Raw genomic sequence first — 144,179 nt, 5'->3', positions numbered from 1 at the left:
GTCCATTCATCCAGCCCATACTTCTTTAACTTGGCAGCAAGAATACTATGGGAGACCGTATCAAAAGCTTTGCTAAAGTCAAGGAATAACACAGCCACTGCTTTCCCCTCATCCACAGAGCCAGTTATCTCATCATAGAAGGCAATCAGGTTAGTCAGGCACGACTTCCCCTTGGTGAATCCATGCTGACTGTTCCTGATCACTTTCCTCTCCTCTAAGTGTTTCAGAATTGATTCCTTGAGGACCTGCTCCATGATTTTTCCAGGGACTGAGGTGAGGCTGACTGGCCTGTAGTTCCCCGGATCCTCCTTCTTCCCTAAGCATCTAAGCGGTAGGAGATACGGTACTTTATCATGTGTGTGTATTTGTACACCAGCACTGGTTAAGTGGACGTGTGAACAATCTCTAACACACATTAATGAATAAACACCACTACAATGCAAATTAATTCACTGTATAGTGGAGAACAGTCATTAAAGCATTTCTGAACTAACTTTGAAGCCAGGAGCTTTGAAGTGCTGTAAGCATGTGAGTTGATGGAACCGATCACCCCAATGTAATAGTGGGCTTCAAAGAGTTTGGAAAGCTGGAGTCATTTTTCTGATTGACAAACAACAAACGAAAAAGAGACTGCACTGAAGAAAAGAGAGAGAAGCCTGCATTGATAAATTGTATCCTGACAGTTTAAAAAAATGGTTTGTTTCTAATACACAATTAAAATTTGTGTCAGTATGAAATCATATGAATAAGAAGAGCAAAGGAATGTAGTTGCATTTGTCATTAATGTGAAAAGATGCAAGAGTATAAATGACCTTAAAGGTCAAGGTGCATGTGTTTGGGAATATTTTTTTTTATGATCTTTTTGTTTTGGACATTGTTGTTAGCGGAAATTAAAACAGTATATGTTCAAGACCAGGGAAGAATGTGGTGAGCTTGAGTAGAAAGTGCAACGTGCCATACAGTTTACTAAAGATAGAGTTTTCATTGTTGTGGATTTTGAGGGGGCCCCCTCCCCCCACACACACACGAAAAAGAGAGAGAGAGAAAGAAAAGCAGCTGTAAAGAATGCCTGGAACTATTTTATTTTTTTCAGAATAAGATTCTGATAGATGCTAAATTCTGCTAGATAAACTTATTCCTATTTACTATCTTTTTTAATACTTAGGGACCTGATAAACATGAAAGCAATTTCTGCACAGGAATGGCATTTGTGTAACAATTGACTCCTTCTAAAATTAATTTAACTATATGCAGTAGCTTTTTAAAATATTTCATATACTTAAAAACTGTGTACTTTTCCTCCTGATTTTTGCATAAAATTGTTTTGGCACAGTGAACAACAAATTATATTTTATCCTTTTTAAGAGTTCTAAATTAACCCTGCTTGGCAGATTTTTCACTGTGAACTCTTCCTAGCTCCTAATTCAGTTGTTGACATTCTTTTTAATTTTCTGAGCCACAGTAAATGTTGAATAGTACTTCTTTTCTGAGTTTGGTAGAGTTTTGAGACATGCAGACAATTTAGTCAATGGGAATTTGGCCCGTTTCATGATTCTTTACATTTCAAGACTGCATGGCATCACTGATGCCACCTCAAGAAGCGACATGTTGTGCAGACCGATGGTGACACAACTGCTTGCACATTAGTCTATATTCAAGTGTATTTCTTTGTATTACGAGGTTGTATACTTGCCAAAAAGGAGTGAAGATCAGTATTACACTCAGAAGTGTGTTGACTGATAGCTATAAAATCAGTGTAATATAATTGCTCCTTACATGGGAGAAAACATTTAATAGCCTCCATAAAAATAATTTAATACAAGGCTTAAGACATCTGCACCGCACTGGTAAGAAGCCTTGTCTGATGAGTGGGGATGGAGAGGAGGGGCGGGCTAAGCCATTGATTTCTGCAGAATTTCATCTTCCATTAAAAAGTTTCAGTTCCAGTTTCTAGAACACTGACAGTGTATACCAGTGGTCATCAACTGGTAGATCGTGATAGATTCGTTGATCTTGGAGCCTCTGCTAGTTGATCGTGATCTCCGTCCGCTAAAAGTCCGGCAGCGCAGCAGGTCTAAGGTAGGCTCCCTGCCTGCCCTGACCCCATGCTGCTCCCGGAAGCTGCTGGCATGTCTCTGTGGCCCCTGTGGAAGGAAGGGGGGTGGGAGGTGGCTCTGCGAGCTGCTGCTGTCTCTGCCTCCCAGTGACGACTCCACAGCTCCCATTGGCCGGGAACTGTGGCCAATGGGAGTTGTGGGGGCAGCGCTTGCGGCTGGCTGGGGACAGCAGGTCTCCGTGTGCTGTCCGTTCCCACAAGCGCTGCCCCGCAGCTCCCATTGGCCGCAGTTCCCGGCCAATGGGAGCTGTGGAGTCGGCGCTGGGGTGGGGGCAGTGGCAGCGTGTGGAGCTGCCTGCCCCCCTGCAGGGGCTGCGGAGACATGCCAGCTGCTTCCGGGAATGGTGTGGGCCCAGGGCAGGCAGGGAGCCTGCCTTAGCCCCGCTACGCCACCAACCAGCAGCCGCCTGTAGTAAGCGCCTCCTGGCTGGAGCCTACACCTCACCCCCCCTGCACCCCAGCCCAGAGCCCTCTCCTGCACACAAACTCCTCAGACCCCACAACCCTTCTGCACGACAACCCCCTGTTCTGAGCCCGCACTCCACACCCAAACTCCCTCCTAGAGCTTGCTCCCCTCACCCTCTCCTGCACTCCAACCCCCTGCCCCAGCCCAGAGCCCCCTCCTGCACCCAAACTCCCTCCCAGACCCCGCACCCCAACCCCCTGCCCTGAGTCTGCACCCAAACTCCCTCCCAGAGCTTGCACCCTTCACCCCAACCTCCTGCCCCAGCCCGGAGCTCCCTCCTGCAGTCCGAACCCCTAGGCTCCAGCCCACAGCCTGCACCCCCTCCCACACCCAACTCCCTGCCCCAGCCCAGTGAGTGTGTGGGGTGGGATGGAGTGAGCAGGGGCAGGGCCTAGGAGAAGGGGTGGGGTAGATTTTGGATTGATCTTAAATTCAAAAAGTGATCTTGTGCATAAAAAGGTTGGAGACCACTGGTGTATACAGACAGGTGTGAAGTGAAGCTCCTTGACTCAAGGGGTTTATAATCTGTACAGACAACATATGGAGGAGGATTGGATGCAGTGAAATTCAGTTTTATTGAATGGTAGTTAAGCATTGTTAGCTACCCAGTTTCTAATCCTTATGGATACAAAGATAACCTTGAATGGGGAATGGGGGTAGGGGGGTGGGGGGCGGGGGCAGGGAACAATTCTCTTGGGGAAGGAGGGAAGAAACTAAATCACACACAGGCTTATAATATGATGATTTGGTTTGTCAGTAGTGGCCCAATTCAGCTCTCATTGAACTCAGTGGCAGTCTTTTGGAGAACTCTCATGGACCTTAATGATGCAGGATCAGACTTTCAAATACCATCATGAGCTGGGTACACACACAGGTACCAATGCACTGCTGTCTTCTTGAGTCTGCAGACACGACTCCAGTGCCTGTGTTACTACTTCAGCTATCTCAAGCAGTGCCAGAGGGAAATTAATAAAATGCTGGTGAGTTTCAGTAATGCTATTTAAAACCCTGTGAACAAGGATCTGTGGATTAAATCTGCAGGTACCTGGGAAAGCTATAAGCAGCATATGTGGGCAATTTGTGTTTATGGGAAAACAGGACCTGAAAAAGGAGGGGGGGGGGAAGCGGATAGTCGAGGAGAGCCACCTATTTGGCAGTAGCAAGGTAGTGGGAAAGGGTCAGCATAACAGAAAAGCCCTTTGCCCCTCAGACAATCATTAGGTTGTGGAGTGAGCACGGGGGAAGAGTGAGAGCTACCCTTTCAACTAAACTGTGTTGGGAGGCTTCAAAATTTATTTAATAGATATCTCAATGTTTATAAAAATAACAGAACTCAAGCAGTGTACAGGGACAGTAGGTCGGCAAGAATCATAACCCCATTCGAATCATAGAATATCAGGGTTGGAAGGGACCTCAGGAGATCATCTAGTCCAACCCCCTGCTCAAAGCAAGACCAATCCCCAACTAAATCATCCCAGCCAGGGCTTTGTCAAGCCTGACCTTAAAAACCTCTAAGGATGGAGATTCCACCACCTCCCTAGGTAACCCATTCCAGTGCTTCACCACCCTACTAGTGAAAAACTTTTTCCTAATATCCAACCTAAACCTCCCCCACTGCAACTTGAGACCATTACTCCTTGTTCTGTCATCAGGTACCACTGAGAACAGTCTAGATCCATCCTCTTTGGAACCCCCTTTCACATAGTCGAAAGCAGCTATCAAATCCCCCCTCATTCTTCTCTTCTGCAGACTAAACATCGATCCGTCCAGTGGTGTAGACAAGCCAAGAGGGACAGACTCACAGAAAATATTTTGTAGCCTAGTAGAAGGTGCACTGAGCTGGGAGCAAGGAGACTAGTTCAACTCTTGACTCTTCTATTGACTGTTAAGGGTTGTGAAGTGCACAGAATAGTTATTGAGCAAGGCTTTGTGTCCCTCCCTCTGAGTCAGGCAATCATATTATCTACATTGTACAACTGAAAAAAACATCAGGTCACTTCTAGCAGAGCTGGGAATTGAACTGAGCTCTCTAATATGGCAGACCCCAGTCTCCTGCACTTAGCCACTCTGCCTTTCAAAATAAATCTGTCCAATCCATGTGCTTGGCTGTTTTGTTTGTAAGTACCAGCCTCCTTGGAAACAGAAGTCTGTTTCCTTCCTCCCCCTGCTTTCCCTATTAAGCCTACACACTAACTGGGGGTTATAATACTACTGACCTATGCTAGATTGATGACTACCATTTTTTTTTTAAGCAGGCGTAAGAAAGTTAAGCAAACAAAAACAACAACCCCTAAATATGGGCCTGACATCTTTGACTATAATGTTCTTATTTCTTATGCTATATTAAAATGTAGATCTTGCCCCAACCAAGGGGTGAAGTGGGAGATGTAGTCTTTAATTACATGATCACATAGGCTTTTTCCACAGAACCCATGCCACAGCAGGATCTAGATCTTTAGACCTTGAGCACAGACCTCTACCACTTGAGTTAGTGGAATAACTGATGGCAGTAGCAAGCTGTTATTCTCTGTGTATCAGTCACTTGAAAGGGGGAAGAGAGACACACGTTTTCAGTGGGTTTCAGAATTATTTGCTGAGAGCCGAGGAATGTGGAGACTGAGGACTCAGGTTCAATTCCAGGTTTTGTAGGGCAGTGTTCTCTAGTGCCTATCCCTCTGTCCTGTCCCCCTTCCCCAAGGCTTTCTGTCCCCCTCTGTCCTATCCTCACCCTGTGCCCTCCCTTTGCTCTTACCCATCTCCTGCCACTCCTCTCTTTTTGTGCCGATATACCATTCCCCCACACACCTTGGCTCTAACTTACTCCAAGACTGTGTGGTTGAGAGTGAGAGAGCTGCAACTGGCTCTCCACAACCCCCCATTCTGCTCTGAGTCAGGGCCGGTGCAAGGATGTTTCGTGCCCTAGGCGAAACTTCCACCTTGCACCCTTCCCCCTCCCCAAGCCCTGCGGCAGCTCCCCGCCCTCCCCTCCCCACCCTGAGGCGCGTGCCCCCCCTCCATATCAGCTCCTCCCCCCGCCCTGAGGCGACCCCCCGCGGCAGCTCCCCACCCCGCCCCCGGCCTGGGGAGCCGTGCGGCAGCTCCCCACCCCAGCTCACCTCTGCTCCACCTCCTCCCTGAGCACTCCGTCGCTGCTCAACTTCTCCCGCCTCCCAGGCTTGCGGCGCTAATCAGCTGTTTGGCCCCGGAAGCCTGGGAGGGAGAGAAACAGAGCGGGCGGCGTGCTCAGGGGAGGAGGCGGAGCAGAGGTGAGCTGGGGCGGGGAGTTCCCCTGCGTGCTGTCCCCCCCCCCCTTACTTGCTGCAGGTGGCCCTCCCCGCGTCCCCCTGCCCCAGCTCCCTCTGCCTAAATGCCGCCGCCGACTGGGGTGGCCGAAGATCCGGCCACTGCGGTCGCCGCCAAAGAAAATGCTGCCCCCCAAATGCTAGCGCCCTAGGTGACTGCCTAGGTCGCCTAATAGGTTGCACCGGCCCTGCTCTGAGTGCTGCTTAGACATCACAGGGAATCAAAGTCTGTGTATCAATAGTGGAAATGACCTTCACATATGCTTCCCCCGACCACAAAGGAATGCTTAAAAGTACAAAAATAAGCCAGTGTTGAAGAACACCTAACAGATTTTTGGGGGGTGAGGGTGAAGAGGTGATTTTGTAATTAAAATTGCCCCTATGCCAGACCTTCTAAGAGAGCTGCAGAACGTGGAAAGAAATGCTAATAAGATGCCATTTATTAATAATAATACAAAGCATATAAAATTAGTTTGAGTTGTTATACATGGAAGTATGGCTTTAACACGCCTCCTTTTCGAACACAAACATGGGAAGTTGACAAACCAGAAACTTTCTCAGAGCATTGGAATTAAAGGGAAATAATCTTAGGAAACGGAAATATCTATTTTTAACTTTCTTAATCATATGTGTTTTTTGAAGGGAGGAGGAGGACCCTTATCTAGTGTTGAAGGATTTGATTAACAGAGCTTCAATTAGTATGTTACCTGTGTAAATTCCCTCTTCATTGATAGAAGTGACAGGATTTGTCTCTTGTCCTGTGGTGAACTGGTTTTTTCACCAGCAGCATTTGCCTTCTGTTCTCTAGCTGCTGGATGCTGGTGTTCGTTACTTGTAGATGTGCAGTAGCATGTAATTTTGCAGTCAAGAGCACAGTGTGTCTTCAGTTTATACGGTAGTCCTGTTGTAAATTCCTAGAGCAACAAGAGATGCTATATTTAAAATTTGCACTGCTTTTTGGAAACTTATTAAATGGTTATTTTTGCAAACTCACTTTATTATTTTTATGTGTCTAATCCAGGGGTAGGCAACCTATGGCACGCGTGCCGAAGGCGGCACGTGAGCTGATTTTCAGTGGCAGTCATGCTGCCCGGGTCCTGGCCACCGGTCCGGGGTGTTCTGCATTTTAATTTAATTTTAAATGAAGCTTCTTAAACATTTTAAAAACCTTATTTACTTTACATACAACAATAGTATAGTTATATGTTATAGAAAGAAACCTTCTAAAAACGTTAAAATGTATTACTGGCACGCGAAACCTTAAATTGGAGTGAATAAATGAAGACTCGGCACACCACTTCTCAAAGGTTGCTGACCCCTGGTCTAGTCCTTTCACAATTATTTTATTTTAAGAGCACTCTGCTATTTTATCAGATAGAGTTGGCTGCGGTGCAAAGCAAATGTTAAATAGCTGTGTTGTTTTAGCTGATTGTTTTTCTTTTGCTTTTTGAGTGCACTGGAATTTTATACTCTTAATACATTTTATAACTTCTGTTAGTACTGTTTTACTCATGTTAAAGGGCTTCATCACTGTATAACTATTTGTATTTAGTTTGGTACACAGAAAATACATTTTATCCTAATAGATCTATTTCTTTAATATACCATAGTTATGCAGGTTCCACTTCAGTGTTTCTGTTACCTAAAGCAAGTTCCTATTTTCCCACTGGTCTTTGTTCATTAAAAATGCCTTGTTTGGTTCCTGAATGGAACATTTTCACAGAACATTTTTAATTCTGTGACTCTACTCCACATAAGAGTGAAGTTATGAGCAACTGTTTTATTACTCTAAAGGACTAAATTGCAATAGCTTTCTTTAAATTTAAATATAAAGTATTGTGAAACTACTGGCAGCATTTAAGATTATAAGGTTTGGTACTATTATTGTTACCTCTGAAAAATATATGATGACTATTAAGCTTGATAACTAAACCTAAAGTAGTAATCACTGTAAATGCAGCATGGTTATATGCATGTTTAGAATTTAGGAGCATGTAGGAGCTTTATAGGCATATATGTATAGGGACTACACACCTTTATTGGGAGGTATTGAAGAACTGAAAAACAAGCACTAAGTTTTCTGAGAACTAGGAGGATGAGTGGAAGAGAATGCTGGCTGATAAGATGGGGAAAGCTGCTTAGGGTTTGTGAGAGGCCCTTGTTGTATCTTTTAAGATTTGCAGGGGTAGCCCACATCTGGGAGACCTGTTTTATGAAGCTTTATAATAATATTTGTATGTATTTTGTAGTGTACCTAGAGATTTTAAATACATAAAATAAAACATAATTTGCAAGTAATATCAACTACTTGAAGTAAAAATTGACATACCATAAAGGGATAAACACAAATCGGGCAGTTACATGCCCCTTTGAGGTCAGGGGAAAGACTGTGGTGATATGAAAAAGAAAATGTGCCCATGCTGCAGAAAATATGTTGAAGTTTTTTTTTCTTCTGTTTTAAAATATCTAGATGACTACTGAGTTCTAAAACAAATTGTATATCACTTTTTTACATTACTTTTACTTATTGTAATTTCCATGAGAGACTATTACATTTATGAACTTACTGTGAGAGGAACCTGTTCTGCATATTGAGGGTATGATGGGTTTGTACTCTTGTTTTTGGAGTACAGCAGTAAGTGATATTTCAAGTAATCTGTATAAATACATTAGCTAAAAAAGAGAATAAGAATGAAATCTTTGAGGCTCTATGATAAGGGTAGTCGATTATTTTTTGTCAAGGTCCAAATTTCTTGGTCAAGGTATAGTTAAGGTCCAGACTCCAGAGAAAATAATAAAACAACAACAACAACAATGATGATGATAAGTAAATAAAAATTTTTCAGGATCTGTTCAAAAGCATCTGGTGGTCCAGATTTGGCCCACGGTCCGCCTGTTGACTACCCTTGATCTGAGATCAGAGGCTCTAAGAGATGAGTGAGACACTCCTAGCTTGAGATTTTAATATTACTTTTAACCAGAGAATTGTCTGGGTGCGGTGTATTTGTTTTCAATGTTCAATTTTCAATTTTTTATTTTACATTTTTCATGCTAAATTTGTTTTTAATTAGAATGAGTGTGAAGCCCTGGCATGCATGTATTCTTGGCACCACTTACAAATCACTCTGTGATGAAATTTGAAAAGAATGTCCTCCTGAGCATACATTTTTCAACCATTGTTGTTTTCTGCTTAGTTTAAATGAATTTACTTTTTCCTCCCATTGTTAGCTCCTTGATTTCATTTTATAACCCTTCATAACTTGGTTCTGTAACTTTTTAAAAATAAGCTTTCTCTTCCATGAACCTTATCCAGTCTGAGTCTTAAGGTCAAATAGTACTTTACCGGGAAGTCTTAGGGTGAACACTTACGACTGGAAGTAGCACTTACTGTTGGGAATAGTCTTCTTGAAATTAATGTGAATACTCCCAGTCATAAGCTTTCTGCAGGAACAGGGCTTTATCAAGAAAATATTAAGGGCAAGTTACTGTGCAGCAGCTGGGATGTGAATCTACAGCACACCAGCTTGCTGCAGCAACTTCTGGAATGGATACTGCTGTAGCGCATTGAAATTTCTGGCCTGTGCTTTGGCTTATTAGTACCTGAAAGCGTAGTATGCCAAACTACACTCTGGGACTTCCAGGGTGCGGTACCAGTATCTACACCAGAAGTTTCTGTGGCAAACTGGTATGTTGTAGATTCACACTGTGGTTTGCTGCACAGTGACTAGCTGTGTAGATGAGCCCTAAGCCCCTGAATTTCTTTCTTAGGCCTGGTCTACACTAAAAAGTTAGGTCATTCCAGCTGCACTGCTCAGTGGGGTGAAAAATCCACACCCCGAGTGAATAGTTAAGATGACCTAACCCCCAGTGTAGACAGCACTAGGTCAACAGAAGAATTCTTCCGTCCACCTAGCTGCCACCTCTTGGGGAGGTGGATTACCTATGCTGATGGGAGAACCCCAGGTGCATTTAAAAATGACTGAGGTCTGTTTCTAGTCTTATTTGACTTCATCTCCAGGGAGACTTTAAGAGCTAGCCACAACTAGCTATTACATTTTTAAACATGACTTGTCCCAGATTATTACACTAGATGCTAATTCCTGTCTGTTACTGTGTGTCAGTTAATAGTTTTTCGAACATGATGTATTCTTCCAGCATAGAAAAGGCATTTCTTAGATTGATACCAGGTGTAGACCACAGCAGGTTATAGCTGTATATCTCTAGTGCAGTGGTCTCCAAACTTTTTTGATCACGCACCCCTATCATTAAAAATTTTTGAGCACGCACCCCCTGCCGCGCCGGCTCTACCATTTTTGCCGAAGCAACAACAACAAAAAGCCGCTCGGACTCCCGCCTGAATTGCCGAAGCATGTCCCTCCCCCCCCCACCCCCAAAACCGCTCAGACTCCCACCTGACGAAGAAAAAAAAAGTGCTCCTACTGCCGCACACCCCCAAGAATCCTTTTGCACACCCCACTTTGGAGACCACTGCTCTAGTGCAAGCCTCTAGTCAAAAGCACTGTACATCTTCACCCTCTCATGCACAGTCAGTCCAGTCTCTTTTCCAAGGGTATTTCAATTTTATCAGTTGACATATGGCCAAAGTGATTTTGAACCTTGGTATAAAATCCTTTCACAAAAGTATTTCACAGCATCATTTATGAAAGAATGCTGATCAAAAATCTCATCATCTCTGTCCTTTTCCATTTTTCTGGTATATGGAGTCATAGCACAACTTCTTGATCTGGCTGCCTGTAAGAGGAATGCTGATAAACTTAAAGAGAAGGAGAAGAAAAAAAATCTAGTTATTTGAGTAGTGACCCTAAGGGTTTTCCACTTCAGGTGTGCATGCGCCTCTCAAGCTCTTCATCATAGAAGTTTCTGCTGGCAGTGCTTGTTTGGCCCTATGCCTTCTTATGCTGGACACTGAGGGTATACAGGGTGAACTGTCCTCAGTTCCTTCTCTATTATCTCGGCCTGAGAGAGAGAGAGAACCCTAGCATGTCTACCTTGAACATGCCTCAGCTATTTCGTGTTCTTCTGATAGTTAAGTTTTGTTAGTATAATTAGTTGTCAGTAATAGTTATCGTTACTTAGTATTGAGAGGCTAAGGTTTTTTTGTACGTTTGTTTTTTCTTCTCTCTTTTTCCTTGGGGAGCCTTGTCTTCCTGGCATGGCATGCCTGGCTCATCAGGCTTCAAACACTGCCTCTCCTGCTGACAGGCTATACCTGTGAGTGATGGCCACTCTAAGTGTGTCCGTTGTTTGGGAGAGTCTTGTGTCTCCCAGAATTGCAGTTTCTGCCTATTCCTCAAGTCAAGGGCAAGGAAGAACGGGGATTCAGCTCAGACTGTTAATGATGGAGTGCTCACTTTGACCAGTATCTGAGTCAGATCAGGAGACCCCCACACATACATCTTCTCTCCAGACAGATCCAGTGGCTTTTCCACATAGTGCAGGCTTCCCTAAAAAGAAGGGGGGGGGGTCATTGGAGGGTTCCCAAAAAGGGGAGTACGGACTGTCAACTGAAGGGACCTTGCTGCAAAAAAGGCCCAAGTCCCATGCAAGATCTATTATCTCAGAAGCTTCAACTTCTCAGCGTGGTACTCTTGAGTCGAAGGACTCCTCTGGTACTGGCGGAGTGGGAAAGTCCCTGAGATTGCGGGAGAGACATGACTCTGACAGGGCTTCAGTACCCTCTACCAGGAACAAAGAGGGTGAGCATAACCACCATCGTTAGTACCGTCAACTTTGGCTACTGTGTCCTAGGCTACTGTGTCAGTGCCAGTTCTCTACTTTGTACTGCAAGAGTTTAGATATATGAGGGGTCTGTCCATAACAGAGGAGCTAGAATCCCCGCTCCTCATGAGTACTGAATATCTTTTGGTACTGAGATCTCAATCCTCAGACTGATATTGTCCCCCACTCTATCTTTTTCTATGGGGGGTTCCTCCATTGGACAAGGTTGAGGAGAATCCAGTTGGTCACTTCTATTTCAGTCCAGGGTTTCCCTACATATCCTGTCAGAAACCCATTCTTTGACAGTCATAGGGAAGATCACAACGGTCATCTAGGGTGGTAGAACCAACTCCATATGCCATCCCTACGCCTGTATAGGAGTCCCCAATGGCCACACTGGGATCCCTGGGCTGTTTACTGACAGCAATTCTCCAGACCACTGGTACTGTCTCAGAGAGAGATTAGGGTTGTTCAGTCCTTTCCTCCCCACCGAGCTCCCCCACAGGAGATGTCTGAGGAACAGGATGCTAGGGTGGATAAAGAAGCTATCCATTTTTAAATACCCATCTCATCCTTGTGTCCAGACAAAGCAGTTATGTCTCCACCACTTTTCATGGTAGGTTCTCAAATAGAACAGCTCATAAAGAATGCTGATACTTTCACAATAGAAAATAAGGTGTTAATGAATTCCTTTGAGAAACAATCCTGGGGAAGGCAAATCTGCAGATTTGCTGGAACAACACTGTAAATGAACCAGTTTCATGAACTGCCATGAATAACAGAGCTATACATATATGCCTGTTTGTTTAATTTGTGACTTTCGCTTACTTGCATGTGAATATGCAAGTGTGCATAAGTATAATGTAGTTTAGCCTACTATTTTGAATATTGTATTAATATTGAATCTTTACAATAACAAAAGTTTTTAATCTATTTGTATCTTAAATAGATTTTTGCATTCCTCTAAAGAATTGCTATAAATATGATTTGACTTAAAGCACAGCTAACAGTTACAAGATTTTGCACACATTAGTTTTTTAGTGATACACCTGAGCTGACAAGTTCAGATTCCAACCCCCTATTCAAAATTTCATAGTGTATCAGTCTGGCCTTTTGATTGGGGCCTGCTACGTAATTTTTCATTATTGGACTCCTAGCTAGTATTTAGCGTTTGGTCAACTAGCAATTTTTTGCATTTACAATGAAATTGCACAAAAAAGTATTTATAAGAATAATACTGTAACCAACCCCGCTGTGCGTGTTGTGGTATACCTCTCCTCTCGATATTTGGTAGCCTTTTCTGTGTATCATGAGCTTGACTGTAAACATTGTAGGCACTCACTGTTTTAGACTTTGTCTACACTATGTAGCTTTTAGCGACACAGCTGTGCCGCTACAGCCGTTTCACTAAAAGTCGCACAGTATAGCTGCTGTATGTCGGCAGGAGAGAGCTCTCCCGTCAACGAAAAACTTACACTCCCAACGAGCAATGGTAGCTTTGTCGGCAGGAGAGCGCTCCTGCTGACAAAGCGCTGTTCGCACCAGTGCTTTTCCGTGACAAAACATTTGTCTTTCGGGGTGTGTGTGTGTGTGGTTTTTTTTTTTTTTTTTTTTTTTTTAACACCTCTGAATGACAAAAGTTTTGTCGTTCACTTGCCAGTGGAGACACAGCCTTTGGCTCTTCAGACAGTAGTGCTTGGGAGGCTCCCAGAAACGTTCACAGATTCTGAGTAACACAAGAATGCTTTACTAGGGCTGGCAAAATAGAGGTGCAAACACCGTAGGTACAATTGCTTTTGTTATAACAGAAAAGATCAAACCAAGAGTTCCTAACCTATCACCTAATGACAGTCCTGTACAGAGGTGTATAAGTAAGAGTCTCAACTCCTCCACACCATTGTTCTGCCTGTAGCATGCTGTCCTGTATTCTTTCTTGCTGGCCGTCTGTCAGCAATAGGCTGAGTCTGTCTGGCTCTCCGCTTCCCAGTCCCAGATCAAGCCTTCCCTCTGCAGTCAGCTCCCAGGCTACACTGGGACGCACAGTCGCACAGCTCACACAATGCACAGTCAAGATGTGGAACTCCTTGCCAGAGGATGTTGTGAAGGTCAGGTCTATAACAGGATTCAGAAAAGAACTAGATAAGTTCATGGAGGATAGGTCCATCAATGGCTATTAGCCAGGATGGACAAGGATGGTGTCCCTAGTCTGTTTGCCAGAAGCTGGGAATGAGTGACAGGGGATGGATCACTTGATGATTACCTGTTCTGTTCATTCCCTCTGGGGCACCTGGCATTGGCCATTGTTGGAAGACAGGATACTGGGCTAGATGGACCTTTGGTCTGACCCAGTATGGCTATTCTTATGTACACTGCCTCTCTCAGACTTTGGCTTTCTGCCAACCCTGTTTCATGGGGAGTCTCAGAATGTGACTTTCTTTTCCTGAATTGGAGGGATTATGGAGCCTTCTGCTGGTTGGATGTTGAACTGGGGAAAGATAACAGTGTCCAGTAACAAGCCAGAAGACTTATTACAATTCTATACTTTGTTGTATCCATAAACACTTTTAAATACACACAACCACACAAAGAGACAGGGAAATAAGGACTCGTGAGATAAAAATTTAAGGCAGTTATGTAGGAGCAGTAAATATAGAAACAGCAAACTTTTTGCTTTGTAGTTGATCTTTATCCTGGGTATGGATTTTAGAGCAAGTGTTTCAGTCCTTTTGGTCAGGTAGCATAGTACTTGGCAGACACACTTTCTTCTGTACACCTTTACCCTGATTTTGCTTGTGGATCAGAGCTGCCATTTAAACAGTGGTGGTTGCTTGGAAGATTAGTTCTAGTTTTCATGATGTATTTCAGGAGTTCCTTTGCTGCCAGATATATTGTTTACTTGGGAGAGTTATGAGCAGAGAGTACAGTTTTTAAGGCGTAATGGAATAAAACAATATTTTCTAAGCCTTGCCTTCTTTTCTGAATTTGATGGTGAAGAAAAATAAGAAAATACAATATATAACTATCATTGCTCATAGGTTTACTTGATGGTAGTAAAGAAAAAGTCAGAGGGTGGAGTCTTCCAATTTTTTTGTTAGTTCAACCATAATTTTAGGTATACAGAGTCTCAAGATTGAGACTATGAACTACTGTTATTTCTTCTTATTTTGCTAAAGTACAGGATTGTTTTGTTATGGGTTTTACAGTTCAGTCCAGCCCAAATTCAACATAGAGCTGCTGTCCTGAAGTGATTCTACCCCCTTGGTGTATGCAGACATAGGGGCTATCCTATTCAGATTGATTATTTGTGGCACAGAAGGAGCTGCATAATAGAGATTTCAGTATTTCATGGTTACCTGTACTCATCTCTTTCCTAGGCATTTGGCTTATGTGAGATATCAGAGGATTCACTGAGCATGTTTAATGCATCTCTCAAATTCCAGTGCATGGGTGAGGTTCTTTCCTGTTTGGCTGATTATCACTGACACTTAAGAAAATGTAAAGGGGTTGTATGGCCTGTTGTCTCCGTGATTTCTGAATTGATGCAGTATGCCATATAACACAAGGCTCAAGATCCTATAACACAAGCTATATAACAAAAGGCTCAAGATCCTATAAAACTGTGTGAATCAAAATCATTCTAGTGAATTTTCAGAAGTCAGAACAGAATATTCCTGACCTATTAATTTAATATAATGACCATTTCCAGTGACATTCAAGAAAAATGGGAATGTTTTTCTTCATTTATATACCATTATAAGTGATGTTTATCAAATGACTTTCTACTTTTTATGTATTTTGTAACAGTTGCCAAATTAAATAATATGAAATGATTTGCTGATCCTGATAATACTAGGCAGTAAATTCCCAGTCCTGCAGTCTGTTCTTTGCCTTAATCCTGTAATTTGTCCTAGGCAGATGCAAGGGTTTACAAATACAGAACAACTTGCAGTTCATGCTGTTAGAGACAAATAAGACACTTTGGCTAAAAAATATTATAGACCTGGTAGTCAGGGGAAAGCAGTTCTCTTCCATTGTTTTTTAAGCACAATGAGCCTGATTCATCACTGTGCTACTTCTGTTTTATGCCACTGTAACACCATTGGAATAATGCTACAATGTAACCTGCTTATGTTCCATTTTTTTAAGTTTGGGTGTACCTTCCACAAAGTGCAGGAAGCACTAGAGGACCATAGAAATAACTGACCTTTAAATTGATACTCTTTTTTCTCACTCTGAAGTAATGTTTTATTTCTGAGGGGGGAAAAATCCATTGTGAGAGGCTGCTTTGAATGCAAGTTGTCATTTAAAATATGTGATAATTTAAAATATGATAAAAATCACATCATTAATTACTATAAGATTATATAATTACTGTAAGATTTTATGTATATATAAATAAAAGAACTAAGGCAACTGGCATTGAATGTTGCGTAGTTGCTGAGCACAGTGCAGGTTCTTGTAGTATGAGTCTTTCTGTATTTTCCTCCCAGTGACCTCAAGCTAGGATATATTGCATTCTGAAAGTTTCTGTGCTAACACTGTCCTTCTGAGCACTGAGCTTCATTTGTGCCAATTTCTGTGTGGTCATTTATGTTGTGGATTTATGACCGCGAGGGCCTGAGCTGATGTGTACCAAATTATTTTATTTCAGAAATTAAGGTTATATTTGAGCTGCTGTTCTCCAAGAGTGAAATCCAATTAGCCAGTCAGGCACTCATACACAAATGTGCACTTTTATGTGAGGGAAGAAGACTTTACCTTCAGGTTTTATCTTTTTTTAAAAAAAATGTGTATTTATAGCCTATATTACTCTGAGCTACGCATATTTCTAAGTAGTGAAGGTGGGCTTTAAAAAAAGGTTGGAATATTAAAATGCTCACCATCTTCTACGATTTGAACATTATTTCTAGGGAAATTCTGCACCAACAAATTAAAAAGTCTGTGCACAATATTTTAAAATTCTGCATATTTTATTTGTCAAAATAAAACAATATAATCATGCCAGTTTCAATTATTTTGGTAATTTATTTCAAAATACCTGTCAGCAAGTATGTCTGTAAAAATACAGACAAAAAAGATTCAGTAAATTTTTTTTGACAAATAGATTCCTTACTAGGTATATTAATATAGAACTGTGAGTAATAATTCATTTAAACTGCAATACAGAAACGTATTTCCTGTATCCCTCAGAAGCAGTGCAAAGGCTTGGGGGAATCGGGTAATGGAGGAGCTGAGGGAATAAGGAAGTATTGTTGGGAAGGTGCCTGGGAGAGAATCTTGGAGGATTGCTGGGTGTAGCGGGAAAGAATAGAACAGGTTTTTTGTGGGGGTGGGAGGGAGAAGGATTGTTAGGGAATTGGGGAGCCTCCTGCATGCAGACCTTGGCTGCCCCCTAGCGTCTCCCATTCAGTCAAGCACATTTGCCCCCACAGGTGCCGCCTTCACATTTGCCCCCACAGGCTCTGCCCCAGGCCATGCCCCCACTCCACCCCTTCCCTCAATGCCACACCCTGCCCTGTCGTGCCCCTGCTCTACTCTGCCCTGCCTCTTGCCAAACTCTTCCACCTCCCCCCCCCGAGCCTGCCGCGTCTTTGCTCCTCCCCCCTTACCGCCAGGCTCCTGCACGCCTCGAAACAGCTGTTTGCAGTGGACGGGAGGTGTGCGGAGGAAGGGGGAGGCGCTGATCAGCGGGGCCTGTCGGCGGGCAGGAGGTGCTAGGGGGAGGGGGAAGTGCTGATACAGGGGCTGCCTGTGGGTGCTCAGCACTCACCATTTTTTCCCCGGAGCACCCACTGAGTCGGCACCGATGTCTGCTGCTGTCCCCATGTGCCCCGCATCCCCATTTCTCCTTGTGTCCTTGCATCCTCATTCAGCCAGGTGTAGCTGCCTTTGTCTGCATGTATCCCTGAACCCCCACTCCGCATTCAGCCAGTCATAGCTGCCCCTGTCACCATGTGTTCCTGCATCCCCCCTCTCCCTGTCCTCATGTGGCCCTGCACCCCCCTCCCATTCAGCCCATGGCTCAGTGTTGTCACCCCACTAGCTCCTGTGCCCCCACCCCAGTCTGTCCACTACCACTAGCTCTTCTGAACCCCAGTCTCTGTGACACCCCTCAGAACCCCCCGTGCCCTATCTGTCCATCCCCACATATCCAGTGCCTCCTCACCTAGTCCCACGGGCAGGGCGCTGTGAGAGAGGCAGCCTCTGCCCCCTTCCTATCTGTGACTGGCTGCGCCATCCCATAAGCCACCTGCCCTCTCTTCCGGTGCCATATCAGCCCCTTGTGGGCAAAAGGTGTAATTGCAACTTCTCTTTACCTCTCCGTCAGAATCAATTATTGTATGGGGGGAAAAATCTGTGGGGGACATTAATTCTGCACTTGCACTGTGGCACAGAATTCCCCCAGCAGTAGAACATTTAACATGTTCTGAATTTTGTTAGTAGAATGGGATGCTTTATGTAAGCTGGACAATGTGATAATATTCAAAAGTACCGTAATATAGGGTTCATTGCTTATGATGTAATTTGTTACAGATTTTTACATACAGAAATGAGTGTCCTCTTGTTTGCTGCCACATTGCTAAAGGTGTCCTAGCTTTTTAAAAAAAAGTCTATATTTTTAAAAAGAAATATTGCTGAAAAAGCACATTCCTTCAGGACCAGGGCAGCGCATTCATTATTTGTTCAATACTGTACTGTCCTGGGAGGGAGGTGGCATCTCTAAGGAGAGTGTGTTTGATCTCTTTGGATTAGTCTGTTTGGAGGAGCTGTGAGGGTTAGGACTGCAGGAGGGATATAGCTGAACAGTTCAGTGGTCACAGACTGGCTTTCTTCAAAGAAGCTCCTGCAGGCCTTGGAATGTATTCCTAGCCAGCTTGTAGCTACAAAGGTGAAGGAAGTCATTATAGCTTCTTCAAGATTGGAATGTGACTAAAAAAGCTGTAAACAGCTTTTCCTGAGAATGGCTTTGTGAAACAACAAAAAAAGCCCTCTTCAACATTTCCCTTTCCTAACTGTATATTTTCTGTGAAAAACAGTTGCTAAAATACCAGGCTAATGTGCAAGCGTAAACTTATTAAGGTGGCTAGAAATTACATATAGTATGAAAGGCAAACAAACATTAGGACAGAAGTTGGACATCTGACAAAAACAGTTTAGATATGTGCTTTCCTCCTCATTTCACCCTCTCCACTTCTCATCCCTTTTCTCCCTAGCATCTGCCAGTATGGTGGTTAAAACAGTACCTTCACTTTGTGAGTGGACCAGCATTAGCCCTATCAGAATGAATAAGGATAAGATAATGAATAGCGTTTTCTTGTGTCAACATCCTGTCGCCTTGTCTCTACTAGAAATAAATTTTAACAAGCTTTTTGCCTAGTCCACATTGACTGGTCAAAGCCATCTTGAATCCCTGTTAGATTGAGGCCAGGTCTATACTACATACCTATATAGGTCTAACTACGTCGCTCAGGGGTGTGAAAAATCTACACCCCTGATTGACATAGTTATAGTGACTTAATCCTCTGTGTAGACAGCACTATGTTGACAAGACATAGCTACTGGCTATAAAGTAGCCATAGCAGTATGAAAATCTCACCCAACATGTTCCAGCCTCTTGTTCTCCCAGTGGTCTAGCTCAGGGGTGGGCAACCTGTGGCTCCGGAGCCAGATGCAGCTCTTCAGAAGTTAATATGTGGCTCCTTGTATAGGCACCGACTCCGGAGCTGGAGCTACAGGCGCCAACTTTCCAATGTGCTGGGGGGCGCTCACTGCTCAACCCCTGGCTCTGCCCTAACTCCACCCCTTCCCCTGAGCCTGCTGTGCCCTCGCTCCTCCCCTCCCCCTCTGAGCTTCCTGCACACCACGAAACAGCTGATCGGGAGGTGCAGGGAGGGATGGGGAGGTGCTGATCGGCTGGGCTGCCGGTGGGCGCGAGGAGCTGGGAGGAGGGGAGCTGATGGGGGGCTGCTGATGTATTACTGTGGCTCTTTGGCAGTGTACATTGGTAAATTCTGGCTCCTTCTCAGGCTCAGGTTGGCCACCCCTGGTCTAGCTCAGTTTCTGAACAGGGTGTTGGAAGTAACTCAAATTGGTTTGTGTCTGTACTAACAACCAAACTGCTTTCAGCCCTCTTTGAAGGAGCAGGGGCAGGAGGGGCATGTAGTTGTCACTTGTTATGCACCCATAAAGGTTTTCTTATTATACAAAGGTCCTTTGAGGTTTTTGTGTTGTGTTGTTTTTATCCTAAGAGGAGATTTCCACCTTTTTAAAACAAAATACAGGATTCTATTATAAAGGGTGTTAAAGTTTGGGCCAAAAGGTTGCGTATTCACCTAATATAGTGTGATTCCCCCCCTGAGCTGATACTTTTTTTGGGAACTACTTTTACAAAGATGTTGGACTATATTTGGAAGCGTTTACATTATCCATAGGAGTGCCTCTTCTGCATCCACAACAGATGATGATGTAAACTAAACAAATAAAACGGGGATGGGAAGCAATCCCTTCTGATTCAATCAGAATCTAATCAGGTGGCAACACTGTCCCATGTTCATGTCAAGCCTCGAATCTTGTAATTGGACTGTTCTTATAATTTGGCTTTTAAATTGGCAGAGTAAATATTTAATAAAGCTAGGCATTATAGGAATATTTTCATCTGCTTTATTGCATGTGCATACAAGACTGTCTTTTTTAAAAAAAAAATATTTTTACTTCAAACAATTTAGGTGGGAAAAAATCCCCCAAAACAAGATTTTTGTCTGTTTAAACCCATGGGATTCAGATTCCAGAAACTTTCTAATGTGCTTCAAAATTTAAGCTTTTGAAGGGTTACATAGCCAAAAATGGCTGTGATGTCAGAAGATTGCTATTACTTTTGGAAAAGGTAAAGTTAAATCAGAGAGCTGAGGAAATAGCTTTATCTTGATTTGAATCATGGTATGAATAATGGCAAAGATACTGTTGTGGCAGTTTGTTGTCTACTGTGAAGTATGATCTCTAGTTAAGAGACCAAAACCTTTTTATATAAAAATGTACCATTTTAAAATTTAACTTTTTAGCTTGTACACCACAGATAAGAGAGACAGAAGAAGCCATTGTGGAGTGATCTCACCATGTCACTGGTTTGAAACTTAATCTGGTGGTCTTTAATAAAAGTTTACATGGAATATACCAAGTACTTTTTCATGTGCTCATTGCAGAATGTTAGAGGACTTGAGTCAAGGGGGCCACAATGGAGTCTGTCTCTCTTAGTGAGCACTAAACAGCTCTCAGATTGTGTACAACAGGCATTATTTAGTTGGCTTTTCCTTGCAACGGGAGTGAATTTTGTTCTCATCAACGTGAAGGATGAATACCATTGGTTTGATCCAAGTAGAGTAGTCAGGCACTGTACAAGTTCTTTAAACTAGTGGGGAAAAAAGGGATAACAAGAACCAGTGGCTGGAAGTTGAAGGCAGACAAATTCAAATTAGAAACAAGCCACACATTTTTAACAGTGAGGGTGATTAATCATTGCCAAAAAACTACCAAGGGAAGTGGTGGATTCTCCATCTCTAATCACTACTTAGATGTCTTTCTGGAAGATATGCTGTAGCTAAACAAATTATTTGGCTCAATACAGAGGAAATGGGTGAAATGTAATGGCCTGTGATAAACAGGAATAAATGATCTAATGGTCCCTTCTGGCCTTAAACTCTCTGAATCTATGAAAGTTTCATCCAATAGTTCTTTCAGCATATCTCATTCTTTCAGTTACCCCTGTTCTTCAAGTACTAGTGTTTTCCTATTCAGAGATAGCTAATTGTGCTATATTATGTTTGGTTTTATACTGTGAACAGATGGGGGAATAGAATAAGACAACCAAAGTCATTTTCACTTGTGACTTCAGACAAGAACCTATTGAATTCTTTTTTGGGAAAAAGTGAGTGCTCTTGTTCTGTTGCTGCCTAGCTCCTAAATTTGCTGATTTAAAGTGCTTTTACAGATGTACTCATTCCATGTACAATTCCTTATATAGAAACAGGAAAGGAGACCTCTCCCATTTTTTGTAGCATTTGAATTAATCCGAGAAAGGGGTGTGATACTTCCAGAGGACGTTTAATTTCAGTAGACGCCTAATGTATTTTTTGGCTGACCTGCTACAGCTGTATCTGTTTCTATGTTACTGTTCTACAATTTACGTTTTATTACTATGGGAGCCGGTAATTTGCCTAGCAGAAAAACGATTTTTCTAGGCTTTGTCTATATTCAGAGTTACACCAGTTTAGCTAAAGGTGTAACTTTAAACCTGATTAGTTAGACCTGTGCAAACACCTTAATCTGATTTAAACCTTGCTTATTTTGATTTAATTAAATAAGGAATCAATAAGATACATTAATACAAATCTGGTTTAAATCAAATGAAGAATGCCCACTCTGTTGTGCACTGGTTTAAAGAAATCAGGTTTAAACTGAATTAAAATTAAATGTGTACAACTTTGAATAGAGACAATTCCTTAGTAAAAACTTTACTTAAATAACTGAGTTGTTGACTGTGTGATCATGGTTTCCATTTCCATTTTTTCTTTTTAGAATGCTAGCATGAATTCTTAACAGATCTAAGGTTTCCTTTGGATACACAAACTATCGTTCTACAGTTTAAACAGGTTTTTGTGAAAATGGTATAAAACCTGTTACATCTACTTAATTCCCTTTCTTCACTGTTCACTCTTGCTCCATCTGTTCACGGAAAGTTAATATTGTTTATATTCTAGAAGTTTATGTGAGAGAGGTGGGATCATTACGGATGCTGGATTAAGGTTCTTATGGCATGCGAAGGTAGAATACTGCATGTGTAGGTTTTGCTTATGAATAAGGGATGTGTATGTGTAATGGGCAAGCATGCCTCACTACTCATTGCAAAGAAAATCTTGTTGATAATGTGGCAATTTAGGTAGAAACCAATGTCTAGACTATCTTGAGTAATTGTAAACACGGTGTCTCTAGAACAAAATCATCAGAGGTAAATCAATTGCTATACCTTCACTTGTATTTTTAATATTGTAACTGAAGTCCAGAGAAATTAGAACTAATTTGGCAGTATTTTGCCTACATAACTACTAGATAAAGTATTGGGAGAACACTTACTCTGTTCTATAATAAAGCTTCTTCTCAGTGACTGCAGCTTTTGGTTCAAATGGACAGTTCTACATGAAGTAGCATACATAGAAGTTGTCAGTAATGGAAAATGTTAAGGTAGTTGTACTGTATATGTAGTGCTAGAGATCATTTCACTGTAACAATACTCTGATTGTTAGAGTGTAACTAACAATAGCTCTAATCTGTAAAATTCCTCCCTTATTTTACTAGGTTTCAAATCTCCTATCAGGCAGCATTAGTAAACTCTAATCACTTAGTCTACATTTATTTCTGTAGCTTCTAAAATTCATAAAACTTATTTTTATTTTCAATTGTTTGGGTTTCCTGTTGGGTAAGTGTTGTGTACAATACCTTGTAATGTTATCATAACATTCATTTTAGCAGCTTGTTGAAAATATTCTTTAATCTGCAAAAATTTATCAAACCTAATTTAACATTTTTATCTTTAAAAACAAAAGGACATGTTTGCACTGATCATACGGTTCACTAACTCTTGTACTAGGCACATTCAAAACAGCATGATTGTACTCCTCTACCCCTATATAACGCTGTCCTTGGGAGCCAAAAAAATCTTACCGCGTTATAGGTGAAACCGCGTTATATCGAACTTGCTTTGGTCCGACGGAGTGCGCAGCCCCGCCCCCCCGGAGCACTGCTTTACCGCGTTATATCCAAATTTGTGTTATATCGGGTCACGTTATATCGAGGTAGAGGTGTATAAGATTGTGACTATGAATTACTGTCTTGCACTTACATAGTAATTCACAGTTTTAAAGCATGCATTTAAAAATGCTTAAAATAATCCCGTGAGATAAGTAAATATCATTGTTCAGTTTGCATGCATGTGCCTATGTATGGACTTTCTGTGATCTATCCCAGTGTTAGTTCACCACTGGTGCTGTACCACCTGTGGTAGTGATGGTGAAAGTGCTAGCGTAGAAATGGCAGAGGTTTTTCATGCTCTCTTTGCTAGCACTTCCACCAAGGTTACCACTGACAACGCAGATGCACTGGTTCAAGACCAAAGGTGAGAAAAGTGTTAGTACAGACAAAACCTTTTAACTTTCAGATGCTATTATGAGAGTCTTATAAGTATGTAGATAGTTTTGAGTGGCACACTTTCCATGCCTTCTGCATGTGACATCAATGAACGAGTCTGAGCAAGAAAAGAAAGTGTTCCTCTTGCATCTGTAGTGACGTTGGGTGTAATTTAAGAACGTTCTACGTGTGCTTGCTGTGCACCCCTTCTTGGTTAGAAAATGAATCCTCTTTTGAAATCTTTCTTCGCTACTTTATTTTGTGTTCAATAAATTTAAATATGCAGTGGCTTTTTCATTGGATCAGTCATAATTCTCCTATCTCCTTCAAACCAAAATCTTGTTTGGTACTAAAACAAAACTTTTGGCATTTTTTTGTGTGCATGTCATTACCTGTTATGTAGAAGAAATAATCAGTGTCTCTGGGAAACATCTAGACCACAAGTATATGATAACTAGGAGAACAAACTAGGATTTTCTTAATATTGTTTTGAATATTGTCCAAATTAGTCTATCATGTTTGTAAACATGATGGGAAAGTATTATATTCCCTGCATTTTGAAAATGAGTGGAACACTTTCGCATAGAAGTATTGTATAATGCAGAGTGCTGCTATAAAAGTGTGGAAAACACTTTTTTTCTCTCTCTAAGTTGAGAGAGTGTTTGAGGAGAGAGACCCAGACACTAATATAGAGTCATTATATTTTCCCATTTGTATTTGTCAAGTTGACATCAGGCCTAAAGGTTTTGGAAATTATGAAAGATTTCACTGTTTTTATGTAAAAAGATAAGCAATGTCTTGCAGGCTGCTTTGGGGACAGTTAGCAATAAGTCTAGTTCCTTTATTCTGAAAAGAACATAGGCGGTCATGCTAGATAACGAAACAAACATGAGCTGCCAGTGTGATGCTATGGCTAAGAGGGATAAAGATCACTTTGGATGCTCAAAGGAACATAGGAATATTGAATTGATATTACTTTTATATATGGCATTGGTGAGACCACTACAGGAATGCTCTGGCCAATTTTGGTGTCAGTACTTCAAAGACGATCCTGAAAAATTGAAGAGGGTACAAAAAAGAGCCAAGACTGGTTTGAGGTCTGGAGAATACATCTTTCAGTGAGAGACTTAATAAGCTAAATAGATTGTTTCATGAAGCGAAGATTGAGACAGGTTGGTAAGTTTGTATCAACACTGGAAGAATATATCTGATACTTCAGGGCTTTTAAATCTAGCATACAAGGGCTTAAAAAGATTCAGTATTGAACTTTTCAAAGTTGAAGTTAATTAAATTGGAACAATAAATAAGGCTCACATTTTTTTATCATTGAGGGTAATGAGCCATTGGAACAACTCACCAGTGGATGTTGTAAATTCTCCGTCACCTGAAGTCTTTAAACTGAGAAGGGTGTCTTTTTTAAAAGATGAGAGTTTTTGCAGGAACTACTGGAGGAAGTTCAATGATCTGTGTTATATGGAAGGTCAGACTGATGATCATTAGGATTCCTGCTGGCCATACAATGTATGCATTTATAAATGTTGTCCAAATTCTGATCTTTTATAGGAGACTGTAATCAGATATTGCACATTTGTTCACAAATTTGGAAGCTGATTTTATGCAGTATGTGATGATATGCATCACTTGTATTATATTATATTGGAATTGTTTATATTTTTATTGTTTATATTTAACTAATGTTTGTATTGTTAATATTTAGTTAATGTTTATCTTTATAAAATTATCTTTTCTTTTGTGACTGAGTTGATTACATAGCTAGTAACATTTTTTTTATTTGAGCCACTTAGAAACTATTAGGGAATACATTATGTGAGGGTTTCAGCAACTGCTGGAATGATGCTGTGGGAAGTGAACTGGATAAAAATCTACACCCTTGGTTCTGTCTGGGTTACTTTTGCCTTTGTATTGGTTTTCTTAAATTCTTGGTAGTTTTGATATTCCAGAGCAATACAAATGTTGAATCCAAAGATGCAGTGGTACTCAACCAAGGGCCACGAACAGGTTTCAGGGGGCCCTGGTCCACACTATGAGTTTAGGTCGAATTTAGCAGCATTAGATCGATTTAACCCTGCACTTGTCCACACGACGAAGCCATTTTTGTCGACTTAAAGGGCTCTTAAAATCAATTTCTGTACTCCTCCCCAACTGCTGAAATCGACCCTGCTGGGTTGAATTTGGGGTAGTGTGGACGCAATTCAACGGTATTGGCCTCCAGGGGCTATCCCAGAGTGCTCCATTGTGACCGCTCTGGACAGCACTCTCAACTCAGATGCACTGGCCAGGTAGCCAGGAAAAGCCCTGTGAACTTTTGAATTTCATTTCCTGGAGAGCTGATCAGCACAGGTGACCATGCAGAGCTCATCAGCACAGGTGACCATGGAGTCCCAGAATCGCAAAAGAGCTCCAGCATGGACCGAACCGGAGGTACTGGATCTGATTGCTGTATGGGGAGACAAATCCATGCTATCCGAACTCCGTTCTAAAAGATGAAATGATTAAGCGCAGCCAGACATCAGGGCGGTTAGAAGAGCGCAGCAGGGCGCACTGCACATCAGAGAAGCTTTGAAAACCAGTTTCATGACTGGCCAGGCTACGATGTGAAAGTTCTGTTTTTCTCCTTGATGAAAACCCGCCTCCTTGGTTCACTCTACTTCCCTGTAAGCCAACTGCCCTCCCCTCCCCCCTTTGATCTCCGCTTGCAGAGGCAATAAAGTCATTGTTTCAAATTCATGCATTCTTTATTAATTCATCACACAAATGGGGGGATAACTGCCAAGGTAGCCTGGGAGGGCTGGGGGACGAGGGAAGCACAGGGGTGAGGTAGTTGTAGGGGCACCCCCTAGAATGGCATGCAGCTCATCATAGAAGCGGGATGTCTGGAGCTCTGACCCGGAGCGGCCGTTTGCCTGTCTGGTTCTCTGGTAGGCTTGCCTGATATTCCAGGCAGGACTGAATCTCCATTAGACGAAACTTAAAGAAGGGAGTGACCTGGAGTCACTCCCATTTATGTCCAGGTGCCCCCGACTGACCTCACCGAGCCGGCCAGGAGCACCCATATCTGCCCAGGAGCCCCCGACCGACCTCAACGAGACTGGCCAGGAGGAACCAGGAGACAGCAGCAGACGGTACAATATGGCTGCAAACCGTCTTTGCTAACCACCCGCGACAATGTTTTTGCCCCATCAGGCACTGGGAGCTCAACCCAGTATTCCAATGGGCGGTGGAGACTGCGGGAACTGTGGGATAGCTACCTACAGTGCAATGCTCCGAAAGTCGATGCTAGCCTCGGTACTGTGGACGCACTCCGCCGACTTAATGGTCTTAAGTGGGGACACACACAATCGACTGTATCAAATCCATTTCTAAAAAATCGACTTATATTAAATCGACCTAATTTCGTAGTGTAGACATACCCGGGGTCCGCCAAGCATGGCTGGTATTAGAATTGCTAGGGCTCAGGGCAGAAAGCTAAAGCCCCGCCGCACTGGACTGCAGCCCCGAGCCCCACCACCCGGGGCTGAAGCAACTTAGCTTTGCGGTGCCCCCTGTGGCATGGGGGCCCGGGCAATTGCCCTGCTTGCTGCCCCTTAATGTCACCCCTGGCTTTTATATGCAGAAAAACGGTTGTGGCACAACTGGACCATGGAGTTTTATAGCGTGCGTGTGTGCGTGTGTGTATGTGTGGTGTTAGAAAGAAAAAGGTCGAGAAGCTCTGGTTCAGTGAATAGTAGGAAAAATGACTATTTACCAGTACTCTATTGAATGTTATCACTTCTGTGTATTTTATTACTATTAGTTTGTCGAGCAGTTGCTGCAGAAGTAGTATGATATTCAGAATATTCGGTTAGTAATGTTGCTGCTGATACTTGTGTATATCCTTCATTCTAGGAATATCAGAATGCTTCACAAACCTATAGTGATTGCCTATTTCCTTTTTCTGGGCAGAGCAGGGTAATTTATGTTGGCCTGAGATAACAGAATTTCATGAACATTTGTGCGTTGGCAGTTGAAAAAGATCCTTTTTTTTTTTTTTTACATTTGAGCTGCTATGGATAGCAAATTGTACTGCTTTGACAGTCTAAGAACTTGGATGCTATAAAGTTTCCAATAAATGTGAACAGCAGTGAATTCCAGCTCTGTTCTCACATTGTTACTGCAGTATGGGGGGAGGGGGGAGAGAAAACTGGCAGGACTGCATGCCATCATAATTAAATAGTTAAACACAGAACTTGAAGGGAGAAGCTGTCTCACCTGTTTTGGGAGTAGCTGTCAGCATACTTTCTAAATTAAATGTTCATTTTCTTTGTACATTTCAGTTTTCACGTACTTAAAATTACTATTGCATACCATTGCAAGTGTCGTAACTATTTAATGTTGCTCAAATCAGAGGTTTGATTTCGTCAAAGCACATACTAAATAGCATTAATTGCATAGTAAACTGTGCATCTTTTGAGTTTATTTTCATTATTTATATTTTTACAGGATTACAAAGCCATTAACATTTGCTGACTGTGTTGGCGATGAACTTCCTTTAGGATGGGAAACTGTTTATGATCAACAGATTGGAATTTATTACATGGACCATATAAATCGTGAGTAGAAATGAAATTGGTTTTATGAACATTCACAAGCTGATATCTATAGTTGAACCAAGTGTGATTAAGATGACATTTATTCAACTTCCAGCTACTATGAGAAGTCCTGGGCAAGTTACTTCTTGCAATGTTTCAGTTTCCCCATATGTCAAATGGCAATAATGCCCTCCTTTTGCAAGGTGCTTTAAGAGCTATGGATGAAAAATAGTTGTATGTAAAATCACTATTACTGTTGTGATGTAATGCAAAGGGTTATCTAAATAGCCCTTGTTGGAATAAGTCAAGTTTATAATTTCATTTTAATATTTATATTCAGAAAGAATTTCCAAGGTAGATGTATTCCTAATCAGTGCTTCAAGTTCTCGTTTTGACAGAAGAGTATTGAAGGAGCATGTCAAAAAGTGATACAAATGCTAATGCTGGTGAAGTGTCAGCATTTTCAGACTGCATTTTGTGTGTGTTGCATACCTTTCCAGTAGTCCATAGTTTGCTCCCTTATAAAACAACCCACAGCGCCCAAAACAGGCTGAGAGTAAGTGTGTGGAGTTTTTCATTTTAGCAGCTATTTAGCATAATTTTAAGATTGATTGATATATTCTTATTTAAATAATAATCTCATCCTCTCCTAAGCATTGCATATTTTATGCTTCCACATAGCAAATCAGTGGGCTTAGAACGACTGGATAGATACGTTACGCACTGTTGCTGAGCTTCATATCACCACTCTCTGGCCAATTATACTTTTTAAAGTATATATCTTCTCTTTATAGCTGTATGTTATTGCTGCTGGTACTATTGTGCTTCCATCATTAAGCTGCTTATCACTAATGAGCGAATGCTTTCAGTATTGTGCAAATTGGCAACTAGCTGGTAAGAAAAGAAGAAAGGAGCAGTAGCAGCAGTAACATCAGTGGTAAATAGCACTCTCTGCAAAACCAATTTCAACACCATCTCTGGGGAATCTAGTTAATTTAAACTAATCGTTTAAGGTATTATACCAGCTTCTGAACTGCTCTGCATATTTCTGTGGTTTTCACGAAAACATTTTTCACCTGATTTTGGTGTGTGAAAGACCCACACTCAGACATTTCTTCCCTCTAAAAACAAAAACCTTTAAAGAGATTTTAATGCAGTCACTAGAAAGATAAATAACCTAGTGAGTATTTCAAGATCCATTGAAAAATCATAGCGCAGGTGTTTGTGTAATTCTTAAAGTACTTACTGTTAAAAATTATATGAGCAATATTCTTATTTGAGCTGTCAGGACAAATTTTATAGAAGATAGAGCTTTATCTCAGACTGTAATAGAACACCATCGAAACACACACATTGTACATATAAGCATAGTGTCAATAATTCTGAATATTGTCACAGGTTTCTTTACTTTGTAAAGGACTTACCGGTATGGTAGATAATGAACTAAACACAAAATCCCTTTGGGATGCTGTGGCTAAAAGGGCTAATAAAGCATCCAATTAATAGGATTCCTTTGTTAGGAACTAGGTTCTTCATGCTATGGAACAAAGATCTGTTCTTTTTTGTTTCAATTTTTTAAGCTCGATCCTAGTGCAGGGGTAGAATTGATGGGGTGTTATTCAGTAACCATTGGGGATGCAATGACAGGTGAATGCAATGATGGTATAAGAATCAAGGAGAGGTTCTGCTAGAAAGAATCTCTTACTCTGGGGGTTCTGAGATCTACCTAAAATATTTTCCACAGTAGCTATCGGGTGACAGTATCCAGTAGGAGAACAGGATCACTCCTTGATTAGACTTTTATCCATTCTTCTTTACTGATGGCCTGGTTATATGCCCTCTCCAGCAGCTACAGCTTAGTGTATCAGTAGACACCGTGGCAGAAATGAATGTAAAAGTTACGAGAAATGTTGGGAGAAAATGCAAGAGAGGTTTCAAATCAGTGCTTTTTAAAGTCCATGCATTGAAGAAGCCTCCCAAGCTATGTACACCCAAATCCTTTCTTTCCTTCCACTCTTCAAAATAAAGCAGCAGTGCATATCACTCTTCTAGGCCTCCTGTCTTGATAGCTTTACTCAAGAAAGAGGAACACAATCTGGGCTGTGATGAAAAGGATTCTGGTCAATGACTTTCCATTTACATTAGGAAACCCAAGACGAAAAGGAATCCTCTGTAAATCACAGAGCTACCTTCAGAGCCAACCCTGATCTCCATCTCATCCTGTTAATTCTGGACTTCGTTGACACCCTCGCTAAGCTGGTGTTGGAGCCTGTCCAACCATTTCTTAAGAAGCTTCAGTGGCTGCCAACCACAGAATTCCTTTCCCCTCCTCCTCTGAGTTTTGAGAGCCTTTGAAGTCTCCTTTAACCAGTTGCACATTTCCCAGTTGGGAATAACATATTCCATGTTCTTGGCCAGCCAGGGCTGTGCTCGAATGACTATAGGAATTTCAGTCATCTCTACAGAAACTAAATTAGTGGCTATCCAAATCTAAAACACCTTCAGTTTCAGTTTCTCTATGGTAACTGGTGCAGTCTGTGCTCCATACACTTATTCCAGGCCAGAGTACAGTGCAGTCTTCCACAGAAGAATGTCAGTGTTGTACTTAATAGGAAGTGAGACTCTTTCTTAGTGGGATACAAGATGATGATGAAGATTTTTGGTCACTTGGCAGGTTATGCAGTGCCTCAAAATGTACAGACTTCTCTTCTCAAGAGCTATGTATGATACATTTTAACCTTTGCTGTTACCTGGGATTAGAATTGGAACATTGTGAAGAGCCATTTATTGGGGTATCGTAGTTCTAACCCACTTTAAATATATTCACTTTTTTAATTCCTGAAAATCTCATTTGTTTAGGCAATTACTTTTCAAATGGTTCTCAAACAACAGAGCTGCTTGTATGCCTTCGGTGGTTTTTATTATTAGTTTGAAGGAAGAACTACAGTTTTTATTTTTGGGGGCTCAATCACTACAATCTCTGATTTCACAGCGCAAACAGAAATATTTAAATAGCTTTAAGTCCTACTTATTAGTACCAACAAAAGAGTTGGCTTTCCCCTTTCCTATCATAGTAACAACAAAATCAGAGTTTTTAGGGGGGAAAATTAACTGAAAATATCTTCTTTGCTTGTATTGAGTATCTGTCTTATGGCTTATTCTACATTCCTCAAGATAGCCTGTGGTATGATGTTTCAAAAATCACTTTAATAATACATTTGGAACCCATAACAGAAATACTTCCTATAGTTAACCTGTGGAATGCCTTACTGCAGGGTTTACTGTGGCTAAAGTTTTAAAAAAAGGACTAAATGATTTTGGCAACTATTTATTGCACTTGTGCACATTAAGGTAATGATATAACTTGAACCATAAAGATTGATTTATATGGTGGCAATGGAACAGCAATGCAGATAAGGTATAAGCATTTTTACCACCATATTGACTAACCCTGTTCTGAAGTATGGTGGTGAGGTGCCTGCCCCCTGGCTGTATTACAGGTTGCACAATTACTACCAACAGTGGTGCTGCAGTAATGGTGATTTACTCATCTGATTTTTGTAAACACAGCCATAGGAGGCTGGCATTTGCATACACAGCAGACTCTGCACAGGCAGGATGATGTAAAACTACTTTTCTTCCTGCCGCCCCTTCTGCCTCCCAGACACCGCAGAAAAACCTGTTTTTTCAGGTTTTTTTGTTCTATTTTTTTGAATTTGTGGGCCACTGAAGTGTTTGCAGGAACATAACATATTGAAAACTTTTTTATACTATAAGCATATATTTGAAAGAGTTTCTTGATACTAGAAACAAGCTTTACTTTCAGTCTGTGACTGTAAACATTAGCTGTTCTCAAATGTTGCAGGGCTTTGGAGCAGTGCTCCAGCTCCAGGCAAATACCTGCAGCTCCACTGCTCCGGAGCTGCTCCACGCTCCAGCTCCGGGCTCTGCTCCAAAGCCCTGGAAAAGGGTAGTGATGAGAACATCAAGGAGCTTGTTATGACTGTAAGGATAGAAGAAAGTTAAAATTAAGCATGTGTTAAAGTGATTTCCTGAATCTGGGCCCCAAACACTAATCTTTTTGGTAGCTAACTTCATTGTTCACTATTTGACCATACAGGCATAAAGATAACATAAATAGCCTTTCAGGATGTTGCGTTTCTCTTGCACCTTTCTGGAGGCTGAATGTGAAATCTCTGAACTGTTCCTACCACCCACTGAGTCAAGTATTGGGATATTGATTTGGCTCTTACTTGGCTGTGGGTTGTATTACGGTTATGCCATCAGAATGATCTAATTTGTCATCTTAAAACAAGTTGACTGAGTAAGGTCATTTACGGCTGAACAATTAGTTTTCTTTTTAACCTCGTCTCTAAGAATAAAAGACTCAAATATAAGTGACAGTGCAGTCACTTTTTTCTCTCTTTGCTGGAGTGATATTGAACTTTATGTTGAATTGAGTATACTAGATGGTTTAGAGACAGACTTAACCTGGATTCTTTGAGCACATTTCCTGTGGTCATGAACTATCAGTGTAGGTATTGAGAATTGACATTGAGAAGGTACTTGTAATTAGTGGAGTAACAGGACTTAAGTTTTTCTCCTCAGAGCTCACACAAATTGAGGACCCAAGAGAGCAGTGGCGAAGAGAGCAGGAACGCATGCTAAAGGAATATTTAATTGTTGCCCAGGAGGCACTTAATGCCAAGAAAGAGATTTACCAAATTAAACAGCAGCGTTTTGAGCTAGCCCAAGAAGAATACCAGCAGCTGCACAAATTGTGTGAGGATGACAGCCGCTCCTATGCTAGTGGTGAGTTTACTTTCATTCTCTTGCTAATACATATTTTTCCACTATTCAGTTTTTACACACAATCTGAGAGCTTGCTCCCATCACTCTCTATTTTTAGTGATGTAAAAGTTTAAACTACTCATGAAGTTGCTGTGATTCTTGGAAGAAATTGCATCTTAAAAGAAAATAACCCTCTCCAAAGACAGTTTCCTCCAGTATAACTAGGAGTTTCATTTAATGAACTTGCACTTTTGAAAAGTATGTTCTATCTTTACTTAGAACAGAAGGCTAATCTTTTTATCCATCTGCAGAATATTGAAAGAATTAATGTAGCAATGAGAGTAGAAATAAGCCAACACTAGTTTCTGCTTCTCAGGCTCTATGAATGTGAAAGTTATGTGTTAAATTAATGAAAAACATCTCCTTCACTGGAATATTTTAAAGTATGTTTGGATTCTGGTTACATGTATGCACTCCAGTTTCTAAAGTTACTGTTTGCTCTAGAGAAGACAGTGCCTTCTGCACTGGCAATCCATTGTGTTAATTTGCAACTCTGTGTACCAGCAGGTGACAAATTTACTTGCCTTAAGCTAAATCTCAGAAAATTGAAAAGTTTCCTTAACTCCATACACCGTTCTTAATACATGTATTACCTCATCAAATGTATTACCTCATCAGGCAGTGTTTAGGATCGGAATGAGCAAACAAGGTCTTCTAAGATAACTAGTTTGAACTTCAACCTTTGATCTGATCCTAGCTTAAATATTATTTTATAAAATTGACCAAAGGTTTAGTTAAGGATTTCTTTGGTCAGTGCTACTTGAAAAAATAGTATGACCTAAGAAGAATTGGTTCACTCACTGCTCCCCTACACTATAATTCAGTCATCCTCTGCTGGCTCCTTCACTGTCCCACAGGCCTTTAGTTGTTTTTCCTTCCTAACTCTAAAGTCTCGAACAGACTCAAACTTTCCCCCCGGTCAGATCTCTCCACTATTTTGTTATCTAATGCTGTTTAAGGTCTGTTGAAGGGCCTACCTGCCTCAACTTTAAAATCTCTTACATTGTGTCTTGAATAGTTCAGACTGGGTTAAGTCGCATCAAGATTTGCCAGACCTTGTGATAGTTAAAAGTACAAGTTCCTGGGGTCAAGCACAGAGACAACTGTATCCCCGCAACAAATAGCTAAAGGAGAGTGAGGGACAAATGGAGGAGTAGGTGGAGGTTCATTGTATGTCGGGCATGGAAACAGGAGCATGTTGCAGGGGGGAAAATGGTATTTAGTGTGGGTTGTGGAGGAATGGGGGCTACCAAAAGGGGAAAGGGCGAGGTGCCTATTAGGAAAGGATGAAATGAGTGAAAGTCCAAAAAAGTTTGGATCACAGTGGATGATTAACTGAATCCATTGAGGTTCATCCATCACTAGTTGAGAGTAGGTTTTGATGTGGCTTTAGGAGCCAAGCTGGACATTTTATGAGAGATGACTTTATAATGTGAGCACCACAGAAAGCTTCCTTTCATATGGCCAACCACTGGTTGGTGACTGTGGTGGAATAGACATAAAAGGTTTCTACAGATGACTGCCTTCACAGTCCAACTTACTGTCTAATCCCAGTACAATTTATTCTCTTTTATTAGTGCCTGCTTTTAAATGTAACATTTACTTACATTTTGATATTCAGAGCCAGGAACAGCGATGTTTGATGCATGACTTTGGCATTTTGAAGGGCTCAGAGCCAGGGTGACCAAACAGTTAATATATTTATGTAGTACACAACTAGATAATTTATGTAAGAAAATCCCTTTAATAATTGTATGTGCCTTTACTAAAAGGCTACTTTGTTTAGCTAGTTCTTAGATGTTGTTCTTGTTTCATGCATAATATCATAACACTCAATGTCTTTTTACCTTGGAGGTCCCTCCACCTCATAATCCTCATTGTTCCTTTTTTATATGGTTTTCAAAATTAAAACAAAAAACCAGATCATTTAAAAATGTTTTAAAGCTATTGTGGCAGAGGTGGTGAGAGCCCAGCAATGGAAGTATTGGGAGTGGGGAACTCTGCTGCCTTGAGAACTTGTGCCCGCCTGGTGGGCAGGAGGGGGAGAGTGGCTGCTGTGGCGCTCGGCATTGAGTGGGACCTAGCAGGGCAGCAAGGGGAGCAGATAGGAACACCAAGAATTTTCCTTCTCAGCCTGTTGCCGGCTGCACCCTCTCACCCCTCAGTGTTAGAATCCCTCCCTCCCTGATTCTTCTGCCCCCCATTCTCAGTGAGTTTCCATCCCCACTCCCCCCACCCTTAGTGGGCAAAAAATATTGCAAAGGGTGTTGAGTATTAGTCATAATTGCTTTAGTTACTTTGGAATGGAACCACACTATTAGGAAAAAGCAAAGATCTTCTGTCCAAATCACTGTGGTTTTTCTTCATGGCTGAACTTCTTTTGATAACTTTAAGTTGCAATTATAGGACAGAATTTTACAATTCTGTTAAACGAATATTCAATGTATTATATATTTGGTCTGTTGCATCAAAGTATTAATAAAACAGGATACTACAAAAATCTGCGGTACTTTCGTTCAAAGGCTTTCCATATTAGATTAGATTATATTTCCATCCTTTCAATTTTTGATGAAATCTACATGTCAGAAGTTGAGAGCTCTTCTTTTGAGCCCTAGGGTTTCAGCCCTCCCTGATCTGTAATGGACTCACTCCCCAATTTGAGAGGTTGAGCTGATGGCTTTTTTGTCAGGGGGGCAGCCACTTGCCCGATAACTGCTCGGTGTATACATCCTTCTCAATGAGGATGAGCAAGTCAAGGGATGCATGGCTGAAACTGCATTTAAGCGCTGCCTCCCCATTTCCTTCCCTCCCCATCCCCGACATATACTACCAGCAAGCACCACAACCCAGGATTTGGTAATGAAAGGAAGGAAGTGAGGAAAACTCCACCATCGCATGCACCTGGAGTACCCTGGTACTGGGATCATCTACACCAATCATAGCTACCTCAGGACTGATATCAGGTACAAAATCAGCACGAATACCAACTGACTTCTGGACCAGCTCTTCTGACATACACATCATCTTTGGAGCCAGCACCCAGCATAAGGATTGGAAGGGCCAAACTGAGACCAAACATGGCCCCGAGTGTAGGGAGGCATCGCCCTATAGAAAGGAGAAGAGGCCTCACTCCTCAAAGGATAAAGAGCCTAAATCTTCTACCATGGGGATTGGCATAGACTAAGCTGACACCAGTGAAAGCATCAACCATACCACAGGACTGAGGTAGACCCTTGTGGAACTGCCAGGATTCCCTCCAGGGTCATTGTTAGTCCTGAAGTGGCACTGGGCCCTGGAGCCAATCATCCACCATTCGAGGACTACTTTTTCTCATCATCATTGTTGAGCTATGTCTTCTCCGCAGGGTTAAGCAGGGATGCCTCCCTGTTACCATCTGGGAGTGGCCCTGAAGATGGCCCGGGGTTCCTGTTGCAATGCCACCACAAAGACAAAAGGAATGGCACTGAATCAACCAGTCGCTCCTGGGCTAGTATCCATATACCAAGCTACATACTGGGGACCAATCATCTCTGGTATCCCACAGCAGATCCCCCTCCTGTAGGTACGTGAAGATGAAGAGATCAGGCTCCCCAGTGGTATCGTGACCTGGACCACTGACACCAGAGCCATACATTGATGTCCAAGAAGTAGGGACACTGGAGAAACAATGGCACCTTGGCCTCCATCCAAAGCATCTTCATTGTTTCCTAACTAGGTGGTCATACCATCTCTAGCCCTGGTGACCAAGGACTTTAAAGTACTCCAGGATCTTCCAGCTCACATAGTGAAGACCCTGGACAGTGAAATGATGGTAATCCAAGAGAAATCTCTCACACTCTTTAATTTCTTGATCAAACTGTAAATGTGTTTCCTGTAAATGAAGGCATATTGGAACCAGGTAGGGGGCTCTGGCATACCCCAGCAACCATCCAGCCCACATGCAGACTGGTGGAGAAGCATTATCAGGTGCCTCCAAAAACCTTTGAGCACCTCTCTCCCCCACACTCCTCCAATTCAGGATCAACTGGTAGTTGCAGCAGTGCAGGAAAAATTAAAATTGACAAAAGGCACATCTAAGGACAGAGACCCTGAAAAGCTTTTTGGGTGCCCGTGTGCACCTGTTTGGGTGCAAAGCCTACTCATTTGCCTCACTGCAACTCCATGTGGCACACTATGAAGCACTGTTAGCCAAATATAATTTCCTGATATGGGAAAGAGTGACTCTTTCTGACAAATGTGCTACAGGATGTTAGGGAGGATTTAAAGGAGATCATCACAGAAGACCAGACAGTGTTCAAGACAGCCTCACAAGCTGACATGGGTGCCTCTGGCACAGCCAGAAGGCCATGACCATGCGCATGAGACGGGCCGTTTGGCTCTGGCATCAGAAATACCTAGAGAAGTTCAGGATACTAAACAAATCTCCTGTTTGCGGCATGGAGCTCTTCAAGAAGAGAACTGGCACAAATCATTCCTTAAAGGACACTGGGGCCACCCTGAGATCACTGGGGACTAGGCTTGCCAACTTTAAATTTCAAAAATATGGGACAAACCTCAGATGTGCCTAGTCTTCACTTGCACCTCTGGGAAAAGTCCCTTCTTGTCTCTCATTCTTCCCAGGGGTTCTTTCTCTAGCTCTGGGTGCTGTCACTGTGGCACCTGTTAAGGTTCCATGCAGATGCTGGGAACAGTCTGAGCCAGTGGCATTGAGACCCCATGTGCCAAGTTGAAATATGTGATAAAATGCATCCCATATTGACTTAGTACGGGGCAGGCAATTTTGTGTTTAAATTGGGGATGTCCCTTGTAACCCTACTGGGGACCTACACACCGACCCCTACGGGAAGCTCTATAAGTACCAGCCCCAATGAAAACTGTGGGCTCACCCATACTCCCAGGGCAGACAGCAGGAGTACCATTCTGAAAATGATGATGATACTCAAAAATGCCCCTCATATGGCTCCTCTGGCATTTATTCCACCCTGTCATCCAGCTAGCAGAATTGACTGGAGACTGAACATACACTGCCCCAGATTTAGGATGGTAATATGTGCATCCATCATTCCATCTCTTCAGACTCGAGACTAGTTTGTGGCTCTCGACTTGGGAGATGTGTACTTTCATATAGATATTCACTCAGCCCTCAGGAAGTACTTGAGTTTCACAGTGGAAATTAATCACTACCAATACACAGTACTCCATTTGGACTCTCCATGGCACCTAGGCTTTTTGTGAATACTCTAGCAGTGGTGGCTGCCCACCTGGGGAAGGCAAGGCATTCACACTCCTCCAGCTCTGCTCAGGTCAGGCTATTCTCTGCAACATTGACTAGACAGGAAAATCTCTGTGCCCCACATATCAGTCACTGCTGAGCTGGCTTAGTGGTTGGATCCCACAAATGCACTAAGAGGGGTGCCCCTTTCAGTCCCTCATGAAGATATGCTGATCATGGATGTGTCAGGGGCAAGCAGGGGAACTCATTTTGACCACTGCAGACTCAAGGGACCTGGTCCTCAGATGATATGGAGTTGTATATGAATGTCCTGAAGCTGAGAGCCATTAGACTGATCTGTGTGGTGTTCGGAATTTGGTAGTGCAAATCTTCATGGACAAGACCGCTATGCACTGCATAATCAAACAAGTGGACACTTGCTCCTTGTCCCTCTTCCTGGAAACCATCAGATTCTGGACTTGATGCTGTCAGAGTGGGGAGATCCTGATGGCTCTTCACTTCCTAGTCAGCAACAACCTGGCAGACTTCCTGAGCAGACAATCTGTGACTGACCACAGATGGTCCTTGCATAGATTCGTTGCAGAAGAGCTGTTCCATGTTGGGAGATCCCCAGTAGACTTGTCTGACACCAAGGACAACACTACATGTCACTGCTTTTGCTCCAGAGGTGGACTGAGCCCAGGATTGTTACTGGATGCATTCTTCCTACAGTGGAACAGTGGTCTCCAATAGGCTGTCCCACAGATTCCCCTGATGATCTCCAAGACTGGGAGAGACAAGGCCATGGTCATTCTCATTGCCCCTGGATTGGGTGAGGCGGTTTTGGCTGACAGGTCTCTTACCAATGTCCATTCAGTCTTTGAACCAACTCCTGGACCACTCTGACCTAATCTCACAACACTATAGTCAGATACTTCATCCAGACCCAGAGTTGCCACATCTAACAGTGTGGCCGTTGACTGGTTAAGTACCATGGATAGGATCCAGGAAATTCTGGTTCAAAGTAGGAAAATATCTATCAGATGGACCTACTCATCTACATGGTAGAGGTTCTCAATATAAGCAGCCCATCATGGTCTGGACATGACCCAGAGTTAAGTACTGAAGATCTTCTACTACCTTTGAAGCGTCAGGCTTCCATTTAGCTCTATAAAGGTCCACTTCATAATGATTTCAGGTCACCACCTGCTTGTACTGCAGTGCTTGATCTTTTATCATCCCATAGTATCGAAGTTTCTCAAGAGACTCGTACAGACTGGTCAGAAAACCTGCTCCTGCTTGAGACTTTAGTATGGTCCTCCTGAAACTTACGAAACCTCCGTGTGAACCTCTCTCAGAATGTTCCCTGGACTAACTCACTCGGAAGATGGTGTCCCTCCTGGCTATTTCAACAGAGAGTGAGCTGGCTTCAAGCACTTATGGCTGTGTCCCCTTATATGACCTTCCATAGTGACAAAATGGTGCTGAGACAACACCCAAAGTTTATTCTGAAGGTGGTCTCTGATTTTCATCTAAACCAGCTGATCATCCTACTTGCCTTCTTCCTGAAATCACACACTGCTCAAGGAGGAAAGAAAATACATATAGTTGACATTTTCATGACTTTAGTTTGCTCCTGTCAGTATGATAAAGCATTCAGACTGTAGCCTGATCTATTTATTGCATTTGCTGGACATTTGAAAGGTCCAGCCACTTCTTCTCAAAGAATATAAAAATGGATAACACAAAGTACCTCACTTGCCTGTCAGCTTCTCCCACCAAACATCAAGTCTCAAACTCTGCCAGAGTGCAAGCAATATCCTCTGCCTGCTAAAGGATTTTGTCAATATCAGAGATTGATAAGGCAGTGACTTGGAATAACCCTCTGACATTTGTCAGGCACTATTCCTTGGTCTGAGCTGCTAGGCCAAATGCCAACTTTGTGAGACCAATACTACAATCCCTATTCAACTGATGCAATTGGAACTCCTCATTCCTACCATCCTGAGGGGTTACTGGTTGCCAGTCACCTAAAGTGGGATCCACACTGACACATGCTCTCCCCGGTCCTTCTTCCTTACCCTACACATGATTGTGGCTCTTTTGAGATGATGATGTCAGTGTGGATCCCACAACCTCCAGCCCTGCTTTTTGGGTTTTCAGCTACCCCAACCTTTCAGTTACGAGGGAACTAAGGGAGAATCATGGCTCTCTTCCCTTTATGCTGTCACATGGGAGCATGAGAAGGCAGAGAGCATGTGTGTGGCCCTGACGGACTCTGCTGTTTAAAAACAAACAAATTGATCTTGTGTGTGAGTCACATGTGCACACGCAAGAGTCCACAGTGACTACAGCATCTTGAAGAATTGTAGTTACTGTAAGGTAAATACACCTCTACCCCGATATAACGCTGTCCTCTGGAAACCGCATTATATTGAACTTGCTTTGATCCGCCGGAGTGCGCAGCCCCGCCCCCCCGGAGCACTGCTTTACCGCGTTATATCCAAATTCATGTTATATTGGGTCGCGTTATATCGGGGTAGAGGTGTAGTTGTTGTTCTGTTAAATTTGCTTTCTTTCAGCTATATTTATGTGGCAAGTGATTTATTTAAATAGCAATTATTTTAAGACCGATTTCTCCTACACATTTCCATCTTCTCTTTCCTAAATTTTAATTGTAACATTTTGTGACATCATAGTAACATGTTAACATGTTAACAATAGCAGCATTATACATTTAAGTGCAGGATCAAGTAGTGAAAATAGACTGGAAAGAAAAGACCCTGTTTAAAAGTATTTATCTTTAATAATTAGCAATCATGGCAGTAGCATTTATGACAAATGAAAAGTAAATGAATTCATGTTTGACTGTTTTCTCAAGTGCATACGTCTCTTTCCCTCTAAAGTAAAAGCTATATTTGGCTGTCCTTATTTCCAGGTTCACTATTTTAGTTCCCTCCTAACACCTATAATCTGTGAATAATTTTTACATGGTATGCCCTCTGGTTTCAGAATATTTAAAAAAATCTATCACTGTAGTGCTAATATTTATTTAAAATCAGAGGGGTTTTTTCAGAGCTGTGCAAAAAGCATCTTACATTTTTTCTGCTGTTTTCTGCAACAACTACTTGAGAATTTGTTGTTGAAATAATCAATGAGCTGATAAATAAAACTAAGTTCCTTTATATATTAGAGTTGTAAGGAACTTCTTGAGTCTTTGTCCTTCCCTCCCTATAGTCCCAGAATAATATTAATAGATTTCTATAAAACCCTTATTAATTTCTTATCTATTCTTAGTGTGAATCTGACTCTCTGAAAATTACCCTGATCTAATATATGTACTCCTGTAACAATGGCCAAAAAAACTTTGTTGGTCCCAGGGGTCAGTGGCAAAGTCCAATATCTATCAGACCACTAGTGGTATGTACTGTTGGAAAGCTGAGAAATAGCTTTTGACTTTGGCCCTTTTGATTTCTGAGGTACTGGATGCCAAAGTCATACCTCTTGCTTTCTTCCCACTTATAGTCTAACATGGTTTTAGTTGCTGCTATTGCAAACACTATAAGAGGCTGAAACTGATGCTTTATGACACATTTAAATCCCAGCTCTTGTGACGTGCAAGGTTGGCTGCTAAAATCATGTCACAATTGAAATGGGGGGGGGGGAGCAAGTTAATATAATTTGATGTCATTTTAAAATAGGAAAGTCATCCAATTTATAAAAATATTTTTCTTTATTTTTCAAGACTTTCAGTAGTTCCACAAGACTTTAGTTCCACTAATTTTGATAACTTATTGCCTATCATCTTGCACAGGGCAATTTTTATATAAGTGGAGAAAATATTGGGGAAATAAGGTCTGATTTTTTTTTAAACTGCTTTATTTGACTGGGGCTGTTGTAGTTCTTTTTCTACCCAGAAAAGGTAAACTGCGTATGACAGCAGCAGAATTGGACGCAAACAATTACTCAGACTTTGCTGGGAGAGTATCTATAGGAAAGGTACAAACACTAACTAATTTTGAAGTTTCTGGAACTATTGAGATGTGTTGCTGGCATTCCCTGGAATCAGAAGCCTAATAAAATACTGGAAAAATATTTGTAATAAACTGTTTCACTTGTGCTTTAAGATCTAGAAACATTTTAGACCAGTAAAAATGTTTTCAGTATTTGTAAACATTTCTAAATATTGGTCTCTGACCAGTTAGAGCAGTTCTGGATCTGTGGAGAGCTGGTTTGTCGAACAATCTTCCTGTTTCCATCTGTCAAATCAGATTAAAAGACAGTTAAAAATACATAGACTTTTCTATGTATGCATTTACTGTAAGTTCATCAAGGCTATGTGTTCATGAGCAGGGGAAGGTGAGATCTGTATGTTTACAGGTGGAAGCAGAGGTGTCCATGAAACTCTTTCACTACTAAGTTGTGATCAACACCATGAAAAAGTTCATGAAATAATGGATTAGAGAATTTCAGTCCATGTATTGATAGCAATTGCACAACCTCCTTTGGCAAGTTACTGCATGGTTTATTCAGTGTTATAAAGTTCTTTCCACAATTGATCGAGACACACAGCAGAATGAAATGCTGAGCTGTCTTATAAAATGTCAGGCTACAACTTTATTAACAATGTGTAGAGAGGACTCTCCCCTCATCCTACTCCCCTGAAATACCAGGCATTTTATTGGGCCTAGTGCTTAGCTAAATGGCTTCACACAATAAACCCAGCAAATTAGAGTTAGCAGTCTCCAACCTAACCTCTTGGACTTAGCCCACTTCAGAATCCTTTTACTACCTCAGTCTGCAAAGGCTTCAGGTCTCTTCTTTTCTCTACACTCTAACAGGTCCACCAGCCATTTTCTGGGACTCTTAAGCATATTTACTTCTGGGAGCTGGCCCTTTTAGCCTTTTTATCCACATTAGACACTGGCTGCTAATTGCTACAAATTAGGTAATCCTGTATTACTGCTTAACATTAACTATTCCTTTCCTTTTTCCTTTAAACCAGCAGGACTTCCATGGCAAAACCCAGACCTCCCTTCCTGGACACCCTGCTAATTTGGCGCAAAAGGAAAAAAATCCTTTCTAATCCCAAAACAGGCATTCTGATCAGAGCCACATCAGGGAATGGATGAGGGGGCATTAAAATTAAACATTTCTTGTTATCATTTAAGGACATTTATACTCATTTTTTCCTTGGATGGTGATGGAAAATAATTCTTTCCCAACTCTCCATTTAAAAAAAAAAAAATTACTTGCCATATAGACCATTATGTTCCCCTTCAGCATTGCATTACACTGCACACATTAAGTTCTCTTTCTCCTACAGTATGTTGAGACATTGTGTGTCACATCCTTGTTGGGGGATAATACCAAAAAATCCCACTGCAGTAACATTTAACTTTGAAAAGGGGAACTACACAAGAATGAGGACGCTTGTTAGATGGAAATTAAAAGGAGCTGTCACAAGGATTAAATGCCTGCAAGCAGCATAATAGAGGTTCAGATTAAATGCGTGCCCCAAATCAGAAAAGACAATAAGAAGACCAAAAGAATGCCACTGTGGCTAAACAGCAGAGTAATGGAGGCTGTAACAGGAAAAAGGCATCTTTAAAATTTGTAAGTCAAATCCTAATAAGGAAATAAGAAGGTACATGATCTCTGGAAGGTTGTGTGTGAAAGTATAATAAGGCAGGCCATGAAAGAAAGAATTTGGGAAGCAACTTGCTAAAGATGCAAAAACTAACAGTAAGAATTTAAGTACATCAGAATCCTGCCAAAAAGGAAGGGATGCCAATAGTCGACCAAGGTGTTAAAAGAGTAGTCAAGAAAGACAAGGCTATTGCAAAGAAACTAAATGAATTCTTTGCATCCGTCTTCACTGAAGAAGATTTGGGGGAGATACCCACATCAGAGCAATCCTTTTTGGACAACAAATCTGAGGAACTGTCCCAGATTGAGGCGTCAATAAAGGGAGGTTTTGGAATAAATTGATAAATTAAACAATAATAAACATTTAAATAAGCCCGCATGCTAAATAACTGGAAGGGAGTTAATGTAGTGACGATTTTTAAAAAAGGCTCCGGAGATGATCCTGATAGTTACACTGGAATGGAAGGTAGCAGCTTTTAATCAACAGACAGTGCTGCTATATAGCAATTCAGGATAGATAGTGAATAACTTTAGGTACACACGAAATAACTTCACAGTTGGAATTCAGCACAGATTGATTTTTGAAATCTTGTACCTTATAATAGAAAGAATATGTTAGTGTGCAAAATTATGTTGCATCTTGGAAAACCTCAGTTTACCAAAAGAGAAAACACAAAGGTGTCTTTAAATTGAAACTCTGTCTTAAGAGAAGCTGTCATGAGATTATTAAAACACTCACTATTGAGGGGCTGTAACTCTGAGAGTGAGGAAATTTTTGAACTGTAAACTTGCATGTGGTTACTGCATGCACTGAGTTGCAAGCAGACCTAATTTCATCAGTGATTGAGCTGGAAACTGATATTGATGTGGAACAATTTTTCCTAGTTTTCTGTTCTTAGAAGGGCTTTATTAAATTGAAATTTGTGATGTGATTTTACTTCCTTTATATGTATTTGGTAGCAGATTGATTCACATTCTATTCAGTCCAAATTTTGTCCAGCTAAATAAATTCTTCTATGTATTGCATATAAATACCATACACTTAACTAACAGCCAAACATGACTTCTATCTGTAATCATGTTGAGGAGGTTGTAAATAAAATCTGTGTTACCATAGGGACATTAAATTTGTTACATTCCTATGAAAGTTCCTAAACTGCAAGAAAAATGAATGGAAACATCCATTAAATGTACTGTCAATTTTTAGACCCTACTGTTTAGAAGAAATCATTTTGGCTACAAACATTCCTGTGTTGTACTCAAAAATAATTACACTGAGTAAGTCTTATAACACATGATTATCATATCCTACAAAGACATGTCTGGAAGTTGTAGACAAATAAACTTGTTCCATCTTTGAAATAGAATGACTCAACTTTGGGAACCCAGAATGACGTGTAGCCACACTTTGACAAGTATGTACTCTTTTTGGCCATAATCCCACAAAACAGTTAAGCACATGCTTAAGTGATTTGCTGAGTTGTGGCTTTGAAGTTTTAGAAACATGTTTGCACACACTATCATTTAACACATTGAAAACGTGAAAAATGTATTATAAAATACCATTGTTTTCCATCTGTTTAGCATTCTCTGGATTTTCAACTAATACCAAGTATGACCCATATCAGATTAAAGCAGAAATAGCAAGCCGTCGTGACAGAGTGAGTAATCTTTTTTTGATGTTATGTGATTAAAACAGTGCTGTACACACCCACCCACCATTAGGCTTAGAAGTTGTATATGCATGCTTTCTAAAACTGCACATGTTTAAAGTGCCCTTCTACTCTTGAACAATTATTTAATAAAAATAGCAGTGTGGTTCCATCTTTACTATGTCTTAATGATTCCAAAGAATTTTTTCCCCCTGTTTATAAGTGTAAAGAATTTTTTTTCTGAATGACTGACACACCAACTCAACTTGTATTTTAAAAATAATTTCCTTTCTGTCTCGAGCATCACCACTAGTAGCAAATATTCTGCAAGTCAAACTCTGGCCCCAGCAACACCTGTCCAAACCAGTTGTCATTAGATTTTGCTCTTGGGTTCCATAGGGTTCTATAGATGTAACTGAGGTCAGGATGTGGCTCTGTGTTGAGAACTCAGTGATAAGTTCAGTCGATGCACAAACCAGAATAGATCATTTGCCCAGGGCTGCATTTATAAAAGAATAAAAAGTGACAAATGACCCCCCCACCCCCAACACATCCCCATATACTATGGTAAGCATATATAACTCTGAACACATATGGACCACATCTGTTGTATAAGAAAGTACCATTTTTAGGTTAGAACCATACTTTGAATATTGTCTTGTCTGAAGTAGTTACAGTGGTAGAGGGGAAAGTTATACTTATCTTTCCAAATCTGCTTGTCAGTGTTCCTAATGAACAGTAAAATTCTACATATTTAATGGAAGCTAGTTAGATGCCCACAACTAATAAAGCAGCTTTATAACTTAAGGCCCACCATATATCTAAACTGCATATTCCTTTTATTAATGGATAAAATGGGACTTAGCATGCCAGATGCTCAATTCATGAAATAAATAAAATACATATCTTTGAAGGGTGGTGTTCCTGTTTATGACTTCATGATTTAGTGACCACTTTTCACAGGAGTGGCTCTGGAAAATAAATTATGTTCACCACCCATCAAAGGCATGTATTCTGTTAGCATGCATTTACAACATACTGTATATGGTAGAGCTAATGTTTGGTTTGCTGCATTTTCTAAACAAGAAAACATAGCAAGTTAAAATTTCACTCAATTTCTCTAAACAAGGTTTAAAGAAAATAAGCGACTTTTCTATTTGCATATGGATTACCAGTCTGTCTCTCTCCCCCCCCCCCCATAGTCCAATAATAAAGTGACCATGAAATACACCTTTTTACTTCTATACATAGGGTGAACCTCTGTGTTATGCACGCTCATGTATATTGAATTAATATAAAGAGTTAAATATACTATACACCATTGAATATATAAACATGGAAGCTATTAATGATATATTTTCTTATTTTAGCGGAGTTTATTTTATAAGGGTTGGACTAGATAATCCAAGAAGTCACTATATACTGCCTGTTTTGTTATGATGATGTAGTGATTTCTGTTTTTGCGGGGCATGGGGGAGACATTGTGTTAAGCATTTTGTTACTTAGTGATTTACATACGTCTTATCAGTGTTTCGGATACATTGTAGAAAATCTACTAAATCTCTGGGAGACTCAGTTTATGTTTTCTGTTTATGAAGCTCACATTTTCATTTTTTTCTGTGGCAGGAAGTTGACGGCATCATTTATTGAAATACATATACAAACAAAGGAGTGCCTGTCCCAAAACATATGTGACTTTTTTTAACCAAAAATATAAAACATCCATACGGAACCAGACATAATTCTGTGTATCTGTTACAATAAGCATCAGTTAAGGAGCAATTTTATTAAAATAGTGAAACCTGGTAGTAAACATCACTGCAGACACACACCAAATTTTGGGGAGATTATAATGAACAGCTGCTTATTATTACATTAAATAAATGATCTGCCAGGCAACTTTCACTATTTACTGCTGCTGAAGGGTCACTTTGTACTTGTCTTTTATAGTACAGAAAGAAAAATGGGCAGATGAATCATCACAATCTCTAGTGACTTTAAACGAACATTCTTCCCATTGAAAAAGCCATAGTACTGAACCTCTTCCCCTTTCTGGCTGTCTGAGCTGGCTGTTTGCAATATAGTTAAATATAGTTGAGCAGGTCTTTGGGTGACTGTCTACTACAGAGTTAGATGGGAAATCACTGTTCCGGGGGAGACAGGAAATGGGAAATCACATGCGGACAGAGACTTGTTGGCTATTAGAACAAGTGATAGCAGATAGCATAGTAGAAGATTATACAAAGAAGCAGCTACCTTGTACGTTTGGCAATGTTGTTACTTTGTGACCATTGTTGGGTAGGTTTTTATTAATATTTCTCTAAAGCATTTGTTGATTTTGTTTTACTGTAGATTAAAAACCAAACAGATTATCACTTTTCACTTTGAAAATACTAGACTTTGAACAATGCACAGTAATTTTAAATTCTTGAAAGAACAATTATTTTAAGAATTATTTGAAAGAATAATAATAGTTTTTCAGTGATTTGCTGCCGTAACATATTTTTGCTTAAAAAATATTTTGTTTTAAGCTTTCTAGACTAAAACGAGAGTTGGCACATATGAAGGAAGAACTGCAGTATAAAGAAAAAGGAGTGGAAACACTACAAGAGTGAGTTGGGAGGTTTTGGGAGGGGGGAATTTTTCTTTCTCTTCTTCCTGTTGGCTTACTTTCTTGTTACTTAACTGGAAGTGTTGCAAAACTTTATTTAATGCACAGACTCCTGCTGCAAGTTTTTATTTTTGAATTGTTTTTTCTTTTTTATTTATTTATTTATTTTAACAATTGTCCCTACTTAGACAACCATGGATGGTGCTAACAATGTGCTCTCATTGATAATAAGGCAAACTGATGTAAGCAAGATTGGCTGAAATTATTTTGGATGATGATTCCATTGATTAATGTGCCAGCAAGTTTATGAAAAAACTGGCAAAATATGCAAAAATTGAGGAATTTTTGTATTTTAGGTCATAGAATTCCCTTTTGAGCTTAGTGTAGAGGTGGTGGTTGCTTACTATTGCAACTGACGGTTGTCCTTAATAATTTCTGACTTTTAGGCAGCAATCTAAAAACATGCGTCTGACGAAGTGGGCATTCACCCACGAAAGCTTATGCTCCAATACATCTGTTAGTCTTTAAGGTGCCACCGGACTCTTTGTTGCTTTATTCTAAAAACAGGCAGCTGCTTTCTTTTCCATTTGCTAAACATGGTACTTAGTAAGTAACAACAAATACACATGAAAGATGCAGTTCATCCTTAAAAGTTTAAGAGAAGAAAACTCTTGTCAGGCCAAAGTACTTCATTGGCAAATATTAACTAGTCATCCTCATACACAAATGTCTTTTAAATTGACTACATCAGGTAACTGCAAGGCCAGTCAGAGGTATATGATATAAGACCAATTATGAATATACTAAAGTAATGGAAAAGATATAGTAACACATAAAGAAACGGTTTAATATAGTGCCAGGATCTTGGCTGTTTGAAGATGAGCAATAATTCAGAATGCTGCTGTATTCAGATGACAGGTAGCACATACACACACAAACATTTATGCTTTACGCAGTGACTTAGTATCTTTATCAATATTAACTTTTAAGACTAGATAAAACCTATTTCTGCTTTTCCCTTCTTTCCCATGACAACATGAGGTTAACTTAAAAATGAGGATGACAGGGTTCTGATTTAAGGCTCTGTTCTGCTGTTTCTGTGAAGGATTAATCACCTCCCTAGGAAGATCCAAGAACAAAGAAAGTGATTTGAAGGCCATTTCAAACCTTTCTCTTGTATGGTTTTGTGAAAAGAAAAGCCTGAGAAGTAGTTTTGAACCTAAATATTAATGTCCAAGATTTTAGTCTAAGTTAAATTGCTTACATCCAGGGGAGAAAAAATCAGTATTACTTTAGAATAGGATTTTATGAATCTGATCAACTAATAGTTTTTTAGGTACCTCTGATCAGACAGTTTAAAAGTTCAGACATGACTGTTCTGTGCTTCAGTGCTTTGATGCTTGTTTGTCACTGACATTGAAGTCATGATATTGCTCCTGCTTTGTCTCATTTCTCATCCTTATTGTTTATTGAAGGCAGCCATATGTCCGTTCGTGTGTTGTTTGAAGTTGTGATGGAATTTTCTTCAAGAATTTCTCTAGAGCACTCTTGCTTTGTTGATCTCTGTATGTTCTCCACAGTGACTTCTTGACTTAGGAGCCAGGAGATTTGTGTTTTTTAAAAAGGCTGCTCTGGAAAAGCTTGTTTTTTGGATATACGTTTTGAATCATGTGTGAATCTGATAGGTTGTTGTATCAATCCCTACAGAGAGAGTGCATTGTCACAAACTAGACAGCCAAGCAGATCATCTCCCCCATCCTTTTTAAATGGAACACTTTTTTTTGCAGGTGCTTTAAGCTCAGTCACCTTGTTAATTCCTCTTCTGCTGTAGAATTTCTTTAAAAACTTCAGTCTTCACCACTGCTCTCTGCCTTCTCGCTAGGCTGTGTCAAAACTATTTTATTAAATACATTTTCAGCTAATTACCAAGTATAAAATAGGAGGAGTGAAGTCTTAATTGTTTGGTTTGCAATCATGTGTTTCCTTTCATTTTTAAGTGTGACTTTAAGCAGTGTTAGGAATCATATTTTGAGCTTTGCATCTGGGTGAATGTTAGGTCTTTAAAACCCTTTCATAGTTTCCAAACAGCAAAATGTTATGAGCAGTTAGGGGCCTGAACCTATTACTACTGAAGTCAGTGTTAAAACTCCTGTTGACTTCAATGGGAGATCAGGCAGATTTTATTATAGGTGGGGCTGGTAGTGCTGCCTGTTAAGATTGCTCAAGTTTGTGTCAGGATTCTGCTAGCCTGGGTCACCTTAGTAAAAAAAAGTTTGGGACCTACAGCCTTAGAATATTAGGTCAGCTTGGATTGACTGTATGACAGCCAATTATACTGTAAACAGTATGATTGACAATGACCCTTTGTCTGAGAAAATAAAAACTCACTAGTCAGCCTCCAACCCTCCCCCAAGAACATGAATTAGCAGATACTTAACCTGTAGAAAATTCCACTTGAAGTTAAATATCTTTCTTTTCTCTAGATGTCTTCTTGTAGATGTGAAGCAACAGGAGGGTAGAAGGGGGCCATCTGGCCTAATACTTGGGTTGAATCCAAGTTCTTGATATTAACGTGACTTTGGGTTAAAGCCAAGTACTTTGTGTATCATATGAAATTCTTAGTTAGTTAAGGTCACTTTTCCTACTGTGGTTTGGTCTAATCTTGTCAGAATCTTAAACCAGTGCTGCCAGCTCCTAGCATTCAAAAATCATGAGTCAGGCCCAAAAGAATCATGAGATTTGTTTAAAGTAACACCTTTACGTCCTCTCTGGTGTTTGAAATTTCAGGGTTCATGTTTCCCACCTTTTCTTTGCAACCAGGAGGTTAGTGACATGACTCCAGGAGCTCGGTCCTTCAGTAAAGACTCTCAATAAAATCACCAGAATTAGCAAAATTGATAACCTCATTGATGGCTTATTTACCAGGTAATAGGTTTTCTTTCCTTTTTTTTTTTTCAATTTATTTTTTATTTAAGACAATAAGACTCCATTTTCAATGGAGTTTCATCAGATTAGTTTATGAAAGTGGGTGGTGGTAGCACATGCTATATGACTGGGCAAGAGACTTGTCTCTTCAGGCTATATATAAAGTTATTCTTATACATTAGTGTATTCAGTGTCATATTTTAGTATTTTCAATGTATTCAGCAAATTATCATTTTTATTATCATTTTTCTCCTTCCATATTGCAATTCAACAGCCTCTCTCCTTCAATAAAGTTTGAGTTTCTGCTAGTCAGCACTGAGTAGCTCAAGATTGTGTCAGGATTCTGCTAGCATGGAGTAGCTTAATGACATCTTGCTAGATAGGACATCAAAAGTAAATCTTTGTTAATTGATGCTTTGCAGCTAGTTGTCCTCCTTTTGTGGTGGCTGTCACGCTGTCTGGAGTGGCTCATGACCGTGAATGCCTACCGTAGGGCAGACATTGCAAACTGGTGGTATGTTCTATAATTAGATTTCACCAATGTAGTAACAAATGTGAACTCCCAAAGTACTATAATAGTCTTACATGGAGTCACAGCCAGTCCCCGTAGACACTCCAGTCTATTTTGCCACCCAGGCAAACTGGACTATGTGATAAGTGGTCATTTACAACAAAAAATCACAAAATATTCTGGTTGCACCCAGTCCAAAGAGACCAGTCACTCATCCAGGTTGATTTGCACCCCAGATGTCACACTAAATACAACGCTGGCAGCCAGTTCTGTAGTGAACTATCTAAAGGTGTATTAGTTAAGAAAAAAGGAGTTGTTCAGAGGTTAAAGCAGGTGAAAATATATGTATAGATGAGTCAGTCTATAACTTTGAAAGGTAGCAGAGATGTAGTAATCTGCCAGTTCACAAAAGTTTTTTAGGTCTATGCAGAGTAACTCTGGGGACCTTAGTCTTCTCTTTCAGTTAGAATCCAAACAGTGCAGAGATGAAGAATTTTTCCTTGTGTCCGTATTTATAGCTTCTTCTCACACAAACCAAGCTGACAGCAACAGTTCCCACACAGGCCCCTTCTTCCGAAGGGTGGGGAGGAACGCACTTAACAAAGTCTTTGATCCTTGATCTCGCACAATGGCTCATGTTTTGGTTAATGAACAGGATTTAACATCTTGTAAGAAACCATCCTTTGCATTTTTTCTTGTTTGATGGGTTACTTAGTTATAAGGATATATACAATGCAGATGTTTGCTGTTATGTTCTGACTTGGGGTATAGTTGAGTGAGAACAATATATGCAGCATCCTATACGCATTTTATAAAACACTAACCACATTCTTATCATCTTAACATATACTATTTATTTTGATAATGCTAACACACAAATAAGCAAGACTGGTTTCCAATTATGCACTTGTAAGTGTTCACTGAGGCCTGGGGCTTTGGCATCAGCTGGCACCTGGTCTGCCAGCCTCACGGTGGCTATAAATCTCTCTATGTTTATTTTGTATCATTCTGCTAGAATATGAAAGATAATTTCCTGTGGTATGCTTGTTCCCTATCGTAAATGCTTGTTCGCACTTTGATATTTTTGTCATAATTTGCATTCTATCTAAGCCACAAATCCTTGTCCCTTTTTTTTTAAATTTTATAATACTTTTGTTTTGACAATACTCTTGTCAGCTTACCATAAAGAATATTTTTGAGCTCTTAGTATCTATAGTATTGTCAAGTAAATACAGTTTGTGAGTATTCTCACTTTGTATTACTGAATCTTTGTATTGAATTATGAGATATCTGCTGACAAATTTCCTTTATTAGCTGTGGCATATAGCCCATAACAGTGTTCTTACTAGCTCTCCCCCTATGCATGCTTTCTCCCCCTAAACACACTTTCTTTTACACTACTGTAGGCATAGAAGTTGAGATTAACATTAACTTCAGTGAGTGGCTGGCTAAATCCCCCAGTCAGCTTTGAAATCTGAATCTGAGTGTTTATTCTAGAAAGTTCTGTAGGGACTCTGGTCTTATTTTTAATTGGTATCTCCAGGAGAGTGGTGAGGATGAGGTAATGGGAGAGGGTTTGTAGGTGTTGGTCTGTCAATGATTACTGATAACAAGTTATAATCAGCCAACTGTTGACAGAGTGATTTAATGGTTAAGCAGCAGAACCCATCAGAGATATCTGGACCTGCACTAGGTCCGTCAGCCCCCTAACAGATCTTCCCCCTGAAAGAAGCTGACCTTAACCTGGAGCAAGAAGTGGTCTGGCTATGATAAAGATGTTATCTTCACACCCCCAACTCCCAGACCAAAGATAAGATCCAGAGTGTGTGCTGCTATGAATTGAGTTGGAAATTTTGTGGGACAGTCCTGTGATTTCAAGCTGGCCATGAGATCCCATTTTGATGTGAACACTGAAATCCAGCAGAAAGAATAAGTATTGTTTATTCCTAGTTAGGCTGGATACCAATCAGAACTTCTTGACAATAAAACCTGAGACTTTACAAATGTCTCCCAAGGACAATTGAGAGTCCCATCACTAGTCACTTTTAAAACAAGACTGAACAAAGTCCTAGGACAGGTGTCGGCAACCTTTGGCACACAGCTCACCAGGGTAAGCCCCCTGGCGGGCCGGGCTGGTTTGTTTGTTGCTGACCCCTGTCCTAGGAAATATGCTGTAAAGAGCAAGGATGGTGATTAATTGGAGAGGGTTCAGAGACGAGCCACAAGAATGATTATAGTACAGTATTAGAAAACACGCTTTATAGTGGTAGACTCAAGAAGCTCTGTCTACTTAACTTAACAAAGAGAAGGTTAAGGGGTGACTTGATCTCAGTCTAGAATTACCGACATGGGGAACAGATATTTGATAATGGGCTCTTCAGTCTAGCAGACAAAGGTATAACAAGATCCAGTGACTGAAAGTTAGAAAAATTCATACTGGAAATAAGGTGTAAATTTTTAACAGTGAGGGTAATGAACTATTGGAACCAGTTACCAATGGTTGTGGCAGATTCTCTATCACTGACCATTTTAAAATCAAGATGGGATGTTCCTTTAAAAGAGATGCTCTAGATCAAAAGGAATTATTTTGGGGGAGTTCTATGGATTATGTTATACAGGAGGTCAGACTAGATGATCACAATGGCCCCTTCTGGCCTTGGAATCTATGAATGGGGGAAGGGATAGCTCAGTGGTTTGAGCATTGGCCTGCTAAACCCAGGGTTGGGAGTTCAATCCTTGAGGGGGCCATTTAGGGATTTGGGGCAAAAATCTGTCTGGGGATTGGTCCTGCTTTGAGCAGGGGGTTGGACTAGATGACCTCCTGACGTCTCTTCCAACCCTGATATTCTATGAATCAATGCTGCATTGGCAGGGAATTGGAGCAGCTTACACTAAGGGGTCTATTTCAACTTGACCATCTGTGATACTACTTTGTAAGTTAATTTTATTTTTATTACATAAAACTGCCTTAAGAGTGTATGTTTATGTTGCATGAACTGTGAACTCTTATTCCGGAGGTTAAAAACAGGAAACTTGTCAGTTCTGGGGAAGCTGAGTTGGGCCAACTGCATTGCCTCTTTAGTTTCCTGGTTTATAGTCAGATAACTTTAGAATGTTATAAATACTTGGTGTTTGTTAATTCAAAGTAAATATACCATTTTATTCATAGAAATGAAGTGGCATATTAGCAACCAATACTTTCGGAACCTTTGCATAATTAGTTAACTTTTAAATTTCTCTGAATTTTTGCCAACAGGATTGATCGTAAGATGTCAAGTGCTCATACAAATTATAAACTGGATGAAGCCCAGGCCATAATGAATGAGCTCCGAACCATAAAAAAAGCTATTTGTATGGGTGAGAAAGAAAGGCAGGACCTTATGCAGGTAAGAAACTTTCTACTGGATGGATAGTTGCAAAAATGTAGCTTCCCCTGGTCTCTGCTGTTTTCCCTTGTTTGTAGGTGCATAGGAATTGCTAAACTGAATCAGACTAGTGGTCTGATATTCTGTCTGACATTGATCAGAAGTAGAGGAGAGGTGCAAAACATACATCTTAAGCAGGTTACTGCATAAACTGTCCATCTGGAAAGTTTCTTCCTAATCCCTATCAGTTAGTGGTTGGCCTATGTCCTGAGCCTGATAGTTCATATCCCTGAATCTTTTATACCCTAGATAGTATAACTAAATCATCTTATTATTCATATAAATGTCTCATCTTTATTTGAATCCATTTAAACTCTTGACTTCATGGATACCTTGAGTTCCACAGAGTAATTATGTTACATAAGAAAATATATTCTTTGATCAGTTTTACATTACTTGTCTTTAATTTCATTTTGTGTTCTCTTGTTGTTTGTATAATGAAACAGGGTAAAGAAAGGAATGTGCTAATCCACTTATTATTTTATATATCTCTATACCATGTTTCTTCCTATCTTCTTTAAACTATGAAGTGTTTATTTTATTAACTTATCCTCATTTAGAATCTATCCAGGCCTCTAATACTATTTTTGCCTCTCTTGACCATTGCAGTTTGTGGTATGGCCTTTTAAAAATTCAATGATCCACCTTTTTGGCTTCAAGAGCCAGTGGAGGAATACCAGTACTATGATGTACTAGTCCAGATAACTGGAATGTAATCGCATATGATTGCATGAAGCCTCTTCATCCCTATCTCACTACCATTAGGCATTAACCTCCCCCTTTCCTTTTTTTAAGTCTCAACTTCATACCATACGTTAGCTTTATACACCTTATTAAAAAAACCCAGAGAGCCTGTGGGCTTGGAAAGATGACAAGGATAGTTCTGTTAAATCAGCTCTGCTGTATGCGAAAGGCAGTATCTTGGCTGCTAACTTTTAGGAGCCTAGTAAATTAACATAGCCTTTCAAATGTATCTTTCATCTCTCTCTGCAGTAGTTTCATCATGTTCTGTTAGCTTTTTTTTTTATTAATTATCTGGGTATCTTGTAATCTGCTTATATTATGTTCCCATAGTTTAAAAGTTATTCAGTCTCTGAAGCATTACCCAACGGTCAGCTGATGGACTACAAAACATTGTCTAAGTAGGCAGAACAGTGAAGTCACTATTAAAAATTTCAGCCTTGGCAACTTTCAGTATATTTGCTATTTTGTATTGGCCAACTTTTAAAATGGTTTTCAGCCTTCCACATGCCATGGCTAGTGAGAATGATTAGAAAAGCAATTCTTCCTGGATTCCATAATGCACATTTGGGGAAAGTAACTGGCAGTTTAAAGACTTGTGTGTGAGAAATCTTGGATCAGCTGAACTACTGGCCTTGTTTTAACTCTCCCACTAGACTATTTTTTTTATTCTTATGTCTTAACCCAGCAACACAGTGTCCACCTGACAGACTGAAAAGTCTTGAGAATTGCACCTTTTAAAACAAACTTTAAGAGTGATAGCAGTGGCCTGAAAAATACTATTAAGTAATTACAAATCTAGTATCAAGTTAAATACCATGGACTGAAATGGGTCCTCTGGCAAGCCTGGAATAGAAGTCCTATAGAACAAATGAGAAATTTAGGATGATACTGATGGTTGGTTTTAGATCCGTTTTACTGATGAGAATTGAAGTTGTCACAATTGTATATTGCTTCCAGTGCATTTTATGGTGCAATAGTCTTTAATATTAATTTGTTTCAAAATTAGTAGTTACATATTTTAATCAATTTCAGCATACTTTACAATCCTGACCCAATTTTAAGATTTAACAAAATAACAATATTTCAAAATATGAGCATCTCAGTTATGTAGAACCAGTATGAAGTCTGTTTAAAATTTTCCATATTACTCTTACATTTTAAAATCCTTGCTTAGCAGGCGAAGGAAAAAAAATCTCTCTCACAATAAACACATTTTGGAAAAAGCAGTGGTTATGGAGGAGTTGGGAGTTTTATGTGTAAACACTTCGTAAATTATTCCAGAAAGAGGAAATAGAAAACTTCATAACTACCTCTTAATCTAAATCTGTAAGGTGTAGGCAGTGGATCTAAACATAGCAGAGGTGACTCAGTCTTCTGTAGGTCCTCAGAAAACTGTGGCTGTTGTAGAAATATGATAATTGGATGAGGATATGTGGGAGAGAAGTCTGAGGCAAGGAAGGAAGAGGTGGACAGGTTTAAACTGGGTGCTGTGGTTAGAAATAATGTCAGATATGTGGTGTTATTGCTCCAAAAAGATGAGGGAATGTTTATAAAAGTTTGTGTGCGTGGTTAGACTTCTGAGAGCTGCTCTTTCCCCATGCCTCCCAAGTATATATTTATATTGATTTTGTTGTCTGCTCCAATGTGTGTTTTCTTTTTTAATTTTAACATCCATCGACAGCCCTTGGGAGATTTTCTTTTTTTTTACTGGGTTGGGAGATTGAGTAGGAAATATTGAAGTGGAAGAGTTGTTTCTATCTAACATGAAGTACATGTTGCCCCAAAATTGTATCTGATAGTGTGTGTATTTGGTATAGTGTCCCCAGGATAGAGCTATGAAGTGATGAAGTGGGAGAAGTTTCAGGCAGAAGACCCCCATTGCCCTTCACCCAGCCAGGGGCGGCTCTATGTATTTTGCCACCCCGAGCACGGCAGTCAGGCAGCCTTCGGCGACATGCCTGCAGGAGGTCCGCTGGTAACGTGGTAACGCTAGTAACGTGGATTTGGCGGCATGCCTGCAGGAGGTCCACTGGTAACACGGATTCGTACCCGCCGCCAAATTGCCACCGAAACCGCGGGACCGGTGGACCTCCCGCAGGCATGCCGCCGAAGGCAGCCTGACTGCCGCCCTGACGGCGACCGGCAGGCCGCCCCCCGCGGTGCGCTGGTGCCCGGAGCCTCCCCTGCACCCAGCACAGCTACATTTCCCCTGTACCTCGTGGAGATGAATGGCTTTGAGCAGGGCAGTACAGATGAAAGTGGGACCACACCATGTGGTAGAGCATGTGTGGAAATCTCCTCTATTAGCTTTCAGGAAGGGCTTTTTTCTTGCTTCTGTAATTGTCCAATTGTAAGCAAGGGGGAGATGCCAGTAGTACCATGTTGTCTGCAGTTCTTTGTGAGCTACGGTTTGAGAATCACTGAGCTATATTATGTCCTTTTTTCTTAATAAATTGGGTGTGCCTAATAACTACAGGTTGTTGCAAATTAGCAATCCCCATAGGAACCTAAAATCAGCAAACTGTTTCACTGGCATTGAGCCTCTGTAGTTTAGAATCAGATTAGTTCTTTGTTAGGTAACAGTCTTCTACCTGATGCTGGTCAGTATGGTTATAGTAGGTTAACTTAATTTTTGATGGGATTTGTTAGTGAGAGTTATCTCTCTTTGGGAATGTGTGGGAGAAGTTTATTTAAATATTTTATGTTTAAATTTTTCACAGTGGAGGATGCCAGTGGTCTCTCTCATGCATGCCAGACTGTGTGGTTTTTGTTTTAATTGTGGCAAAAGAAAAAAAATATTTTGAAAACATTTGGTTGCAGGAGAGGGTGAATAATCAAAAAGTCAAATCATGAAATTTAAAAGTTGGCTATTAATCTTGAAGAGAAACTCTGCTTAATGGGAACTTTAAAAACCCCCAAATCCTGTTGCCTAAGCTTGTATAAAAATCATGATATTGGCTTTCTTCTTTTAATTAACATTTCATTTAACAAATTGAAAACTTGCCTTCCATCTGGCAGTTGCTATTTTGCATGATTGTGTCTTACCTGCCCTTCTCCCTCTGTGCTGTTCTATACCCTTACCTACACAGTCTGCTCAGATCCACAGATTTCATAGTGCTGCCCTTCCCGCAATCCAAGTGGAAAAACCTCTCTGGCTGCATGAACCTTACGATTGTAGAATCCGGGGTGAAATTAACTGTGATTAAAATTGAAGCAATGGGTGATATTTTTTCAAGATGGGTGAGGGATTAGTCACTGAGGAGTGTCGTGTGTTTGAGGCAGGGGCAGGTAAGACGTGGCCCTCTCTGCTGTCTGTTCTGGAAGATGGCAGCTGCTGTGTGTAAAGTCAGAGCTATTCACAGCTCTGAAAACTGAAACTTTGACAGATATTTCTTAACTATTTGTTGTTCTCGAATTTAAACTACATTCGTTTTAATATACACTTACATACAATATACAATCATTGGGGGTTTTTTGGAAATGGAGTTTTCAAAACAAAGTTCCCATTTCACAGAATGAAATAATAAATTTGACTTTCTTACAGGTAGCTTTTTTAATAAACATCCTGTTATATCCCAATAATAGAAAAAGTAGTGGGTGGAGTATCATTCTACTATTTTTTTTTTTTTTAAATGGACAACCAGAATTAGATTCTACTAGATCACTTTTTTTAATGTTCTTTTTTAGAGCCTGGCGAAGCTAACGGATGGATTCAGGAATAGCTGTTGTATTACAGATTCCCTGCAAGGTCTCCAGCACAATTCTAGTTCACTCCGTGATTCCTGTTTACCTCAACAACACTGTGATGCTTGTTCTCAAACTGACATCACTGGAGAGGTATGTGTTCCAATGTGAGATGTTTGCTGTGGAAAATAAGCAGCTTTTGTGTTAGTCACATGATTATGGTTCGTTTTCCATTTTAATTCAAAGATGGATGCTTGGAAGAAAATACTCTGTTTTTTTTCTCCATTTTTAAAATAATCCATTTTGGCTTAATAGTGTGCAAATAATGTTCACTAGTTATATGCTTTGTGATTCTAATTCTCAAACATGCAAAAGGCCTTTGTGAAATGTGTTTACAAAGGAATCCGCTTCTCAGTTCCATCAGTCTGGGCTGAAGTGATCACTTTCTAACCATCTCCATGACTAATGGGCAGATGGCAAAGTAGACCCTGAATAATAGTTCCCCACAGGAGTGTTCACAAGCCTCCCAGTCTGTGGTTTTGCCTTTTTATAGTGCAATTGTTGCCAGCTGTTTGCACCAAGCATCAAACTTTTACTGGTATTACAGCCATGCTGGAGGGAAAAAAAATAAAGGGTTCTAAGTGCCCAGTTTTACATTTGCCTCAAGGATCTGTTACCCTCTGAGCTGTTGTGTTCTTTTTTTTTTTTTTTACCACACTGGTTTCGTCTTTACATATGGATTAAAAGATTCAAGAGCTAAGTTGATCTCTACTGCTTTCTTCCAAAATAGAGGGAAATTTACAATTTAAATTAGGGCTGTAATATTTTTCTTTATAAGAATCCATTTCCTTCTTGATCTGGTCGGTCAGGCCTTCGCTGTCATTTCCTTCAAGCCCTTCTTTAAATCATGTTCAAGAAAAGTATAAGAGGACCACACTTAAACAACCCAATGTGAATTACACTGTTGTGTGCATGCCAGTTAAATGGTTACCATGCACTGTTACTTTGGTCATTTGAATTAGGTTTTCATGGGCAAAAAGTAAGCAACTGCTTCTGAGGAAATTTGAAGTGGAGTTGAGAGCCCATTCACAGTGCGATAGTATAAGAATTTGAATGTTACTTCAGATACAAAGCTTGTTATAATTCAAGAGCTTTAAGTTAACCGCTTTTTCTGAGTGTTGTATACCATGCATTTTTCTTTGGTCTGTTTTCCCTCTAGTCCCTTTCACCCATGAGCGATGGGTGAGTAGAAAGGGAATTTTTTATAAATATGATGTGTAATTGTGATCTGTGGAGAGTTTGAGGGAACTGATCTGGCACTAAACTTTTCTCACGTGGTCCAAAGTGAGAGTCATGTGGTACAATTGGAGAGTCATTTGTTGAAACTGGTGGTGGATCAGATTGCAGTATCCTAGTTTACCAAAAGGATAATAGCCATGTTTTCTGCTTCAGAATGCACACTGAATACCATCCAAGACAAACCAACTATGGTATATTTTGAAGACTATGTTTGTATAGTATACATTTGGTTAGAAAATATAAATGTATAACTGCATAGGGATAACCCTTGCACTTCTGAATTTGAAAAATATTCTGCAGTGGGGGAATTAGTATCAGCTGGTGGTTGTGAGTGGGAAATTGGTGGATTGTGTTACCTGTGCCTGAAGGTGCATAGAGTAGGACAGGCAACTGACAAGGGACTAGAAGCTCAGTGATCTGGAATGGGGATCCAGAGAAGTTATAGCTATTAAGCTATATGTGGCTGGCTTGGGGAGGAACTAAAGCTACATGTGATGGAGCATATTGCCCAAGGAGGGTTTGCAGAAGAGAGCTCGCTTTGCTACAGTAAGAATTGCAGCATGGCGACAGTGCTGCAACCTTTTGATTCGAGACGCAGTTGTAGCACATTGGAATAAAACTGTTTAATCTGTTGTTTGTTTCTAGATAAATTTAAGGTAAAGAGCCATGGATTCCAGGGACTAAAATACTGAGTAATGCTTCAACATATAGGGAACATCTTTCTTCTTGCTTTGGAAGCAAAACCCAATTACTTTGCACTGAATTTTCCCATAAAATAAGAATGCTATTGTAATAAGCAATTAAATATTGCACTCGTTTGGTACATCCTATTCTTTACATTTTGAGCTCTGACTTAGGAAGGTCTTGACAATGCATAATTAAGTGTTACTAACTCGTTTAATTTCCAGAAAGGCTGTTTACTGAGAGGGCTAACTTTACACTTACTGCACCTTTAGGTAATTTATTAATAACCCAATTTCATATCTTAAGAATCCAAACTATCTCTTGCAGACACATTTTTATTTGAAACATTGACAGTGTTTTGGTAAGCTTGGGTAGGGAGAATAAATTTTATTTATATTCTTTTAACAATGTTTATTACTAATGTGTGTTGTGTTTCTCCACCTTTCCTTTTCTTCCTGGTCCTCAACTCCAAAAAAAAAAAAAAAAAAAAAAAAGTTTTGCTTTGATGATAAAACGAGACTTGTGGACAAAGTAAGACTGAGCTGGCAATATGAAGAGGCCAAAAAGAGGTAAGTAAACGTAAGCCTGTTTTCTGTTCTTTGTGACTGAAGCTTTGGAAATAGATTTGAAACCAAGCAATGATATCACTTTCAGTGTACCTCCTGAAAGATAGATTAACTGTATTTGCTAGTGCTTAGTGCAGAGGTAGTTGAGGTTTACTGCAACATAACATTATCAGTAAGATTACAATATTTGTTTTCAGGGGAAAATCCACGTGTCAGACATATCAGAAGCCCCATATACACACAAAGTTGCACTAGTTTAAAACTGTGGTTTTAAAGTGGCTTTGTTAAACCGTCGCAAAACCCTGTGTGGACACTCTTAAATTAATTTAAATCCAGTTTATATCTGTTTAGCTCGTGTTGGTAAATTTACAGGGCAAGCTAAACCAATATAACCAGTTTTAAGTCAATATAAATAAGTATGACTGCATAAAGGTTTGCATTAGTTTAACTAAATCAGTGTAGATAAACTTAAAACTCAAAACAGGCAAGTGAAAACAAAACTTTCTTAACTGAGCAGCAGTGCTTTAAAACTTTTAATATGTTTAATTAACAAAGGGTGTTTTTTATTTTTAAAAACAAAATGTTTGAAAATTGGTTCATCCTTCACTAATTCCTTTGGTCATATCTGCCTACCTAGTGATTTGACTTAGTTTTTTTTTTTTTGCTAGTGTATCAATCCTGCAGAACCAACATAGCTCTGTAAAAGTAAATTGGACACTTTTCTGATTTACGCATCAAGAAAATTGTTAACTAATTTCTGTTTGCAGCGCTACTTAGCAGCTCCATTCGCCTCAAATTATGTGCTCAGTTACACCTGTTCAATTCCACTGAAGGTGATAGGATATCACTAGCATAAATGGTAATTTGAGGACAATAAGATTGCATCCATGTAACTGTTTTTTATAGGCAGGGTTGGTAGCACCATTATTAAGATTGCCCGACACCTCCCACAGCCATGTGTTCAGTAGCGTATAACTTTGCCAAAACTTAACCTTTGGGTCTGATATTTTCCAAGTCAGGTGTCTGCCTTAGCCAGATTTTTTTCAACATTTCAAGTGGTTCAGGCATTTCTGAGAATGAGCTAGAAAAAATAGATCTTTTGTTCTTGATAATAAATTCTGGTGACCTTTTCTTTCGGAAGCTATCGCACCCCCATGCTTTAAAGCAGAGTCTTGACATTTGGCAGGGGGTGGGGGTAACACTGTTAGGGATTTGCTTTTCTCCATCTCTGTTCAAATCAGAATAATCTTAGCCAAGTTTGAATAATTGCATTTCACACTTGCTTGATGATGACTTGCCAAAACTTCACAGCTAAATTCTTTGAAGATTCTGTCCATACTGAGCATAACTCCAGCCCAGGCTGAGCAGGACTTGCCCTGTAATTGCTGCTGCCGGCCACAGCTGGGCACCAGGACTGAAAGCAGGGAGGCTGACTCTCTTATGTTCCCAATGCACCGCTACTGGACCCAGGAAGTGAGCAGCAGGAAGCTGTCTGATGTGAATGCAGAGGGCACAAGAGCTGGATGTGGGAGGAAGGGAGAGGGAAGAAGTAGATTGGGGCAAAGAATTGGGCAAGGGTGACTGGGATTGGCTGGGCAGAGAGACAGGAACTGGGAGACAGATTGCAAGGAACCTAGGGAGAGTGACTGGGATTGAAAGCCAGTGAGGATGGAGAACATGGGTAGTGGAGGATGGGACTGGAGGCTGGGGGAAACAGGGGAAAACAGATTAGACAAGGTTATGAGAGAGGGGGAACTGGGTGGGCAAGGAGCCGGGGGTGAGGAGGAACTGGGAATAGCTGAACAAGGAGTATGGGAGGAGGAGTCCAGGGGGTGAGGCAAGGATTTGTTGGTCAGTGAGATTGGGATTAGGGTTAGAAGCCTGAGGAGTGGAGGCAGGGACTGGCGAGGTGAGGAGAATGGCACTAGGACGAAGAGCGAGGGGTCGGAAAGAGACGGACATGTTGCAAGGCATGGAGCAGAAGAAGTCTTGGATGGAATGGACAGAAGAGTCCGTGTCCACCAGAGACGCTCGCTCCAAAGGCTGGAGTGGAATTTAAGATTCCTGAGCTTCCTCTGCTGCCAGCAAATATCACTGAAACCCACTATCAGTGTGTGTGTTTCATCCCCCTCTACTGCCGGACCACACAGAGCAGTGGTGCCCAAACTTTTCCTGTCACACTCCATACCAATAATGGAGGAGCTTGAGTTGATGATGGAGCTGGGGGCAGAATTGTGGATGGGCGAGGAATTGGGGCAGAGGCCGAGTTGACCTGGGGGCAGAGAGCGAATGAGGGCAGAACCGGGCTGGATGACGAGTAGGGGATGGAGTAGAGCTGTGGCTGCAGCCAGAGCTGGGCTGGGGGCAGAGCAGGGGGTGGAGTGGAGCTGGGGCTGGGGCCAGAACTGGGCTGGGGTAGAGTGGGACTGGGTGGTGCTTCCTACCCACCCCTCTCCCCTCTGGGGGCTGGCCCTGGCCCTGCTAGACTCCCTGAACCTTCCTCATGCCTCCTTATGGGGGCACACCCCACAGTTTGCGGACCCCTTAGTTCAAATGGCAAAAGTAGTCTGTGTGGGAGATCTAAAGGTTCCAACGGTACTAATCATCCATGTAGGTGTCAATATGATGCTATTTGATAGAATTTTTGTTTTTTTCAGTTTGGTTTTTTAAAAAGCAAGGAATTTACACAAAAACGGTGTTAAAAGAACACTATTACAGTGGCAAAGTCAAGCATTTAGAAGTTAGGAAATGCCAGAATTAAGGCTGTCTGTGCATCCCTTTGTGCATACAAGCAATGTGATACAATCTTTAATTACATGATCACACACATTTTTTTTCCTGTAGCGTACCAGAAGTTGGGAGATGTGGAGTGAATTAGGCAGTGGAGTGCAGGAAGAGAATGGAGCGGGTCATTGTCAAGGCAGTTAAATACTGCCTTGGAGAACAGGATTCTATCCCTGCCTCTGCCACAGAAGTCCTGTGTGATGCTAGTCAAGTCACTTGTTTCAGGGCTGGTAGTTGGAAGAACTTTTATTTAATTAAAAAAAAGCACTGTCTTTTACTTTGTTTTATAAGGCCTAATTTAATCTGAAAATTTGAGGGAAGCTAGAAATTTAACTCTTTGATTTGGTTAAAAGTTTTTTCAAGTTGTTGCTCCTTTCCATCTACTTCAAAGAGTTAAGGAATCCTGTTTTGTTCGTTAGGGCCAACATGTATGCCACTTAATTTCCAACTGTGATTGTGAGTTGGGAGGGAAGAAAAAAACTAATATATTTCCGTGGATCATTACTTTTTATATAATTGGGAAAACATGACTGGGGAATGATTCAAAAGATATAGACATTTATAATGTACAGTTTTTTAACACACTGGTTACAAACCTGCTAAAAACACTGGCCCATTGGCACTCTGGATAGTACAGCTCACTGCGATCATAAACCTAGAGAGAAGGCCATAGGAATTAGAAAGGATCTTGGTTTGGGCAGCAATGAAAGACCATGCTGAAACAGTCAACTTCTGTAAATCACCTTTGTCCGGATTTTCCTCGTCCATCCCTCCACGAATGCAAGTCAACGCCACACCATTCCATTTTGTTGTGAGCACGTTCTTTTCATTTCTGGCCAAAGAGTTTTATCATGGGATCGGCCCAGCACGTTTTCGGTCAGTCCAGCGGTCGCTTGGGGTCTCTGGGGATCCGGTTACTGATGTAGGTTGTCCACCTATTGTCTTGCCTGCAGACTACATGACCCGCCTATCTTCGCTTTGCGTCGTACATTGCCTGCACTACATAACTTCCGTAAATGCACTCTATAGATCAGGGGTAGGCAGCCTTTCAGAAGTGGTGTGCCGAGTCTTCATTTATTCACTCTAATTTAAGCTTTTGCGTGCCAGTAATACATTTTAACGTTTTTAGAAGGGCTCTTTCTATAAGTCTATAATATATAACTAAACTATTGTTGTATGTAAGGTAAATAAGGTTTTTAAAATGTTTTTAAATGAAGCTTCTTAATTAAATTAAAATGCAGAGCCCCCCGGGCCGGTGGCCAGGACCCGGGCAGTGTGAGTGCCACTGAAAATCAGCTTGCGTGCAGCCGCCTTTGGCACACGTGTCATAGGTTGCCTACCCCTGCTATAGATATAGTGCCATATGACATGGTACAGAGAAATTGGTCAAAGGCCTTGCCCCACAGTTACAGTCTAGGAGAGATGTGACATTGATCAAGGATGCAGGAGAGAAGTGAGGTTTGTGCAATATAATATAATAGGGGTTATTTGTATCTTACTGTATAAATTATGTGGGATGGGGTGTTAATTAGATTTTCTGAGGTATTCTACATGTCCCTCCCAGAAATTTTTTTGGTTGATGCCAGGAAAAACATGTTGGTTGCTTCTTTGTGGTGTAGCATGTAGCACAAGCATAAATAGCTGAGCATTTCACTAAGTGTGAGGTACTTGTGTTATCTGAACATCAAGAAGTGACCTGGTTAAAACCTTTCTCTACGAACTAAATTTAGACTTTTTTTACTGAATAAAAGAGGCCTTCTGTATTAAAAAATATTTTTCTAAAATTGCCACTAGGATACAATTTTGCTATCCAGGGATAACCGCTTTGACAATGAACTATTGTTCAACAGAAGTGTGTTAGTTGCTTTAAAAAAGTCTTTATTTTGCCCAGTATAATGTATAGTAGTAATCGGCATTTAAAGTTTTGAGTGGAACTGCACAAAGCTCAATTTGCCCCTACCAGTTATCTCTGGTTACATTCTTCATTTATCATGCATTCCTTCCCTTTAGCTTGCTGGCATTTCTGTAGAGCTTTTGTCTCCATTAAATATTTTTGTCTTCAGCCTCGCTTGGCTGATGAAACATCTACTGTAACTGCACAGCGTGGGTGCAGGAATGTGCTGTGTTGGATTAAAATCTACAAACTAGAAAATTAAAATGCTGCAGTATATAATAATTGTAAAACATTTTACCATGACTCCTTGCTTCTTAAATGTAACATGGAATCAATCTGTTATGCTGGTAGCACACAGCGAATCAGTACACTATACAAGTTCTTCTGTTTATTTGGAAAAAAACCCAAACAAGTTAACAGAAAATTTAAAATAGACTCACCGTGTAGGGTGGAAACCACCTCCCTTTGCTCTTTCTAAAAAAATGGAAAAAAGTAAAAGTGGTAATATATGGCATGCCATATCCTACCTGTACTCCTACAGAGTCAGGAAGATAGAGCAGCTTCAGATAGCAGTAACTTTTAGGCTTTGCCATGTATAAAGGAAAAAAAAATACGATTTTCTGATTGATTTACTTGTTGTGTGCGTAGCCTCTTGGCAGAGAAGTGCAAGTGTGAGAGTTCAGATTGAACTCCCTAGGGGAGAAATGACCCAGTAGCAGTAGAAAAATTTCCCTCTCTCCCTTCCCATTGAAGGTGATCTGAGTTGAAATCCCTCCTTCAAAAATTCTCATCCTGTACCATCCTGAGTGACTTGATATTTACGTAAATTAAGACATGCACAGAGATTTTTCTACAGTTTCCCACATTGGATAATTTGCCGCCTCTTGTGAGCAGCTCCTGCTGGATGGAGTTGGGGATTCTGACCGCCTTTAAGTTCTGGAGAAAACATCCTTTCTCGCACATTGAATCCATTGCTCTGGGCAGAAGTTCATAATTCAAGTGTATTACTGTTCAGTCCAGCTCACTGGGAGGCTACATCTATTTCCTTCCACCCCTGACTCTTCCCTCCCCCACCTTTTAAAAAATATCAGTTGAATGCTACCTCCATGGGATTTACTGTTTGTCTGTGAGCCCTGCCAGTCTCGCCCTACAGAAGTGGAAGGGGGAGGTGTGGTCACATTAATACAATCTCACTTGGAGCAGTGACTCAAGGACCTTCTTGGAGCACTGGTATTGGCTTCAGTTGCTATATCAGTGAGAGCCCACCTCTTCTGAAAGTAGTTGGTGGAAGCTGGAAAGGCCACCACAGACCACTGCTCTGACAGTTGTTGCATAGCAAGAGAAATCAAAAGCAAAATTGCTTCTTTCACAACTCTTAATGGTGCTAGTAGTTTAATGCCTTATATGATATTCCATCAGCAAAACCATTCTGAAATATTCTAGTAACTATGCCACATCTCCCATGAAGTATATGATTATGCTTCTGAACATAAGAAAGGCCATACTGGGTCAGACCAAAGGTCCATCTAGTCCAGAATCCTGTCTTCCGACAGTGGCCAATGCCAGGTGCCCCAGAGGGAATGAATAGAACAGGTAATCATCAAGTGATCCATCCCTTGTCATCCACTCCCAGCTTCTGGCAAACAGGCTAGGGACACCATCCCTGCCCATCCTGGCTAATAGCCATTGAAGGACCTATCTTCTATGAACCCATCTAGTTATTTTTTGAACTCTATTATGGTCTTGGCCTTCCCAACATCCTCTGGCAAGGAGTTCCATGGGTTGACTGTGCATTGTATGAAAAAATACTTCCTTTTGTTTGTTTTAAACCTGCTGCCTGTTAATTGCATTTGGTGACCCCTAGTTCATGTGTTAGGAGAAGGAGTAAATAACACTTCCTTATTTACTTTCTCCACACCAGTCATGATTTTATAGACCTCTATCATATCCCCCCCTTAAGCTCAAAAGTCCCAGTCTTCTTAATCTCTCTTCATATGGAAGCCATTCCGTACCCCTAATAATTTTTGTTGCCCTTTTCTGTACCTTTTCCAATTCCAGTATATCTTTTTTGAATGGGAGTGACCACATCTGCACACAGTGTGTGGGCATACCATGGATTTATATAGAGGCAATATGATATTTTCTGTCTTATCTATCCCTTTCTTAATTATTCACAACATTCTGTATGCTTTTTTGACTGCCACTGCACATTGAGTAGATGTTTTCAGAGAACTATCCACAATGACTCCAAGATCTTTCTTGAGTGGCAACAGCTAATTTAGTCCCCGTCATTTTATATGTATAGTGGGGATTATGTTTTCCAATGTGCATTACTTTGCATTTATCAATATTGAATTTCATCAGCCATTTTTGTTGCCCAGTCACCCAGTTTTGTGTGATCCCTTTGTAGCTCTTCTTAGTCTGCTTTGGACTTAACTATTGTGAGTAGTTTTGTATCATCTGCAAATTTTGCCACCTCACTGTTTACCCCTCTTTCCAGATCATTTATGAATATATGTTGAATAAGACTGGACCCAGTACAGACCTCTGAGGACAGCACTATTTACCTCTCCATTCTGAAACTTGACCATTTATTCCTATCCTTTGTTTCCTATCTTTTAACCAGTTACTAATCCATGAGAGGACCTTCCCTCTTATCCCATGACAGCTTACTTTGCTTAAGAGCCTTTGGTGAGGGACCTTGTCAAAGACTTTCTGAAAATCTAAGTACACTATATCCACTGGATCCCTCTTGTCCACATGCTTGTTGACACCCTCAAAGAATTCTAGTAGATTGGTGAGGCATGATTTCCCATGTTGACTTTTCCTAACAAATTATGTTCATCTATGTGTCTGACAATTTTGTTCTTTACTATAGTTTCGACCAGTTTGCCCGGTACTGAAATCAGGCTTACCAGCTTGTAATTGCCGGGGTCACCTCTGGAGCCCTTTTAAAGAATTGGCGTCACATTAGCTATCCTCCAGTCATTTGATACAGAAGCTGATTTAAATTAAAAAAAATACTAGTCCTGCAATTTCAAATTTGAATTCCTTCAGAACTCTTGAGTGAATACTATCTGGTTCTGATGGATTATTATGGTTTAGTTTATCAATTTGTTCCAAAACCTCCTCTAATGACACCTCAATCTGCGACAGTTCCGCAGATTTGTCATCTAAACAGAATGGCTCAGGTTTGGGAATCGCCCTCACATCTTCAGCCGTGAAGACCGATGCAAAGAATTCATTTAGTTTCTCCGCAATGGCCTTATCATCCTTGAGTGCTCCTTTAGCATCTCGATTGTCCAGTGTCGCCACTGGTTGTTTAGCAGGCTTCCTGCTTCTGATGTACTTAACATTTTTTTTGCTATTACTTTTTGAGTGTTTGGCTAGCTGTTCTTCAAATTCTTTTTTGGCCTTTCTAATTATATTTTTACACTTCATTTGCCAGAGTTTATGCTCCTTTCTATTTTCCTCACTAGGATTTAGCTTCCACTTTTTAAAGGATGCCTTTTTGTCTGTCACTGCTTCTTTTACTTTGTTGTTTAGCCATGGTGGCACTTTTTTTGTTTTCTTACTGTGTTTTTTAATTTGGGGTATACATTTAAGTTGAGCCTCTCTGATGGTGGTTTTAAAAAATGTCCATGCAGCTTGCAGGGATTTCACTTTTGGCGCTGTACCTTTTAATTTCTGTCTAACTTCCTCATTTTTGTGTAGTTCCCCTTTCTGAAATTAAATGCTACAGTGTTGGGCTGCTGTGGTGTTTTGCCCACCACAGGGATGTTAAATTTCATTATATTATGGTCACTATTTCCAAGTGGTCCAGCTATATTCACCTCTTGGCCCAGATCCTGGGCTCTGCTTAGGACTAAATCAAGAATTGCCTCTCCTCTTGTGGGTTCCAGGACTATCTGCTCCAAGAAGCAGTCATTTAAGGTGTCAAGAAACTTTATCTCTGCATCCTGTCCTGAGGTGTCATGTACCCAGTCAATATGGGGATAGTTGAATTCCCCCATTATTATTATTATTATTGAGTTTTTTTTTTTAATAGCCTCTCTAATCTCCCTGAGCATTTACCAGTCATTATCACCATCCTTGTCAGGTGGTCGGTAATATATCCCTACTGCAATATTCTTATTCTTAGAGCATGGAATTACTATCCATTGAGATTCTGTGGTACAGTTTGGTTCATGTAAAATTTTTAAGTCATTTGATTCTATGCTTTCTTTCACATATAGTGCCACTCCCCCACAAGCACGACCTGTTCTGTCCTTCCTATATATTTTGTTCCCTGGTATTAGTGTGTCTCATTGATCATCTTCATTCCACCAAATTTCTGTGATGCCTATTGTAACAATATCCTCATTTAATGTGAGGCACTTGAATTCACACATCTTATTATTTAGACTTCTAGCATTTGTATATATGTACTTTAAAAACTTGTCACTTTTTAGCTGTCTGCCATTACATGATGTAATTGAATGGGATTCTTTTTTATGTGACTGTTTCTCGTCAGATCCTGCTTGTATTTTATCATCTTCCATCCTCTCCTCCTTACTAGGACACAGAGAATCTCTATTAATAGATCCTCTCCTAAGGGATGTCTCTATCCGAACCAGGTGCTCCTCCGCACCTGTCGGCTTTCTCCCAGCCCTTAGTTTAAAAACTGCTCTACAACCTTTTTAATTTTAAGCGCCAGCAGTCTGGTTCCATTTTGGTTTAGGTGGAGCCCATCCTTCCTGTATAGGCTCCCCCTTTCCCAAAAGTTTCCCCAGTTCCTAATAAATCTAAACCCCTCCTCCCTACACCATCGTCTCATCCACACATTGAGACCCTGCAGTTCTGCCTGTCTAACTGGCCCTGCGTGTGGAACTGGAAGCATTTCAGAGAATGCTACCATGGAGGTCCTGGACTTTAACCTCTTATCTAGCAGCCTAAATTTGGCCTCCAGGACCTTCTGTGTCATTGGTAACTACATGTACCATGACCACCAGCTCCTTCCTGGCACTACACATAAGTCTATCTAGATGTCTCAGGAGATCTGCAACCTTCGCACCAGGCAGGCAAGTCACCATGCAGTTCTCCCAGTCATCGCAAATCCAGCTATCTATGTTTCTAATGATCAAATCCCCCATCACTATTACCTGTCTCTTCCTAATAACTGGAGTTCCCTCAAGCGGAGAGGTATCCTCAATGCAAGAAGATACCACAGCATCATCTAGAAGGAGGATCCCAACTATGGGATTGTTTCCCTCTGCTCCAGTTGGATGTTCTACTTCCATGAGACTTTCATCCCCTCAACAGCACAGAGGCTGTCAGATTGGGGATGGAACCGTTCTACTGTGTCCCGGAAAGTCTCATCTATGTACCTCTCTGTCTCTCTTAGCTCCTCCAGTTCAGCCACCCTGGTCTCCAAAGCCCGTACACGGACTCTGAGGGCCAGGAGCTCCTTGCACCGAATGCACACCTACGCCACCCGCCCATAGGGCAGGTAATCATACATGCTGCATTGGGTGCAATAAACTCTGTTGTTGTTGGACTTCTGTCTGAATTCTCTTTTTACACCTGCAGCTCGTTCCTTTGTTGATGTTTTGTTTTTACCAGGGGGTGTTTTTGGCTTTAAGTTTAAAGAATGGTAAGTGTATCTAGCCCCCCCACCACCACCAAGTGCGCACACGCGCACACACACACACACTCCCCCTCTAAACTCCCTTGCAAAACTCCCTTTAGCCACTCCTGTTCACTAGCTGCTCTGGCTCAGCAAATGGTCCCCCAAATAAACAGACCACACGGTATATTTCAGTCAAACAGCAAGCACACCATAAACACGCACACTGCAGACAACAAACTTACCCCAAGGGTCATGTAATCGCTCCTCCTTTACCTGGAGAACTCCATTGCAAAACTCCCCCGTTAGCCTCTCCTGTTTGCTAGTTCCTCTAGTCGCTTAGGAACGGGTTTTTGAAAGCCCTGGTCTTCCTGAGTAGCCCCACCCCATGGTTAAGGGTTGATGGGTGCTAAAGGGCTTAGGGATCAAAGCCTTATTAAGAAGCTGTCAGCCTTGCCTACCAGGCTGCTAGGCTCAGCACACGGTCCCCCAAACAAACAGACTACACGGTATATTTCAGTCAAGCAGCAAGCACAACACAAACACATGCACTACAGACAAACTTACCCCGTGGGTCACGTAATCGCTCTTCCTTCACCTGGAGAACTCCCTCGCAAAACTCCCATTAGCCGCTCCTGTTCGCTAGCTGTTTCTTTGCTGAAGAAAGCGCATAGTATCTTTCCAAGATGCAAATTAGAAATAGTGCATTTTGCCTTTTTTCAGCTATTAATCTAAAGTCATAGACCCAAGTACACATTAAAAGAAAATGATCTCTCAGTGCAGTGCTCATTTGTAGTACCATAACCTGGGCAAGTCTGTTTTTTGGCAGAGAGAATAGGAAAAAGCTATTTAAACTTTAAAACAGGAATAAAAATGCTCAATTTTCTTATCCTGTGCTGTTGGTCAAATACAATTTGAATAGTAACACTGCTTAACTGTAATGAGATTGGCATGAATCTACAGCTGAACTGATCATAGCACTAGTGAAAGAGTTTCAGTGAAATACATGATCATGTGGCTAGCTTTAAGATCAAAAGGTGCAAAAATGATTTAACTGTTGTATGTGTGCCAGAATAAAAAAACAAATCCAAGAGCTGTAAAGAAAGAAATTATTCATTTTCCACAGAAAGAAATAGTGAGATTTAAAATAGTAACATGGGTAATGCTGAGGAGCTTTAAATTTGAAATCTTGCTTTGTGAAAGCCTAAACTAATGCAAATAAAAATGTGCATGTGAAAAATCTGTTTTTACTACTGAGTATTTGTGAGTGCGCACTTTTGCACTGTTGCCTGTGATCAAGATGACATTAGTTTATTGTAGATAGATGTTGATGAATCATTAGATGTGTAATCTGTTACCTTGGAAAAGAATTTTGCCCAGTTATTTTAACCTATTCTGATGCCAGCTGATTTTTGAACTCAGACTTAATTAACAAATCACGGCTTCCTTACCTGGAGGTATCCTCATATGAGGCCACAAGCAATAACTTGTACCTTTTCTTCTCTAGTCTGAGGTCAGACAGCATCATTTTTCCAACTACTTTCCAAGAAAGTTCCAAGGAAACGTTAGACCAAACTCTAAAAGTTTAGATTAGCTGTCAACAGACAATTCAGGACTTGTAGTTTGTATTTATGCAAAGGACATTGGTTGCATCCTGCAGGTGGGTTCAGATTGTTCCATTGCCATTGCCTCAGTCAGGCAATTAAGAGAGCAAACCTGGTATTTTGTGAAGACTCAGTGTGTTGAAACACTCAGAGCAGCAGTATTATGGCGGCACAGCTGTGACTCCACAGTTGAGGTTGTAAGAAACTTTCCATTATAGGGCAATTTTGAGCTCTCCTAAATTCCATAGTAAAGATCCTATAGCTTGACATTTCACAAATGTGTTTCTTCCTGCCAAAAGAGTTATTTTGGCAAAGTCTGGGTATATAACACAGGGTGACTGAGACGTGCATTGAGAGAGAATATTTCATTTTTAGTGAAGTCCTCTAATGTATTCTTGCCATCTCAAAAAATGACTTGGTCCAGGCACTTGAGATTTTCTGACATTTGTTTGTTTTGAACTATAACCTTCTAGTTTCCTGACATTCAAACATCTGTTCTTTTGTTATAACTAAAGTAATGAGTGATGTAATTAATAAATATGTATTTGCAGCCTTAGCTTTATCTTCACCAAGTTTTTCATTTGGTTTGTTAGTGTTTGAAATGCATTAATAAAGGTATTTCTGTTTCTAAAAATCACAGCATTTTCAAAGCAGGCTATAAAACCAACGTATGCATTCATTGCACATTGCAATTAAAAGTCTCTTTAAACAACAATATTTTCATAACGTAGATCAGGAGTGGGGAAAGGAACCTAAAAAGGAACATAAGGGAGGCTAAAAATGAATGGAGTGTTTTTAAAGACTCTGCCCTTTATTGGCAAGGAAACAGCAGCTCCACAGCCAGCGTTAATCACTATATTATAACATTTCTCAGCTTCCTGAGAAAAAACAGTACTAAGTATGGCCAGGAAGGACTTCTCCCAACAGAAACAATACCCAATGTAAAGTTTATTTCATATTGCCATCTGGAAAAAATTTGGTCATCTGCAATATCAGGTGGGGAAAAAATAAAATAAAGTCAATGTAAGCCGTTTTACAAGTCTTATGCCAATGATATGATATAGCATCACATTTACCTTTTTTAAACAATGCCATTTCAGAGTTTTTTGTAATGGGAAATGATCATTTTTTGTAGCTTTCATTTTAATGCAGGTAATAAGTTTCATACCAAAATGCTCCATGCACAAATGAAATATGATATTTTACTGAGCCAGTCGATAGTATTTCCTCCTTTTAATGTGAATGCAATACAAATGAAAGCACACTTGTGAATTGGTATTGTATAGTTTACATACATTGTGCTTCAGCTCTTGTGCATGTATTCCAGCTGTGGTTTCCTGAAGAACATCTAGACCATTAAGTGGAATGTCAGAACCAGGAACAATCTGCAAAATTAGTGTTTATCCGCTCCCCTACATCCATTGGTATGTGGTTCCGCACTGAAAAGACTCAGCAAACATTTCCCATGACACATGCAGCTCAATTTTCAATCACCAGAAATGCCAAATGAAGCTATATAGGAACTTCAGGGGCTCAGCAGCTGTTAGAAACAGGCCCATGATCTTTTAGGATTTGTCGATGCACAAAGATTATACTGCTATAACGTAGAGTGTGACTTTAAATGGCTGTAGTTATAACAGTGTAACGCCCATGTGAACAGTCTTATTCTAGTATAAGAATGGGTTTTTCAGGGGTAGCTTATAGTGCTTTGGAAGAGGGGAGTTATACTGGCATAACTATATTGGTATAACTGAAAAAATTTCCAGTGTAGACAAGCCCCCCTTCTTTTTTGTTTTAACATGAACATAAGTTCTGCTCATATAAGACCATGTGTCACAGTATCTTGGCCAAATTTCAGTTTGGGTATTTACATTTTAACTATTTAAATTCTCCTAAAGTTTCAACAAGCTATTATTCACAACCTGCCCATAACTGTTCTACAGGAGTGCTGTGAGCTGATGAACTCTGGTTTTCGACTGGAATGCCCGGTCGAAAAGGGACCGTGGTGGCTCCAATCTGCACCGCTGACCGGGCTGTTAAAAGTCCAGTCAGCGGGGCTAAGTCAGGCTCCCGGAAGCAGTGGCATGTCCCCCCTCCGGCTGTTAGGTGTAGGGGCAGCCAGGGGGCTCCACATGCTGCCCCCGCCCCGAGCACTAGCTCCGCAGCTCCCATTGGCCAGGAAGAAGGGGCGAGGCCTTGGAGGAGGGGTGGGGCAGGGGTGTTCAGTTTTGTGTAAGAAGAAAGTTGGCAACCTTATGATGAACGGTTGCATTCAGGATCTTATATCTATCACTGTGGTATCTAAGCACTTTCCATAGTTAGCACACATGGGTGACTTACAAACTCGCATTGTTTTGCATCTCATCTCCTAATCACAGCAGTTGTACATTACATGAGGGGTTTGGGGCATAATAAGTACTAATGCTTTCTGAGTTGCTGTGAGAGAAAGCTGTCTGATTCCACCACTGATATAGCTGTGTTTGAGAAATAAATTAATCAATAATACACATTCAGTGGAAAAAGAATTGTGCTGATGCACTAGAGTTGGAGAACTTTGTCTAGCAGTACCCTTTGGATCTGGCAGGTGATGCTGCTGCACACTCAAGCTCTGTCGTTTCCCCCAAGAGGAAAAGGGGTCACTTAACTTCCTCTGGTGCAGTGAAGAAGAGGACCCATTAAATGAGTTGAGACCGTTCCAGGGCTCAGGAAGACCCCTCTTTGAAGGGGAGTGCTGACTGGCACTGTATTCCCTCTGGCACGTGGGATGGAGCAGGTCCATCCAACTGCTCCCGGTACTGTGCTGTGAGCAGCAAGGGCCTGTACTGTCAACTCTGGTTCCAGCACTGGGGTGTCCATTGAGTCCAGTACCAACGATGCTGGCACCAGTGCCAACTGTCGCCACGCTGATGGCATACCAGCCGGCACCAGACTTACTTTATCTCTCAGTCCCAGACTCTCAGCTAGTTCAGGGGTTCTCTGGTGCTATGGCTTCCGCCGGCTCGTCCTCCATAGTGCCCCGAACAATTTCTGGTCATGTCGCAGAGCTGCCGGGTTCATTGGCACCGCAGTTCGAACCAGCTGAGTTGTAGATTTTGGAGTTGAGGCCAGGTCCAGCACTGAAGACCCTTTGATGCTGGTGCATTCTTCGGCGCCGTCATCATCGTGGCGGCAGATCCCATCCTGGAGTTTGGTTCTGGCCTGGGTGCCGACACCTTTCCTGGTAGTGGGTGGGAGTGTGTCCCATTCGATGCCACCAGTGCCGACTCTCTACTTCTCTTCAGCACCAGTGCTGCCTCCTTATTTGGCTTCAGATGAGTCTGATCAGTTGTTTGCCCCATCAGGGTTGGCTCTTCTGTTGTCAATACAGAACCTCCGGGTTGTCCTCCTGAATAGGCGCCAGAGATTGCACTCAGATCATTATCGATACCAAGATCAGCATCTGTCCCACAGTTGGGACAAGGGGCTCTTAGACCAGTGCCTACTGGCTACCAAAGCCTTGTCCTTCTGCCCAGTGGCCTCCTTGGAATCACTGAAATGCTCCTCAGTCCCTGAGGTCCTGTTCCTTGACCCACTTCAGAGCGAGATCACCAGTCCCAATAGTAGCTTCCGCTGCTGTACTTCTCAACTGCAATCAACTACTTAGTCCATTCCCCAGGACCTACAGGGCTCTTCCGGCTGAATCCTGTGGTACAAGAACAGGATCCATTGTTGGCACAGCTAACTGCCTCTTTGTCCTCCCTGGATGACTCTACTGTGCTGGAATCTTCCTCTCCCTCAGTATCCAGGGATTTTAAGTTGCATCAGGGCCTCATGAGGTGTATGGCTGCTACTTTAGGTATCCAGTCAGAATATTCCTGCAGGAGAATATCCATAAGATGCTGGATATTCTCCAACCACCAGCTCCAGGGGAGAGTAGCCATCCTGTTAAATGAGACTTTCCCTGGAGCCTTCAAAGGCCCTCTAGAATACCCCAGCTTTGTTGCCCCCTACAGTGAAACGCTCAGAGAAACAGTGCTTTATTGCCACGCAAGAGTTGAGGGTTTCTGCTCCCATGCATCCCACAAGTCAGTCTCAAGCTTAAACTGGATTGTGCCAAGCTCATTCGTATTGCTCCAGTGTGGCCAAGACAATGCTGGTTCTCGGACCTCCTCATGTTACTGGTTCGGCCTTCCCTATCCTTTCCTCTTCATCCTGATCTTCTGACTCAGTAACGGTCAGGTTTTGCATCCAGCATTCAGGTCCCCGCATCTCACAGCGTGGATGCTGCATGCTTAGAAGAGGAGGAGGAGGAATGGGTTGTGGTGTGCACATTGTCAGTCAGGTGGCACAGGGCGGCTGGATCCCCTGGGAGTCCAGAATGCACATCAACTTACTAGAATCCAGGGAAGTCCATCAGGCCTGCAATGCTTTCCTCCTACTCATCCAATCCAAACATGTTCAGTTAATGTTGGACAATATAATAGTATTTTATATAAGCAAGCAAAGGGGAACAAGAGCCCTTTCTTTGTGCATAGAGACGGTCACACTCTCCAATTGGTGCATCAGACATCACATAGCCTTATCAGAGCTTACTTACCAGGGATTCAAAATTCCCTACTGGACTGCCTGAGCAGACACTATTCTGTAAATCCTGAATGGGGGAGTCATGATTCTATTCTCAATGATGTCTTTGCTTAATGGTGAATGCTAGCTTGGGACCGTTTTGCCTCTCAGGCAAACAGGAAGCTTCCTCGATACTGTTTTAGAGCAGGTCTTGGCAAAGGCTCATTGCTCCCTGATGTCATAGAGGTCACTTGGGGTATGTCTTCCCTCCAATTCCTTTGATCGCACAAGTTGTATGGAAGATCTGCTAAGACAGAGCTTGAGTCATCCTCCTCATGCTCAACTGGCCGAGACAGTTCTGGTTCACAGATCTGTTGAAACTCTCAGTGCAACCACCTGTGAGCATCCCCTTGTTGCTGGAACTGCTAATACAACATGGGCAAGGTCACGCACTGCAATTCGGAGCCGCAACAACTCAAAGCTGTGTATTTGGATGGCCATCAGAGAGCGAGAAAGAGAGTGGTCATGTTCCAGGAGGGTGTAATCCAAAGTTAAAAAGATTTCTACGTGAAGCTGTTACTCAGCTAAATGGAAACATTTCTCTGCTTGGGCCCATCAATGCAATTTGTTTCCAGGGTCCGCCAGAATCCCTCATGTTTTAGAGTATCTACTTATCCTTAAGTCCTCAGGTCTTGTGTTCAGTTCCCTATGGGTGCATTTAGCAGCAGTCAACTCTTTCCATCTTCCAGTGGCTAACCGTATGATCTTCAAGCACCCTGTCACAACTAGATTTTTGAAGGGGATGCTCGGATCCTTTCTACCAGTGGTGAAGTTCGCACCTCAATTTTATTCTATCACCTCTCACTAAGACCCCCTTTGAGCTGCTGGCTACACGCTCTATGTCCCATCTGTCCATGAAAGTGGCCTTTCTGATAGCTACAAGGTCAGCCAGAAGAGTTAGTGAACTGGGAGTGCTTATGGTGGGCCCACCATATACTGCCTTCTATAAAGAAAAGGTCTTGCTTTGCCCCCACCCTTGAGTCACACTCAAGGTAGTTTCTCCGTTTCCTATGAGTCAGGTCATCTACATATCTGTATTTTTTTCCTAAACCACATGTCTCAGACAAGGAGAGAGAACTGCATTCTCTGGACGCCCAGAGGGCTTTGGCCTTTTATCTGCAATGAGCAAAGTACATAAGAAAGACACCTTAAACTATTTGTTTCCATAGCAGAGGTATCAGGACATCAACCTGTATCAGTGGAGAGACTTTCAAAATGGATCTCTGGTTGTATTACCTTTTCTTACCAGCTATTTGGCATCCCCTCCTGTCCCCGGAAGGGGTAAAGGCTCATTCCACAGAGGGCAAGCCACTTCAGCTGCATCTCTGAGAGACGTACCCTTACTACAGATATGTAGGGTAGCTACTTGGAGCTGTTTGTGTACCTTCCCAAGCCATTACGACCTTGTACAGTTGTCAGCTCTGGCTTTTGGGGACAGCAGTACTACAGTCAGCTATCACTTCTGCATCCTCACAATCATCACCTGTTTGACGACTGCTTGCTAGGGATCATCACTTGAAGAAGAAATGGAGGATACTTACCCGAAACTGGAGGTTCTTTAAGATGTGTGGTCCTTATCTGTATTCCGCTACCCACCCTCCGTCCTCTGTGCTGTGGATTGGTTACACTGCGGTAAGTGGAAAACTGGAGATGTCTGCCCACCCCAGCCTTTATGCTGTTGGTTGGGAGCACAAGGAGAGGTACCATGCATGTGCGAGCCCACAGACACTACTTGCAAGAAACTCTGGACTGAGTCATGTGGTGTGCATGCGTATCCCACATGCAGAATATAGATAGGGATCACACTTCTTGAAGAACCTCCAGTTACAGGTAAATAACTACCGTTTGCTAAGCCTGCCTTGTTGCTCCCTGATACTGTTTTCAGGGCCCTATTCGTGATCTCAGAGCAGCAACCATTGGTCTGCCTTCAACTACAGAGTAAAGGAAAAGGCTGGAAGGCAGAGAATAACATTTTTTAAAAAAAAAAACCTCTAATCCCCAAATGAGATCTTTATAATAACAAAAATTACATTAATTAAAATATAGGTTCGGTCATGAGAACTGCACGTTTTAAAAAAAAGAAAAACTTAAAACTTGCATAATGTTGCATATTGTGATGAAACTCTAAAAATCACAAGCTCAGTAGTTTACATTTTCTCTGGCCCCAGTAGGGTTTTTGGAGCATTTTTGTTTGTATTTCATGGGCATATTTGCATTCTCCCTCAAGCAAATCTGAGAGCAGCTGCGCTTGTGCATGTGAGGTTGGGCAGTACATTCAGCTCTTCTCAAAGCTGACGCTTATGCTCAGTGTACTGAGCATGCTCAGAAGTGGTGTTTTAATTGCCTGTAGTATTTCTCTCTCGTCCCACACTTCTCAAACCCTACTGTCACTAAGTCTATGTTCCCTATTGAATGTGCATATGCCAACTTTCAGCCTCTAAACTTCAGCCATTTTTTTACTTTTGGCCTGTTCCAAAAAGAGTGGGTATGTTTTGTTTTGTTTTGTTTTTCAGGGTCAGAGCATACATTTGCTTTCCCTAACCACCTCTTACAAGAGGTTTCCCAAACTTCTTACAATCAATGAATGTATTGACAGAGATGTAACTTACAAAATGCACATTTAAAGTCTTGTGTAAAACCTCAGTTTTTCAGAAATAATTTTTTTTCTTCCTGCTACAGGCTTTTGGAGATGTATATTTTACAGTGACTACACTTAAAAAGTAATACTTTCATTAGGCTGTATACCAAAAACGGAAGTCTCTATTGATGTAGTAATTTTAACATTTTTCTGAAAAAACTAAATTTCTGAAACATCGAACAGTGTTCTAGGCATTTTGCCCATTCCCATCCATGAATAACACATACTGATGGGCTTGCATTCCATACTCCAGTAGGTGGTATCAAATTATTGCTTTCTGGGTCAACAGGCTGACTGCTGCTTATTTGAATATCAAAATTTACTTTGAAAAAATTTAAGTGCTCCTGTAAAGTGCAGAGGAGGGAGGTTCACAGAGGAGATAACAAAACTTTCACTGTAGTTCATAAGTGAACACAGATTTAAGATGGCAGCATACACCTGCCAATAAAATAACTGTTATTCACTGTTATGTATAGAACTACTGCTGTGTTATTCCTTTACATAATATAAGTGTACTGCTATGTTACAACCTTTATTTGAATTTACTGTACATCTCAGAATGTTTGTCACATTCAGTAAAGCAAAAAGGAATTTCACAGGGAAAATACCAAAGGTGGATTTAAATACAGTTTTAGGCTTTTCTTGAGTAGGGAAACTTGCATCTAAGTAACCATTGGTAATGGGGTATAAATACACTGGTGCAATCCCACATAGGGTAGACCTACCGCATTGGTGCAAAATGGGACACCAGTAACTGACCATGCACTGGTGTAGCTACGTCAGTACAAAAAACCTCCAGTATACACCAGATATGAGAATTTTATTCCTACATAAAGTCTCCAATAAGAAATCTTTGCAAACAGTTGCAAATGCATGGGACAGGTACCTTGAGCCTGATGCAGATAGGACAACCATTTTCCAACATCAGCAGAGGGTCCTGTGGCACCTTTAAGACTAACAGAAGTATTGGGAGCATAAGCTTTCGTGGGTAAGAACCTCACTTCTTCAGATGCAAGTAATGGAAATTTCCAGAGGCAGGTATAAATCAGTATGGAGATAACGAGGTTAGTTCAATCAGGGAGGGTGAGGTGCTCTGCTAGCAGCTGAGGTGTGAACACCAAGGGAGGAGAAACTGCTTCTGTAGTTGGATAGCCATTCACAGTCTTTGTTTAATCCTGATCTGATGGTGTCAAATTTGCAAATGAACTGGAGCTCAGCAGTTTCTCTTTGGAGTCTGGTCCTGAAGTTTTTTTGCTGTAATGGCTACCTTTACATCTGCTATTGTGTGGCCAGGGAGGTTGAAGTGTTCTCCTACAGGTTTTTGTATATTGCCATTCCTGATATCTGACTTGTGTCCATTTATCCTCTTGCGTAGTGACTGTCCAGTTTGGCCAGTGTACATAGCAGAGGGGCATTGCTGGCACATGATGGCATATATAACATTGGTGGACGTGCAGGTGAATGAGCCGGTGACGTTGTAGCTGATCTGGTTAGGTCCTGTGATGGTGTTGCTGGTGTAGACATGTGGGGTTTGAAACAGTGGAGTTTGAAACAGCACTGGATGGAATGCTGCCACTGAGTTCAAGAAACGTTCAATTGAGAAAGAAGAGTATCTGTACATTCAAATAGTAATGAAAATTAGGGCTGTCAAGTGATTAATCACACTGTTAAACAATAATAGAATACTATTTATTTAAATATTTTTGGATATTTTCCACATTTTCAATATATTGATTTCAATTTCAACACAGAATACAAAGTGCACAGTGCTCACTTTATATTTATTTTTATTATGAATATTTGTACTGTAAAAACAAAAGAAATAGTATTTTTTCAATTCACTTAAGCAAGTACTGTAGTGCAGTCTCTTTATCATGAAAGTTGAACTTACAAATGCATAATTATGCACAAAAAATAACTTCATTCAAAAATAAAACAATGTCAAACTTTAGAGCCTACAAGTTCACCCAGTCCTACTTCTTGTTCAGCCAATCGCTCAGACAAGCAAGTTTATTTACATGTGCAGGAGATAATGCTGACGGCTTCTGGTTTACAGTGTCACCTGAAAGTGAGAACAGCTGTTTGCATGGCACTGTTGTAGCCGGCGTTACAAGATGTTTACATGCCAGATGCGCTAAAGATTCATATGTACCTTCGTGCTTCAACCACCATTCCAGAGGACGTGTATCCATGGTGATTATGGGTTCTGCTTGATAACCATCCACCAGCAGAAGGATGATTTTCTTTTTTGGTGGTTCGGGTTCTGTAGTTTCCGCGTCGGAGTGTTGCTCTTTTAAGACTTCTGAAAGCATGCTCCACACCCCGTCCCTCCCAGATTTTGGAAGGCACTTCAGATTCTTAAACCTTGGGTCGAGTGCTGTAGCTATCTTTAGTACCAATGTGAGATTTCCTTCTTTGCATTTTGCCAAATCTTCAGTGGAAGTGTTCTTAAAACAAACAACATGTGCTGGGTCATCATCTGAGACTGATGTAGCATGAAATATATGGCAGAATACCGGTCAAACACAGAGCAGGAGACATACAACTCTCCCCCAAGGAGTTCGGTCACAAATTTAATTAACAATTTTTTTTTTAATGAGCGTCATCAGCATGGAAGCATGTCCTCTGGAACGGTGACTGAAGCATGAAGGGGCATACGAATGTTCAGCATGTCTGGAGCGTAAATACCTTGCAATGCTGGCTACAAAAGTGCCATGTGAACACCTGTTCTTACTTTCAGATGACATTGTAAATAAGAAGTGGGTAGCATTATCTCCCATAAATGTAAACAGACTTGTTTGTCTTAGCGATTGGCTGAAGAAGAAGTAGGACTGAGTGGACTTGTAAGCACTAAAGTTTTACATTGTTTTGTTTTGAGTGCAGTTATGTAAAAAAAATCTACATTTATAAGTGGCACTTTCACAATAAAGAGATTGCACTACAGTACTTCTATGAGGTGAATTGGAAAATACTATTTCTTTTATCATTTTTACAGTGGAAATATTTGTAATAAAAAATAATATAAAGTGAGCACTATACATGTTATATTCTGTGTTGTAATTGAAATCAAGATATTTGAAAATGTAGAAAAACATCCAAACATATTTAATAAATTTCTATTGGTATTCTATTGTTTAACAGTGCTATTAAAACTGTGATTAATCACGATTAATTTTTTTGAGTTAATTGCATGAGTTAACTGCGATTAATCGACAGCCCTAATGAGAATAAGACAAAAATCTCTCATCTCACCACTAAGTGTGGTTTTTTGTCTTTAATGTACTATCGCTTACAAAAAACTATGTTAAAAGAACATTATTTATGTTGCAAGGTCAAGCACTAAGGAGCACTCCAAGAATGATCAGGAGGTGCCTTATACCGACTCCATAGTTAGGGTTACGTTTTGAAATGGGCTTGAAGTGGGGCATAAATTCCTGCATTTCCAAGCATGTGGCCAATTAGCGTGAAATGCCATATGAGGTTAGTTTTTATGCCCCTTGAATTTTCTGTATGGTGTTGGTTTGGTTTCTCCTAATGCATTTTTAATAGGTTTTCTTGAATTTGGGCTCTGGCTGTAATTTTTCCAGGGAAGTTCTACTTGTCTTTTTTGACTAGTGTCTTTCTAAAAAAAAAAAAAAATTTCTGGATACCCCAAACTTGATAGAAAGGTGTGTCCTCAGTACATGTGATGCAACAAGTAGTTTTCGTTATTTAAAAAAAAAAAGGGAGGGTGTGAAGGGGTCATTTTTAGCCTATAATCATGCTGCTAGTTTATGTGCTGTGTGACTAAATCTAATTGAGCGGGGCCAGGGAAACCTGATTGATGCACACATTCTCCTGTCAAGAGCTACACATTCTTTTAGATTTTATCCCACTACAGAGAAAGTTTCATACATAGCTGCTGATACGCAAAGGTTCATGCACAGCTGCTGACAGATAAAATCTTCTCCAGCTGCAGCAATATTTCTGCCTCTCCTCTGCCCCCCGCTTGTCCTGCTTAAGAATTTAAAATAACCCAAAAACCTAGGAAATTAATAAACAAACTTCATTGTGAAGGTGTTAGAGTTTCTACTCATAACATACTTGAGACAAACTCACAAAACCAAAGAAATGAAGTTAAGTAACTTAACACTAACTTCTCCTTTATCCACAGGCCATACCTAACCATTACTACAGCTACCATAACCCAGTATAGGCCATGCATTATAACTTTAACTCTGCTTTCCTAAGGATACCAGCCTTTAAGAAGAATACTTCTCTGAAGACTTCTTTACCAAATTGTCATCAACAGAGTTAAGGCTGTTCTGTGTGGCCTGTAGTGTCTAGTAGTGGAAAGGTATGTTCCGCTGGGTGGAGGAGTAGAAGATAAATGTCCTAACTTTTCGTTTCTTTGTTTTCATGGGTGTCAGGTATATTGGGTGTAGCAACCCTAAATGCTTCACAAGAAAGTTTTGTACTCTCAAATAAACAGTCTTCAGATAGTTAGAGGTCCTTTTCAAGACAAGCCACGATTGTCAACATTGAGTAACACAAGAAGGAGACCATTGGTTTAAACAGTACCTTAAATCTCCTGCCTGAGGGCTATCAAAACAATGGTTACGTGAAAAATCTGATGTAGGAACTTCACATTTTTGAAATGTGACCTACAGAAAGCAGCACAAAAAAGAAGGAAACATTTTAGTTAGCTCCCATGAAGAGGCACATCCAGCTCAAGGGAAACCTTGATTTCAGTTATATTTAATTTAAAAAAAAAATCCTATAGAACTGGATGAATGGAATCCTTTCAAAGAGTGACTGAGATGGATGGCAAGTAGTGCAATTACTAGGTATTGAAAAACTTTTCCTGGGACTGGTGTAACTGTAGTTTGTGATAAGAAGTGATTCTTCTATTTAAGAGATGAGTCTTGCCCCCTAATGTGCTGGTCATAATTTTATTGCAGTAAATACACCTCTTGACACTTCGTACAATGTTTGAAAGTACATGTGGAATGTAGTTGGGTGCATATTAGACTTGAAATATGCAATAATTAGTTATAGGTTTCCATGCCAGTTTTTTTTACCCCACTTCATTAACGAGATTTTTTTTTAAATGATAGTTTATTGTAAGTTAACATTTAAAAAAAAATCTTGCTTCAGATCTTATCACTGTCCCAGTCACTACTACTCTTCAGCTGTCTGTCAATAGTCTTTCAGCAAACTCACCTGACAGAATTTAAAATCCTTTGGTAGACCCCAGTACTGCAATTGGATCTTCACTGATGGACTTCTGGGCATGCGTAGAGTACCATTGAAGTAATCTGGATTTCAGGAGCAGGGTTGATATAATTAATTGCCATATTTATAAAATTGCATGTAATTTGTTGATTTATTTGATCAGGATTGAATGTAGAATTATCTTTTTTTTTTTTTTTTTAACTGATTAAAATGAATATGTTCCTCTTTGGCTTTATCAGATTTGAATCTGTTTCATGAACATGACTTACAAACATTTTTAGTTAATATTTTTTTAATAAAATGAAACCACTGAGCATTTTTAAGTTATTCAGCATGGCAGTATTCTTGATTAATTGCCAACATTCCTAAGAACTGAGGAAAAATGATGGCAAATTTTATATTGCACGAGGAAGAAAGTTTTGTAGGTGCATATTTCCACTTTTACTAAAAGAGCTGTCAGAGTGTTGGTAATTGATTGACAAGAACGTGGTTGTTTACATCAGGTTTCCTGTAGACATGGCATTCCAGATTTTCGCTAGGGAACACATACTGAAACAAACTTCTGGACATTTTTTTAAATTTATATATAATTTACATATATAAGACAAATAGTATCATATAGCTTTGAAGAATTTTTGTTCACACTCTAAAATAAAAACGTCTCTTGGGTTTTTTTGTGTCTTAATTATTTTAAGCTATTTTAACAATATGGGCTAGGCTTTTTAGATTTTAACCTTTTAGGGTCATATCCTAGAAACTCTACTTAGGTAAATAGTCCCACTGAGGTGCACTGACCCTGATTCTGTACTCCTGCTGTCTCCTTTTACATATACAAAAACTTAAAACTGACATGTTTTCAGAAGTGATGGACAAACCTCAGTATCAGGAGATTTACTTCTGTTTAGTTGCCTATCAGAATTGTTTGGCTTTACAAAATTAGGACCGGATTCTGCCACCCCTAGGCAGTGTTTACACTGCAGAGATTATACCCGCATAGCTATGTTGGCACAACCCCTGAGCGTAGATGCAGCTTACACTGACAGAAGGGGTAGTGTAGGAATGCCACCTTCCCAAACGAAGTTAACTATGTTAACAGAAGCATTCTTCTGTTGACATAGCTGCATCTACACTGGAAGTTGGCCAGCATAGCTTACACTGACAGTTTTGTCAACAAACTTAGTGTGGTTGGCAGATTTTGTCCCTTAGGCCTTTGAGATCATGGGAATTTGGGTCTTCCAGGTCTGGGTAAAATGAGGATGTTCAGAGGCATGTCAGAATGAAAAAGAGGCAAAAAGGAAACTGTTCAAACTGAATTTAAATTTAAGAAACTTGATATGTTAGGAAACTAAAAAGAACTCCGCTCTAGAGGGGAGTAGTGTTTATGCAAATAAACTCCATGACTTAGGCATTCCTCAACTCATAATATTCAAGATAAGTGTGTTCATTTCTACTTCGCTGACCGTCACCATACCACCCTAAGGCTGAGGTACTGTCTTGAATAATTCTTGGTTTGCGGATAGGCTGTTACGGCTTGTGTTTTGTTTTAAGACAAAAGAAATAAGTTGTTGGAGTGGTGGGACTGGGAGGGCTTGGCTTCTTCCCAGTAGTACTTGTATAATGGCTGCTCCTGGCGGCAACTGTTCTGCTCCAGCCCCATATTTTTTGGACTCGTGACTTATTTATTCCTGTCCTTGAGTTGTCAGTCATGGAGTGCCAAATATTTTCTGCCCCTTAAAGATTTTTCTTAGCTGAATGATATACAGTCACTTGGAGAATAGCTTGGCTCTATACATTGTGGGACTTGTTGATGGCTCAAAACATTCCCAAAATCCTGACTGTGGAGAATAAGAAATAAAGGGGACTACTTCCTTCAGAATAGAAGGCAGATTCTTAGGCTACACAAACAGCACTCAGACTCCTTCCTTGGAACAGCAGCCAACGAGTTTCATGTTAACTGCGTCTAGCCGTCTTAAAACTATTAATTTTATTCCCACATCTTTATAATATGAATTATAGCAGCTCAAAACTGCTAAAATATCATGGCAGACATTGTCCACTCTAATTAATTATGATAGTTGTGATGAAGAATTAACAAAACTAATCGTTTGCTATTTAAAAAAATTCAGATGTAAATTAGGATCTAATTTAAAGCCAACAAAGAGAGGAAGCTGAGAGTAAACTCCCCAGTTGTATCCTTACATCATCTTTTGAATCTGTCTGCAACATATATGGTACCATGTGGAAGAAGTCATTAAGTATCTGTTAAATGCCCAACATAATGGGGTGTATGTGTAAGTTAAGGATGTTAAGCTATAGATCTGAACATATTCACTTATATCAGACCATAAATGTATGCTTGCAAGTTTTTGTGGTTTATTTCACATATACAAATAGTTTTAAGAATAAAAGTAGCTTAGTGCTAGTGGTCTGGGAGTGATTTTCCTCAACAGTTATTCCACAGTTTTTTTCCCCTGTTACTTATCTATTTCTTATGCATGCTCTCATTTTTTCCCCCCAAGAGTTTCCAATATACAGCAGCAGCTGGCCTTGCTAGATAATGAATCTTGGCCAGGAATGGCTGAGGCGGACAGGGACCGTCTTCAGCTCATCAAGGAGAAAGAGGCTCTCCTTCAGGAACTGCAGCTCATCAGTCAGCAGAGACGATCCCCAGAATACATTGCACGTTTGGAGGAAGAAAAAAGGCGCTTGGAGAATGAAATTCAGCAGGCTCGGGCCAGTTCTGCTCAGGGGGCCACTGAAAGGTTTGGGGACTTAACAGATTATTTTCTTATCTACCATAGGATGCAGCTGCATAGATTCCAAGTGAAGAGCTGGTGCAGTTTACCAGCTTTATATGAGATCAAAGCACTACAGTGGTGGTTTGTGCACTTTGCCTACAAAAGGGACTGGGGTCCCAGTCAGCACTTCCTGATCATGCCACTGTTTAGATCCAATCTTCTGAAAGCTTTCCTGTAAGCGGTATTAGAGTGAAATCGACAAGACTGGTCACTTTCCCTTTTCCTATTCAGATCCCGGGAGTGCAGCAGAACTGATAAGAATCATGTCAGTTTTTCACTTATCTTTGGAAAAGCTCTGAGCTGCAGAGAAATGCCATTGAGCTACTCCGGATGAATGGGGACCCAAACAATGGTGACCAGAGATGATGGGGATAGTTGGTTGGCACCTGGGGTTAAGTTAGAGTGATTGAGGTCACGTCCCCAGAAACAGCAGAGACCTCAGAACAGAGACTAGCCCTGCACACTGCAGTAGCCCCAGGACTCGGGAAGTTTAAAGATGACCTTTATGCTGTAGTTGTACACACATCTTTCCCATTGACCTGTGCAGTGTACAGTTTGGCTGGACCCAAATGTGGCCCTAAGATTTTGTTGAGTACGCTATATAAAAATTTTGTGTATTTAAAACCAATATGAAGCTCTCTGTTGTTAAAAATGAAAACATTCTTCACTTGGGGGAAGTACACCTCTACCCCGATATAACGCAACCTGATATAACACGAATTCAGATATAACACAGTAAAGCAGTGCACCGGGGATCAAAGCAAGTTCGATATAACGCGGTTTCACCTATAACGCGGTAAGATTTTTTGGCTCCCGAGGACAGCGTTCTATCAGGGTAGAGGTGTATTGTTCTTTTCAAGGTGCCATAAATTGTCATCGAATTTAAGGAAAAAACACAATTCCGGCCAAGTATGTCAATAAACTGTGCATATTATAAAATGCCTCCAATTAGGGGGACAGAGCTTCTGTCTAAAACTCATTTCTCCTAATACTCTAATAATGTTGCTAAGCTTTATGGTGAACTTTTTCTTACACCAGAGAAAATATTTCTGTCCACTTAGTTCTTCCATGCAAGCAGCTAGCATCTGTGAGACGTTTTCCCAGATTTTCTGTGCATTCTTTTGGTTTTTGTCACAGGTTGAGCCATGAATTAATGGAAAAAAGCCAACTTCGACACTTGAGGACACTACACTGAGCAATATTAATACAATCTTGTCTAAACATTAACGCTTATGTGATTGTTGATCTTTATAAATAATTGAAAATGGCCCCATATCCGAGTTTGTAGAACTCTATTTGACTTGATCAGGCTTACTTCAGGCAGTAAATCCAAATGGTGATAGAGAATTCATAGCTGATTAAATAAATACAGTTGATGTTTTGTATGACATTATTTGTGATTTTTGCAATATTGGCACTCCAGCCTAGAAAATGACAGAGAAGGGAGTTCACTTTACACTGCAGTGTAGTAAATTTTATTTGTTGTTTTTGGGATCTCATGTTAGGTAGCACATACTGTGCTGGCAAAAAGAGCAAGCTCTTTTTCCATGTTGTAGTCTGTGCTGTGGAAACCAACATTCCAGGGTGATATTTGATATTTCAGATTCTAGCAAGAAATTGAGCAAAAGTTAGCACAATATTTAAGGATGCTGTATTTTTTATAATAAGAGAGAGAACACCACCAGAGACTAGACTAATTATTCTGTCCGTCAGAGACAGAAAACATTTATCATTGGAGGATCTCCTTCCATATCCCATCTCCTTCCCCCAGCTTGCAAAAAAGGGTTGATGTTTAAGCACATTTAATAAGAGTTCTGTTGTTACTGATTTTTAAATGTAACGTTAAGCACACGAAGAGCTAGCATAACTTAAAACTCATACAGAGAACTACACAGGGGCTTCAAGATTATGCTGTGTAGAGAAAGTAGCTTTTTCTTGTTTCTTAAATAGCTATAATATGAGTGGTTAAGGCTAACATTTAATTTTTAATTTCACTCATCCAAAAGATTCCCCTTTACTACCCTCTCTGTCAAAACCCCTGCATCTTATTAACTGTTTTTCCAGTCAAGGAGGGTTTGATGGGACTTTCTGTGGAGCCAGAAACACTGCCCTTGGCTAAGTCAGAGAGCTCTGGACACCCACCCCTTTGTTCCCCTGCATTCCAAATATCAGCCAGTTTGGGAGCCTTGAGGACTGAAGAAGTATCAGGTCTGGGCTGCAGAATGGAGACATATTATGCCAATAATATGCCAAGAAACAGAACAAATTACCCCCCTGATTTTAATCTGTGGAGGGAAAGGTTTTAATTTGGAGTTAAAAGAATAAAACTCCAGAAAAAACATAAGAGAACTCTGTATTTCCGGTAGAGAATAAATGGAGGGATTGGAACAAATGCTGCACCTTTTTAAAATAAAGTTTAATAGTTTCAAAATGTAATCAGGGTACCTTACAAGCATATAGTACAGGCAAAGTTATGACGACTCCGTTTGTGTTTGGGCAGTAATGCTGAGTAATTTGGCCACTTGCTTTTGCCTCGGTAAAGAAACAATAATGGTCACTTTTTTTCCTCAAGAAGAAAGAAGTTTTTATCATAGTTTAATGTTTTAAATGCTTCTAACTTCTGTTTGAAGGAGAACAATACAAGAAATATATTAACAAATATTAAAAAATTATAATTACAGTTTACTACAGTATATTAACTCTTGGGGCATTACTTGAAGGTCAGTTCGATACTTATCCTTTTCCCCAGTGGTTCCTCACTCCCCTCCTGCCACAGTATATCTGAATGAAAGCCAGGATCACAGAGTTCGGTGATAAACTGCTTAACAGAACAGAAGTTCTCCAAAAAAAATTTCTTTTCCTTTTGAAGTTTGACTTTCAATCTGTATGGGTAATTGAGGTACTGGCGAATATTCACCCACGAAAGCTTATGCTCCAATACGTCTGTTAGTTTATAAGGTGCCACAGGACTCTGTCGCTTTTTACAGATCCAGACTAACACGGCTACCCCTCTGATACTTGTTTTTAATCAGCTGCTCCTGCCTCTTACATGTCAGCTTAGGTACCTTTATGGTTGGCCTTGGCAATTTCTGTTATGTACCTTCACCACCATAGCTCTTGTGTTTTCTTTTGGTTCCTTATTCCTCAGTTACTGCAGTTCTCTAAGTGCTATATAAGGCTCTCAGTTCCTATGCTCTCAATGGGAGTTCCGTCATGGATTAAACGCTGTGTATTGCCCTAAGTGAACTAATTCTGTTTGTTAAAAAAGGATTCATTGTTTACTCCCAATACAACAAGAACTGTCTCTTCTTCTGTGTTTGGAAAGCTCTTAGCACATTTTGAACACTACTGCAATATAAACAAAAGAAGAAAAATAATAATTGCCATTTTTAATTATAGGATACTGTTACAGGAGAAGAGAAATTGTTTGCTTTTGCAGCTGGAAGAAGCTACTCGTTTAGCCTCCTATTTACACTCCCAGTTAAAAAGGTGAGTTCTTTAGAGAAAATAATATTTAAAAAAATTTAATAAATTTTGAATTCAACAGAAAAAAAGTAAAAGTACAAACAGAACAGACCATTTTACTTTTTCATACTTCTTTTGTATGTTTGTAATATAAGTAAAGGGTGGGCATTGGTTCTTACTTTGTTGATCTGTTTTCTTTAAGTACATTTTGGGCACTGAAAGGCATTCACAGCTTGCAGTTTAGCAAAGTATTTGATGTGTCGTAAATTCAGTGGTTTGGATACAGTGTTATTAAAAAGGAGAAAAGTACTTTTCACTTTTAATAATAGCTATCTGGACTGCCTGGTTTGAAAGTTAGTGAGATCTGTCTGTATAATATGTGGAAAGGAGAAATACAGCTGAACCCATTTTATGATTGTTTTTGTTTATAAATAAAAAATGATACACAAACAAGCTTTAAACTATGCATGACAAAAGACAGAAAATTCAGTTATATTCAGGGTGTCATTCTTAAGCCCACATTAGTGATTGCTTATTTCTTAAGCATTGATGGTCTCTGGTGCTGTACCGGAAAACAACACAGAAGGATAAATAGACAGTACAAATCAGACACGCAACTCCTAGGTGACAAGAGGAAGGTAAATGGGGAGTCAATATATAATCAGGGAGGCAGCATTTTACGGACATGGGCTATGTTTTGTGGGAGAAGTTAATTTTGAGGAGGGATGTGAAAGAAGAAACAATAGGCACTTGATGCATTGGAGTTTGGGCTAAGAAGAAACAGAAAAGGTAGTGATGCGCCTTCCCAGCATCCACTTTCAGAACTGTCTCTTTCCAATCTGCCTGTTTTATGCAAATCTTACAATTTTCAGCTGGAGGAAAAACATGAGTACAGTGGCAACAGCAGCAAGACAACCACTACTGCTACCCACAGTCCAACCAACCCCCCCTTCTCTCCCCCCAACTCTGAAGAGCGGAAGAGAGAAATGAGGTCAGGGTTCATTTCTGGCATAAAAGGGTAAACAGAGTAGTCAGAAGTGAGAAAGAGATAAAATGTAAAAGGATAAAATGTGCTTGGAACATTCTAACAGATTCACTACTCTGACATTCCAAGACAATAGTCACTCAGAGTAGGGGTTTGCATGCTATGGAGGAGATAGAGGATGTCACCCTCTAAACATGAAGACGTTCTGAGATCTACAGAGAAATCCTACAAGTTTGAGAGTATCTCCGTGAGGGATCAGCCTCTTGGGATGGCTCTTGAGGACCCCTTCTCTCACCAGCACACCGCCTGCAGGAGCCTAGCTCCTGTTGGTTCACACTTTACCCACTGCTATACTCTTATCTCCACATTGGGAGAGTGGCAGAGGAATGGGGTTAGTGCTGAAATTGCAACTTGAAAGCTCCCACAAGGTTTTCAAATGGGAATTCTGTGAGTTTGCTTGCATATAAACTGTATAGAGTGACTGTTTCCTTGTTCTGCTGATGTCCCACTCCTCTTGAACCAAGTTATTGGACTCAATTCAGAAGCAACTGATTGAAATATAATGGCTTGTGATATACAGGAGTTCAGACTAGAGAACTAATGATCCCTTCTAGCTTTAAACTCCATGAATCTATGACTTTCCCTCACCAGTCCTCTCTCTGGCCACTTTTCCACCAAAACCCACAGAGAGCCATCTGCAGATTTGAGGAAAGGGATGTGATGATCCTTCTTGCTCCACTTTATTTATACTACTTTCATCACCTTTAGCCTAAAGGCAAGGGAGGAGAAGAAAGATGGCCCTTAACCTAAGTATTACAATGCTGAATGCATGTAAAATCCTCTATCTTAATGTGGGTTATTATTTTTTATCTATGATGTGTTCCTAGCTATATAATTCATATATTAATGGATCTTTTTCTGTTTTAGTTTATCTGCTAGCACCCTCACAATGTCTTCTGGCAGCAGTAGGGGATCACTGGCATCCAGCCGAGGATCACTGGCGTCCAGCAGAGGGTCTCTAAGCTCTGTCAGCTTCACAGACATCTATGGCCTCCCACAGTATGACAAATCAGACAGTGTTACTGACTATGCACAACATCTGCGCTTTGACCTGATTCCATTTGATTCTCTCAGTAAAGATGTGCAGTACTCTGATTCCACTGGACATTGTAACTTCAATAAACAAAGAAGGTCCTTGGATACTCCTCAATCCCTGGCATCCCTGTCATCACGGTCCTCCTTGTCATCGTTGTCCCCTCCAAGTTCCCCTCTGGACACACCCTTCCTTTCTGCTTCTCGGGATTCTCCACTTGCCCAGATGTCAGGATTTGAGGAGATAGCGGGTGTAGGAGCCCTAGAAATGCGCAGAGCTCAGGCCTCGGTTTTGGGTGACGATGCCCAAGGAACAACTTCATCACAGACGCCTGCTTACCCCGTGGATGATGGACTGCAAGAAATGGGACCACACCTGGCAAACATCCAAACTGGTGGAGGTGAGTTTGTTTTCTTCATTACCATTTTGTCTCACCTAATCTTCAAGGGATAATGAAAAACACAAGAAAAATGTAAGCATGGCATTATAATCTGCTATCAGTTCGATTTATTTTTTAATTTAATTTTTAAAAAACAATTCTACATCTGATGTTAACTAAAAAAATTTTTCTTCAAAGGTGAAGTGCAGAGACTGTTCGTATGTAGTAATTTTTTTAGACTTTAACATAAATTGTTAATGGAAACGTCAGTACTTTTTCTGAAAATATGCCAATTTTGTTGATTAAAAATAATAGGCCTGCGTGTTTACGTCTTAGGAAAAATCCTGAATGAGAGAACCTGAACAGTCTTAGACTGTGCCAGCTGATATCACTTCTCTTTGTGTGCCAAAAACACTTAGGGCAGGTCTACACTAACCCCCCAATTCGAACTAAGGTACGCAACTTCAGCTACGTGAATAACGTAGCTGAAGTTCGAAGTACCTTAGTTCGAACTTACCTCCGTCCAGACGCGGCAGGCAGGCTCCCCCGTCGACTTTGCGTACTCCTCTCGCCGAGCTGGAGTACTGCAGTCGACGGCGAGCACTTCCGGGTTCGACTTATCACGTCCAGACAAGACGCGATAAGTCGAACCCAGAAGTTCGATTTGCTTGCCGCCGAACTACCGGGTAAGTGTAGACCTACCCTTAGTAATAGCAGTAAGTTTGATGGAGGAAAATGGGGATGCAACCTGAACTGGCTGAAGTAGGAACAAACAATGACAGAACACAAGTAACAGTAGTAACTACGCCTTTTAAATCTACCTGGTTCATGCAGATCAGACCCTTTTGTTTTACAATTGTATGAGGCAGGCAAACACAACTGGCTTGTAAGTCTATGGTGTTACTGTATTCCTTGATTTGTGTGCGCATGGTATGTAATGTCTACGTGTGAGTGTTATTTGGGCCAGAATTGGGGTGGATGGGTGCCACCCAGCACCTATTCTGTTTACGTGAACTGACATGCATACAGGAGTTTAGGGGGAAGACAAACAAGTGAGCTGGTTGAGACCATTAGGGATTGCCAGATCTTGAAGTGTAGGAGGGGAGGGGCAGTTATACTCTTACAATAACTCTACTCTAAAATCTGTGGTTACCACAACACACTTTCAAAAATGTATATCATTTGTACTGAAATAGTTACTATTCCACTTGTATTGCAAATGATCACAATAGAACATTCATTATGGGTGCTCCCCACATATAAACCATTACCAGTTACCTTTGAGAACTCATGGAAGATGGGTGAGGTCCCAGAGAACTGGAGAAGGACATGCATAGTACCTGCCTTTAAAATGAGGAACAAAGAGCGCTTGGGGGATTATAAACCAGTCAGCCTAACTTCAATACCTGGAAAGATACTGGAACAAATTTATTAAATACCTAAAGGGTCCAAGGGTTATAAGGAATAGTCATCATGGATTTGTCAAGAACAAGTCAGACCAAACTAACCTAATGTCTTTCTTTGACAGAGTTACTGGCTTAGTGAATTGGGGGGTGGGGGGAGAGCTGTAGATATGATCTAGCTTGATTTTAATAAGGCTTTTGACATAGTCCTACATGATATTCTCTTATGTAAACTAGGGAAATATGGTATAGATTAAATTGGTATAACGTGGGTATAGAACTTGTTAAAAGACCATATTCAAAGAGTAGTTATCAATGGTTGCTATCAAACTGGGAGGACATATCTAGTGAGGTCCTGTGTGGGTCAGTCCTGGGTCTGGTACCGTTCCATATTTTCATTTCTGACTTGGATAATGGAGTGCTTATAAAATTTGCAGATGAAACCAAGCTAGTAGTGGTTGCAAGCACTTTGGAGAACAGAATTAGAATGCAAAACAAACCTTGACAAATTAGAGTATTGGTCTGAAAGTAACATGATGAAATTCAATAGAGACAAGTGCAAAGTACTACACTTAAGAAAGAAAAATCAAATGCACAACTACAAAATGGGGAATAACTGGCTAGGTGGTAGCGCTGGTGAAAAGGATCTGCAGGCTATAGTGGATCACAAATTGAATATGAGTAGGGGTATATTAAATCACGGAGAAATCACACATTTTTCACGGGTTGGTCATGGCATAAATAGCAAATTTTGCGGATGTGTTCATACCATGCCACCCTTACTTCTGCACTGCTGCTGGCGGTGGCGCTGCCTTCAGAGCTGGGTGCCCAGCCAGCAGCCGCCACTCTCTCATCACCTAGCTCTGAAGGCATAGGGTAAAAGTATATGGTATAATATAGGGTAAAAATACACAAAAGACCAGATTTTGCGGGGAAGACCAGATTTCAAGGTCCATGACGTGTTTTTCATGGCTGTGAATTTGGTAAGTCCCTACCTGTACATAGTTTCTAGAAATGAAGACCTGATTTGCGTGCTGAGATAAGGAAGGCTGCTGTAATGGGGCTGGGATGCTGCTTCAGTTATACTCTTCTTCCCACCCCCTGTGAAGTTTTCTTTCCTGTCTTTTCTTTCATTTAAACATTCTCTTCTGTTTTTGTCACTAGAGCGCTTCCCGTTCCACTGTGTTCACCTATTTCTTCTCTGTGTATAGCATGCAACGTTTACATTGGAAGTAGAAAAACAGTAAAGGCCAAAGAATTATTCTGGTGTTGTTCGTTTGAGCTGCTTTTAATGTGTGAATTTTAAAACAATTATTTAGGAAAAAATGGTTCCCCCTTCACATTTCTTGCCGAGGCTCTTGACTCTTTTGCACTCTGTAAATTGATTGGCTTGGATAGTTTGCATTCTGTTTCATAGCAGTTTTCAAGCAGCATTTCTCAAACTTTATTGGTTCACATACCACCTGAAGAACTATTGTGAAGTGAACTGATGGAACATGATGCTCACATACCGGCATGATACATATACCACAGATTGGAACTCTGGGGTTTAGAGCTAGCTTTATGGTTTTAAGTTCTTGTGCAAAGCGTTTGGTTGCTGCCACCTACTGGTGTCGTAGCATAATGCAAAGGGAACAAATTGTAATTCTGACAACACTGCAAACAACTTCCTTAAATATTCAAATAAAATAAATTGTGTAGTAATTTTGATGAAAATTATTACTCATGGAAGTGGGGGAGGAACCAACAGTCCCATCAAACAGTCCCTTGTTTACTGCATGCAGCCAGTGTGCAAGATTTCTTCACACAATGTCTTGTTTATGCACTTCAATGTTGACCGGCACCTCTGCTGCTCCTCCAGTCTGGCATCTCTCCTGAGAATATACTAAGAATTGTGCTAAAATATGTGGTGACTTTATGATGTGTACAAAAAGAACCTGACTGGGCCATGGAATTCAACTCACTTGCAGGAAGAGGCTTGCAATGATCACAGGGGGGGAAAAATCACATCTGAATAGAACATTGTTTTTAAACTTTTACATTTTTTCCTGTTTCCTCTTCCGTGAATTTTAATTTAAAGAACTTCCATCACTAATTTTGTTAGTTTAAATTATATATTAATTTAAATATAGAGGAATATTCTGCTTTCTTGTAAAGAGGGACCCAAAGAGAAAATCCATATCTACAACCCTGAACTTTGGGGAAGTTTGGATTTAGATCCAAATGTTACAGCCCACCCTTATCTCTACAATGGGCCAAGTTAAAATCCTTGCTCCAAACATTACCAAACTTGAGGAAAATTCAGATCCAGATACAATTATTTAGGTATCTAGTTTCCATTAGTGTCTAAATAATCTTTTGTATAAAAAGCATTGGCATAGATTGAAAAATTGATTTATCACCATGTGCTTTTCATTTTGTATCTTGTTTCTCATGCGGCACAGCAGAAAAATTCACTGTAAGTGAACCTGGAATTACTTATTATGATGATTTTGCCTGTAATGCTTAGCGTGTTTTTGTGTGTGTGCAGTGTGTATGTTCTGTATGACTTGCATGCGGAGAAGAGGGTGGCTGAGCTACATTTGATTTTAGTTGGTATCACATTATACATGTTTAATCATTATGGGATACGTAAGTTTTTGCTATGTCTACTAAACATTATATTCATGGCTGCGGATGACTTCTCAGAAAAACTTTTCTGTAAGCTTCAGCTTTATTATATCTTGATAATGCCCAACAGTACCATTGCAGATTAGGGTCTGTTTGTGTCTCCATTATAAGTTTATTTTCTGGAGACGGCTTAACTCTGCTATTAAAATGCATTTTGAGCTGATACACAGCACATAAAGTCCAAGTTCATGAAACATGGGTTACATTCTCAAAAGTAGCTGGTGATTTTGGTCCCTCAGTTATTTAACAGCTAGTTTGAGACACCTTAAAACGTCCACTTTTTCAGATAGTGGATTCTCAGAACTTTCTGAAACCAGGCCTGTTTAAGGTGTATCAGCTGACCCAAAATCACGAGTCATTTCTGAAAATGTAGGTCAGTATTTTGTATCCACATTTTTAAGATATGGAGTAAGGTAGTAAAAGATGAGATGCTGCCTCTACACTAGAAATACCAAATTTTATTTTAAATAAAACTTTTCAGTTTCCAACTTTGTTTGACTAAAACCTGTGGCAAATCCCATTACATGAAATCCAAAACATGGTGTTACTTTCTGGTTGTCAAGCTGTTTTTCATGTTGATTTTCTAGTCAAAGGAATGTCTAACATTTGCCACCTCTCCCAAATTCTGTGGGATTTTCCTGATAAACCGCTACCTTGATATAACATGACCCGATATAACACGAATTCGGATATAACGCGGCAAAGCAGTGCTCCGGGGGGGCGGGGCTGCGCACTCCAATAGATCAAAGCAAGTTCAATATAACGTGGTTTCATGTATAACGCGGTAAGATTTTTTGGCTCCCAAGGACAGCGTTATATCGGGGTAGAGGTGTATTATCAGGTGTTTCCGTGGCCTCCAGGCAGCAATAAAAACATTAGTAAGTTGCAACATTATTGTAACATCACTTTTTCATGGCTTCACCATGGTGCATTTTGAGATCAATTTTTCTGGCCGGACAGATTCCAAAAGATGACAGCCCAAAGCAGAGAGCTTGCAAAGTGCCTCTTATGGTTACAAGGTTTACTTTAGTCTCCTATATCCATACAAGCCATCCATGTAGTAAAAAATTGCACCAGTGTAACTTGAGTTGGTGTTTAAACTGATACAGTTACACTGGTGCAAAAGGCTCTTGGGACACTTATTTTGATGTAAAAGTGGCTTATATCAATCTAGCTGAAACTGTTCTTAATTGACTTAAACTAATCCAAAGTAAGCTGCTCTTATACTAAAATAAGAGTGTCCATCCAGCCTTTTGCACCGGTTAAAATGTACTACTTCAATTTCACACCTTAAATTATGCTGATGCTACTTTTTCATGTAGACAAACCAAAAAATGGAATGAGTAGCATAAAAAAAACCCACCAATGTCACACACCATCCTGAGGGCCTCATAGTGGGGCATTACGCAAACATCATCATAGTTTGAATATCGTTTCTTCAGTCCTTTGCTTCCTCTAATTACCTGGAGCTGAGAAGTTTGCTTGTATTTTTGGTAAGGTTGAAATGCATTGTGTTGCATGATGATCTCTACTGGACAATTAAGATGGGAAGCAATGATCCCTGAGAGCTTAGTTCTTTCTTCAAGCTCAAAGACACTTCTGCTGATTTAGGAAGAGATTGGGACACTCCTGATTGAAGGTCTAAATTTCCCAGGTAGATATAGATAGCTAGAAACATTAAGATTTGGAGGAGGGTAGACATGGCTTGTTATCAATCGACAAAGGCAAACACTTGGATCCTCTTGCATCTAGTTGATTGAATTCTGGATTCTGCACAGGTCTTTTCACCTTTTGCAAGTCTCAAAATACATTGTTTTCTTAACATTTGAGTTTGTAACGTATATCAGGCTTCCAATGAGGTAAGTCATCTAGGTTAGTGGCTCTCAACCTTTCCAGATTACTGTACCCTTTTCAGGAGTCTGATTTGTCTTTTGTACCCCCAAGTTTCATCTCACTTAAAAACTACTTGCTTACGAAACCAGACATAAAAATTCAAAAGTTTCACAGCACACTATTACTGAAAAATTGCTTACTTTCTCATTTTACCATATAATTATAAAATAAATCAATCGGAATATAAATATTGTACTTGCATTTCAGTGTATAGTATATAGAGCAGTATAAACCAGTCATAGTCAATATGAAATTTTAGTTTGTACTGACTTCGCTAGTGCTTGTTACGTAGCCTGTTGTAAAACTAGGCAAATATCTTGATGAATTGATGTACCCCCTAGAAGATCTCTGCGTACCTGCAGTGGTATGTGTACCACTGGTTGAGACCCATTGATCTAGGTGACAGCTAAACTTCATCGTGAAGTTGTCCAGTGGAAGGTTGAAACACATGATTAATTTAATCCTGACCAAAGTTTTCTGGTGACAGCAGGTACTGATATTTGAAAACCAGCAGCTGCACACGTGCAGTAGTAATTTGAGGGCTTTCGTGAGCATGACATTATAAGTAATCATGTGGTCCTCTTCATATTACACTCAAAAGGGGCTGAGATTCACCTTAGTTCAGAGGATCTGCCCAAGGCCTGTGCATCATATATGCCCAGCAGTGGGCTAGCCCTTTGCACTGGGGGGTGCTTTTCATCCTTCATGAATATTAATGTTTTACTGCCATTCATTAAAATAATTAATCTTTAGGATGCACTTATTAATTAATTGTGCTATTTGTTTGTCGTAGGATATACATTGTGTACTTTCTCCATGGTAATGGGCTGTATGCTTTAATCTTTTTTTTCCAATATACTGTCCATTACCATCCATGTACGTGCAAAAAAACAGTTGCCTTAAAGGGTTGCTTGTTGCAGTTTGATGCAACTCAAAACCACCCCTTGAAATATCTATTTTCCCCCACTTGTGAATGCCACATCTCACTACTCACCTCCCTTAAAACGTTTTTAGTTGCTTTCCTGCTTTCTGTTTTAATTCTGCCTTTGAGGGAAAGAAAATTAAATTTGGAAAGATCATCTGCGATACCTGTGCAATGAGGAAACACTTAAGTAAATCAGCTTGATATCTCTCAGACTCAAGACATGGAATTTCAAAACATATAGGGCCTTTTGAATGTGCGTAACTTTGCATATGCACTCAGTTCTTGAGCCCTGTCACTTGTGCATGCCCATTTGAGATTCTACACTGCAATACTCACTTGCATATGCAAAACTATTTTGCATACATTCTGTTATATACTTTATGATATGAAAGTGATTGTCCATACTATTTTTGTTTGAGTTTGCTAGTAAGGGGCAGGGAGAAGGGAAATCTCATATTTTTTTTTAAAATATTTTTCAATTTTTTTTTTTTAATTTTAAAAAATGGCCATCCAGCTCTACTTGTCAGGCTCAGGTCCATTTTGACAGTGTGCCTCATGCTGCAAGTAGAAGCTGTTACTATGGTCTGATTAAGCCAGTTTGATTTGTGGTTGGGGGAATTACCGTTTAAAAAAACAAATAAAAACCCCGTACTACCAACAGCAAATTACTTCCTAAATCTTTCCTTTTTAGCTAGGTTAAAAGAAATCGGCATTATGGATATTTCCAATGTGTCACACATTTATAAAGGGATGGTTAATAGGTAAATCCTAATATTAGGATATAGTGTGTATATATGCTGGGGTTGAGGCAGTTTAAGGCTTACCCCATTGGTGGTGGCGGGTCTCTCAGAAATACATTGCATAGTGATGAGATCAGTCTATATTTTCTCTTGTTATGGAGAAATTAGCCATTAACAGCCTTCCTAAATTCTCCAGCAAAGTAACTCCAATCCATTTTACTATTTTTCTAAGTTGCAATAATGTTCCAGCATGTGTAATTGTATTTACATCAACTGTATGTTTGTTTGGGCAGTTTAAGAGATATTAAATTTGCTTTTTATATAATGAATTGTGAGGGATTGCCTCAACCTGACACTTTCTTTAATTTTTCCCCTCCGTTATAGCCGTAACTCTACGAGAAGACAGTGCAAGAAGGTCGGCGAGGCGAGCCAGGCGAGTCTCAGCATGTCTATCCGATTATTCACTGGCTAGTGACAGTGGCGTGTTTGAAGCTTTAAGCAAAAGGTCAGGTGTATAAATGCGCAATAAATTGGAAATGTCCTTTTTCTGCCACATAAAGTCTGCAAAAATAGTTTGTAAATTTCTAAAATAGGTATATTTTTTTCTTATCAGATACATGATAATGCCCAATATTTAATAATGTAAGAATATTAGGTTAAAATGCTTTAGAAAGAATGGAGGCTGGCCACATGCCATTCCACTGTCATTTTCACAGGTGTTAGTATGTCACTTCCACCTCTGTACCACTCCTGACAACCTATAAGATTTTTTTCCCCCTTTTACTTGTAAAATGCTGCTTTTTCCTCTTGCTGAAGTATTTTGGCTGTCTCATCCTGTCCTAATACCTTTCTGATTTCAGCGTTTATCATTGTGTATTTTATTTGTATTTTATCAACATGAAAACAATATTTTACAAAATACTGTTTACAATTCTGGAAACAGAAGGGTAACAAAAATGATTAAAGGGAAGGAATAATTGCCTTATGTGGAAAATTGTAAAACTAAAATGTATAGCTTGGCCAAATGATGATTAAGGGAAGGATGTATAACAATATACAAGTGTGTAAATACTGTAAAACAGTAATCAAGGAAAGAATATCTGGGGAAAAAAGCATTTTAAAAGTGAAATCTCTTGGACTGTGGAATAGTTTTTCCAGAGAAGCTGTAGAAGGCCCATTCCTTACATCATTTAACACTGGTCTAGTGTAACCACTGTAGAACATATAGCTGAATGTCCTGTAATGGCAGCAGCCTAGCTATGGGTACGTCTACATCGCAATCATACACCTGTGGCTGGCCTGTGTCAGGTGACTTGGGCGTGGGCTGCAGAGCTATAAAACTGCAGTGTATATGTTTGGGTTCAGGGTGGATCCCGGGATTTGGAACCTTTCCCCCTCACAGGGTCCCGGTGCCTGGGCTGGAGCTTTTATGGTCCCACAGCCTGAACCCTGCTAGCCTGAGTCAGCTGACTTGGGCCAGCTGTGGGTGTTTGACTGAAATTTAGACATACCCTAGATTACCTAATGAGCTTTTCCCACGTTTTCTGATTTGCAGTGTTTCAGGTCACAAAACAAGTCACAAAGCTTCTATCCATTTTTTTGCATGTTAAATGGATATATCCATTTTATTCATAAAATAAACCCCTCTAAATCAGCGTGTAGGTTACAGTTGGCTTTTTTTTCCCATGTAGGAATGATGATGTTGAAGACCCTGTTTACAGTGATGTTGTTGCTAGTAGTGAAGAACCACAAATACATGTTGGATTCCTGTAAGTAATGATACTTGGGTTCTCTTCAGTAGATACTGCCCACCAGGATTCTCCTTCTAGGGTCTTATCTATTAAGCTTTGAACACTGAGGGCAGTGCTAGCTGGGTGTGGGCATGAAACAGGCCCTTACTGGACATCATGCGCCAACCACTGCAGTATATTAATACTACCGTCAGGCATTCCATTCAGTTCCCTCTACCTTGGTTGGCAAAGGAGCACCTGGTTTGCCGCACTTTTCCATCCTTCCATCTGTTTCCACAGTATACTTTTCATTGTTTGGAATTCTTGTGTGAGTAAGAAGATGAGGATTTGTCTCAGTACACGAGATCATCACCCTTTCTCTGGCCCCTTAGTGTCACGTAAGGCACAGTGGAAGACAGGTTTAAGGCTGCCTCCCGTGTATCACCTTGCAAGCCCTGGTACTGCGGGGAGGGCTGATCACAGCACACACTGCTGCAGGGATTTCAGGTAGCACTGCCACCTGTATGACAGCCATGGGCACCTAGACAGGCCACCAAGGCTGTGTTATGCAGGGGCCTCTCAGCCCCCTGAGCAGTCCTCCACCTAGGCCACGAGTTCTGCTCTGTGCCTCTAAGAGGTGCAGCACAGAATCTCAGCTAATAGGCTTAACTTGTTTGTTCAGTTTCCAAATTCATGTTGACAGGAAAAAGTTACCTTTTATTTATACAGCGCGTGAATTAGCGAAAGAATGTAGACCATGGCAAACTGCAACTGATGTTCAGAGGTGTTTATCAATATAGTTACACTGGTACAACTCTTAGGCTAGGTCTACACTGGGGGGGGGAGGGGTGTCGACCTAAGATATGCAACTTCAGCTACAAGTCGGCGTATCTTAGATCGATTTACCTGGCCGTGAGGACGGCGGCGAGTTGACCGCTGCCGCTCCCCCGTCGACTCTGCTTCCACCTCTCGCCGCGGTGGAGTTCCGGAGTCAACAGCAGAGCAATCGGGGATCGATTTTATCACGTCTACACTAGACACGATAAATCGATCCCCGATAGATCGATCACTACCCGCCAATCTGGCGGGTTGTATAGATGTACCCTTAGTGTGGATGCAGTTAAATCAGTGTAAAGGTGCCTTACCCCTGTATTAGCTTATTCCCCTTCCCATATGAAAATCGCTGTAGTGGCATAACGCATCTTCATGCTGATACAGCCTCATCTACATTAAGGTGGTTGTACTGCTCTAACTATAGCCATATAATGAAAGCAATACAACTTTTGTGGATAGATTAGCCCCAGTTGTAGCTGAGGGTTGGCAGCATGGGAGCAGGGATGAGATTTTTTTTTTTTTTTTAATTTATTAGTACTTGATTCTTATATTGTTGGTTCTGATAGATTCTTTAGTGTAGTATTGTAATAATATTGTGTTTCTCTTACCAGAATGATATACCCAGAATCACATTGGATTTCAACAGAGTTTAACTAACTTCATTCAACCACACGTGCATAAAAGATTTATCTTATTCTAAACAGAGCTGTTTTTCTTCCTTGTAACATTTTTATTCTTCCATCCAAATTTGGCAAGCTAATCACTGAGTTCTGCTAACTTACTCAGGCAATTTATTTTTCCAGGCATGATGGTGGAAGTGAAAGTCTCCTAGTCCATGTGTTAGAGTTGAAGAACTTTACTGGTCCTGTTGTGAAAGAAGGCTGCAAAATGTAAGCTCAAATATCACCAAAGGTCTTATTATTACAGATTGTTACTTATTTTGTTCCCCAATCACACATGTATAATAAATCTGGCTAGATGCTGTTTGTATAAAATAGTACAATATTTGGGGAAGAATGAAAATTTGTACGTTTTGATAGCCATCTAGTTTGGGGGGTGAGGGGTAGGGGTTTGTATTAATATTCAGGGACATTAACAAGTGACCATTAAGGAGGAAATAGTTGTCTTAGAGGCCCAATCATGGCAACCTTTACTCGCATAAGTAATGATTTATGACCCTTAGGTAATTGTAATAATCCAGCTGTAAAGCCCAGGAGCACTGTGTACTTCTGTAGGTTTTGCAGCTATAAAGACCATTTGGGATAGAATCCATAAAGATAAACTAATTTAAACAAAGAAATTATCTGACAGAGTTTCAGAATGAGGAATTATAGTCTCTCTACATCTGGTCTTATAGCATGACAGTTCATCACTTCCATTCCTTTGCCACAATATAGAGAACATATCCCTACATTTATAATTAGGTGTATTTACAATATTTCTTACCCAATGATACAGAAATTATATTTCTATATTTAAACATCAGATGAAACTTAGCTGACAATATATCTCTAAATTAATGACAAACAATAGGGGCCATGAAAATTCTGTTGTCTGGTTTTATTTCTGACCAAAGAACTTGCCTGAAAACTTTGGAAAGTTGATGTACTGTAGAATTGTTATGAGTGTTGTAAAGTAAATCACTCCAATGGGATTCTTGATATAACATAAAGCCTCTTGATCATAAAGCTTGTTCCTTCCCCTCTTTCCCCTCTCCCCAAAGCTACAGCTAAAAATAATTTCAAAATAAGTTGAGTCACTATCCTAATGTTAGTCTGCTGCCATATATAGAATACAAAGGTTTGGTTTTCTTGGGAATAGAAGGGGATGGTAAGGAGAAGGTGATCATCTTGTACTGTTCAATGCATGCTCCTGTGTAATAAAAGAGATTTTGATAGTCTCTGAAGAGAGCCATGTATAGTGACAGTCATCCGGAAAGGTAGTGACTATTAATTTGGGCTTGGAGTTTCATCGGTGAAAGAAGCAAGTAAGGGATTGTCAATCGTAAGGCACCCTCCGTGACTTTTTTTTTCTTCCCCTCCTGCCTAACTTTTCAGGCAAAACTCCGAGGTGGGGGGCGGTGACAGGACACAATAACAGTAGCTATAGTGTAACGTCTCCGGGTTAATCAGTAGTGTTGGAAAGTGGAAGAACTGCTCAATTTCGTGTTTTTCACTTAACGAATGCAAGACTAAACTCCCTTAATGAAGAGATGCAAGTGTGTGTCGTGAATGTCGAAATTACATTTATTTTTATTGTTCAGTTTGATTTTTAGAAACTTAAAAAATAATTTGAACCTAGCTTTCTTTATTTCAGTTGTGCTGTTTTTTGCTTGCTTTGCTGTTCCCAGACATGTTCGAGTTTACTTACCTCCACTGGAGTCAGGCACACCAACCACTTACTGCTCTAGAGCTTTGGAATTCCAAACTCCATTAATATTTAATGAAGTTTTCCGAATCCCTGTGCATTCAAGTGCATTGAAATTAAAATCGCTGCAGCTGTATATTTGTTCAGTTGACCACCAGCAGCAAGAAGAACTTTTGGTAAGTGGTCTATTTTTCCTGAAAAATAGTATGGTATTGTTAATAAAAGTAACTTCCATATCAGCAAAGGACACCAAAAGTACTAATTTTTTTTCTTAAGCATAAGAGAAGTGTAGCTGGAATTTGAAGGGAGTGATATGGAGCATCTCTTTGGATTAGTCATAATCAGGGCTATTTTTCTGTGTAGATAACAAGAATAACTGATATAATTGTTTGTTTGAGGTTTGTCTTGTAAACAAGAAGTACAGGCAGTCCTTGGACTTAGGACACAATTGGTTCCTGAAAATTGTGGCGTAAGTCTAAATGTCATAACTCGGAACCGCAGTCCACTCCATTGCGGGACCCAGTGTCGTAAAGTCTAAACCAGTTGTCATAAATCGAATCAGGGTGTCAATTCAGAAGCATCGTAAGTGCCGTTCATCGTAAGTCAAACGTCGTAAAGTCAAGGACTGCCTGTAATTAAATATAATTTAAGGATGGGATTTTCAAAAGCCATTTTCAAAGTCAGTGGGCTTGTGCTCCTCGTTCACTTAAGAATTTTTGAAAATCCCCCTTTAAATGTTTAAAAGAAATTAGCTAAAAGGAAAGAGTTACTGGTCTTGGAGAATGCCAACATTTTAATATTACTTGCTGTATATTTGTGGTGTTACAGGCAGTCCTCGACTTTACGACGTTCGACTTGTGACGAACGGCACTTACAATGCTTCTGAATTGACACCCTGATTCGACTTACGACAATACTTTACGACTCTTGGTCCTGCAATGGAGTGGATTGCGGTTCCGAGTTACAATATTTAGACTTACAATGCAATTTTCAGGAACCAATTGTGTCACAAGTCCGAGGACTGCCTGTATTTCATCACTTTTTTAATGCAGAGCCTTACTAAAATGAATAGAATGCTGGTGCCACTGATTCCTGTGAGACTTGGTAGATTAAGAATACTAATAATATATTATTACTTAGAAAATTGTGTTGGAAAAGGTAAAAGAATTATATAGTTGCTGCTGCCACCAAAGATTGACAAAAGAACAGTTCAAAGTGTTGTATACAAACCATCCTTTCTTAGTGGCCTGAAAATGGATATTCTTACATACTCTTTCAGTTGTGAAATTGTCCTTCATACTCATAGTGGTGACCTCCTGTGTTGTCATTCCAAAAACTGTTCGAAGAAGAAGATCACAGCCTTCTTTCTCCATGCCTTTGATCCATGTATCATGTTCATCTTTCTCTGCCACCATTGATGCCTGCGTTCTCTTCCCCTGTGAGTGATTTTTCCCACAGAAAAAATTCAAAGCTCAATTCAGCCTTGATTAAACAAGAGAACATAAGAATGGCCGTACTGGGTCAGACCAAAGGTCCATCTAGCCCAGTATCCTGTCTACCGACAATGGCCAATGCCAGGTGCCCCAGAGGGAGTGAACCTAACAGGTAATGATCAAGTGATCTCTCTCCTGTCGTCCATCACCACCCTCTGACAAACAGAGGCTAGGGGCACCATTCCTTACCCATCCTAGCTAATAGCCATTAATGGACTTAACCTCCATGAATTTATCCAGTTCTCTTTAAACCGTGTTATATTCCTAGCCTTCACAACCTCCTCAGGCAAGGAGTTCCACAAGTTGACTGGGCGCTATGTGAAGAACTTCCTTTTATTTGTTAAACCTGCTGCCCATTAATTTCATTTGGTGGCCCCTAGTTCTTATATTATGGGAACAAATATATCTTTTTTTGAGATGAGACCACATCTGTACGCAGTATTCAAGATGTGTGTGTACATGGATTTATATATGGGCAATAAGATATTCTCCGTCTTATTCTAGATCCCCTTTTTAATGATTCCTAACATCCTGTTCGCTTTTTTGACTGCCGCTGCACATTGCATGGACGTCTTCAGAGAACTATCCACAATGACTCCAAGATCTTTTTCCTGATTAGTTGTAGCTAAATTAGCCCCCATTGTATTGTATGTATAGTGGGGGTTATTTTTCCCAATGTGCATTACTTTACATTTATCCACATTAAATGTCATTTGCCATTTTGTTGCCCAACCACTTAGTTTTGTGAGATCTTTTTGAAGTTCTTCACAGTCTGCTTTGGTCTTAACTATCTTGAGCAGTTTAGGATCATCTGCAAACTTTGCCACCTCACTTTTTACCCTTTCTCCAGATCATTTATGAATAAGTTGAATAGGCTTGGTCCTAGGACTGACCCTTGGGGAACACCACTAGTTACCCCTCTCCATTCTGAAAATTTACCATTTATTCCTACCCTGTGTTCCTTGTCTTTTAACCAGTTCTCAATCCATGAAAGGATCTTCCCTCTTATCACATGGAGAGAGAAACTAAGAAATGTTCTTTGAGTGATTGCTCATGTGTATTCCACAGTAGGTGTGCGTGCTCGCCACATGCACCGGTGTCGGAAGTTTTTCCCCTAGCAGTACCCGTAGGGGAGCGCCCCAGCAACCCCTAGAGTGGCGCCTCCATGACGCGGTATAAGGGGCGCTGCGCGCTCCCCCCACCCTCAGTTCCTTCTTGCCGCCAGTGAAGGTGCTTCGGAACTGCTCTGCTCCAGCTTTGCTGTAGCTTGTCCCCAGAACTCTTGTTTGTTCAGTGTATGTGACCTGTAGTTAGTACTCGATTAATTTTAGTTTAGTTTAGCTAGTGCGCCCGGGCCAGGGCATGCCCTGCACCCGGGTTTTAAGTTGTGCGACACTTGTAGGCGCCCGATACCAGTGAGTGATCCGCACGTGGACTGTTTACGCTGTTTGGGTGAAACTCATCTCAGCAATCGCTGTAAGATTTGCAAGTCATTTAAGCTTCGGACCGAGAGAGAGAGAGAGACTTTAGGTTTTAGGTCGGTGCGCGGCGACCTCCCCGGTGCCATCTACTAGTCGGCATCACTCCCCATCCATGGGGCACGTCAAGAACTGAGGGTGGGGGGAGCGCGCAGCTAGGGGCACTCCCCTATGGGTACTGCTAGGGGAAAAACTTCCAACACTGGTGCACGTGGCGCGCACGCACACCTATTGTGGAATAGACATGAGCAACACATCTCAAAGAACACCAGTTACGGAAAAGGTAACTGTCTTTTCTCCCAAGTAGCCCTAGACTTCACGGATATAGGAAAGAAGTAAAGGTATGAAAGTTACTGTATAGCTTCTATCTTGCAGTCCTTGTTTGACTCAACTAATCTTTCTCTGACTGTCAGAGCTTTCTCCTGGAGGAATGTTTGTGCCTTTAAAAAAACAAATACAAACCTCTGTAATAGGACCCTCCACCTTTGATGTTTAGTGTCAGTATCTGCAAAAGATGTTTTTCTCTAGTATTGAGCCAAAATAAATATCAGCTGTGGAACAAGGCAGTCCTTTTTTTGATGATGCAACAAATATACCAAATGAATAATGTCTTCCTTTGTGGTATGCAATATTGACATAAAATTTGTTATATCCTCCATAATTTATTTCCCAATATGTTTTATTTTGTTCATTTCAAAGTCATTTGTCCCTTGTCCTCTGTCCATCTGTTTAAACAGAGCCCCGGGGAACTTTTGGCATGGAAACACAATAAAATAAATACTTTACATGTTTTCTAATTAACTCTTTTTTAAAATCTGCTTAAAGTTAAATTAAAATTTCTGAACACATTTACTAACTTACTGTATTGTTAGAGACACTTCTTCAGCCAACCTGTATTGTGAGAGATCTAAGCCATACTTTTTACATAACTCATTTCAATGAAAGAGACCCCTGCTGGTAGGCTCATAGCATAGAAATGTAAAGTCCCATTGCTAGCTAGATAAAGGCATACGTTGTAGATGGGTGAATTAGCTAAATACACTTCATCCCTCTTTGTTGCCCCCTTGAATTTTGGGGCATCTAAAGGTGACTTACAAAGGAAACAAATTTTGTTTATTCCCTATTTGGCTTCTTTATGATGTATTAGGAAAGTGTGAAAGTTTTTACTACTTGTTTTTTACATAGCAATTCTGGTCTTGTCTATCTCGTCTCTCTTCTCCTCCCTTCTCTCCCCCCCCACCCCCCCGATGAATGGAAAACTGGTAGAATTATAACAGAGAGATCTTTCAAATGAAACTTGATTAACTGAGAACAGTAGTGATTTTTATTCAGATTAATTTTTTTCATTAATGACAATTTAACTCAAACATATGAGTAAACCCTTGAGCGAAAAGCTATCTTTGTAAAAGATTAAGAGCTCAGATTGCTAACACAGCATCCAGTAAACCTCAGGAACATCAAACTTAGCAATTAGACTCTTAATTTAAAAAAAACAAAACCCTTCTCTTTTGTGGGGATGGGGGATGGGAAGAAAGTATTTTTTTTTTATACATCATAAATAAGCAAAACAAGGGAGACTTTATAATTTTTTTCCATTGCAAGTCACCCGTAAGGTGCACTATTTTGATGCAGTATTTCTATTAAATGGGATAGTTCTGTGAATGGGAAGTGGTATATTGTTTTCTTTGCTTATTTTGGCCTATCATTTTTACAGGGTATTGCTCAGATTAGCCTGGCTGATCATGAGAGTTCCACTGAGATGCAGCTTCACTGGTATCCCGTCCAGATATTCACTGGTTCAGACCCACAAAGGGCGAAGGACAAAAATCAGTGTGAAGAAAGCACTCCACAGAGTTCTAGAAATACGACTACAGTGAAATCGGTATGGCCAGGAAGGAGCAGTTTGTTAACTTTAAGTGGAGCCTCATCCTCTACAAGTTTGTTTGTGTTCCTGTGTGGAATTTGTATACTATCTGCACAGATAGGTGAAATTTTAACTTTGTTTTTGTTGGAGGGGTTACCGTCAAAAGAAAAAAATGAATGTTCTATTACAATAGAATGCTAAATCATATGTGCACGGATAATCAAAGCAGAAGAAAGGTGCGTCTTGAAAAGAGGTCTGATTTTTCCCTGCTAAATTGTTCAACTAATCTGCAGCATTTAGGCTGCAGAAAAAGGGTCATCGTACAAAGTTTCAGAACCACTGAATTTTAGTAGAAAATATAGCTTTCTAATGTGGGAGAGTGCTTTGTGTTCTGTTAATGGCAGTATTTGATGATGATTTAAAAACCAGTATTTTGAAAGTATTTTATAAAATAGAAGTAGCAAACTTATTTTTTTCAGTGTAAGGAACACTGCATTGTAACTGGTTAATTCCTTTCTGTGTGAAAGACTATTAGTATTAGGCTGTGTTTTCTTCCAGTTGTATACACTAATACTCCTCAAGAATCTGAAAATATCTTACATTTTGCAGTATCTTTAAAAGAAATCACAAATCTTATCCAGTTTTCCACACTTTGCTAGAATAAAGGCTCAGATCCTGCAAGCACTTATGCAAGTGCTCAACCCTAATCCTATTACTGCTATTTAAAATAAACTTAAAACATTCACCCTTTCCCAATGAAAGGCTGCCACCTCTTTGGGGAGTTCCAGTAACTGAACAGCATTTATGTTTTGGTCACCTGGTGAGTATAAAGTCATGATTCAGGACACACTTCTTTTATTCTGAATACTCCATAAAAGCTAAGTGCTGGTTGAAGCTGTTCCATTTGAAGCCCATTTTCTCTTTCAGGATGCAGTGACAGCCCTATTAGCTAGGACCACAGCTCAGCTGGAAGCAGTGGAGAGAGAGCTGGCAGAAGAGAGAGTGAAATTGGAGTACACAGAGGAAGAAATCCTAGAGATTGAAAGAAAGGAAGATCAGGCAGAAGCTGTATCCGAGAGGTAAAAATATTAGGTTAAACCCTGATCAAAAAGAATTTGTAAGATCTTGGCTGAAGTTTACACTGTGGTTCTGTCCTCAAATACAACTGTAAAAACAACAGACCTTACTCTGAGTTCTGCTCCCTGCCTGTTTTCAGTGTATAAGATCATTATAGCCTATCATCACATGCAACCAGGAAGGAACCCAGCTTACCTCTCAGATCCCAGGTTGAGTTTGCAGTGATGACAGCTAGGAAGGGGGTGGAAAATGTCTTTGTTACAAACTGAGTACATGTAGCATGGAGATATTGTGAAACAGAAAGCAGGGAACCCTGCAATGCCATTGTTGCAGTCACTTTCTAGAATATAATTTGCACTTTAATTAAAATTCTGTCGTATTCATGAAGGGAAGTTTAAATAAAACTGCATGTTGCAGAGGAAACAAAATTGAAATGTAGACAGTTCATATCCTGACCTTGCAAACACCTATACACGTGTGTTCAGGATTGGGCCATACACATTTATGTGTTTAAATTGTTTATATATGACCTTGTACAAAAATTAGAAATGAGTTGTTCACACTATAAAAGGATGCATTTTCTGGTGAAAGAGGGAGGGAGGGAGGGATTGATTTTATTATACATTAACAATCCCACAGTATTCTATTCTCCTAACTACTCTCACTTACTTACAATAAGAGCAAAAAGCTCCCGTTTGGACACTAGAGATACTACAGTGCTATCAACTGGACAGGGTAGGGAATGTGCAAAAATTAAGGACATTCACAACACTGATTCCATGGAGCATTTTACTGAATTTTATAAAACCCCATAACTCTCTTGTAAAATGCAGCATGGGTGGATTACAATTGTCAGCAGAGTGTCATCATGCTTCTGAGAGTTTTCTTGTTATGGTGATTCCTTTTTGAAATACTCAACTAATCCTGAATTTATTCATATATAGAGTAACATTTTCAGAAGTGCCTGAGTGACTTAAGGGCTTATGTTGATATGACATGAGTGAAGATATGTTGTCCACATGGATTTCACTGTTGGTACGCTTATACCCCATGTACATGAGATTGGATACTTTTTGCCAGCAGTGTCCATTTAGGCTGTATCAGCCCTAGATGTCCTCACATCCTCCATCTGAGGATATATAGGGCAGAGTGGGCCCAACTATCCCTTAGTTCTTTCTTACTACCTGTGGCAGTGAGATGGAACCCCTGCAGTGTCCACCTTTTCTCTGCACAGTGAACTAGTGTTATTTATCTTCATTAATTGCCTGTTGGCAATATATATACTATAAAAAGTTAATGACGTCTTAAATAAGATTCACATATGCTAGAAAACTTCAGTTAGGCTAGCGATATGTAATAGAAATGTGGCAGAAGCGAAATCTCTAGGATTCAAGACCGATCTCTTGTACAATATTTTGATGTCTATTGACCGGCACTCCCAGTGTCTACTGTGCAGAGGAGAGGGACACATTCTGGGGCAATGTTCCATTTTTCAATCTTTCTCCAAGTGCACACCTCAAGAGATCAATGTAAGCCTCTTCAGACATTGAGTGGAAGACTACAGGCCTCAGCCACCTGGTCAGTCTCTCTCTGTTGGTGCCCGGAGAGCCAAGATTCCACCCTAAGCTCTCAGGCCCCATCTTCTCAGAGTTTTCATGTGTCCATCACTATCTTGGCATCCTCTGACAGGCAGAAAGGAGCACCACCCACCCTGTTCCCATCAATCCTATCGTGTACCACCTGTCAATTAAAAATGCCTTATTAATAGCCTTTACCTCAGCTTAAAGGGTAGGGTGGACTCAGGCCCTCATGTTCTCCTTGTACAGTATTTCATAAGGACAGGGTCACTGTCAGGCCTCATTCCAAGTTACTGCCCAAAGTTGTCTGTGTTTCATATAAACCAATCCATTCACCTCCCATTTTTTCCCCCAAGCCTCACTTAGCCCCAGAGGAAGCCAACCGTCACACACTTGTAGTAAGAGCACTGTCTCTTTACATTGACAGGACAAAATCATTTAGGAACATACTTAGACTATTTGTCATCTTTGCAGGTAGAGCTAAAGGATATCCTGTATCCTTACAGAGGTTATCTAAGTGGATCTCCAACTGTATAAGGACATGCTAGGAGTTAGCCAGGTTAGATCTGCCTGATCATATTAGAGTTTATTCCACTGGGGCTCAGGGACGTTCTGCTGCTTGTTTGAACAATGTCCCTGTACATGAAATTTGTAGGGCACTATATGGAGCTCGGGCCATGCCTGTACAAGACACTATTCTTTGGTAGAAGCTTCCAAATCAGATGCATGTTTTTTGGAAGGGCTGTTCCACAGTCACTAGCATCCACCTCCACGCAAACAGATAATGACTTGTTAATCACCAAGAATGGAATCTACACGGACAATCACTTGAAGAACAAATAACGGTTACTTACCCTATGGTAATTGTGGTTCTTTGAGATGTGTTGTCCACATGGATTCCATGACCCACCTTCTCTCCTCGCTACTATGGAGTCCTACTTCTGAGATTCTGTTTTGGTGAAGGAACTGAGGGATGGTTGGGCCTACTCAGCCCTTTAAGCTTAGGCGCAGATGGTGCAAGGGTATCTAGGATGCAGGCATGGCTCCAATTGATCAATGGCCAAAAGAGTCCGATCTTGCACATATGAGGTGCATGTGCACCAGGAGTCGAATCTGTGTGAACAACCCATACTGAAGAACCAGTTACTGCAGGTAGCTGACCATACTTTCCATTTTCAAAAATGACTGTCGTTGATGAGCCTAAGCCTCATTGAAAGCCAGTGGGATTTAGGGTCCTAAAACACTTAGGCACTTCTGAAAATTTTACTAAGTCCAATATGGAAATTTATTTAAATAATGTTGAACTAGGTTTTATGAAGCCTATCAATGGACACAAAATTCTGATCCACATATCTAGTAAACTAAATTACCTAAAACTGGAAAGCCTGTGCATCAACTTGTGCATATTTCTGAAAACAACATTGCTATCAGATGTTTAGATTATCAGAGATTAAATATGACCAAAATTTTGAATTATTCTAACAAAAGGAGTACCTTTTTTCTTGAATTGTTACCACTTTTCTTGACTGCAGGTTTGTTCCAACTTTAATCCTCTCAGTTTCTTAGACAGCCATTCAGATTTAAGGACCTTCATCCCAGAATTGCTACTTCACCTGTTAGTTATTTTATTTTTCAGCTCCATTCTGCTTTTACATCATTGCAGACTAATCTGTTCAATTCTTTTGTGGTCCTGTTGAGATACCAGCTGCTAGAAAGTGCTAAAGGTGTCCAAAGTAACCATGACTCTTTTTCCTGGCATGTATTACTATAGCAAGATCCTTTCACCCTCTGCCACCCACAACTTTGCTAAATCAGTACACACAGGAGGTGGAGCCTAGAAATTCCCAGAGAACCCATTTTAGAAATAGGTAATCCATCCAGATCTGGTTCTGAGAACTTCTCACAACTCAAAAATTGTGGTAAGATTTTGTTTGCAGTGGAGGACAAAATTTACTATGCTGTTTGGGGAACAGGGGAGTACCAAGAAGATTGTTATGGAGTAAAGTTAAACTGCATTTAATTGTCCTCAAAATAGAGAGCTAGTTTTTGCATAACCCAAACCATTGCTAAATTAAGGAAAGCAATTTAATAGAATTAAAGTGCAACATGCAGTCTGGTATGGTAGCACATATTAGCAAAACTTACTTTATTAACAGGGCAGAACTTGCCCAGAGTGGACATAGTGGAATCCCTGGACTCTACCATATTGGCTAAAACAAGTTCCTCTCTATTTTGAGTGACTCATCTGGGCATGCACTTCAAATGGCAAACTCATGAGATCATGCTTCTGTTTCACAAGCTCGCACAACTTTTTCTGTTGTTAGCACTTGATACAGTATTTGCTTCTCATTCAGATGTATGGGTCTCAACATTTTGCTGCAGGTGTGCAGAATGGGGCATCATATCCACGGACAAATTCTACATAAAAGATTTAATTCCTTGTGGCACATTCCCTAGATGTTCTAGAAGTGAAAGACACAGTCAGTTTCTCTATACTGATAAGATGCCTTTAGTGGCTGCATTCAGACTTTCTTTGCTGTATGCAACAATGAAGATTTTTGCTATTTTTTCCCTGGCTTTTGAAAGAACGGCAATTCAGCAGTTAGTACCTTAAATATGTTGACATGCTTGAACCTTTGTCTTTTATATATGAGTGAAGAACATAGCTGATAGGTGGTATGAGTTCCAGGGTTGTCCATTTTTGAAACTCATTGTGAGATATGGGAGAAGGAGAGATGTCAGTGGTCTGTAAGACCTTTGCCCTTTTAGTTTCTTTAGGGACATATGGGCTGAGAATCCCAGTTAGATCAATGAAGTTGCTTTAAAGCTGCATCTTACTTCTCAAGAGTCAGTAAGTGAACAACTTACTGTTGTTCTGGGGGAGGGATAGCTCAGTGGTTTGAGCATTGGCCTGCTAAACCCTGGGTTGTGAGTTCAATCCTTGAGGGGGCCATTTAGGGATCTGGAGCAAAATCAGTACTTGGTCCTGCTAGTGAAGGCAGGGGGCTGGACTCGATGACCTTTCAAGGTCCCTTCCAGTTCTAGGCGATAGGATATCTCCATTAATTAATAACTTATTTTAGTATTACTGTTTTTGCATCAGAAAGATGTGCAGGTTACTGGCTTTGTCTTGTAGAAACAATTTTTTTCATCTTTCCTACCAACAAATTAGCCATAAAGGTTAGTCTTTAACTTTATTTTCAAAACTAGGACCTCCTTTTGTATAGCAAGTACTTTTTTAGTCTCACCTCCTGGAATGACCCACTTGAAAGAAAAGAAACCTCTTTTGCCGATGCCAAGGATAGTATAGGCCCTTAAATATTGTTTATCCATTTTTCTTTTTGCTTTGGCTTGTATTAAAAAGATATTTTTAGGTTAGGGTTTTATAGTCTTAGATAACAGTTGCATGAGGAAGGCTGCTTCATTATGCAGTGTATGATCAACCTGTATTTATTGATGCAGAAATTCTCAGCAAAAAACACTGTGGCTGGACTTTAAAAAGTGACTGCATAATTGTAGGTCTAGTAACAATACTTGTAGTTATTCAAGGTAAGATAATGACATGGGCAACCAAATCTCCTACTATCGGATGTACATTGCAAGCATCAGGAATTGTCCAACCTCCAACTGGCTAAGGATCTGCTGCTGGAGGCATTATACCAGATTAACTGTACCAACAGCCTGATCTGGTATAGCTAGATCTATTTAAGAAAAGGAGCAGGTCCCAGAAAGATGGACCTGAACCATTTAAAAAATAAAAATAAAAAGTGTGTTCTCCAAAACCAGCTACGTGGTGTGATGAGTTCCTCGGGTATTGCTCTGTAAAACAGAAAACCAACAGCGAGATTTTATACAACCCTCCCATTGCCCACTTTATACAGAGTCTTGATATTGAATATTACATCACAAAATGCCCTCATAAACTGCATAACTAAAGTGTTCTGTATTCTTCTGCCTTTTAATTACACGATGTTCCTTTCTTTTCATGTTATAAGAGAGACTTTAAAAAGAGGAACTGGCCACTTTCTTTATGGTGTTCATAATTTTGAAAACATTCAGTTAGCGCTCCTCTTGCTCTTGTTTTACAAGCTAAATAATCCAGTCTTTGCAGTCCTTTATTTTATACATCACTGTTTTTCATGCTGTTAGTTTGTTGTGTGAGAGGCATTTTGTCCTTTTATTTATTTTAATGCTCTTTTCAAGGCTGGGAAGCGACTTTCTGGGAGGACTAGAAAAGCTGGTTCTTTCATGAAAGAGTTGAAATTGATTGCTTGTCTGTATACCTTAGAGGTCCAAATAGAATAATCACCTCATTCAAGTGGAATGAATCAGAACTGCAGGAACAAAATTTTTGAAAAGGCAAATTATCCTTGAAGATTTGGATGTTGAAATTCATTAACATGGCACATATTTTTGCACAATTCCATCACATTTCTTAGAGTTCCTTGAAATGTTCTGTCCTTAGGAGTTGGCAAGCAGAATCTGTTGACAGTGGATGTAGTAATTGCACTCAGACCAGCCCACCTTATCCAGAGGCATGTTGTGGCGATTCGTTACGTGGACATACATTTGCAGTTCAGGCAGGTCAATACAGTTCTGGGAAAGTGCAACCTCCACCCCTAAAAGTAAGTAGAGAAAACACTGTACTCTTGAAGATTGGCAAATGCCTAGCGCACAGGGTATTACTTGCACTAGCTGAACTCGTGTTATCTGATCAGAAAATAAAACCAGAGCTGCATCGAAAACCCTGACACATTGTTGTCTGCAATGCTGAAAATCATAATCTATATTGAGTTGTTCAACTTACTCTTTCTAGTTACTTTTGAGGGAAAACTGCATGTTTTCTCTTAATTTTACTTCCTATAATTGGATACTTGTCCAGTTTCTTGTTGAACAGAATCACTTTGTCAACTCGTAAGGTGAAATATTTTTGCTCCTGCATAATGAGTGAGTAGGGACCTACACTCAGGGTATGTCTACACCCAGCTGCTAGTTCGGCGGCTGGGAATCGAAGTTCTGGGTTCGACTTATCGCGTCTTGTCTGGACGCGATAAGTCGAACCAGGAAGTGATCGCCGTCGACTGCGGTACTCCAGCTAGACGAGAGGAGTACCGCGGCGTCGACGGGGGAACCGCGGCGTCGACGGGGGAGCCTGCCTGCCGCGTGTGGACCGAGGTAAGTTCGAACTAAGGTACTTCGAACTTCAGCTACGTTATTCACGTAGCTGAAGTTGCGTACCTTAGTTCGAATTGGGGGGTAAGTGTAGACCAAGCCTCAGTAACTGTGTGTTCCCTAGAAGTGTTGTGGAGAAGGCCATCCCCAAATGCAAGTACTCGTACCAATGTCACATTCATGCAAGATTTTTAAAATGTAAAAAGTGGAAAGGTTAAGTTTGTTACCTTGCTTTCACTTTGTTAAAATAAACATAGCTGGTTTTCAGACCAAATTTGGTGGATTGAAGGCTGTACGTCATTTAAAATGTTTTGTTTGAGGAGTTAAGACATGGACCAGGTCCCCAGCTAGTGTAAATCAGCAATGGAACTGCATCTATTTACACCTACTGAGGATCTGGCCCTGTCAGAGTGTGATACACCATTCAGTGTCACATTGTGATTGAGCCATACTGAATAGTTAAGTGAGCCATCTAAAAATTTGGAGGCTTGGTTCAAAGCTTATATGTTCAGGTTCTCCAAATGCTTTGAGGTTTTTCTGTGATATCGTCAAAAAAAAGTTTCCTGGTTCCCTATGACTGACTTCTCCCTACCTTTGTAATGACTTAGTTGTGGGGTTACTCCCTTCCTGAGAATCAGCACAGTTTTCTGAAAAGTGATTTAGTTCTCTCTGTCCATTGAGATAAGAGCTTAGGCAGCTGTCCGGTCCAACAGAGTGCCTGTGCTATTTGATGATGTGGCTATAGGATGCTACATGTTAATCTCCTGATGGTTTAAGGCCCAGCAGAAAGGCTGTTAGCACTTGCAAACCAGTCCCACTATCTTGAATTGTATGGTTTTAGAATGATGGTTTCTTAATTGAGAGATAATTCATGAACTGGACATATTAATTAAAACTAGATCCATAACTTACATGGCAAGTTTTTCTGCTTTTGTTGTAGAAGAGAACATTGGAGTAAATGTACTGTTTTTGGCTGTGATTCTAGGTGGATAAAGAGACTAACACAGAAGATCTCTTTCCAGAAGAAGTCGCTATTCTTCCAAAAGAGAGAACCTGCCGCAGGCCCCGTGGTTCTGCTTTTGTTCGTAGTAGCACTATTGTTCGATCACAAACCTTCTCACCTGGCGCACGAAGTCAGTATGTTTGCAGAGTGAGTCGAATTTTTTTGTGGTTTTACGTTCAGAAGCAGAAAGTGTATTAAAGTGTGCTTTTTTTTTTAATACTTACAACATATTTACAAGAATCAATATCTATATTTTTTTTAAAGTTCAACCAAAAATTCTGCATTGCATTAAAGTATTATCACTGGAAAGAGTTCACTAGGAACTTAGTTCTCTATAAAATATTAAGAATTAAATGATAGAATAGTCTTTTAGGGTCTTATGATAGATACTGCTGACCTCCATAACATAACTCTTCTTTGTTTTTTGTCTATTTGGTGTCTAGTATAGTGGAGTTCTGATCCTTGTTGAGAATTCCTTCTTGCTACCATAATACAAATAACAACTCGCATAGCAGCCACTTGACACGCCTTGAAAATGCATTCTTATCTCATTCTGCAAGAGGCTCAGATAAAATTGCTGCACATTTCTATCCAAAGTGAAGCACTACGTAATGCTTGATACTATTTTATTATATATTGTTTAAAGCAGGCACCTCATTGAATCTGAAAAGCTAGTAATTTAGTGACATTGGTGTAAGCGGGGGAATGGTCCCGCTATAGTGGGGAACTTTCCTGGATTATAAATTAATGGAGATATCCCATCTCCTAGAACTGGAAGGGACCTTGAAAGGTCATCGAGTCCAGCCCCCTGCCTTCACTAGCAGGACCAAGTACTGATTTTGCCCCAGATCCCTAAGTGGCCCCCTCAAGGATTGAACTCACAACCCTGGGTTTAGCAGGCCAATGCTCAAACCACTGAACTATCCCTCCACTACCCTGGTGGAATTGGCTAGCAAAAGAACTGAGTCCTCGCTCCCACTCCCTTTATACAGAGGCCTGCCTTACCTCCCCTTCCACTCTCCTGTGCAGCAGAGTCCCGTAATCCCAATAAGGCTGGGCCCAGGATTCCTGTGGGGCTCGACCCCCAGTCCTGTTGTGCTCACTTAAGACCGAGGCTAGGGTGCCCCATGCCGGGGTGCTCTCTCTGCACTGGTTGCTTCCCTGACCCCTGGTCATTGCATATAGTTCAAAGCAAATACAATTTATTAAACAGAACTAATTTTTAAAAATTAGGAAAAATATGGGAAAGGTTAAAGGAAAACACGTAACACCGCCCCGTGAGCACGGGGGAACCGCAAATAGCTGTCTCTGGAATGTAAGAGAAATTCACAGTCTGTTCCTCTCATGTCCATAGGGTGACCAGATGTCCCAATTTTATAGGGACAGTCTCGATATTTGGGGCTTTTTCTTATATAGGTACCTATTACCCCCCACCCCGTCCCAATTTTTCACACTTGCTGTCTGGTCACCCTACATGTCCAAGGCGTCCTGCCCAGGCTGTGGCTGTGCTGTGGTGATACCGTAGCTCAGACACTTGCTCTGGCAATGGCCACACGCCCGCAGGCTCTAGGTGGCAGGACCCTTCTTCCCAGCGTCAGGGTTATGATCCCCCACCCACCCCTCAAGTCTGGCCTGCAAGACCTCTTGGCTGGGGATGTCTCCCTGCGCTTGGCCTGCTGCCTGGGGTCCTCCCTCGCTCTCCTCAGCTGCTCACCGCACCCGGCTCCAGACTGCTCCAGCTCCGCTCTGCCTCAGCACTGCTGCTGCTGGTCTGCCTCCAGCTCTGCTCCCTGGGCTTCTTCTCTGGATCTCTGTGGCTCTGCTCTCTCCGTACCTCCGCCCCACTTTGCTTCTGGAAGCTCACAGAGAGGGGTGGGACTCCAGGCTCCTGACTCCCTCATTGGCGTGCCTGCCCTGTCAGTCAGGCTGACCTGGAGCATTGGCCTCTCCCCATTGGCCCTGGGGAGTGTCTGTCTGAGTCTTGATTTCTCATTGGCCCTTTCTTTTGATACTGGAAGAGAGCCAAAACCCCCCACTAAGTTTCAGTAAGGGGCCCACAGCCCCTTACATTGGCATGGATCAGTGTTGATGTCGCACTCCCTGTCAGTACCCAGCCCTGGCTGGGAAAGCTAATGATCTAACCAGCGGACCAAATTCAGTGATGAATCCTGGTCACATGCCACCTTCTTGCAAATACACTGAGAAGACTGGCTTGTTATACACAACAATAAACCAATTTTGATGGTAGATCACTCTTGCTAACCACAACAATCTGTTGGCCATTTAAAAAGAAATATAGTGAAACACATGCACCATCTTTTAACAACTAAACATTGTTCAGAAACTGCACAATAGAATTTTTTTAAAGTGAAGGCAAGTATGAACTTAGGATGCAATCTGAGAACTTTTGTCCATTAATGTAAGTAAATCCCAAGTGTCCTAGAAAAGTATTCTGGTGTCTATCATTGTTTCCAATTAAAAGCTTGTAACATTTTTAATTCCAAAGCAGCCATGAGTAAATGTCCATTTATGTTTAATATCTTTTCTAAACAGCTGTACCGTAGTGACAGTGATAGTTCAACCCTGCCAAGGAAGTCACCCTTCATCCGCAATACATTGGAAAGGCGTACTTTGCGCTATAAGCAGGTATACTACAGTATATGAGCATGTGGATTTTTCTCTGCTGAGACCTTTTTTTACAAACTGAAGCAGCAGTACTTTGACCTGGATTTCAAAGGTGTATGTTAAGACAATTTTTATGAAGCATCTGATACTGTAATGTAATAAATAATGGGGGGTTTTTTAGGAGAAGAGACAGATATTTGAGATACAGTCGTAAACAACTGCAAAAACTTGCCTGTCACCTAATGACCAATTTAAATAGATACTGATTATGAATTGGTTTAATTATCCAGTGTGTTAAAACACTATGGGTAATGACTGTGCTTGGCTGCATACCCACAAAGTGCAGTGAGACCAATTAGAAATCCCCGTTACAACCCTATGTGATCTATCTAGACCTTGGTCCTAGGTGTTCAGGAGTAAGCAAGGTTAAGTACCCCTTTAGTCTCTTACCAGAGTAGGGGGGCAGGGAGTGTACAGAGCCTTGGTTTCATCCCTCATATTTGCTGGTCAGTGCAGCTGATCCAGTGTGGGAGGTGTTACAACTTATTGCTGGAAGAGATGAGTAAGAAATTGCTACTGCCTTCAGAGCAAGGAGGAAGCTTGGAAGGAATTTTTACTCAGGATGTGTCTCTTGAGTCACAGTGCATTTGGGGTTTACTCCTGAGTGGTGTAGTTTGTACAGCACCCTTTGCTGAAAGCTATTCCTGAAGTCATCATTTAATAGTAAGAATTTCATGATGGCAGCGGAAGGTATGTAAAATAAGAAAGTTTGGTTCACGACCCTATAAATATGTATAGACTAAGGCCTGGTCTACACTAGGAGTTTATATCGAATTTAGCGCCGTTACATCGAATTAACCCCGCACCCGTCCACACCACGAAGCTATTTAATTCGACATAGAGCTGTCTTAAATTCGACTTCTGTACTCGAAAACGAGAGGAGTAGCGCTAAATTCGAAATGGCAATATCGAATTAGGCTAGGTGTGGATGGAAATCGACGGTAATAGCTCCGGGAGCTATCCCACAGTGCACCACTCTGTTGACGCTCTGGACAGCACTTCGAGCTCGGATGCTCTGACCAGCCACACAGGAAAAGCCCCGGGAAAATTTGAATTCCTTTTCCTGTCTGGGCAGTTTGAATCTCATTTTCTGTTTGGACAGCGTGGAGAGCTCAGCAGCACTGGCAACGATGCAGAGCTCTCCAGCAGAGATGGCCGTGCAATCTAATAGAAAGAGGGCCCCAGCATGGACTGATCGGGAAGTCTTGGATCTCATCGCTGTGTGGGGCGATGAGTCCGTGCTTTCAGAGCTGCGCTCCAAAAGAAGGAATGCAAAGATCTACGAGAAGATCTCTAAAGCCATGGCAGAGAGAGGATACATCCGGGATGCAACGCAGTGCTGCGTGAAAATCAAGGAGCTGAGACAAGGCTACCAAAAAACCAAAGAGGCAAACCGACGCTCCGGATCCCAGCCCCACACATCACGTTTCTACGAGGCACTGCATTCCATCCTAGGTGCGGCCGCCACCACTACCCCACCAGTGACCGTGGACTCAGAGGATGGGATACTGTCCACGGCCGGTTCCTCGTCGGAAATGTTAGCGGACGGGGAAGATGAGGAAGGAGATGAGGAGGACGAGGCAGTCGACAGCGCTTGCACCACTGATTTCCCCGACAGCCAGGAGCTCTTCATCACCCTTACCGAGATCCCCTACCAACCATCCACAGCCGTTACCCCGGACACCGAATCAGGGGAAGGATCAAGCAGTGAGTGCTTTAAACATCTAAACATGTAATTTTAACATAACTGGTCCACCGTGGTAACACACGTTCCCACGCCATGAGTCCAGTAAGTAGTCTGGGATCATGGCACGGCACAGCATGGCGGCATACGGCCCTGGCCTCTGCATGGTCTCCCGAAGCATTCTTCCCCTCTCGCTCTCCGAGATCCTCATTAGAGTTATATCGCACATGACGCCCTGCTTTAAATTAGGGAGGGGAATGTTAGTATTGGGACTGCTTTACAGCCACGCGGTGGAGGCGGCAGAGGGGCAGCATACAGTGATCTTTCCCGGGGACAGCCGCGAGGTGGTGGGACAGGGGCAGAGCTCATGCTTCCCTGATTGCTGCCAGCAGAGAGTGGCCTTGCATTCAGTGCGAAAGGAGCCCAGTGCTACTATTACATTTTTAAGCTGCCACAAGTCTACGGCTTACCATGTTTTCCTGCAACAAAAGTAGAGGTGTCCTGCCACGCTTCTCTGATCGCAACTGCAAGACCCCAGGCACTGAAGGCGAGGGCCGAAAATTCGACCTTGTCCTGTGTGCGCATGTGAAAGGTCCAGTGCATGGTGTTGTTCACAGAGAAAGACTATGTTCTTTGTTAGCAACTTCATTTATCTGTCTCAGGAATTTACTCCCTTTTTCCCATTCCCACAGACACATCTGCGACTGTCTCCCAACCCAGCCTGGCATCACACTCCCAGAGGCTAGCGCAGATTAGGAGAAGGAAGAGAAAGACGCGTGAAGACATGTTTTATGAACTTATGGAGTGCTCACGAGAGCAGGCAGCCCAGACGACACAGTGGAGGGAGAACTTGTCACAAATGCACAGAGCAGTCATGGAACGGGAGGAGAGGTGGCGCCAGGAGGACCAGCAGGCTACTCGAACCCTGCTTGGACTAATGAGGGAGCAAACGGAGACGCTCCGGCGCCTAGTGGATGTTCTGCAAGACCGGAGGCAGGAGGACAGAGCCCTGCTGCTGTCTATCTCTAACCGCCCTCCCCCGCCACCAAGTCCCACACCCCCCTCACCAAAAGTCCAAAGAAGGAGGGGCGGCAAGGGCCGTTAAAACTTTCAGTCGGCCCCTGCAGACTGCTGCAGCAATGGAAGGCTCTCGTTCCAAAGTTTGAAAAGCCCTTTCCTACCCATCTCACAATAGCCCACGTCCAAGTTTCCTCCCCCCCTTTTCATGTGCGGTTCATAATAAAACATCTGTTTCTGTTAAGTACTGTTTCCGAGAGTGTCTTTTAGAGGGGATTCTGTCTGAAGGGGGGGAAGGGGTTTGTTACTTGGACAGGACAGTCACCTGTAGCAGGCTACAGAGGCGGGGGCAGGTCCAGCATCAGGACACATACACAGTACAGTCACCAGTTACCCTGGTCAGTCTGGGAGGCGGTTTTCATGTTCTGGGGTGCGAGGGGGTTGATCTGTGACTTTGTGGCGGGGGAGGGCAGTTACAGATCTTCTGCCGCGGTCCTTATCCTGGATCACAGAGCCACGCAGCAGGGGATCTGTTACCCTCCGCCCCCTGCCAGAAAGTCACTTGGCCGACACATACATGCAGTCCCGCCCAGGACTGCTGGCAGGCTGCGTTGAAACAACCAATCCAGCACTGCGGAGCCTGTCATTCCCGGAGTTTAGAAGCATCATTTGCATCAAAACAATAAACCAGCCCCCCGCCACAGTCTGCGTCCCCGGTTTAAAACATTCCCGCGAAAACAGTAAGAAAGAGAACCTTGTTCAGTAACAAAACGGAACAGATTTTATTTGTTGGGAAGGTGGGGAAGGGGGTATGTAACTTGGAAGGATAGTCAACAGTAACTGGGTAAAGAAACGGGGGCAGGTTCAGTATCTGTGTCCACAAAGTGAACAGTCACTGGAGACCCTGCTCAGTCAGGAACCTGGCTTTCAAAGCCTCCCTGATGCACAGCGCGTCCCGCTGGGATCTTCTAATCGCCCGGCTGTCTGGCTGGACGTAATCAGAAGCCAGGCTATTTGCCTCAAGCTCCCACCCCGCCATAAAGGTCTCCCCCTTGCTCTCACACAAATTGTGGAGCACACAGCAAGCAGCTATCACAATGGGGATATTGGTCTCGCTGAGATCACAGCGAGTGAGTAGGCTTCTCCATCTCCCCTTGAGACGGCCAAAAGCACACTCCACCACCATTCTGCACTTGCTGAGCCGGTAGTTGAATAGTTCTTTCCCTGAGTCCAGTGCGCCAGTGTAGGGCTTCATGAGCCAGGGCATTAGCGGGTATGCAGGGTCCCCGAGGATGACTGTAGGCATCTCCACATCCCCAACAGTTACTTTGTGGTCCGGGAAGTAAAGACCTTCCTGCAGCCGTCTATACAGACCAGAGTTCCTGAACACCCTAGCGTCATGAACCTTGCCAGGCCATCCAACGTAGATATTGGTAAAACGTCCCCGATGGTCCACCAGTGCTTGCAGCACCATGGAAAAGTACCCCTTTCTGTTGATGTACTGGCTGGCCTGTTGGTCCGGTGCCAGGATAGGGATGTGAGTCCCATCTATAGCCCCACCGCAGTTTGGGAATCCCATCTCGGCAAAGCCATCTCTGATGAGCTCCACGTTTCCCAGGGTCACTACCTTAGATAGCAGTAGCTTGACGATTGCCCTGGCTACTTGCATAACAGCAACCCCCACGGTAGACTTGCCCACACCAAAGTGGTTAGCGACGGACCGGTAGCTGTCTGGCGTTGCGAGCTTCCAGAGGGCTATGGCCACTCGCTTCTGGACAGTCAGGGCTGCCCGCATCCGGGTGTCCTTTCGCTTCAGGGCAGGGGACAGCAACTCACACAGTTCGAGGAAAGTCCCCTTCCGCATGCGAAAGTTGCGCAGCCACTGGGATTCATCCCAGACCTGCAGCACTATGTGGTCCCACCATTCTGTGCTTGTTTCACGGGCCCAGAATCGCCGTTCAACAGTATCAACAAGACCCAGTGACAGCGAGATGTCCTGGGCGCTGGGTCTCATGTTCTCAGAGAGGTCGGAGCTAGTGTCCGACTTCATGCCGTCACGGTGGTGCCGTAGCCTCCTCTCATGATTGATCTGCAGCTGCCTCTGGTACAGGTGGAGGAGAAGCTGCGAGGCGTTGAGAACTGCCACAACTGCAGCGATGGTCGCAGCGGGATCCATGCTCGCACTGCTGTGGCGTCCGCGCTGTCAGTAATCAGAAAAGCGCGCGAACTGATTTCCCACCGGCGCTTTCAGGGAGGGAGGGAGGGAGGGCGTGAGTGACGGACGGATGACGACAGGCGCCCAAAAGCACCCTCGACACATTTTTTTACCCAGAAGGCATTTGGGGCTCGACCCAGAATTCCAATGGGCAGCGGGGACTGCGGGAACTGTGGGATAGCTGCCCACAGTGCACCGCTTCCAATGTCGACGCTTGCCCCGTTAGTGTGGACTCACAAAGTCTCACAAAGTCGAATTACTGTCCTTAGTGTGGACACACACGTTCGACTTAGTAATATCGATTCCACATAGTCGAATTAACTAAAATCGAAGTACTCTCGTAGTGTAGACAAGGCCTAAGACATCTTACCTGGAAAAGGTGGTTAGTTTGTTTTAGACCAAAATTTGGATCTACCATCAAACATGAATTGAAATAGTATACCTAATGTACAAAATATGTTTAGGCTTGTCACAGTGAGATTGGTATGTTATTTCCAAAACTTCCCATGCCAGAAGAGTTAAAGGCATATTTGAAATGTCTGCCTCAATCAACTAAGAATATATCAATATAATACGTTCTGAATAACATCTGTTGTATGTTTTATTTGAATTATAATAACCCAGCAGTCCTGTAGATCTTCTTTGGCTGAGCTTATGGCAAGGACATCCCTAGACCTGGAGCTGGATCTCCAGGCATCCAGAACTAGACAGAGACAACTGAATGAGGAGATATGTGCTTTGAGAGAGTTGAAGCAACGTCTGGAAGATGCCCAACTCAGAGGGCAAACTGATCTTCCCCACTGGGTCCTTCGGGATGAACGATTCCGGAATTTGTTGAAGGAAGCAGAGAGACAGGTATGGTTTCTTGGGCTGTACGTTGGGCATACTCAGAACCTTTGATTAAAGCCTGCTTGATTGTAAATATACCTTGGAAGTGCTGAAGTTAAATGAATGGAACTTTATAATGTTACATGATTTCAAATAAACAGTTTCACCCCGGATACCCTTGTTGTTGCCCTCATGAAAACATCATTTCATTGATTATTATTGAATACCACATTGGTGACAATTACTGGAGGATGGACTATTTAATGTGTCTGAGACATTAAAACTCTCCATCAAAAGTTTGATTTTTGTGGTATTTTAAAAGTATTTTCTGATATTGCTGTAAGTTATAGATATTTAGTAGGGGAATCACAATGCATTTTTTCCCATAGGCCTCTGGATGAATATCCACCGATTTGATACTTTATCTTACATGAGTGTTCTGCATAATCTCCTCTTACTGTGTATGCATACTGTAATTCCCATTGATGGGAAAGGGAAGTGTAACAAAGCATGCTGGGGCAAATCATTACAAAAAATTGCCATTGGATTTTCAGTGCCCACATAGAGCAGACACAAACTCTAGCTTATGGTCTCATTTGAAAGATGGAAATATAGTAAACTACATGGAATTTAACACATCTTTCTCAGGAGCAATAAGGACTGAAACAGTCCTGTGGCTCTGAGGAGTCTAGCTATTTCGGACCTTGTGCTTGGCTGGTTTCATTGAGATGAAGTGGGAAAGCACATTATTTAACCAGATGTCTTCATTTCCATGTGTTTCCAGCTATTCATTTTTAGTTTGGTTTTAATAATTTTCAGACAAGACAGACCAAATTTGAACATCACCAAGAACAAGTAGCTGAAAAAATGCTAAAGAAAGCATCCAAAGAAGTATACCAACTGCGTGGACAAAACCAGAAAGAACCTATTCAGGTGCAGACGTTTCGGTAAGCAGTAACATCTGTATTGAATATAGCACATGTTTAATCTTTACAGGTCTCTGTTGGTTGTAATGTACTAACGTTTTATTATAGTAGCTCCAAACCACCTAGCTTCATTGTGTAGTATCCTATGTATAACCTTTACTTAGATATTGATGTGGGCCTGGTTTCATTAGAGTGCTTTTCTTTTGAGCAATTCATGGTACAAAGACTGAAATCCAAAGTGAAGAAGCGCTGTCACCCAACTTGCAAATAAAAAAATGCTGTAATATAAAAAGAGAGTCTCCATATTTATGTAGACATATTTTTAGACTATAATTCTAATTAGGGCAGCTACTAACACCGCCATATGCTTTGGGCTCCAAGCTCATATGGTTTAAGTTCTCCAAGAACCAGTTGCATCGCTATATACACAGTAAATTAGTTAATGTTCTATATGTACTCTAGTAAATAGCATTGTACCCATAACTGTTCTTTCTTACCATTCCAACGTCAGTCCTGTTTCTCAACTGCTCTTTCCAAAAATCTCTGTGCTTTGTATCCTTCCTCATCTCTTCCTCATCTGTGGCTGCTGCTGCTTATAGTTCTTATGTCAAATATACAGTTTTAAACTTTGCTTCCCAGTGGCTTTGGTAAATATTAACATGCATTTCAGATGATGATTTTTCTGACTTTTAGTATTAAAGTAGCAGTTTGTTTTGTATATTCATATGCATACTCCATGTCATAAAGTGTTTAAGAGTAAATGCTTGCAATGCAATGACAGTGTAGAAAACACAGCTAGTGTCTCATATTAGGCAGATGTTCACAGAATGCTTTGGTTGTTAGAATCTCTCTTCATTGATTGTGATTATTGAAAAATGGTGCTATAATGGTAACAGGAAGGCTTAAGTGAAAAATAAACGAATCAGGTCTTTAATTTCATTTTTCATTTGGGAGATGCTATCAAAAATCCCTTTCTCCTAGGCTGACAGGCAGGGCATCAGGAGAGCAGAAATTGCAGGGTTGGTTTTTGATAGCTCTCTAATTCCTGCAATAACGGCGCCAACTTAAATCCTGCATATTGGGGAACACAAGGCAGGGAGGAAATAAATCAAATATATGGGCTGGTATGTAGAGATGAAACCATGGATAGTTTCTAATCACATTTAATTTGCTGTGGGATAAAAAAGTGGGAAGAATAAGAATGTCCTTATTTCAAATATGAATGTGTCTTTCTATATGTGTTGTCAGTAAAATGTGAAACAGTGCAGTTTTGCCCAGTGAAGAGGAACTATGCAAGGCTTAGCCGATGTGTAGAGCCTTGTGTGGTTCTGTGTACTATGGAGCAGCTTTCATCCAAAAAGTAATAGTGTCTATGGTTTATATTGTCAAGTACTTTCTGTATTCCTCCTTCAGTTCAATCCTGTATAGCTAGTAGTGGATACTAGTAGTGCTTTTTTTGTTTCTTCCAAAAGCCTGATTCTATGATGTTGACCTCCTTTGCAAAGCACTTTGAGAGCTACTGATGAAAAGTGCTATATAAGAGCTAGGTGGCATTTATTATTATTTATTTATTATAGCTATACAATATGGGCCTGGTTTACTATGTTTATAAACACCTCAATAAATATTTGATCTGAAGAATTTAATAACAGCTTAAATAAAGATGGAAACAAATTCAGTTTCTTGAAATGAAACTCTGTATATATGTATTTGTTTGACTGCCTTTTTATATCTATTTTTTCAATGACAGAGAGAAGATAGCATTTTTTACAAGGCCAAGGATTAACATACCTCCTCTGCCAGCTGATGACGTGTAACATGTGCATTGTAAACATGAAGTATTTATCTGTTTTATTTTAATGAAATTATTAGACTAGCTAAATTTCTTTTTAAAAGTTTGTGCAAAAGCTATTAATATACACCTTTTGTAAAAAATAAAAACGTAAAAAAAGTAAAAGTAAAAAAAATATATAAATAAATATATAAATATAAATATATATATATATATATACATACACATATATATATTTTATAATAGTGACTGCAACAAGGCTTGGTTTTTCCTTGTTGTGAAATTGACATCTCCGAAGACAACTTATTTTATAAAAGATCAGCTATCCTGTTAAGAGTGTGTACAGTTTTTATGCTGTTTTATTTGATTTAAAGGCTGGAAGACAGAAACAAAGTGAGTTCAGGCAAATTCACTGTATTGTAATTTATTTATAGCACATTTTTCCTTGAAGGAAAATACCTACTTTAAGATGTATTTTAAGACTGAAATTTTGTTCTTCAGTATTTGTCATACAGTAGAATGGAACCATTGAGCTGGTTTTGTTTCTGATACCTGAAATGAAAATACTATGTTCTAAATTTGTCACTTTTATCAGCTTTACTATCTGTATCTTATAATGTAAATTGTATTCTTTAGCACTGTCTGTGTTATAGCAAAATATTATCACCTGCAATGTTTTTAATACTGATTAAAAATACCATTCAATGTTGCAGAACTCATTTGCATGTTCTTACTGTGCACTAATAGACTGTTCTCATTTCAGTTGTGTTTAATGTATCTTTATATTTTTAACTAGATTCTCAATTTAAACGGGGGGAAGGAAAGGGGTGGCAGGTCTTTGTTTTGCTATGATTTAATAAAGATGGAAATGGGGCGGGGGCAAACTTGCCATATTAATAAAACCAGTAAAAGAATATAGCATCTGAGTAGCTTTAAAGATTGTGGCCCCATTCAGGAAAGTACTTAAGTCCTATTTTCTGGAAAGCATCCCCATTCAGAAGGGGGGTTAAATACATGCATATCTTTTTAAGCATGTGCTTTGAGTTAGGCACATGTCTAAGTGCTTTCCTGAATAGAGTTGCTTTTCAGAAACAGGACTTATACCAACGGAAGAAATAGCTCACTTGGTTGGCAGCTGGGCCAACTACAACTTGGCCAGGAGTGATTTTATTTGTTACCATTTGCTTTAACATAGGTCTGTCACCCTAAATTCCCGATAATGCCAGTTTTGTGTCCTTGCACCTTGCAAGTATGTAAAAATGCTTCTTACTAAGCTACTATAGACAGTTGATAATATTTTCGAATGTGCATTACCTAAAGAGAAGGGCACCCCACACAAGACTTATTTAATCTAACTGTTGGAACATCCAGTGTGAAAATCAAGGTCTCTCTTGGTTAAAGGGACATCGTCAGGACAGATTTGGCCCCAAATTTAGGTTTTGTAAAAAGCCAATAAAATTGCAAAATCTCTGACAAGTAGATTGTTTTCATTTATTTTTATAAACAAGTAAACATTCCCTTCAGTGTTAGGACTCATATACTGTAGCATTATGTAAGAGCATGAGAACCTGAAAGTTAAACTGACTGGGTCTATTTTCATTGTCCAAGCTGTGGAAGAAAGTAAGCAGAATATAAATAGCAAAAGTATATTATATTAAAAACCCAAACAGATTAATAATTGAACATTATTAGTAACAAAGACATTTGTGTTTTTAAATTATATTCCTTTTTACCTGACATAGTGTTTGTAAGCTTCCTATTCATCCAATCTGGCATGAAAAAAGAATATTTGGCTTTATCATACTAACTGCCTTCAAGCCTCTTTTCTTGGCAGTGGTATTGGTAGCTGTAGATAAGGGTCTCAAGCCTGCATAAGAGAGATTCAAAAAATGAACAGAATATAAACCAACAAAAATAAATACTTATTTAAAATAAATAACTAAAAATCAATTGAAAGAATTGTCTGTGTTGGGATGAAAGTCTGAGAACACCAACTCTTTCAGTGCTCATTACCTGAATGTCCCAGTGAGTGAGAGGGAATAGATCTGTCTCTTTGACAGTGATTGCCATTAAAAAGGCAGTATTTACCAACAGGTACGCACTGTGATATCTGAGATGTCACAGAGTTGTCAAATACCTAGACTAGGAAATAACAGTGCAGTATCTAATGGCAAATGTTCCTGTTTTTTTTTTTTTTTTTTTTTTTTTTATTATTAATGGTGCCTATTGTACAGTATCACCAGAATGTTTTGTGAGTCCAAGATTGACTGCTGTAATGAGTACTCTTTTGATGTGGTAATGAGTTATAATATTCAGTATTCATCTCTCTTGTTTTTGTCACAGTTTTGTACGATTGTGTCATTTGTATTATTTGGAAAGTATTTCTTCTACAGAATAAAATAATTTACTATAAATACAAATAGAGCTTTCTTATGTACCACAATATAAGATGTTTTTGAAATAATTACATATAGGTCATTATAATAATACCTTTACAAAGCAATTTCGTGGGCTGTATAGCATTGTTATTTAGATGACATCACTATAATAAACTTTCATCTAATAGTAAAAGTTAGGGAGCTTGTGAAATCAATCAGTCCAGAAAGGTTACCCTGAAGGCTTGAAATGGATCCAGAGTGCCGTGTATGGGAATAATGTCCCGAAGCCTTAGCACTAAAACCTCCCCTTGAAAATAAGTTTACATCTGCATCAGAGGCTCATGGTTAAGACCTTTTCTGGGCATATTTGCTACTTTTGTATTATTATGAGCAATTTCTCTGCAGAGAAAAGGCTGTTCAAGATTTCCTTACTAAGGTTTAATTTGTGCTCTGCAGACAGCTTCATCATACTACTACTACTTTTACTTCTTCTTTAACAACTTATTGAGCATCATAGTTCCAGATGGAAATCACTTCAAACAGAAGTAAGATATACAGTATAAGTTAATTTTTGAGTTTCATTCCTAGCTTGACTGACCTATTACTAAGCCACACTAGGACATTTTTTTCAGAAGACTATGCATTCAGTTTGAAAATGAATATACAATACACGTGGAAGACAGTTGATCACAATGCTGCAGAATGATGGTGACCTGATTGTATTTGTGTAACCCTGGGCAGCATAAGCACAGAGGGGATTTATAGCACTGAATGTATGCTGTTCTCAATTCACTGTTTACAAGGCATTAATAGGTATAATAGAGCTAGACTATTTTTAACCTGTCTACTGGAAATAGCCTTTGGAAGTTTTAGCCTTCACTCATTGCTGCCATCAAGATTAACAACAAAGTTAAAGGAGATATGTTGGAATTGCAACATGGTATGAAAACAAAGTTTTATGTATTTCTTTTACTCAAACAATGGTAAATATATTGCAAGATGATAGTTCAAGGTAAGTGTTACATAAAGATGACAAGGTTCTTCTAAGGCTTAGATGATTATGTATGTTGTTAACTATAGGTCCTGTTGAGCATAATAAAATATCAGATTTTATCCCAGGGAGGAAGACTATGTTCATTACGAACCCAGTGTACTTTTTAACTGTAAAGAAACTCCACAATTAGAAGACCTGAGAGATTTTAAAAGGTTCCATTTACAGGGAGAATGTTTAAAATACTCAAGAACTTTTGTTATACGGAAAACAAAACTATTTCCTCAAAGAAAAACCATCATGTATACAGTACTACTGCTTTTCCCCCATTCAATATGAGAATATAAATTGAGCAGATTGTTTGGTCCATTTCATAATGTAGTTGCTGGAAGCTTCTCTACACAAAAAGAGAGCCCTTTGGTATATGCTCATTTGATTTGAGCCATTCACTCCCTTGCTTATGGCCAGAGTTATGGTGCTAGGATTATGTTGTATGTAATAGGAGGTTCCTCAGATGTGGCCTATAAAGAACTGATGGGTCACATAGTACTTGCTCTCCTTATTTTGACCTGCTAAACTCCATTAAACAAAACTCCAGGTACCTTAAGGGTAGGATTTTCAAGAGATGGGACAGCCTAGCTGCTTCCATTGAAATCAATTGGAGTTTTACTCCTGATTCCAGGTAGAGCAGAGTTAGGACAGTATTGAGCACTTTTGAAAGTCCTATCCTAAATACTTTCCTACTGCTACTTTTCCATGCACACAATTGTAGTAACTGGCACAGGGCTCTTACATGATTATGAATGAGGATGGGGGGAGTGGTGATCTGCCTGATCATGAATGTGCAGGGAGGTGGATCGCAAGCCAGTCTCTCTCTTAAGATGTGGTTCACACACAGAAAATGTTTGAGAAAACCCATACATAGCAGACTAAGTGCCAAGATCTAATCTCTTACGCAAAGTCCATGTAAATGGGATTTGGTCAGAGGATCTGCATGGGAAACCAGGGAGACAGGCACTTCCTTCAACCTAGAGCCCAGATTTGGAGCAGCTGTGTAGCCATTCTGAAGTCACTAATCCAGTTTCCTGTTTACAGTAACACCTGCTATGCAGTCCCTACCTAAGGATTTGGCCCAGTTGGGTATACATAGTTATAAACCTGCTGGCTATTTGTTTGGCCTGCCCCAAATGTTCTACATGAATGCAAAGAGAACTGCTGCAGAACTACTTTGTTAACCCAAAAGGGTCTGGGTGGAATCCCTCTGTGTGCCCCATCCATAGACTACTAATGATTCCCTGAGTGCAAACATACTATTTTATCCTACCTATTGTTAGGTAGCTAATTTTTCATAGGTACTGTATCACAACAGAAGTGGATTTTGAGGAAGGCTTTGACCATGAAGAGACTAGTGGAATTGAGGGCCAGTTCAAAATGCATATTCCAAGTGAGTGAGAGACTTGTGGGGGATACAAAGAGAATATTGTAATAAAAGTGCAGTTCTTAAGACAACACCCTAAACGTTGCTGTGTTTACTCTCCTATTTGGTATTGAAAAGGTCTTCATTGAAGATCATTAAGGCTAAACCAAATGTATATTCAAATAAGGGAGGATGAATAATGTCAGTGTAATGCTATAATAAAACATAAAAAAATTGGTAACATGCTTTTACACAATTATGTATACGTCGTATATTTTGTAAAATTTCATTGTGAACTATGTACTGTGAAAGGTAAATCTAGAGGCGTACATAATTCTTATAAAAACATTTATTTAAAACAAGAGAACTCCCGGTGTGTTCAGAATGGTACTGTAATTAGAGTAAAACTCAGTCCAAACTTGTCCTTAGAGAATGGTTCCAAATGTGATCTGCTGGATGACCAATGATTTGAAAGTCAGAGCAATGAAGATTGCGGGTTTGGGTTTTTTTTGTTTTGGGGTTTGTTAAGCTATTTAATATATTTTAAGTGAATTGTTAGTAAAAGATTCCATGGCAAAAAATTAAACCGGAATTTGACAAATAAGAGGGTAAACATGTGGCACATAGGAAAAGAACAATTTCAAGCACAAGGGGCAGCATGGAAGAGAGAGGGGAGAAAGATGAGTAGGCGAAGGATACAAAAATAAGTGGTTAGGCATGGACAAGCAAAATGGGAGAATAAGAAGAGCTCAGAACATAGTTGGAGGGAAGTATTGAACTTTGGAGAAAAGGACAGGAAGCTTGAACATGAGGAAGATAAAGGGAGTCAGTTAAAGGGTTCAATGAGGGCGTGAAATAGTGGGAGAAAAATGTTTTTTGCAGCTGCATTTTTGGATAGACTTGGAAAGGAGTAAGGTGAGAAGCATGTCAGAGGATTGCAAGAAATTATAAATTTGTGGTTTGTGCCATTTTCAAACTACTGTGATTAGTAACTTTTCATATTTATGAAATATGTAACGAGGCCTTGGGGCATTGCTATAAAATAAACAGCAATATTGCTCGTAACGTATGGACACATGAGTTCATAGTTACTTAGCTTTTCTTCATTAACAATGATTTATTATTGCTGTGACAAAATCATAATCTCTTTTTAGAAAAGCAACCTGGGTATGAAATAGCTAGTCATCCATTTTGATTAATAGAGCTTTGTAAGTCACAACATATGTGTAGAAAAGGGTGATCGAGCTTTCACTGCCTCAACTGATTCCTGCAGGATTACAAACTGTCTCTCTCTCTCTTCCCCAGCTGATACCCTACAGAGGGAGGATGCAATCACGTGACTGTAACTGCTTCCTCCCCATGACATCATTGCTTTTGCAGCCATACCAGTAACGAAAGGATGCTATCAAAATCTGTGGGACTGGGCTAAATGATGTTGCTTTGCAGGTAAGAGACAATTATCCAAAAGCTAATTTGCCAGTCTCTTTCTGTGTGGTCATCCTAGAGTTCAACCTCTGTTAGGCAGATCTTACACTAGAAAATAGAGCAGAGCAGTTTCTGTGCAAGCAGAGGATTTGCAGGTACAGGGGCTGCTTCCTTGCACTTTACAGCTCTTCCGGCTGACAGCTCTAGCAGCAATGCTGCCAGATGGAGCTTTAAAGCTGAAGAAGGCCCATTGTCCTGAAATGGGCCCTGTATCCTAATATGGGCCCTTCTTATAAGTGCCAAATTATGTATTTACATTAGCAACCATCAGCCTAGATCAGTACAGAGAGGCATAGCAATACTGTCTTGGTTATGTTCCCTGTTTTTTCCCCACACATATAAAGCAAATTAGTATAGAGATGAAATGTCTCTAGTCTTTTAAAAAAATGAAAATTGGACTAGGGGTTAGCAGATCTTAATGGAGAGGATTTTTACTTGTTTGCTGACAGTATTTTTAAGGACCTAGTCCAGTAGGTTTCTTGCATAATTGATTTGCATGATGTCAGATGGTTTTTGTTTGCAAGCATTTTGTCATCCGATATAAGCAATGAAAATTATTCATCACGGATGGGGGGGGGGGGGGGGACATGAGAAGGCTAGCAGCCTCTTGCTATTTAACCCAAAGTCCTAGTCATATAACCTGAATTTATTCAAGTCATAATTAAAGTGGTAATCGAGCAAAACTTCAAATTCCAGAGGTTTTTTCCCTTCTGCTGTAATTGCACACAATGAAAATACATGAAGATAAATCATTCGGGGTGGGGGGAATGTTTGCTACTCTGTTATTTTCTAGTTCATTTTAAAAATGTATTTTGTTGCTAGCAAACTAAAAATAATGGCAAATGCTGGGAGTTTTAGGAGGCAAGACATCAAAATCACTTATGAGCATGACAGTCAAAGAAGAGAATTTATCCTGCTTTCAGTCATTTGTAAGAACCTTGATGAATAATTCTCTGTCTTTGCCAGAGAATGGATGATGACTCAGCAGCAGCGGCAGGAGCAGGGAAATGGTCAAATTAATTATTAGTCAGATTATGCAGGAAGTTTTTTGATTCTTGAAATTCCCTTTCTTCATACATATTTTCCCACTATTGAAAATGCAAGAAAAGAGATGCTGTGGTATGTGTGTGTGTGTGTGTGTGTGTGTGTGTGTGCCTCTGTCCATCCCTGTGAGGGAAATCTGATTGTGTCATGTTTTTAAATGTATTGTATGTCCTAGTGAAGGAAGAACTTGAATGGGTGCATACCACTATCACTAATGGTTAAAATCTAATATAGCACCAGAAAGCATTAAAGGCTATGTGGTAAAATGTGTCTTAAAGAGACTTCAGCTCTATAAGCCTTTTTGAAAAAAACATTTTAGACAAAATCAAATCTTGTAGAGAAAAGCATCTCCAGAGATCTTTCATTTTTCCACACCTAGGCACTAAAAGCAATGTGAACACATTTCCAATGGCCATATTAACGAGCTTGCACTAAGGGCATTCTGGTGCTTCCAATACTAAATTTATCTGTTCAAACCTCCTTGAAATCTCAACAAGAGAGTTGTGTGAATTGTCTCTCGCACTTAAACTGTGCTAATATGTTCCTGTTTAATATACACCATAGTGCTTGGCTCCCACTAGTGTGGCTTTTTGCCTGTGTGAAAAATGCACGAGGACTTCAGCCCTGATCTTTTAAAGGCGAACTTTAATTTATTTTTCCAGTGGTAACACTTGAATTCATTAACAAAATCTGGTGGGAACAAAAGCTGTCAAGGCTGATATGAGTCAGGCATTTCCATCCAGCAAAATGACAAGATACCAAGCTAAGTACATTTTATCCCTATGACCCATGCAGATGTTTTCTGTGCATAACACAAGCAGAATATTGCCCTTAAACTCCACTTTCCAGCCACTTAGATTCTCCTTCTGCTGTATTGTTTGGCTATTGTGTAGGGCACCCACGAGTGTATTGCTGTTCAGTGAAATGAATCATGCCATAGATTCAGATACCAATTACTTTTTATGTTAAAATTTTTTTAAAATGATGATTTTCAAATTAGGTATTTCTGGACGGGGCGCTGGAACAATTTGTATAGTGGGGATGCTGAGAGCCATTGAACCAAACTGTCAACCCTGTATATGATGGAAACCACTTCAAGCCAGGGGGTGCGGCAGCACCCCCAGCCTTCCTAGTTCCAGCACCTATGTTTTTGGACTGCAGACCAGGAAATGACTCATGGCTAATGCAAAACTTCCAGATCTTGGCAAAAAATCCATATAATGATGCTCAGCTCTTATATAGCAGTTCTCACCCCTTGACCTCAAAGTGCTTCACAAAGGAAGGTTCCCCCTAGTTGCAGATAAGAAACACGTGCAAGAAGAGAAACCTGGAGTGTAAGCTCCCAGAGGCTGGGTGTGACCAGTGACCCATATGTTTCCAGCTCTGATCTAGTGCTCAGTGTTGTCATCCCTAAGCGTTCAAAAATCATGAGTCTGAACCCAAAAAGGAGGTGAAGTGACTTGCCTGAGGTCATACAGCAAGTCAGTGAGAGATTCAGCAATAGAAGCCAGGCCCCTGACTCCCACTCTAGTGCCATGCCATTGGCCCACGTTGTCTCCTCGTGGTTGTGTAGAAAGGATTTGCTGCACACCCTGTTCATTCACTGTCTCTGTTTCTGTTAGACTCACAAGAGCTGAAAGAACAGAACAGTCAAGTAGTGGCCTACGTAGTGCAGGGCTGTCACCTTGTGTGCTGAGGGCTGAAGAGCCGTTTCACTCAGAGCTCTGGGGCCGGCGGTAAAAAGTTTTCTAGCAGGAGGCTAACTTTGCTGTCTGACTGCAGTGATGGTAAATGCTGCATTTAAAGGATATTTTAAAAAAGCAAATGCATTTATGAAACCTCCTTTCCTCTGTCCATTGATAAGGCAACCCCTCGCCCGCACCTAGTAGTGATTTTTTTCTCTTTTCCCAACACTTGGGGTATGTCTTCACTACTGGCTGGATCGGCGGGCAGCGATCGATCCAGTAGGGATCGATTTATCATGTCTAGTATAGACGCAATAAATCGATCCCCGAGCGCTCTCCCGTCGACTCCTGTACGCCAGCTCGGTAAGAGGCGCAGGCAGAGTTGATGGGGGAGCGGCAGCAGTCGACTCACCGTAGTGAAGACACCGCGGTAAGTAGATCTAAGTACGTCGACTTCAGCTACGTTATTCACGTAGCTGAAGTTGCATAACTTAGATCGATTCTTCCCCCCCAGTGTAGACCAGGCCTTGGGGAATTTCCCCTACTCCTCCCTTGGGTACTTCCCTGCCACTTTCCTCCCCCACTCACTTTGGGCATATTCCAAATGGGGGAGGGAGAAGCAGCAGCAGCAAGAATTTAAGGAGAGATCAGGCACAGCCCTGTGGGAGAGGGCCTGAGGGGAAGGCTGGAAAACAACCTCTTCCTGTGAGCTCTGGCTTGGGAGCATTGTGGCAGTAGTGGCAGCTGCTCAAAGAGCCACTGCTGAACAGCAGTGGGCAGCAGATCAACTGCCTGTGCCCAATCAGGCATGAGCTTCCTCCTCCGTTCCGCCCACTCCCGCCCCACTCTCTCCTGCCACTTGAGCTGCAAAGCAAGCAGCTGCAAGCTGGGGACCTTAGAAGTGCAGTGTGAGCTGCCAACTAGAGAGAAGGGTCCTTGGGGCCAGATGTAGCCATTGGCCCATGTTTTGCAGCCCTGATCTACTGTTGCTATCCCCAAGCATTCAACAGTCATGAATTTGTTTGAAAATCACAATCTTTTAAAATGTTGTGGGGGTGCCTCTGGGTTTTCAAGCCTTCAGGGGCCACGTGCTGAAGCTTTTCTCCACAGCCATGTGGGGGGGCGGGGGGGGGGGGGTGTAAAAATGTACTTTTTAAAAAGTCACAGAAATGCAATTGTTTTAACATTAATATGAAGACCAGTATGTTGCCTAGAGACATGTCTCTTGACCATTGTAGTCCCCCTCCTGTTCATTGGCCCACTAGGAGGTTGTTCAAGGTAGAGTAAAAGGCCTTGTGCCTTTTTTTTACCCCACTTTAGGAAACTGGGCCTGAGGCTCCCCTGTGTGTACTGTGTTGTGTGTCTGTGTGTTCACCTCAGACCAGGCCCACTCAGACAAACTACCAGGAACAAAGCTTTATTCTGTAAAGAAACACAGAAGAGCATTCCAGTCCAGCAGCCTCCTCTCTGCTTGCCTCCTACATGCTCCCAGCTTCAGTCAGTGCTGAAACATCTTGCTAGGAGGGCAGAGGGGACTTCCTGCCAGGAAGCTCTCCCAACATGCCAACGTTTGTAGTCCACAACTTGTCTTTCCCATGGCTGCTGCTGCTGAAGCACACTGGACCTTGGGCTACACCAGGACACATGTCTCTGCTAAGTTTGAAATACTTTCTTTGTGGCTGGATCCATTAGTCCCCTCTCTTTCATAAAAGTATTTGCTGCCTGAGTTCAGTTGTACTCTTTATTTTGAAGGGCTTAAGTATGATCATTCTTGAAATCCTTGTTTGCTTGCAAATGTGTAATTACCCATGTCCTGGGGTCATTCTGCCTCTCATCAGTAATATCCTTGGGCTTCTTCACACTAGTTCTGTTGATGGATCACATTAAAATCTGTTTCCATAAAGAGAGTCAAACGGATCCCTTTCCTCTTCAAACCCCATTTTAATTACTGTTTACTGCATGGATTCCAGGCAATTGTCTTGCAGGTGACTCATGTAAGAATGTGGAATGCAGCCCACTGCTCATTTGGATAAAAGCTTAATGGAAGCAGTGAGCTCAGTTGAAAGAGAAAAGCAATGGCCTGAGTAGGGCAGAGGTCATCATACTTAGCTCAGAAACAATGCTTAGAACGGAGTCCGTAATGACATTGACCAACTCCTATCTGTACTCCTTGGCTACAGGTTGGTGGGTGTTGACACGGGGGAATCTGTCATCAGAATAAAGAAATACTCGTGTGCAATAGTCAGAGTACAGTCAGAAAGATCCTATAGGGAAGGGAGGAATCAAGCAACGTATTTTGAGTTAATTTAATGAAAGGTTCCTGGCTAACAATGTTGGAAACAGAGTTTTTTCTATTCATGGTACAGAGATTTGCAGTGTGAGCTTCTCCACTGTGCTCAGCCCGTGTGCCTGAATCCTGACGTTGAGGATTCCATGCAAACTGAGGTAGTTTTGCAGAGAGAGCCAACTGAAGTTTAAATTAAAAGCATTATAAATCAATGAGCTCAAAAGCCGACCTTCTGAAACAGTAATGGAATAAAGAT

General features: G+C 40.8%; 1 protein-coding gene across 1 annotated transcript; it reads left to right on the top strand.

Annotated features, from left to right (window-relative positions):
• The first annotated feature begins 28,300 nt into the window (after nucleotides 1–28,300).
• Nucleotides 28,301–132,676, top strand: WWC3 (WWC family member 3). Its single transcript, XM_065412562.1, has 22 exons — nucleotides 28,301–28,410; nucleotides 32,998–33,201; nucleotides 45,686–45,762; nucleotides 48,285–48,364; nucleotides 55,057–55,186; nucleotides 59,657–59,806; nucleotides 62,132–62,205; nucleotides 89,063–89,305; nucleotides 92,741–92,830; nucleotides 94,719–95,284; nucleotides 103,279–103,399; nucleotides 104,586–104,663; nucleotides 106,262–106,348; nucleotides 107,809–108,001; nucleotides 112,511–112,678; nucleotides 113,588–113,739; nucleotides 119,780–119,939; nucleotides 121,472–121,636; nucleotides 124,043–124,135; nucleotides 129,718–129,945; nucleotides 130,738–130,865; nucleotides 132,595–132,676. Exons 1-22 carry the CDS (start codon nucleotides 28,395–28,397, stop codon nucleotides 132,659–132,661), a joined length of 3,270 nt encoding a protein of 1,089 aa, XP_065268634.1. The 5' UTR covers nucleotides 28,301–28,394; the 3' UTR covers nucleotides 132,662–132,676.
• Nucleotides 132,677–144,179: the final 11,503 nt, after the last annotated feature.

The sequence above is a fragment of the Emys orbicularis genome, chromosome 1, assembly GCF_028017835.1.
Source record: "Emys orbicularis isolate rEmyOrb1 chromosome 1, rEmyOrb1.hap1, whole genome shotgun sequence".
Taxonomy (NCBI): Eukaryota; Metazoa; Chordata; order Testudines; family Emydidae; genus Emys; species Emys orbicularis.
The sequence above is the reverse complement of the archived record's forward strand: the minus strand, read 5'-3'. Positions and strand labels throughout refer to the sequence as shown.

Bases quoted from the DNA above. Each gene is read 5' to 3' on its own strand.
- WWC3 (XM_065412562.1), top strand. The intron at 112,679-113,587 runs GTATGGCCAGGA...TTTCTCTTTCAG, and splicing joins ATACGACTACAGTGAAATCG to GATGCAGTGACAGCCCTATT. The intron at 121,637-124,042 runs GTGAGTCGAATT...TTTTCTAAACAG, and splicing joins GAAGTCAGTATGTTTGCAGA to CTGTACCGTAGTGACAGTGA.